This window comes from Delphinus delphis, chromosome 2 (assembly GCF_949987515.2).
Source record: "Delphinus delphis chromosome 2, mDelDel1.2, whole genome shotgun sequence".
Classification (NCBI taxonomy): Eukaryota; Metazoa; Chordata; class Mammalia; order Artiodactyla; family Delphinidae; genus Delphinus; species Delphinus delphis.
The window spans coordinates 98,985,773-99,098,493 of NC_082684.1; the positions used below are offsets into that span (position 1 = coordinate 98,985,773).

Sequence of the window (112,721 nt, forward strand, 5' to 3'; positions counted from 1 at the left end):
AAAATGCATCCAAAATGAAGAAGTAAAGCTTTCTCTCTTTTTAGAAAACATGATCTTATATATGACTAACACCCAAAATGGTAGAATAAATAAACTCAATAAAGTTGGAAGATACCAAATCAACATACAAAAATCTATTGCTTTTCTGTACAGTAACAACAAAATATCTGAAAGAAAAAAAGAAAAGAATTCCATTTACAATGGCATGAGAAGAACACCTAGGAATAAATTTCACTGAGAGAGTGAAAGACCTGTGTCCTGGAAACTACAAAACATTAAGGAAAGAAATTGAAGACAACAAAATAAATGTCAAGATAGTATTTGCTCATTAATTAAAAGAATAAATATTATTAAAATGTACATACTTCTCAAAGTAATATACAGGTGTAATGCAATCCCTATCACAATTTCTATAACATTTTTTCACAGAAATAGAAGCAACAATTTTAAAATTTGCATGGAACCACAAAAGAATCCAAATAGCAAAAGAAATCATGAGAAAGAAGAAAAAAACTGGAGGCTTCATGCTTCAAGATTTCAAATTCTATTACAAATCTATGGTCATAAAAACAGATGGCATTGGCATAAAAGAACCCCACATAGATCAATGGAAACAATAGCACAGAAACAAATCTAAGCATATATGGTAATTAATTTATGACACTGAAGCCAAGAATATACAATTGAGAATTATGATAATTCTTTTATTAAATGTTGTTGGGAAAACTGGGAAACCACATGCAAAAGAATGAAACTGGACCACTATCTTACACCATACAGAAAAAATAACTTTAAAAGGGTTAAAGACTTGAATGGAAGATGGAAAACCATAAAACTCATAGAAGAACACATAAAGGCAGTAAGTTCCTTGACCTAGGTCTTGGATATGATATTTTGAAATGGACAAAAAAAATCAAAACCAACAAAAGCAAAATAACAAAATGGAGGACATCAAACTCAAAAGCTTATATACATCAAAGGAAACATCAACAAAATAAAAAGGCAACCTACTAAAAAATATAAATAATACCTTAATAAACCTAACTTCAGAAAAAAAATTATAGCAAGATAAAGTGAATTCTACACCAAAACTCCAATGTTTTGGTTGTTAGGAAATACATTAATATAATCAGCTTATAAATTTAGGAAAGGCATGTAATCAAAGTGACAGATACAGACAAAGGAGCATGGTAGAATTCTACAGGTAATAATTATAAAATTAAAGAAGAGGTCAGTCCCCTCAGCCTCCGCTGCCACCGCCCCTTTGCCAGCGCTCCGGCACCACCTCGGGACGGTGGTTCTCCATGGGAGGGAGCGAGGTGGCGGGTGGCTGGGAGGGCGGCTAACGGGCAGCGGGGACAGCGGCAGGGCGGCCGGCAGTCCTGCACGCTCGGCAGCAACGGCGTCTAATCTCCATGGGGTCTGCCCTTGGTGCCCGACACTTTAAGGTGTACAGCAGATTGTGCATTTGTTAGAACATTTTCACTGCTGCACCGAGGGCACACGTATCTTCAGCGGGACTTGGAATTCCTGGAGAATTCAATTGCCTTTGTGAAAGCTGGCATAATTTCTTTAAATTTCATCTCTTAGTTTCCCATTTTGTTGTTTCAGAAAGATATCAAGAAACCATGAACAACTTTAGTAATGAAGAGTTTGACTGCCATTTCTTGGATGAAGGCGTTACTGCCAAGGACATCCGGAACCAAAAAATGAAGTTTCTTCTTTTGACGGTAAGGATACGTTCTATGTTGCAGACCTGGGAGACATTCTAAAGAAACATCTGAGACGGTTTAAAGCTCTTCCTCGGGTCACCCCCTTTTATGTAGTCAAATGCAGTGATAGCAGAACCATAGTGAAGACCCTAGCTGCCACAGGGACAGGATTTGACTATGCCAGCAAGACTGAAATCCAGTTGGTGCAGAGTCTCGGGGTGCCTCCAAAGAGGATTATCTATGCAAATCCTTGTGAACAAGTGTCTCAGATTAAATACGCTGCCAATAATGGAGTCCAGATGATGACATTTTTGTTGTTTGTTTGGGTTTTTTAAATTAATTAATTTATTTATGTATGTATGTGTATATGTATTTATTTATTTTTTGCTGCATTGGGTCTTCGTTGCTGCATGCGGGCTTCTCATTGCAGTGACTTCTGTTGTTGTGGAGCACGGGCTCTAGGCACCCGGGCTTCAGTAGTGTGGCACGCAGGTTCAGTAGTTGTGGCTCACAGGCTTAGTTACTCTGCAGCATGTGGGATCTTCCCGGACCAGGGCTCAAACCCATGTCCCCTGCATTGGCAGGTGGGTTCTTAACCACTGTGCCACCAGGGGAGCCCAAGATGATGACTTTTGATAGTGAAGTTGAGTTGATGAAAGTTGCCAGGGCACATCCAAAGGCCAAGTTGGTTTTGCGGATTGCCACTGATGATTCCAAAGCAGTCTGTCGCCTCAGTGTCAAATTTGATGCCACACTCAAAACCAGCAGGCTTCTTTTGGAATGGGCGAAAGAGCTAGATATTGATGTCATTGGTGTCAGCTTCCACGTGGGAGGTGGTTGTACTGATCTGGAGATTTTTGTGAAGGCCATCTCTGATGCCCACTGTGTCTTTGACATGGGAGCTGAGGTTGGTTTCAACATGTATCTGCTTGATATTGGTGGTGGCTTTCCTGAATCTGAGGATGTAAAGCTTAAATTTGAAGAGATCACCAGTGTAATCAACCCAGCGTTGGACAAGTATTTTCCATCAGACTCTGGAGTGAGAATCATAGCTGAGCCAGGCAAATACTATGTTGAATCAGCTTTCATGCTAGTGGTTAATATCATTGCCAAAAAACTCGTATTAAAGGAACAGACAGGCTCTGATGATGAAGATGAGTCAAGTGAACAGACATTTATGTATTATGTGAATGATGGAGTATATGGATCATCCAACTGCATCCTCTACGAAAATGCACATGTGAAGCCTCTTCTGCAGAAGAGACCCAAACCAGATGAGAAGTATTATTCATCCAGCATCTCGGGACAGACCTGTGATGGCCTGGATTGCCTGGTTGAGCACTGTAACTTGCCTGAGATGCATGTGGGCAATTGGATGCTCTTTGAGAACATGGGTGCTTACACTGTCGCTGCTGCTTCCACTTTCAGTGGATTCCAGAGACCGACCATCTCCTATGTGATGTCAGGGCCAACATGGCATCTGATGCAGCAAATCCAGAACCACGATTTCCCACCCAGCATAGAGGAGCAAGATGTTGGCACTGTGCCTGTGTCATGTGCTTGGGAGAGTGGGATGAAATGGCACCCAGCAGCCTGTGCTTCAGCTCCTATTAATGTGTAGATACCATTCCTGTAGCTGTTAACTGCAAGTTTAGCTTGATTTAAGGGTTTGGGGGGGACCATTTAACTTAATTACTGTGAGTTTTGAGATGTCTATGTGAATAGGGTTAGCACAGATGCAACAGTGTGGAAGACTAGGCGATGGGGTCACACTTATCTGTGTTCCTATGGAAACTATTTGAATATTTGTTTTATATGGATTTTTATTCACTTTTCAAACATGCTACTAAAGCATGCCCCTCAACTGCTGAGCAAGCATTTGTAGCTTGTGCATTGGCAGAGTGGGCCAGAAGCTTAGTGTTGTGACCTGTTTAAAATAAAGTATCTTGAAATAAAATAAAAAAGATATTCATGCATATGTACTCAAAGAATTATTACAGACCCTCAACACTAGTTCACCTACAGAGAAATAATAAATAATTTCCTCTCATTGTCAGAGAGATCACTAGGAGAGATGAACCCCCAACTTACTTAACACTTTGAGGTATCAGTAAAAAAAATACCATTGGAAAAGGATTAAAATCATCTCCAACTGCAGAGCATATGGATGTATATTTAGTAAGCCCAAGGAATCAATGGAAATTTGTTACAGAAAATAAGATGACAAAATATTGTAAAGAGTATAACATAAGCATATAGTACACAATTCATACAGACACATTCCAAGCAGTTAAAAAGTACATAAAAAGGAAGCCTCTAATTTTACAAGTATAAAATAAAATAAATAAAAATAAATCTAACAACACATGAGAAAAGCCTATATAAAAAAATTACCATGAGCTCCTTATATAGATAATACAGATTTGAAGAAGAAAATCAAGCTATTTCCTTAAATATAATAGCGAATGTTTTATATCAAAAAATTCCAGTACACGTGTGTATATGTATACATATGTATATTTGTGTGTAGAGATATATATAGAGAGATAGATATAGATATGTGTATATTTGTATATATTTGTATGTGTATACACAAATATTTTTCTGGAGATTGATAATATATTGTTTACATAAAATAATGAGGAAATACATATAAAATGTACCTAAAATTGTTATTTTATAAAATTAAAGATTAGTTATTATTAACTTAAGTATACTTTATGTACATTTCATGGAAACTACTAAGAAAAACTCTACTGTAGTTACACAAAAGATACAGAAAAAGAGTGAATTCAGGGCTTCCCTGGTGGCGCAGTGGTTGAGAGTCCGCCTGCTGATGCAGGGGACATGGATTTGTGCCCCGGTCTGGGAGGATCCCACGTGCCGCGAAGCGGCTGGGCCCATGAGCCATGGCCACTGGGCCTGCGCATCCGGAGCCTGTGCTCCGCAACGCCAGAGGCCGCAGCGGTGAGAGGCCCACGTACCGCAAAAAAAAAAAAAAAAAAGAGTGAATTCATACCACATCAAAAAAACCCAAAAAAACAAAAACAAAGGAACTACAACAACAACAACCAACAGAAAATAATGAAAGAGTAATTGTAAGTCCTTGTCAACAATTAACATAAACTTCTTCTTAAGTTTTATTTTATATTGGAGTATAGTTAATTAACAATATTGTGTTAGTTTCAGGTGTACAGACAAGTGATTCAGTTATATATATACATGTATTTATTCTTTTTCAAATTCTTTTTCATTTAGGTTGTTACATAATATTGAGCAGAGTTCCCTGTGCTATACAGTACGTCCTTGTTTGTTATTCATTTTAAATATAGCAGTGGGGGGGCTTCCCTGGTGGCACAGTGGTTGAGAATCTGCCTGCCAATGCAGGGGACACGGGTTCAAGCCCTGGTCTGGGACGATCCCACGTGCCACAGAGCAACTAGGCCCGTGAGCCACAACTACTGAGCCTGCGCGTCTGGAGCCTGTGCTCCGTAACGAGAGGCTGCAATAGTGAGAGGCCCGCGCACCCCGATGAAGAGCAGCCCCCGCTTGCTGCAACTAGAGAAAGCCCTCGCACAGAAACGAAGACCCAACATAGCCAAAAATAAATAAATAAATAAAATAAACCATGTTCTCATGTGAAAAATTTAAAAAAAAATTTTTTTTAATATAAATAAATAAATAGAGCAGTGGGTACATGTCAATCCCAAGCTCCCTAACTAACCCTCCCACTCACCCATCCCTCGCAGAACCCTAAATTTGTTCTCTAAGTCTGTGAGTTTTTCTGTTTTGTAAATAAGTTCATTTCTATTATTATTTTAAGATTGAGCATATAAGCGATACCATACAATATTTCTCTTTCCCTGTCTGACTTACTTCACTCAGTATGACAAAACCACTTTTCTGACAGTCCAGTGGTTAAGACTCTAAAGGAGTGTGGATTCGGTTCCTGGTTGGGGAACTAAGATCTCTCATGCTGAGGACCCAGCAAAAAAACAGAAAAACTCAGACTTAGAAAACAAATGTAGGTTACTAGAGAGTGGTGATAGAACTCCCTGGTATACATAGGTCCTTTTTGATTATCTCTTTTATTGGAATACAGTGTATTTGTTAATTCTATCCTCCTAATCTATCACTTGACCCCTTCTGTCCTTTTTGGCAACCATATGTTTGTTTTCCAATTCAATGAGCCTGTTTCAGTGTTCTCTAATTAGTTCAATGTTGTGTATTTTTTTATTCCACCTATAAGCAATATGATATTAGATTTTAAAAATCTGATTTAATTTCTTTAGTATGATTATCTCTAGGTTTTCAATGTGCCTGCAAATGGCATAATATCATTTATTTAAATGTCTGAGTGTTATTGCATTGCTTACATGTGTCAGTTCTTTATCTGTTCATCCAGCCTAGACATTTGTGTGCCTACATGTTTTGGCTCGTGTAAATGGTGCTACGGTGCACACTTCAGTGCATATGTCTTTTCAAATTCTGGTTTTCTGCACATATACTCTTAGGGGTGGCAATGGCGGATCATATGGTAGCTCAGATTTTAAGTTTGAAAGCACTTCCATGTTCTCTAAATTGGCTGTTAAAATTTGCAACCCACCAGCACAGTAAAAGGGTTTGCATTTCTCCGTGCCCTCTACATCATTTATTCATTGTACATTTTCAATGATCGCCTTTCCAACTGGTGCAAGGAGATCCCTCATTGTGATTATGATTTGAATGTCTCTGCTAACTGCTATGTTGAGCATGTGCTTATGGGCTGTTTTTACTCATAATTAGTGTGAGTAGAATTTACCTGTTGAAAATGTCTCCTTTGAAAGTTGGCCCTGTTTTCAATGATTTTGGAACACTAAAGCCTGGACATTTTGTGATGTCAGGTATCATTTAGAGCCCAGGAGTCCTTGGGAATATTAAGTGCTCATAAGAAATCTTTTTGAGGTTCCTTTGCGAGAAACATTCATGAGGCGCAGGATTTCCTCAGACTGAACTCTGCTTAGGCCAGCAGCCAGAGCCTTACGGGAAATCCTCTTTGGGGTTTATAAATTAGAAAGGAATGTGCAGAACAAACACTCAAATCTTCTGCCTCATTATGACAGTTTAATTAATTAGAATAATTTCTTTTTTTTTTTTGGAATAACATTGATATACAGTATTATGTGTATTGTAGGGATACAGAACCATTTTCAGTTATACATATACACATATGTATACCTGTTTGGCTTCTTTGCCCATTTAGGTTATTAGAGAGTGTTGATAGTCATTCCTAGGTATACATATATTCTTGTTCATATTTAGTTGTACGAAATATTTTGTGTTTTTAATCCCATCGTCGTAATGTATCCCTTAACCCCTTCTGTCCCATTAGGTAACCATAAGTTTGGGGTTTTTTTAACTCTCTGAGACTGTTTATGTTTTTCAATTATTTCAATGCTGTGTCTTTATAGATTCCAACTATAAGTGAGTTCATATAATATTTGTCTTACTGATTCTCACTTCACTTCGTATGATTATCTGTAAGTTTATCTATGTTCCTGCAATTGGCATTATTTCATTCTTTTGCATGGAGGAATTGTATACCACTGTGTACATGGATCATTTCTTTTTTATCTGTTCATCTGTCCATGGACATTTTGTATGTCTCCACATCTTGGTTATTGTAAATGATGCTGCTGTGCCCGCTTGGGTGCATGTGTTTTTTCAACTTCTGGACTTGTCAGCCTATAATTTTAGGGGAAACTCTTCAGGATCATAGGGTAGCATTCTTTTTAGCTTTTAAAGGCACATCTTTAAATGTTCTCTCTAGTGGCTGTTACAATTTATTTCCCACCAGCTCCATAAAAGGATTTCCTTTTCTCCATGCCCTTTCCACCATTCATTCATTTTTAATTTTGGTGATGGCCTTTTACTCCGGTGCAAGGTGATCTCTCACTGTAGTTTTGATTTGCATGTCTATGCTAATTGCTGTGTTGAGTATGTTTTATATGCTGTTTTTCTTCATATACCCATGCGAGTAGAATTTACCTGATTCAATTGCTTTCTTGAACATCTTAACCTTTTCAGTGACATTCGAACACTTTCGCATGGACATTTTTTGATGTCAGGTATCATTTAGGGCCCTGCAGTCCTCGTCAATACAAAGTGCTCCTAAGCAAGCGTTTTGAGGTTGCTTTTGCGGGAAATGGCCACTAGGCTGCAGTATGTCCTCGGACCCACTAGGCTGCAGTATGTCCTCGGACCCAACTCTGGTTACCCCGGCAACCAGACACTAAGGGGAAATTCTGTTTCGGGCTTCTCACATAGAGTGGAATGTGACAGTACAAACACCCAAATCTTGTGTGTCATTACCACATTTTTAATTAGATTAATTTTTATTTTTTCTTGAAGGAACATTGATGGACAATGTTGTGTATGTTGTAGGTATAGAAAATATTTTTCCCTTATACATAGACATATATGTATGCATCTTCGGCTTCTTTTCCCTTATAGATTACTAGAGAGTGTTGACAGAACTGCCTGGTATACATAGGTCCTTGCTGATTACCTCTTTTATTGGAAATACTGCGTATTTGATATTTCCATTGTCCTAATTAATCCCGTCACCCTTCCTGTCCTTTGTAGTAACCACTTGTTTGATTTCCAAGTCCCTTAGTCTGTTTCAGTGTTCTCTAATTGGTTCAATGGTGTGTGGTATCACAATCCAGCTAGAAGTGATATCATACGATATTAGATTTTAAGATTCTGATTTACCTTATTTAGTATGATTATCTCTAGGTTTTCCGTGTTCCTGCAAATCGCAAAATTTCACTTATTTAAATGTCTGAGTCATATTGCATTGCAAACATGTGTCACTTCTTCTTTAGCTGTCCATCTGGCCATAGACATTTTGTGCACCTCCATGTTTTGGCTCGTGTAAATGGTGCTGCAGTGCCCACTTGGGTGCATATATCTTTTCGAATTCTGGTTATCTCCGCATATACACTTAGGTTACCAATGGCGAGTCTTATGGTAGCTCTAATTTTAAGTTTGAAGGCACTTCCATAATCTCTAAATTGGCTGTTAGAATTTGCAACCCAACAGCACAATAAAAGGGTTTGCACTTCTCTATGCCCTCTACATCATTTATTCATTGTCGATTTTTGATGATGGCCTTCTGACAGGTGCAAGGTGACGTCTGGTGGTGAGCTTGATTTGCATGTGTCTGCAAATTACTATGTTGAGCACGTGCTTATGGGCTGTTTTTATTCATATTCTGCGTGAGTAGAATTTACCTGTTGAAAATGCTTTCACTGAAAGTCGGCCCTGTTTTTTTTGTTTTTTTTTTTTTTGCGGTACGTGGGCCTCTCACTGTTGTGGCCTCTCCCATTGCGGAGCACAGGCTCCGGACGCGCAGGCTCAGCGGCCATGGCTCACGGGCCCAGCCACTCCGCAGCATGTGGGGTCTTCCCGGACCGGGGCACGAACCCATGTCCCCTGCATCGGCAGGCAGACTCTCAACCACTGCGCCACCAACAGCCGGCGCTCAACAGCCGGCGCTGTTTTCATTGATTATGAAACACTTAAGTCTGGATATTTTGTGATCTCAGATACCATTTAGAGCCCAGCAGTCCTTGGGAATATTAAGTGCCCAGAAGCATCTTTTTGAGGTTGCTTTTGCAGGAAACGTACTTAAGGCACAAGATTTCTTCCGACCCAATTCTCCCTAAGCCAGCAACCTGAGCCTTAGGGGACATCTTGTTTGGAGCTTGTAAGTTAGAGACGAACGTACAGAACCAGAATTCAAATCTTATGTCTCATTATAACAGTTTAATTAATTAGATTAATTTCTCTTTTTTGTAGTAACATTCATATACAGTATTACTTATGTCAGGAATACAGAGCCATTTTCAGTTATACATATACATATATCCATACATGTTCGGTTTCTTTTCCCATTTAGGTTATTAGAGAGTGTTGATAGCCATTCCTAGGTATACAAAGATTCTTATGGAAAATCCAGTTTATACAAAATATTTTGTATTTTGAATCTCATCGTGCTAATGTATCCCTTGACCCCATCTGTCGCATTAGGTAACCATAAGTTTGGATTTTTCTTAAGTCCCTGAGACTGTTTATGTTTTTCAATTATTTCAATGATGTATATGTATAGATTCCAGGTATAAGTGAGATCATATAATATTTGTCTTTCTGAATCTCACTTAGTTCACTTAGTATGATTATCTTTAGGTTTATCTATGATCCTGCAATTGGCATTATTTCATGCTTTTGCATGGAGGAATTGTATACCATTGTGTACACTTCTATTTTATCTGTTCTTCTGTCCGTGGACATTTTGTATGTCTCCTCATCTTGGGTATTGTAAACGGTGGTGCCGTGCACACTTGGGTGCATGTGTTTTTTCGAATTCTGGACTTGTTGGCCTATAATCTTAGGGGAAACTCTGCAGAATCATAGGGTAGCACTCTTTTCAGCTTTTAAAGGCTCATCTTTAATGTTCTCTCTAGTGGCTGTTACCATTTATTTACCACCAGGTCCATAAAAGAATTTCCTTTGCTCCATGCCCTCTCCACCATTTATTCACTGTAAAGTTTGGTGATGGCATTTTAGTGCGGTGCAAGGTGATCTCTAATTGTAGTTTTGATTTGCATGTCTCTGCTAACTGCTACGCTGAATGTGCTTTTACAGGCTTTTTTTCTTCATATACCCGTGTGAGTAGAATTTACCTGATTCAGTTGCCTTCTTGAATGTCTGCCCCCTTTTCAATGATTTTCAAACACTTTCGCCCGGACATGTGTTGATGTCAGGTATCATGTTGGGCCCTGAAGTCGTTATGGAATACAAAGTGCCCCTAAGCAAGCGTTTTGAGGTTGCTTTTGCGGGAAATGGCCACCAGGCGTCAGTATTTCCTCGGGACCTACTCTGGTTACGCCGGCAACCAGACATTAAGGGGAAATTCCGCTTGGGGCTTCTAACTTAGAGTGGAATGTGACAGTACAAACACCCAAATCTTGTGTCTCATTGCCACATTTTTAATTAGAATAATTTTTACTTTTTCTTGGTGGAACTTTGATGTACAGTGTGGAGTATGTTGTAGCTATAGTGAATCGTTTTCCCTTATACATATCCATATATTCTATGCATCTTTGGCTTCTTTTCCCATATAGGTTACTAGAGACTGTTGATAGAACTCCCTGGTATACATAGGTCCTTGTTGATTATCTCTTTTATTGGAAAATTGCATATTTATTATTTCCATTTATTATTTCCATTGTTCCATTTAGTTAACAATTTATCCTTTGACCCCCTTTTGTCCTTTTTTTAACCATATGTGTGATTTCTAAGTCCATGAGTCCCTGAGTTTATGTGTTCTCTTATTTGTTCAGTGGTGTGTATTTTTAGATTCCACCTATAAGTGATATCATATGGTATTAGTCTTTCTGATTCTGACTTACTTTATTTAGTATGATTATCTCTAGGTTTTCTATGTTCCTGCAAATGGCATAATTTCATTTATTTAAATGTCTGAGGGACTTCCCTGGTGGTGCAGTTGTTAAGAATCCGCCTGCCAATGCGGGGGACATGGGTTCGAGCCCTGGTCCGGGAAGATCCCACATGCTGAAGAGCAATTAAGCCCATGTGCTACAACTATTGAGCCTGTGCTCTGAAGCCCACGAGCCACAACTACCGAACCCAGGTGCCACAAGTATTGAAGCTTGCACACCTAGAGCCCGTGCTCTGCGACAAGAGAAGCCACTGCAATGAGAAGCCTGCGCTCCACAACAAAGAATAGCCCCAGCTCATCGCAACTAGAGAGAGCTTGTGCATAGCAACGAAGACCCAATGCAGCCAAAAATAAATAAGTAAATGTATTTTTTAAATGTCTGGGGCTTCCCTGGTGGCGCAGTGGTTAAGAATCCGCCTGCCAATGCAGGGGACACGGGTTTGAGCCCTGGTCCAGGAAGATCCCACATGCCGTGGAGCAACTAAGCCCATGCTCCACAACTACTGAGCCTGTGCTCTAGAGCCCACAAGCCTAGAGCCCACAAGCCTAGAGCCCGTGCTCCACAGCAAAGAGAAGCCACCGCAATGAGAAGCCCATGCACCACAACAAAGAGTAGCCCCTGCTCATCATAACTAGAGAAAGCCCGCGCACAGCAATGAAGACCCAATGCAGCCAAAAATAATTAATTAATTAATTTAAAAAATGTCTGAGTCATATTTTGTTGCGTACATATATTAGTTCTTCTTTTTCTGTTCACCTGGCCATGGACATTTTTTATGCCTCCATGTTTTGGCTCGTGTAAATGGTGCTGCAGTGCACTCTGAGTGCATGTGTCTTTTTGAATTCTGGTTTTCTCTGCATATACTCCTAAGGGTAGCAATGGTGGATCATATGGAACTCTCCTTTTAGGTTTGAAGGCACTTCCATAATGTTGTCTACAGTGGCTGTTACAATTTGTGTCTCACCAGTACAATAAATGGGTTTGCATTTCTCCATGCCCTCTACGTCATTTATTCATTTTCAATTTTTGATGATCGCCTTACCAACTGGTGAAGGTGAATCCTCATTTTGATTTAGATTTGCATGTCTCTGCTAATTGCTGTGTTGAACATGTTCTCATGGGCTATTTTAATTCATAAACAGTGTGAGTAGAATTTACCTGTTGAAATTGCCTTCTTGAAAGTCTGCCCTCTTTTCAATGGTTTTTGAACACTTAGCCCTGGACATTTTGTGATGTCAGGCATCATTTAGAGTCCAGAAGTCCTTGTGAATATTAAGTGCCCATAAGCAGTCTTTTTGAGGTTGCTTTTGTGGCAAATGGTCATAAGGCCAGCATTTCTTTAGGCCCAATTCTGCTTATGCCAGCAACCAGAGCCTTAGGGGAAATCCTGTTTGGGGCTTGTAAAAAAAGAGGAATGTGCCAGAAAAAACACTCAAATCTTGTGTCTCATTACCACTTTTTAATAAATTAATTTCTTTTTATTGGAGTGACATTGATATACAGTGTTGTGTATGTGATAGGGATACAGAACCATTTTCAGTTATACATATATACATATCTCTGCATGTTTGGCTTCTTTTCCCATTTAGTTTATTAGAGAGTGTTGATAGCCCTTCCTTGGTATACGTAGATCCCTGTTGAATATCTATTTTATATGAAATAGTATGTATTTGTTAATTCTCCTAATTTATCCCTTGACCCCTTCTGTCCAGTTGGTAACCATATTTTCTTTTCTAGGTTCCTGTGTCTGCTCGTTTCCTCAATTATTTCAATCATGTGCATTTTTAGATTCCAGCTATACGTTATATCATATTATATTTGTCTTTCTGATACTTACTTTACTTAGTATGATTATCTCTAGGTTTATCTACGTTCCTGCAAATGGCATTATTTCATTCTTTTACATAGCGGAGTCATAATACCACTGTGTACATGTATCACTTTTTTTTTTAATCTCTTCGTCTGTCCATGGACATTTTTTATGTTTCCACATCTTGAGTATTGTAAACGGTGCTGCAGTGCAAGCTTGGGTTCATGTGTCTTTCGAATTCTGGTTTTCTCTGCATATACTCTTTGTGGTAGCACTGCTGGATCATACGTTAGGTGTCTTTTTACCTTTTATAGGCACTTCCATAATGTTCTCTATAGTGGCTGTTCCACATTTACATCTTACCATCACCGTAAAAGGGTTTCGTTTTCTCAAAGCCCTCTCAACCATTTATTCATTGTGATTTTTATGATGGCCTTTGAGACCAGTGCAATGTGTTCCCTCCCTGTTGTTTGATTTCCATGTCTCTGCTAATTGCTATTTTTACGGAGTCCAATTTCACTACTTTCGCCGCACAACAGGCCAATGAATCGGAGACGAGCTCGGTGTTGAGGCAAAGAATACGACTTTATTTGGAAAGCCGGCAGACCAACATGATAGCGATGGCAGCCCTGTGTCTCGAAAAACCATCTTATCAGGGTTTGGATGCCAGTTTCTTTTACAGCACAGAGAGTGGGAGGAATTGAGGCAGTAAAGTGAAAAGGCCATAAGCTTTGCAAATATCCCCTGGAATGGCCAGCCTTGGGGAGGGGATGTGTTAATTTCTTCTTTCTTGCAGCCATCCACAGGTGGACAGGGTCAGATGGTCTCCCTGTGAGCTGAACAGAGGCACTTTAGTTAACATTCAGGCAGAGGGGCAGTATTCCCTGAGGTAGGCCATTATGTATGATTATTATAACAAAAGCAACAAAAAACAAAGGTTAAAATCAAAGAAACAGATGGAACATGGAGTCCGATTTAGCTCTTCCCTGTTACAATTCCCCACTGTCAATGTACATGCCACAATCTTGTGGAAAAAGGGGTGACAGCGTTTTAACTGTTCCATCAGATGGATCTTTCTGGGAGTTTCTGCCATCGGTTCAGTGTTCCAAATGTTGAGATTTTTCTTTTGTTCCGCTTTGGAAGTGTCTACTTTACATCTGTAGACTGAAAAAATATTTACAACCTTAAAGTTGAGATTTATCAGGAATTTTGAGGGCTTCAAGCCTGGAGACCGCATCTCAAGTTAAGGAATTTAGTGCAAGGGTCAGGGCTCATTGAAATAATTCCTTTGATATGCACCACACCTATCTGTGGCCTGTATGCTGTATTTTCACATCCTGAGTTTCCTCAGGGCTTACCGCAGGGAGTAGCTGCAGTCTGATGGCTGCTGACGGCAGGTATTCTTCTCCTCCCAGAGTTTTCTCAAGGTTCACTGGCTCTTGTTGGAGAGCTGCAGTTGCGGATGATTGAGCCTCTCCTCTTGGTCAGGAATTTGACCAATATTTGAGAGACATTTTATGAGCAAATTTTGTCCCATGGTGCTGGGAGGCTCATCCCGGGTCAGGTGAAAAATCTTGATATACCACTCCAGGTGCTAATTTTCGGATTAGGCCCTATCGATATTTAAAGATTCTCTGGATCCTCTGTCTAATTATGATCCAGGAGACATTTTTCCTTGTTGTTTCTTCCCATACCTAGAATCACATTATTACAATTATTTTATGCTATAAATGTGATCTATTTCTGTAAGATAGTTAGCTATAGAAGTTTTGTTGGAGGCTTGGTTATACACTGGGTACTGCAAGAGACAACAATCTTATAAAATAGACAAGATATAAGTAATGTAGATAGTAACCTTGACAAAGACATAGTACAGCAGGGAGACACAAAGCACAAGCAATTTTGAAACAAAGAACAAATTAAAACAGTGGTTAACATAATATCGATTTCACAGGAGAGTCAGCTGGAGACAACAAATTCTGGCAGGATCAGGTAGAAAAAGATAAAAGTTTCCTCTTTGTTTACAAAGGCATACTTTATCAACTTGTTGTAGGTCATAGCATAAGAGAAAAGGTTTTTCCTAAAAACAAAGATTAAAGCTGTTGCAGCAATAATAGAAATGAAGTTTTCCCTCTCCTGAGAACAAGGAAAACAAAGCTAACAGTGAACAGGCTAGAGAAGAAACATAGCCTGGCCTGAAAGAGTTAATCCTACGTTTTTTTTTTTTTAACTGTTACTATCTGTAACTAGATTTGTACTTCACAAAGCTAACCTATTACTCTTTAACACTATGTGAGTTACATCCTTCACTCCCTTGTAGCAAATCACCCCTTGTAGTATTTGCATTTCAGAAAAAAGTCACTGTAAGGTCGGATCTTAACAAACGGCACCGCGAAACAGAGGAAAGCTTCAAGTGAGCTTTATTAGGGAGCGCTCCCGGGCGAGGTTCACTGGTCCGAGAGAAAGGGGCCCGAGAAGTCGCACCCGGGCGAGGGTTGGGCAAGACTTTATAGGGGAAGAAGGGAAAGGGGTGTGGTGAATCTGGGAGGGCGCAGGGTATTCCTTATTTGGTGGTCTTTTCGGGTATCCTGGGGGACCGTTAGTCCCGCCCCTCGAAAGGCGGGGCTGGGTTCAAAGTCCCCAGGTCAGTTCCTGGAACTGGGTGGTCCAGAGAATTTCGGTCTGATGCAACCTGTGAATCTGATTGTGTTCCCCTGCCTCGGGCCAGTTGGCCTTACAGTCACAGGCTGATAACCCAGAGACAAACGGACCCAATTACCAGGCTACCTGACGCCAGCTGTGACTGTTTTGAAATAATGCAGGAAGAAGAAGAATGCAAGACCTTTACTACTTTGATCCTTATCATATACCCTGGACTGCGAGCCCCACATATAAAATCTTCTCCGATCCCCAAAGGAGCGCACGGTTCTTGAGGTGCTAGCCTGCTGTGTCTTCCCCTCTGCCTGGTAGAAAGAGCCATCTCTCTCTTCCTCCAAAATCTGTGTCTCTGTATTTCTGTTCAGCATCGGTGCACAGAGAAGCCGAGATTTCAGCAACAAAGCCAGTATATTTCCCAAAGTCATAAAGTTATAAATCATATTTACCAGTTCATTCAGTCCCATGTAATTAATTCCCATTCATCTGGATGAAATAATCATGTTTCCCATTAGTTTTGTCCTTTGTTACCCAGTCCAGTGATATTTTCTAAAGGCTATCAGAAAGTTATATCTGTTAAAAAGTTCCTCTTTATCAGTCTTCTTGAAAATCCTCATTTTGTAAAAGCATCAGGACAAAACTTAAAACAGCATGGCTAAAGATTTGCTTACAATGTAATTAGCAGGAAACTTGGATATACCATTTTAGGATAGCTAGTATTATGATTGATAACATATCAGGACATATCAGATGTTAAGGATTCCATATACATTTTGGTATATCTATATAAATGGCATTTACCCATACACTAGAACCTAAGGTTCATCTCCAATCACTTGACAAAGTTTTTAAAGTAATTTTAACATACCAAATAAACGTAGTTTGACATTTCTCACTGAGATGTTCTTTCAAAGTGCCCCAGAGCCAGCTGGAGGCTAAAAAACTTTGGTCAGATTTTTGATATTTGGGAAGTTTGTTAAAAATATCAAAAATGTTTTAAAACACAACAGGATTGTAGGTCACCGTGAAAGAATACTTATTCATTTAACCGAAGTCACAAAATGATTAAAAGAAAACAAATATGGATCACCTAAGGGCATAGAAACTTATAATCTGTTATCAAAAGGAGTACTTCTAACAGAGAGATCAAATTCCAGTCTTGTATTAGCTTACTTAACAAAATTGATTTACTTAGTTAACTTCAATCTAAACTTCAATCTTCAATTTAAATCTAAATTTAATCCTGACCATGTATAAAACTTTCCAGTAAAATGTAATTCCATTCCTCATACCATCTTTACTGAAAACACACATTTTACCATACTGAAATGTTTTATTATTTTCAGTTGCTTTAATTATATATTTAAATTAGAATCCCTGACTCTTAAAAACCTTAATTTCTAGTGACAACCAAGAGGCAAGTAATAGTTACCAGAATCTGGAGAAACTATTTAGATGATTTTTAGAACATAATTATTTTTATAGTTTACCTAAAAGCTCTTATGTCATTTACATTTAAAATTTCATCATATCAAGTTATGTTTCTTGCTGACAAATTTGCAACAGATATAACAAGATTTCATTTAACTTTTTTTAAATCTAGGTGCAGTGAAAGTACTATACTTAATGTTGGTGGCTCTAAAGACATGTCTATATTAATTAGATCAACAAACTTAAACATTAATACCAGGCATTTACTTAATACTAGATATTTCCCAGTTCACGTGTACCTGAAACTCATTTAGCTTAATTTCTCTTGTAGGTAGAATTGTTTGGTTTGTAAGCAATTACTTTTCTTTAAGCCAATTAAATAGAGCTAATTTACAGATTAACCTCAGCAATGTTATCTAAAGACAAATACACGTACAAACAGAGACATCATAGTTCTCATTTCAAAAGTTCAGCCCTGAGTGAGGTACAGCAATGTAAAACCCATCAGTTTACAAAAGAGTTTGGATTAAAGTTGGGTTTCTGGCAGATGGAACAAATCAAGCTCTTGTCTAGATGGCTAAACCCTTTCTACTAATAATTATGGAAAACAAGTCAAGTTCTAAATTGCTGTACCCTCTTTTTCAAAATTTGCATTTTAAAAAGATGGCAGAGAGAAGGGTTTTTGAGAAGACCGGATAGGACATTTGTATCTCAAAGATACAGGCAAGTTTCTCCTAGGATGACTTTTGTTTTCCCTTTGTTTAATATTTACAAGCCTCTTAAGATCACCCGTGTTTATTAGAAAATCAATCAACTTCCTCCCCACTGTCAATGGTACCTGGGGCTCCTGTGGGGAAATCAGAATCAGACGCCTCAAGTACAAGGGAAATTGAACTTGAGTCCTGGCCTTTTACAGGATATCGGGGCGAGGGAAATTGCTCTGCTCTAGAAGTGGCTCCCGGTCCAAATTGGGTGCCCGGTTGGGTCTTAGATGGTGATACTAAACCAGGTCCCTGTGCCCTGGGGTTTACCATAGAAACTTCTATTTGATCCCCATGGGTAGGGGAAACAGGAGGCAGTGTATATGTTGGTGGCATGGGAGGGGAGCAGTTGGAACTACTGCTGGTGCAGCCTGCTCGGCCATTGAAGGAGCTGGATAGGCTGGAGGAGGGTGTAAGTTTTGAAATAACATGTCCCCACTCTCATTTTTTTCCTCTTCCTTTGTAGAACAGATTTCCACTTGGGTTTCCCTTCAGACTGCTGCACCATAAGATGGCAGCCCTCTGACTCCTTTTCCTCCTGATGCAATAGCATAAATGCTCCTACATATGGAATCTCATCTCTTTTCCCTGCTCTTTTTTAAACATCTTTATTGAGGTATAATTGCTTTACATTGTTGTGTTAGTTGCTGCTGTGTGACAGTGAATCAGCTATACGTATACATATATCCCCATGTGCCCTCCCTCTTGCGTTTCCCTCCCACCCTCCCCTATCCCACCCTTCTAGGTGGTCACAAAGCACCAAGATGATCTCCCTGTGCTATGCGGCTGCTTCCCACTAGCTATCTATTTTACATTTGGTGGTGTGTACATGTCACTGGAGAACAATATGGCGGTTCCTTAAAAAACTAAAAATAGAACTACCATATGGCCCAGCAATCCCACTACTGGGCATATACCCTGAGAAAACCATAATTCCCTCCTCTTTTGCAGAACATTTCTAACTGCGAGTGAGCCATTCAGAGGCCATCATTTTTCTGATCCTAAGATATACTGGGTCCACATCCTATTACAATAGTATATCTATCATGTCTTTTTTAGTCATAGAATCACCGCTATGTTTTGCCCATTTATCTAATATATTCCCCAAAGTGCTCTCCTTTGGGATAGATGGAGTGTTTTCCACTTCTAAAAGTTTGATAACACCAAGACACAAAAGACGCAAATTCCAATACAAAAGGCACAAATTCTAGCATCGATGCACACAAAACCACGACAAAACCAATGAACTAGTTCCCAGATCAGGTAGACTTAACCGTACAAAACCAAAGAACTTTTTCCCACTGAACCGATTCCCGGAATCAGGTAGAGTTCAACAACAATTGCCCCCGCTAACAGGGTATTCCAGCCAGATTGGCTTGTCCCGTAAAGGAAAAGCCCAGACTGGGGGGGAATATGTTCCTGGTGTGCACGCCGGAGCGACTTACCCTCCAGAATCAGAGTCTCTCGACTCATAGCCCTAAATGAAACCGAAGTTCCCCAAATTGGAATCGAAGTTCCCCAAATGGAACCAAAGTTCCCCAAATTGGAACCGCAGTTTCAGAATCGAATCGAGTCCATCAACTCGTAGCACCAAACTGAAGTTGTCGGTTCCTTGCCTCAACTGCCAAGTGCTGGGGTAGCCGGTGTCGCTTCAGGCGACTTTGACGGGAAGATCCTCAGGACTAATGGTCCCGGCAGCTGCTAGGGCCTTGCCCCAGTATTCCCTGACCAGGGCGGCTAGCCACGAGCAGCAAGGCTCCTGGCTGGCTAAGCCAAATTTTTTACCCAGCTCAAGCTCGCTCTGCTTGCCGCACGACAGGCCAATGAATCGGAGACGAGGTGTTGAGGCAAAGGAATACTTGATTCGGAAAGCCAGCTGACCGAGAAGATGGCAGATTAGTGTCTCTCAAAAACCATCTTAACTGGCGGGGGGCGGGGGGGGGGGGGCGGGGGGGCGGGGTTTGCATGCCCGTTTCTTTTATAGCACAGAGAGGGAGAGGAGATGAGGAAGTAAAGTGAAAAGGCCATAAGCTTTGCAAATATCCCCTGGAATGGCCAGCCTTGGGGAGGGGATGTGTTAATTTCTTCTTTCTTGCAGCCATCCACAGGTGGACAGGGTCAGATTGTCTACCTGTAAGCTGAACCGAGGCACTTTAACATTCTGGCAGAAGGGCAGGGTTCCCTGAGGCAGGCCATTATGTATGATTAGAATAACAAAAGCAATGAAAAGCAAAGATTAAAGTCAAAGAAACAGATGGAACGTGGAGTCCAATTTAGCTCTTCCCTTTACAAAACCATCTTTTTTACTTGCCTTTAGTCATGAAAAATCTAGCTTATGAGTTTTATTTGGTCCAAAATTCATGACTATTGCTTTTATTTTATGCTGGGGCATTTTTAGGATGGTTTTCATTAAATTTTTCATGTTCAGAAATTAAAGATGAGAGTAATTCTTCAGTGAGCATATTAAGTTGATTTTGTTTAATACAGTTTATTCTCAATTGGAGAGGAACAGTAAGATGGCTTTTCTTCAGTTATTGTTTCTTCCACCTCTTATATGTAACATTATCAAAGTTAATCACTTTACTGTAAAAATTAGATCAGGTGAAAATTTGGAGAATTCATAAGTCATGGGGTTGTTTAGGCATGAACAAACACACGTGACTGTGATGGGTGTTTAATAGATTTTGTAAAATTAGGAGAAAAATATTCCAATTTGAATGATGCTGTAGCATGATCTAAAAGACAGAAAATGTACAAGATGAAGAATTGCATGATTTCGCATGTGGTGAGAGGACACCTGTTCTCTGACTGCACAACTGACACACCCTAAGTTTAGGAGAAAAATCTACTTGTTTCATTTCCTGATTATTTCCAGTTTGTTTTTTATCATTGTCATCCTTGCTACATATGAATCACAGTCACTGTCCTTCTTTGCTTTCATTATGGACACAGGGTTCCCGCTGCTCTCCTCACCCCCAGTCATCCATGCAGGCCCTGGTAGTTTTTGATGTGTACTTTAAAAATTTCGAAAGCAATGAGAAATTTAAGTGATCAATTTGAGGTCACTTATACGATTCAAATACAGCATTATGATCACCTAATTGTGATAAAAGTGGAGCAGCTTCAATGGACCAGAGTTTTAACTCGGGCAGTTAGCACTAGGAGACTTGTAAAGACTGATAAAATAGGACAGTGGTGTTTTTTTGTTTGGTTGGTTGGGTTTTTTTTTAGAGAGAGTTACATAAGACTTGTTGAAAGTACATATGGAGAGTTCCTTGGAAATGTAGGGAGGAAAGGAATGTAGCAAGGGAGCTCCACATATTCACCCCAAGGTCTTAGGCAGCTGGTGGTGGTGTGTTCGGATGTACAAATGACAGAGATGGAGACTTGGCAAGTGTGCTGGGTTTCTGAGAATCCAGGAAATCTAATTCTGTCCTAGTGATTTAAAATATTTCCTGGGCAGTACTAAGGACTGGATGCTATTAGTAGACAGAGATTATTACATTTTTCCAGGCTTAGATCAGTGGCAGTTTGATGGAGATGGGGTGTGGAATGAAACAATCTTTGTGAACATAGCTTGAAATGTCCCGTGGCAGACTAGATGTGGAGATGAGGAAGACTTCCGGACACTGTAATAGGCAGGTCAGCATGGTATGTGCTGTGGTTTCACAGAAACCTAGGTGCCAGGTATATACCAGCAACATAAAATATATCTACTGTAAATGAGTGACCTTCCAGGGAAGCTGACCCACAGGTGGCAGGGAGCATCCTCACTTCCTCTCAACAGAGTGATGGCCTTGTCATGTGCTCTGGGATCTGTACCAGGTGTCACTTAGTTGGGGGAAAAGTTTATCAGTCAGAGGCAGTGAGCATTTCTTTTTCAAACAATTTATTTGGTTTTTAGGCTAGAAGTTCTGATTTTTTTCGTAGCCCATACTGTCTTTTTACCAATCTTGCCTGGAATGGGAAGAGGACTTTTTTCAGTTGTGCTAATTGATACAATGGACTTGGGTAGCAGTTTATGCTCACTTTTAACCTTGGTATAAGTAAAATGTAATCGTGTGTTTTTCTGTAGCTAGTGGTTTGTTTTCAGTTATACCAAGAACGGACTTATGCATATGCATAGAAAAGATGTACATTTGGTGTTATGTACACAGTGCATAGGTAGATGTTCACAGCTGAAAAAATGGGTGAGAATATTTATGAGTTACCTTTACTTTTTTCACTTCTTCTCTCTGGTGTTGGCCACATGCAGGCACTTTACACATTTCTGTTATCTCATAACCCTGGTATGGTTGCCCCACAGTCATATATCACATTTCTTTATGCTGGACACCAGGGAAGCAATAGATGGCACCTCAAATTTCTAGATGCCTAAATTAAATAAATAAAACACAAATTGGGATCATCAAATTTTAGTGAGAAGGAAGAGCAATTAATCTTCTGTATTGCTGATTGGAGAATTAAAAATATATCCAGTTAGGAAAACTGATTGACTTTTACTAATAAACATAAAACCTTTACCCTATTAGGAAAAAAAGTGAAAGTAAGCACAAAACAATGAAACATCTCTGAACTTCTAAGATACCCTTCCATTCTGTATTCCTCCACCATCTATAGTTAGCTTCTATTGCATGCAAACGCTTTTTAAAATCAATGATAGGGAAACAGAACAAGAGACAGAAAGGTGAGTCCCAGTATCTGCATCCTCATGGTTATTAAGTACTGCAAGTGTGTAGTGCTACTAAAAACTGGTCTGGGGGAGCAGCATTGGCACAAAGAAGAAACTTGATAAAGATGCCAGTTCCTGGGCCCCACTCCAAACCTGCAGAATGACAGTTTCTTCCATGGGTCCTGGAATACTTTGTGTGCATATTCAAATTTGAGAGGCAGAATTTACATAAATGCTTATCACTCTAGGCTTACAATAAAGATGACATGGTGAGTTATAATAACCAGTATCACCTGTGACCTCCTTCAAAGATTCTTTTTTTTTTAATTAGTTAATTAATTAATTAGATTTTTGGCTGCATTTGGGTCTTTGTTGCTGTGTGTAGGCTTTCTCTAGTTGCGGTGAGCGGGGGCTATACTTCGTTGTGGTGCGCGGGCTTCTCAGTGTGGTGGCTTCTCTTGTTGCAGAGCTTGGGGTCTAGGTGTGCAGGCTTCAGTAGTTGTGGCACGTGGGCTCAGTAGTTGTGGCTCACGGGTTCTAGAGCGCAGGCTCAGTAGTTGTGGTGCCCAGGCTTAGTTGCTCCACAGCATGTAGGATCTTCCCGGACCAGGGCTCAAACCCATGTCCCCTGCATTGGCAGGTGGATTTGTAACCACTGAGCCACCTGGGAAGTCCTCCTTCACAGGTTCTGCCTGAGAGCACATTAAAAAAAAAACAAAAGTATAATTGACCTACAATATTATATTTGATTCAGGTGTACAACATAGTTTCAGGTGAACAGCATAATTTATATAGATTACAATAAATTTTTTTAAACTGCATGCTTCAGGCAATTCCAGGGCGAAACCAGAGTTAAGCAAGAGGGCTCTCAGGTATATTTGTGGTGTGAGAGTTGAGTCCAACCTTTGGTTCAAGAAAAGGTAATAGAGTCTGTGTGGTCGGGTCAGGTCCTTGCAAACCACATTCCCCATTGCTATAGCAGAATTAGTGGTTGACTGTGAGGCGGAAGGGCAGGTGAAAACAGGGAAGGAGAACATCACATTTTGGCCTCAAAATCTGCAAATTAGAAATTCTTCCTATGTATTTTAAAGGGGCTGTCAGGAAATACTATTTGGTGAAATCATTTTCTATAACATATAGTGTCCTCTCTTCTCTGCTGAACACAGTACTGGATTGGAAATTGTGGAATCCCCGGCATGAGTCATGTTCCTTTTCTAAATAAATAGGTCTTGCTGTCTCTAAGCTGAACCTGGTCACCTTTTTTGAGCAAAGGAAAGAGCGGGGATGTGAAGAAAAGGAGATAACAGTCATACCCTCTGGTAGGGAATGAATAAAGCAGATGGCACAGGTGTGATGTGCAAAGGTGAAGGAGGAAGCTTGGCTTTAAAATGTGGTCTGGGAAGCTCTGCTTCAATGAAAATTATTTTGGGGGGCCTAGGTTTATGTCTTCTGGCTGTCATAAACTGTGGACCTTTGAAATATCATGCTTGTTGAGATAGATTAATTTACTGAAAAATTTCCAGTAAACACTGGAATAATGAGCTGTAGGGTCACTGCAAAGAACACAGGAAGATGTTTCAACTGGATTTTAAGGAAACAGCATGTGGGAGGCAACAACTGATTAGAGATTTGGTGTACATGAAAAATGAGCTCTTATAATCTGCACAAAGAAGACTTTCCTGTGATACCCCCTTTATTGACAAAGAAAGGTTTCAAGAGGAACTCCTGCATTTCTGACCTTAGAAAAACACATTTATAGAGGATCTTTTCATTAAATTTGGAACAACATAGAAGGCAAAATATATGAATCTATTTTGTTTAATAGTTTGATTATTTTCGAAATCAAGAAGAGTTAAAATGCCTTCCTTAGAAAATAAAAAAGGGTATAAACTCAAAGAGGTAATCAGTTAACATAACTATTTGTAATTCAATTATAAACTTTTATATAATTATAAGTCAATATTTTGTTATGAAATAATTTTAGAATTGTAGAAAATCTTCAAAGATAATACAGAGAGGTCTCAAATATGTTTTCATCCAGTTTTCTCTATAGTTACCGTTGTACATTGCCATGCTGCATTTGTGAAAACTAGGAAATTTCCACGGGTACATTACTGTTGGCTGAATTCCAGACTTTATTTGCATCTCACCAGTTTTGACCCTATGTCATTCTTCTCTTCCAGGACCCGGTCGAGCACATTAGGTACATATAGTCATCATATGTTCCCTGTCTCTTGTGCTCTAAGACCCTCTTAGTCTTCCCTTATTTTTCATGACCTTCATGAGTTTGAGGAATACTGATGAGACACTGCTTAGACTATCCCTAAAGCTGAGTTTGTGTTATGTGCTCCTCATGATTAGAATAAATGAGTAATTTTCAAGAAAGATTCCACATCTCATCATGTCATATCATTTAGTAATTGACATGGTTTATTAAGGTGGTCCATCACTTGTTTAAAGTATTTGCGAGTTTTCTCCATTGTGAAGTTACTGTGTTTTTCTTTTCCATACTCTATTTTTTGTAGGGCAATCACTAAGTGCATCTCATATGCAAGGAGGGGCTGAGGGGATAAAATAATCTTCCCCACTTTAAAAGAGGAATAACTCCTTATATTATTCATCATCCTTATGTACAGAATATATTCCTTTTCTCCATTTATTTCTATAATTATATTTTTAACATTGATATGGAATCCTGTGTATTTATTGAATATTTTGTTATTATCATTCAGTTCCATGCTCTTTATTTTGTTGTTCAAGTTCATCTACATTTGACCATTGGGAGCTTTTTCAGGTTGGTTCTGTTTCCCCGTGATGTGCAACCAAACTTTTCTTTTTTAATAAATTTATTTATTTATTTATTTATTTATTTATGGCTGCATTGGGGCTTCATTGCTGTGCATGGGCTTTCTCTAGTTGCGGTGAGCGGGGGCTACTCTTCATTGTGGTGCACAGGCTTCTTATTGTAGTGGCTTCTATTGTTGCGGAGCATGGGCTATAGGTGCACAGGCTCAGTAGTTGTGGCACCGGGCTTAGCTGCCCTGTGGCATGTGGGATCTTCCCGGACAAGGGCTCGAACCCATGTCCCCTGCATTGGCAGGCGGATTCTTAACCACTGCGCCACCAGGGAAGCCTGCCACCAAACTTTTGATTCAAGCATTATTTATAGGCTCTGTAAGATCTTTCAGGCTCTTGTGTATTCCCAGTTTCCACAGCCTACTCAGTATTTCCTGCTTCTTTCACATGAGACTCTGTCTGACTTTTACGTTTGGGATAACATAAAACAAAACAAAAAGCAGTCTCTCAAAACTCTTCAATGATCTCCTTGGAAATAACTAGTAGTTTGTAGGGGTTTTTTTGGTAATTAACCACTGGGATAAAGTTTTTCACAAATATCCTCTGTTCCCCAAAACTGATCTCTTATTGCACCTACAGGTGAAAAGATACTTGCAGTTGTGAGGGGAGATGAGGCCAGAGAATCACAAACCTACACCTAGGTTTATGACTGCTTCCCTCCAATATGGGTACTGGCTGTCTTGACAATCACACTGAGCCCACCACCCTGACAGCAGAAAGGAGTCAGGTGACAATTTTTTCTTTCAATCTGAAAGGATGACTGTCTATGGGAGGGTATCAGGTATTTAAGTAAATATTTATTCCAGAAAAAGTGATTCTTCAGGGTTTGATTCTGGTCCAGTGCCAAAGCCATACAGGAAGTTGAAATAATTCTGAAGCTTGAGCTGAACTAGTAAAGAGAGACTGGGATTATAGTTCCTCCATCAATCTGTTACGGCTTCTAATGTAATTTAGTGTAATTCACAATGACCTTGATTCTTGGTGCTGAATCCAAGTAATACTGCAACCTGACTTTTAATATACTCTTAAGTGCAGAAACCAAGTGCAGAAACCAATCTGTTGTTCATATTAATGACTGGAATCAGAGACTAAATGTTCAGGATTACTGCAGGTATGAGCCTGTAACACCACATACTGATAATAAAGACTAAGAGAAATGTATGTAAGTCATTTAGTCCTGCACAGAATGTTGTATCCAAATGGCAGTTGCTGGAAGAGAAATATGTTCTCTAACTCAGGGTGTATGAAGTACTTAATGGAGACAGAAACTTTTTTCTGCTGCCATCGTCAGTGGTCTGTGTGTTTTGATGAGATGGTCTTCCCTCTTGAAGAAAAGGAATTCGTCCTTAAGGAAATATAAATGTATAATAATGCGTTTCAGAGAACAGAAGTCAGTCTCAAATGTATCTTTTGATATTTCCTCTGTTTCAAAAATGTTCTATCAATAAAAATGTATGATTTAAATTTAATAAAATGCACAAGATTTCACACATGAGAGATTCCATTTTTACATAACTATCTTGTATGTTAAAATAACAAGGTGTAGCTATCTTCACTGCTAATAGTTTTACTTCACTTACATATTAATAAATTGATGATAATATGATGTGAAATTCGTAAAATTTTTTTAACCTACACAATTTTATTAATATTAGTGACTCATAACACCTACTTTAAGGCACACTATGATGCTATTCAACAATTCCTGTGATGGGTGGTATTCCATTTTGTTCAGGCACAGAAACATATGACTCTCTCTGTTGCCGTCCTAATATTGAGCCTGTCTTGCATGTATTAAATCCAACTTTGTCATATTGCAGGTTTCTGTAGTATTACAATGAGAGTATCTATATTAAGATCACTGCATCCTTTGCATAATTGATATTGGCCTATTAATAAATCTTTATACTGAACTGGAAACTTGTCAGTACTAAAACAATAATTACCACCAACTTAAACTATAATAACAAGTTAGGAAAACAGATAAATATATATCTAAACTATTGGAAAAACACAGCTAACTAGATCTGTAAGTATATCATAGTAATTAAGTACGCTAGGTTTGTCAACAGAAAAAGGATTTGGGATTTGGTTATGATTTATTTCATAACAGAAACACCATCTTACTGACTGTAGGACTGTTATTACATATTCCCTGATGTTTCATGTTTGCTGCTCATGATCTGATCCATGTCTCTATGGTTTTCATCTTGAATAGGCACAGGCAGCAGATTCAACACATCCATAGGACTATTAACTCCTCTAGATCCTCCCCTGAATCTAGAGCCACCCAAAGCGTCCTTGTCTTGGTGAGCACTTTTGTGTCTTTGTAACCCTCTCTTCCATATTTCACATTTGTTTGGCTCCTTTTAGTAATCCCAGCTGGTGAATGGTGAACTCTGCTGCGTTGGTTACTGTCTGTTTCTTACCTCTAGTCCCCTGCATTCTCTTGATTCATGACTGCAGAGTATCCAGGCTTTGTTTTTCTTTGATAATAATGGGAGAATTTCCTAATCTTGTGAGATATATGTAAATTGATGATATTTGCACATTGATCAGTTTTTTGTATATTCATTCCTCTCTAAGTCCTAAGTATAATTTACAAAGTCATTTACAAGAGAGTGGCAAATAAGACAATTTTATGCTCCAAAAGAAGCAATAAATCATAGTACAATTGTAAATGCTGCTTTTTTTTTTGCGGTACGCGGGCCTCTCACTGTTGTGGCCTCTCCCGTTGCGGAGCACAGGCTCCGGACGCGCAGGCTCAGCGGCCATGGCTCACGGGCCCAGCCACTCCGCGGCAGGTGGGATCTTCCAAGACCAGGGCACGAACCTGCGTTCCCTGCATAGGTAGGTGGACTCTCAACCACTGCGCCACGAGGGAAGCCCGTAAATGCATTATTGTTTGATTATCGTATAAATACCTATGTAAATATAATTTTATTAATGCTTGTAGTGGACCTTCAGAATCTAGGCAGTGTCAAGCAGAAGTCTCTTAAATAGTCTGGGATTACAGAGGAGTCTTGAGTGTGCAAATAGGTATCTGAAATAATATATTTTCCTGGAAACAAACAGCCTGGAGTTGTAGGAATAGCTACATGAAATGAAAGAGCATGTGAGATATACCATATATATATGGTAGTATGGTCATTTTAAAAGTATTAATTCTTCCAAACCATGAGCATGGTATATTTTTTCATCTTTTTGTGTTGCCTTTAACTTCTTTTATCAATGTCTGATAGTTTTTTGAGTATGTGTCTTTTACCTGCTTAGGTATGTTTATTCCTAGGTATTTTATTCTTTGTGATGTTATTGCATATGGTACAGTTTCTCTAATTTCTCTTGCTGATAGTTCATTGTCAGTGTATAGAAATGCAACAGATCTGTATATTTTGTATCTTGCAACTTTTCTGAATTCATTGATGTGCTCTAGTGGTTTTTTGGTGGCGTCTTTAGGATTTTCTATGTACAGTGTTATGTCATCTGCAGACAGTGACAGTTGTACTTCTTCCTTTCCAATTTGGTTTGCTTTTATTTCTTTTTCTTGTCTGCTTTGGTGTGCCTGGATTTCCAATACTGTGTTGAATTAAAGTGGCAAGAGTGGGCATTCCTGTCTTGACCCAGACCTTAAGGAAATGCTTTCAGTTTTTCACCATTGAGTATGATGTTAGCTGTTGCCTTCTCCAAATGGCCTTTATTATGCTGAGGTATGTATCCTCTATACCCAGTGTCTGGAGAGCTTTTAATTATGAATTGATGTTGAATTTTTTCAAAAGCTTTTTATGCATCTATTGAGATGATCATTTTTTTTTATCATATGATTTTTATTCTTCAATTTGTTACTGTGGTTTATCACATGGATTGATATGAAGATACTGAACCACCCTTGAGTCCCTGGGATTAATCCCACTTGACCATGGTGTATGATACTTTTAATATATTGTTAGACTCATTTTGCTGATTCTTTTTGAGGATTTTTGCATGTATGTTCATCAGTGACATTGCCTAGTAATTTTTTTTTTATGTGATATTTTTGTCTGATTTTGGTATCAAGATGATGCTGACCTAATCCTCTGCAATATTTTGGAATAGTTTGAGGTTATGTGTTAACTTTTTTCTAAATGTTTGGTAGAATTCAACTCTGAAGCCATATCTGATCCTTCACTTTTGTTTGTTGAGTTTTTGTTTTTAATTAGTACTGATTCTATTTCATTACTGGCAATTGCTCTGTTCATATTTTCTATTTCTTCTGGGTTCAGTCCTGGGAGATGGTACAGTTCTAGGAATTTGTCCATTTCTTCTACTTTGTTCATTTTATTGGCATATATAGTTGTTCGGTTACCAAAGGGGAAAGGTGTGGGGGGGGGGGGATAAATTGAGAGTTTGGGATTGACATACCTACATAGATAACCAACAAGGACCTAGTGTATAGCACAGAGAACTCTGCTCAATATTCTGTAATAATCTAAACAGGTAAATAATTTGAAAAAAAAAATATATATATATATTACTTGGCTGTACACCTGAAACTAACACAACATTGTAAATCAATTATACTCCAATATAAAATAAAAATTAAAAAAAGCAGATGTGGTATATATGTACAATGCAATACTATTCAGTCACGAAAAAATGAAATTTTGCCATTTGTAGCAACATAGATGGACTTGGAGGGCATTATGCTAAGCGAAATAAGTCAATGAAAGTCAAATACTGTATGATATCACCTATATGTAGAATCTAAAAAATAAAACAAACTAGTAAATATAACAAAAAAGAAGCAAACTCAGAGATATATCGAACAAACTACTTGTTACCAGTGAGGAGAGGGGAGGGGCAATATAGGAGTTGGGGAGTGGAAAATACAAACAATTCGTTGTAAGATAGCTGAAAGACATATTGTACAACATACATATTGGGGAAAATAACCAATATTTTATAGTAACTGTAAATGAAAAGTAACCTTTAAAGTATAAAAATTAAAAAGAAATTTTTAATAAAATTTTAAAAAGATTCAGAATTCTCAGAATATTTGAAAAAGTGGATGTGCTTTTCTCTAATTTTTACCTTAATCAATGCGCTTTTTAAAATGTGAGAAAGTATAGGGACTTCCCTGGTGGTCCAGTGGGTAAGACTCCGCACTCCCAATGCAGGGGGCCCGGGTTTGATCCCTGGTGGGGGAACTAGATTCCACATGCATGCCACAACTAAGAAGCCCACACGCCACAACTAAAAAAAAAAAAAAAAAAAATCCTGCATGCTGCAACGAAACATGCCGCAGCGAAGATCCTGCATGCCTCAACTAAGATCCAGTGCAGCCAAAATAAATAAAAATATATTAAAGATGTGAGAAAGTATAAATACGTAAGGGAAGATGGGGAGAACAAACTGCGGCGCCACAATTTATAACACACACACATAGACAAACATACAATGAATGAAAAATCTTATCTGTTAATTCAGGTATAATGTGCTTTATTACTTAACATAGATCACAACTTCCTTTGTTAATCATTAAATATGCATTCATGGCATCATTTTCAAAGTCTTTTGTCATTCCCAACCCAAAATGTTAATCCACCCTTCATTGCTGCCTTTCGTTTATTTTCAAACAGATCTGTGATGTAAACAACTTTGTGCTCTGCATCTTTTGGGGTATGGAGTCTCAGCTCACCTGAGGACAGGTGGTCCTGCCCTGTCCCTGGGTAGTCCTGTCTGTCAAGTGGGCCCTGAGAGGAGAGGGGGCTAAAGGACCTGAGGACTAAGGGTACCTTTGGGAAGATTTCTAAGGGTGACCCCTCACACATCCCTAAACCCACCACATGATTTCCACCAACCAAGCAGCATCTACCATAGGCAACAACAAGACAACACCTATTTCAGGAGGAACTCGGCCCCTAGGAATCAGGCCCAGGGAACCTGCACTTCTGGAAATTCTCTGAAGCCTTCACACTACTCAGTGGTCTCAGGTGTGCTATGCCTGATCTCTTATCTCAGTGCTACTGAATATGGGTCTGAGGGAGTAACATCTGCATGAACAAGAAAACTCGTAAAAGATGTCGTTTTTTGAGCCCTACAGGAGTTTCATAACTTAGAGTGGGGCCTGGTTCCCCGCAAATTTGTACGCACTTTAAAGCTTCAGAAGAAACATTTGCTATGTGGTTCCCATGCAATTTCCCATTAGTATTACGTGATGAGTATTTAGAAATAACATCACCTGTGCCCTCCCCACAGAGTCTGTCTATTGATCTGGGTGGGAGCATCCGAGTGTTTTAACTCCAGGTGATTCTAAGGTTAGGCCCGGTTTAAGCCCAAGCCCAAGGGCTACTGGTACCTGGTGATAGTTGTTTGCAGTCTTCAGTCCTTTTGCCTTTGAGGAGACATTGGTGTCTGCTCTACATGAGATTGGAAAGGGCAGGTCAGTGTAGCCAACTTACTCTGTGCTGTAGCAGAAGTTTTGGGGCATCTGTGTGAGGGGAGAGCATGTGTCGGCAGGAAAGAAAAAGCTCACAGTTTGGTTTCCATGCAGGAGCTCATTGTTCCTGAATCTCTTTTTCAGGTTGCTGTTTCAGCATTTCAAGGTCCTTTAGCCTGTTGGTGTTGTGGGAAGAGGTGAAGGAGCTGTGCTGACGGCACTGAGGCATATTTTCAAGATCCCAATGTGATTCCTCAACATCATATCGATGAGAAAACGACCCAGAGCAGGAGGAAGGAGAGGAGGAAATGGCAGCTTCTCAGGTAACTGTCCTGTCCTGGGTCAGAGGCTCTGTCTGCTTTTCCTTCTGAAATGTCATGGATTAAGAACCTACAAATCTTTAACTCTCTACTTCTTATGTGCCTAGCAAGGTCATTTTCAACTACTTACTTTTTTCCTTCTTGTGATAGTCAAAGTCAGCATTTTAGAATACTCCTACCCTGCGTTCCAGAGCCTTTTCCCCATTGTCTGCATCCAGGCTCCCTACAGAGCGTGGAGAATGACATCCAACTATTGAAATGATTCCCTTTGTGGAAGATCTACATGGGAATTCCCTAAGAGAGAATTTTGGATGATGAGCTATTAGTGAAGAAGGGGGGCTTCCCTGGTGGCGCAGTGGTTGAGAGTCTGCCTGCCGATGCAGGGGACACGGGTTTGTGCCCCGGTCCGGGAGGATCCCACATGCCGCGGAGCGGCTGGGCCCGTGAGCCGTGGCTGCTGAGCCTGCGCGTCCGGAGCCTGTGCTCCGCAACGGGAGAGGCCACAACAGTGAGAGGCCCGCGTACGCAAAAAAAAAAAAAAAAAAAAAAAAGAAGGGGAAAGTGAAATGATTAATGTACATCTGAATGCAACAATTTATCACACCAGGATTAAGAAAATGCACTTTTGGTCTTCCCTGGTGGCGCAGTGGTTGAGAGTCCGCCTGCCGATGCAGGGGGCATGGGTTCGTGCCCCGGTCCTGGAAAATCCCACAAGCCGCGGAGCGGCTGGGCCCGTGAGCCATGGCCGCTGAACCTGCGCGTCCGGAGCCTGTGCTCCGCAACGGGAGAGGCCACAGCAGTGAGGGGCCTGCGTACTGCAAAAAAAAAAAAAAAAGAGAAAATGCACTTTTCTTTTAATTTTTAAGAATAAATTTATTTATTTATTTTTGGCTGCGTTGGGTCTTCGTTGCTGCCTGCGGGCTTTCTCTAGTTGCGGTGAGCGGGGGCTACTCTTCGTTGCGGTGTGTGGGCTTCTTGTTGCAGTGGCTTCTCTTGTTGCAGAGCACGGGCTCTAGGCACACAGGCTCAGTAGTTGTGGCACATGGGCTTAGTTGCTCTGTGCATGTGGGATCTTCCCAGTCCAGGGCTCAAACCCGTGTCCCCTGCATTGGCAGGTGGATTCTTAACCACTGCACCACCAGGGAAGTCCCAGAAAATGCACTTTTAAATGGGATGGCATTAGTGATCTAGATAACACAAAGTTCTGAAAAAAAAAAGTAATTAGGAGAGACTTGCTCTCTATATTTATAAGAAAGACTTACTATTTAAATACACAATTAGAGTTAGGGAACATGAGAAGTATATGTGGACTGAAATTTGCATAAACTTACGTTTTTTTCATGATCGTTTCAGATTATGATTTTCTTATGTATTTTCACCGAGAATACAACAGCAGTGATAATGTCTTGCGTGCTTCAGTCACCTGATAATCATTTGTCCCAATACACCTGATGTTCACTGGTTTAGGTGCTTTCTGCAGATTCCTCCATGATGTTCAAATAGTTCTTTTATCTTTAATAAGGGTTTTGTGTGATTCAAGAAATGTGCATAAACCATCACAGTAAATCTGGAAATTCCTGTGTCTTCTTAGTTTTCCTTTGTTTGTACTTTGTTTTTGAAAAATGAACATTTTCACCTTTCTTTATTAAAGACATTGGCTTTACAAGTGGAAGTTGTAAAGTGGAATCAGTCAAGCCTTTTTCTTCTAAGTTTCCATTATACTTCACACTCATGTAACAGACATAGTCTTCTTTATCACTTCGTATTTTTAAAAAAGTTTACAAGAATCATATTGTTAATGTATGCTCAATTGTGTTAAATTTCTGAAATATAGCTCAACTCAAATGATATTTGCTAAGAAATCAGGGATTCAGAACCAATAGCTCTACCTTATTTTATATCATTGTGTGTGTCTCCCCTAGTGTATTTATAAAATACAAATTTTTGCTGGGAGGTTTTTGAGAACTGATTCAATCTCCTTAATAGTAATTTGGCCTGTTCAGATTGTTTTATTTCTTCATGATTCAGTCTTTTTATTTTTTATTTTTAAATTTTTTCTTTAGCCTATTGATTCTTTAGGATCGTGTTGTTTAATTTCCACATATCTGTAACTTTTCCAGATTCTTCCTGTTGTTCATTTCTGGTTTCTTACCATTGTAGTTGAAAAAATACTTAGTATAATATCAGTCTTCTTAAATTTGCTAAGACTTGTTTAGTGACCCATCACATGATCTGTCCTAGAGAATATTCGGTGTGCACTGGAGAAGAATATGTATTCTGCCCCTGTTTGATGGACTGCTCTGTTTTTGTCTCTTAAGTCCATTTGGTCTAATGTATAATTCAAGTTCAGTACTTCCTCATTGATTTTCTTTCTGGATTCATTGTTGAAAGTTGGGTATGAAAGATCTCTACAATTTTTTTTTGTATTGTCTATTTCTATCTTCAAATCTGTTAGTATTTGCTTAACATATTAAAGTCCCCCACTGTTAAGGCGTATTTATTTATGATTGTATTCTTGATGAATTGGCAATGTTATCATTATATAATGACCTTATTTTTGTTGTTGTTGCAGCTTTTGGCTGATTTTTTTTTTTTGTCTTGTGTAACTGTAGCTACCTCTGCTTTCTGTTGGTTTCCACTTTTATGGATTATCTTGTTCCAGTGCTTCACTTTGAGCCTATGTGTGTTTTTAACATTGAAGTGAGTCTCTGATAGGCTGCTTATAGTTTCATCATGAATTTTTATCTGTCTAGCCTCGCTATGACTTTTGACTAAAGAATTTAATATATTTATGTTTATAGTGATTATTGGCAGGTAAGGACTAACCAATGCCATCTTATTGTTTTCTGGATGTTTTGTTGTTCCTTGTTCCTTTCTTCCTCTTCTGCTTTTTTTTATGAATTAGTGATATTGTGTAGTGGTATATTATGATTTCCTTCTCTTTATTTTGTGAATCTACTCTAGGCTTTTGCTTTGTGGTTCCATGAGGCTCATCTTATAGATATAACACTCTATTTTATGTTGATAACAATTTAACTTACATCACATACAAAAAAATCTACTCTTTTACTCCCCTCCATAAAATTTTGTGGAGTTTAGCTCTTTGTATATTGTTTATACATTAAAGTGATTATAGCTGCAGTTATTTTAATCATCACATACTTTAACCTTGTTAACTGGTTAACACACCACCATATCACATTATTTAAGTATTCCTACCTTAACTATATACCTATGTTTACAAGTCTATTGTGTATTCGCATATGTTTTCATGGTACTATTTAGTTTTAGCTTGAGAAACTCTTTTAGAAATTCTTTTAAGACAGATCTAGTGATGATGCTCTCTCTCGGCTTTTTTTTTTTTTTTTTGAAACAGTTTTTAATCTCTCCATTTAAGAGCGACAATTATGATGGAGACAATTATCCTGGTTGACTTTTTTTTTTAATTTGAACAATTTGAATCTATTATCCCACTCTCTCCTGACCTGTGAGGTTTCTGTTGAGAAATCAGTGGATAACCTTACGAGGGTTCTCTTATAAGTTACAAGTTCCTCTCCTACTGTTGTTTTTAAGATTTTGTTTTTGATAGTTGACAGTTTTACTCTAATGTGTTTTGGAGAAGATTGTTTTTTGAGTTGAGTTTGTCTGGTGCCTATGAACTTCATGAACTTGGATATCCAAATCTCTCCCCTGATTTGGACAGTTCTCAGCCACTATTTCTTTTTTTTTTTTTTAACATCTTTATTGGGATATAATTGCTTTACAATGGTGAGTTAGTTTCTGCTTTATAACAAAGTGAATCAGTTATACATATACATATGTTCCCACATCTCCTCCCTCTTCCGTCTCCCTCCCTCCCATCCTCCCTATCCCACCCCTCCAGGCGGTCACAAAGCACCGAGCTGATCTCCCTGTGCTATGCGGCTACTTCCCACTAGCTATCTACCTTACGTTTGGTAGTGTATATATGTCCATGCCACTCTCTCACTTTGTCACAGCTCACCCTTCCCCCTCCCCATATCCTCAAGTCCACTCTCTAGTAGGTCTGTGTCTTTATTCTTGTCTTACCCCTAGGTTCTTCATGACATTTTTTTTTCTTAAATTCCATATATATGTGTTAGCATACGGTATTTGTCTTTCTTTTTCTGACTTACTTCACTCTGTATGACAAACTCTAGGTCCATCCACCTCATTACAAATAGCTCAATTTCGTTTCTTTTTATGGCTGAGTAATATTCCATTGTATATATGTGCCACATCTTCTTTATCCATTCATCCGATGATGGGCACTTAGGTTGTTTCCATCTCCGGGCTATTGTAAACAAAGCTTCAATGAATATTTTGGTACATGACTCTTTTTGAATTATGGTTTTCTCAGGGTATATGCCCAGTAGTGGGATTGCTGGGTCATATGGTAGTTTTATTTGTAGTTTTTTAAGGACCCTCCATACTGTTCTCCATAGTGGCTGTACCAATTCACATTCCCACCAGCAGTGCAGGAGTGTTTCCTTTTCTCCACACCCTCTCCAGCATTTATTGTTTCTAGATTTTTTGATGATGGCCATCCTGACTGGTGTGAGATGATATCTCATTGTAGTTTTGATTTGCATTTCTCTAATGATTAATGATGTTGAGCATTCTTTCATGTGTTTGTTGGCAGTCTGTGTATCTTTGGAGAAATGTCTATTTAGGTCTTCTGCCCATTTTGGGACTGGGTTGTTTGTTTTTTTGTTATTGAGCTGCATGAGCTGCTTGTAAATTTTGGAGATTAATCCTTTGTCAGTTGCTTCATTTGCAAATATTTTCTCCCATGCTGAGGGTTGTCTTTTGGTCTTGTTTATGGTTTCCTTTGCTGTGCAAAAGCTTTGAAGTTTCATTAGGTCCCATTTGTTTATTTTTGTTTTTATTTCCATTTCTCTAGGAGGTGGGTCAAAAAGGATCTTGCTGTGATTTATGTCATAGGGTGTTCTGCCTATGTTTTCCTCTAAGAGTTTGATAGTTTCTGGCCTTACATTTAGGTCTTTAATCCATTTTGAGCTTATTTTTGTGTATGGTGTCAGGGAGTGATCTAATCTCATACTTTCACATGTACCTGTCCAGTTTTCCCAGCATCACTTATTGAAGAGGCGCTCCTTTCTCCACTGTACACTCCTGCCTCCTTTATCAAAGATAAGGTGACCATATGTGCGTGGGTTTATCTCTGGGCTTTCTATCCTGTTCCATTGATATATATTTCTGTTTTTGTGCTAGTACCATACTGTCTTGATTACTGTAGCTTTGTAGTATCGTCTGAAGTCAGGGAGCCTGATTCCTCTAGCTCCGTTTTTCGTTCTCAAGATTGCTTTGGCTATTCGGGGTCTTTGGTGTTTCCATACAAATAGTGAAATTTTTTGTTCTAGTTCTGTGAAAAATGCCAGTGGTAGTTTGATAGGGATTGCATTGAATCTGTAGATTGCTTTGGGTAGTATAGTCATTTTCACAATGTTGATTCTTCCAATTCAAGAACATGGTATATCTCTCCATCTATTTGTATCATCTTTAATTTCTTTCATCAGTGTCTTATAATTTTCTGCATACAGGTCTTTTGTCTCCTTAGGTAGGTTTATTCCTAGATACTTTATTCTTTTTGTTGCAATTGTAAATGGGAGTGTTTTCTTGATTTCACTTTCAGATTTTTCATCATTAGTTTATAGGAATGCAAGAGATTTCTGTGCATTAATTTTGTATCCTGCTACATTACCAAATTCATTGATTAGCTCTCGTAGTTTTCTGGTAGCATCTTTAGGATTCTCTATGTATAGTATCATGTCATCTGCAAACAGTGACACCTTTACTACTTCTTTTCCAATTTGGATTCCTTTTATTTCCTTTTCTTCTCTGATTGCTGTGGCTAAAACTACAAAAACTATATTGAATAAGAGTGGTGAGCGTGGGCAACCTTGTCTTGTTCTGATCTTAGTGGAAATGCTTTCAGTTTTTCACCATTGAGGACGATGTTGGCTGTGGGTTTGTCATATATGGCCTTTATTATGTTGAGGAAAGTTCCCTCTATGCCTACTTTCTGCAGGGTTTGTATCATAAATGGGTGTTGAATTTTGTTAAAAGCTTTCTCTGCATCTATTGAGATGATCATATGGTTTTTCTCCTTCAATTGGTTAATATGGTGTATCACGTTGATTGATTTGCATATATTGAAGAATGCTTGCATTCCTGGAATAAACCCCACTTGATCATGGTGTATGATCCTTTTAATGTGCTGTTGGATTCTGTTTGCTAGTATTTTGTTGAGGATTTTTGCATCTATGTTCATCAGTGATATTGGCCTGTAGTTTTCTTTCTTTGTGACATCCTTGTCTGGTTTTGGTATCAAGGTGATGGTGGCATCGTAGAATGAATTTGAGAGTGTTCCTCCCTCTGCTATATTTTGGAAGAGTTTGAGAAGGATAGGTGTTAGCTCTTCTCTAGATATTTGATAGAATTCGCCTGTGAAGCCATCTGGTCCTGGGCTTTTGTTTGTTGGAAGATTTTTAATCACAGTTTCAATTTCAGCGCTTGTGATTGGTCTGTTCATATTTTCTCTTTCTTCCTGAATCAGTCTTGGCAAGTTGTGCATTTCTAAGAATTTGTCCATTTCTTCCAGGTTGTCCATGTTATTGGCATAGAGTTGCTAGTAGTAATCTCTCATGATCTTTTGTATTTCTGCAGTGTCAGTTGTTACTTCTCCTTTTTCATTTCTAATTCTATTGATTTGAGTCTTCTCCCTTTTTTCTTGATGAGTCTGGCTAATGGTTTATCAATTTTGTTTATCTTCTCAAAGAACTAGCTTTTAGTTTTATTGATCTTTGCTATCGTTTCCTTCATTTCTTTTTCATTTATTTCTGATCTGATTTTTATGATTTCTTTCCTTCTGCTAACTTTGGGGTTTTTTTCTTCTTCTTTCTCTCATTGCTTTAGGTGCAAGGTTAGGTTGTTTATTCGAGATGTTTCCTGTTTCTTAAGGTAGGATTGTATTGCTATAAACTTGCCTCTTAGAACTGCTTTTGCTGCATCCCATAGGTTTTGGGTCATCATGTCTCCACTGTCATTTGTTTCTAGGTATTTTTTTGATTTCCTCTTTGATTTCTTCAGTGATCACTTGGTTATTAAGTAGTGTATTGCTTAGCCTCCATGTGTTTGTATTTTTTACAGATCTTTTCCTGTAATTGATATCTAGTCTCATGGCACTGTGGTCGGAAAAGATACTTGATACAATTATGTGTATTCTGTTGTTTTTGGATGGAGTGTCCTATAAATATCAATTAAGTCCATCTTGTTTAATGTATCATTTAAAGTTTGTGTTTCCTTATTTATTTTCATTTTGGATGATCTCTCCATTGGTGAAAGTGGGCTGTTAAAGTCCCCTACTATGAATGTGTTACTGTCGATTTCCCCTTTTTTGGCTGTATTTGCCTTATGTATTGAGGGGCTCCTATGTTGGGTGCATAAATATTTACAATTGTTATATCTTCTTTTTGGATCGATCCCTTGATCATTACGTAGTGTCCTTCTTTGTCTCTTCTAATAGTCTTTATTTTAAAGTCTATTTTGTCTGGTATGAGAATTGCTCCTCCAGCTTTCTTTTGGTTTCCATTTGCATGGAGTATCTTTTTCCATCCCCTTACTTTCAGTCTGTATGTGTCTCTAGGTCTGAAGTGGGTCGCTTTGTAGACAGCATATATATGGGTCTTGTTTTTTATCCATTCAGCCAATCTGTGTCTTTTGGTTCGAGCATTTAGTCCATTTACATTTAAGTAATTATCGATATGTATGTTCCTATTCCCATTTTCTAAATTGTTTTGGGCTCGTTATTGTAGGTATTTTCCTTCTCTTGTGTTTCTTGCCTAGAGAAGTTCCTTTAGCATTTGTTGTAAAGCTGGTTTGGTGGTGCTGAACTCTCTCAGCTTTTTCTTGTCTGTAAATGTTTTAATTTCTCCATCGAATCTGAATGAGATCCTTGCTGAGTAGAGTAATCTTGGTAGCAGGTTTTTCTCCTTCGCCACTTTCAGTATGTCCTGCCACTCCTTTCTGGCTTGCAGAGTTTCTGCTGAGAGATCAGCTGTTAACCTTACGGGGATTCTCTTGTGTGTTATTGGTTGTTTTTCCCTTGCTACTTTTAATATGCTTTCTTTGTATTTAATATTTGACAGTTTGATTAATATGTGTCTTGGCATATTTCTCCTTGGATTTATCCTGTATGGGACTCTCTGTGCTTCCTCGACTTGATTAACTATTTCCTTTCCCATATTAGGGAAGTTTTCAACTATAATCTCTTCAAATATTTTCTCAGTCCCTTTCTCTCTTCTTCTTCTGGAACCCCTATAATTTAAATGTTGGTGCGTTTAATGTTGTCCCAGTGGTCTCTGAGACTGTCCTCAGTTCTTTTCATTCTTTTGTCTTTATTCTGCTCTGCAGTAGTTATTTCCACTATTTTATCTTCCAGGTTACTTATCCGTTCTTCTGGCTCAGTTATTCTGCTATTGATCCCATCTAGAGTATTTTTCATTTCATTTATTGTGTTGTTCATCATCGTTTGTTTCATCTTTAGTTCTTCTAGGTCCTTGTTAAATGTTTCTTCCATTTTGTCTATTCTGTTTCCAAGATTTTGGATCATCTTTACTATCATTATTCTGAATTCTTTTTCAGGGAGACTGCCAATTTCCTCTTCATTTGTTAGGTCTGGTGGGTTTTTATCTTGCTCCTTCATCTGCTCTGTGTTTTTCTGTCTTCTCATTTTGCTTATCTTACTGTGTTTGGGGTCTCCTCTTTGCAGGCTGCAGGTTCGTAGTTCCTGTTGTTTTTGATGTCTGTCCCCGGTGGCTAAGGTTGGTTCAGTGGGTTGTGTAGGCTTCCTGGTGGAGGGGACTAGTGCCTGTGTTCTGGTGGATGAGGCTGGATCTTGTCTCTCTGGTGGGCAGGTCCATGTCTGGTGGTGTGTTTTGGGGTATCTGTGGCCTTATTAAGAATTTAGGCAGCCTCTCTGCTAATGGTGGGGTTGTGTTCCTGTCTTGCTAGTTGTTTGGCATAGGGTGTCCAGCACTGTAGTTTGCTGGTCGTTGACTGAAGCTGGGTGCTAGTGTTGAGATGGAGATCTGTGGGAGATTTTCTCCATTTGAAATTATGTGGAGCTGGGAGGTCTCTTGTGGACCAGTGTCCTGAAGTTGGCTCTCCCACCTCAGAGGCACAGCACTGACTTCTGGCTGCAGCACACCAAGAGCCTTTCATCCACACGGCTCCTCAATTTGGGATGATTCGTTGTCTATTCATGTATTCCACAGGTGCAGGGTACATCAAGTTGATTGTGGAGCTTTAATCCCCTGCTTCTGAGGCTGCTGGGAGAGATTTCCCTTTCTGTTCTTTGTTCTCACAGCTCCCAGGGGCTCAGCTTTGGATTTGGCCCCGCCTCTGCATGTAGGTCACTGGAGGGCGTCTGTTGTTTTGCTCAGACAGGATGGGGTTAAAGGAGCCACTGATTCAGGGGCTCTGGCTCACTCACGCCGGGGGGAGGCTGGGGCGCGGAGGGCGGGGCGAGCCTGCGGCGGCAGAGGCCAGCGTGACGTTGCACCAGCCTGAGGCCTGCTGTGCGTTCTCCCGGGGAAGTTGTCCCTGGATCCCGGGGACCTGGCAGTGGCGGGCTGCACAAGCTCCCCAGAAGAGGGTTGTGGATAGTGACTTGTGCTCGCACACAGGCCCCTTGGTGGCGGCAGCAGCAGCCTTAGCGTCTCCCGCCTGTCTCTGGGGTCCACGCTTTTAGCCGCGGCTCGCACCCGTCTCTGGAGTTCCTTTAAGCAGCGCTCTTAATCTCCTCTCCTCGCGCACCAGGAAACAAAGAGGGGAGAAGACGTCTCTTGCCTCCTTGGCAGCTGTAGACCTTTTCCCGGACTCCCTCCCGTCTAGCCGTGGTGCACTAACCCCTTCAGGCCGTGTTCACGCAGCCAACCCCAGTACTCTCCCCGCACTCCGACCAAAGCCTGAGCCTCAGCTTGCAGCCTCGTCCACCCCGGCGGGTGAGCAGACAAGCCTCTCGGGCTGGTGAGTGCTGGTCGGCACCGATCCTCTGTGTGGGCATCTCCCCGCTTTGCCCTCCGCACCCCTGTTGCTGTGCTCTCCTCCGTGGCTCTCCGAAGCTCTCCCCTCCGCCACCCACAGTCTCTCCCCGCGAAGCGGCTTCCTAGTGTGTGGCAACCTTTCCTCCTTCACAGCTCCCTCCCACTGGTGCAGGTCCCGTCCCTATTCTTTTGTCTCTGTTTTCTTCTTTTGCCCTACCCAGGTACGTGGGGAGTTTCTTGCCTTTTGGGGTCTGAGGTCTTCTGCCAGCATTCAGTAGGTGTTCTGTAGGAGTTGTTCCACGTTTAGATGTATTTCTGGTGCATCTGTGGGGAGGAAGGTGTTCTCCGCGTCTTACTCTTCCATCTTCCCCTCCGCCTGGACTTTAAAGGCTTTTGTTAGAGGAAGTGAATATTAACAACTCTTTATAAATTAAAGTTGCCCTCTCCCAGGAACTTCAACACTTCTCCGGAGGGATCGAATCAGCGCATGTCCCTGGCGCCGACTGCCCCGGGGCCACCTCAGCCACTATTTCTTTAAAGAAGCTTTCTGTCTCTATTTTTTCTTCTAAGTCTCCGTAATTCACAGAATATTGCTTTTGAGTTTATCCTATAGATCACATAATTATTCTTCACTCTTTTTCTCTTTGTTCTCCTCTGAGTGGATATTTTCAACTTCTGTCTTCTAACTCACAGAAAATTTCTTCTGCTTGACCTGTTTTAATATTGATGGTACTTTTTAGCATTTCTTTTTTTTCCTTACAATATATTTAACATATAATATTTGAATTTAAGGTGCACAACATGGTGATTTGATACATTTACGTATTATACTATGATTGCCATTGTAGCAGTAGTTATCATCACTATTTCTTATTGTGTTTAGAAAAATTAAGTTCTAGTCTCTTAGCAAGTTTATCGATTATAATAAAATACCACTGTCTAGATTCTCTATACTGTGCATCAGATCTTTAGGAATTATTTACTCTTAGTTAAAAGTTTGTACCTTTAAATAACATCTCTCCTGTTCCCCACACCCCAGCCCCTGGCAACCAACACTCTCCTGGTTGTTTTTGTGAGTTTGGCTTTTTTTTTTTATTTTACAAATAGATGATATCACATAGTATTTTTCATTCTCTTTTCGACTTATCTCAACATAACTTACCCAAGGTACTTAACGTTGAAAATGGTAGAATTTTCTTCTTTCTAATGACTGATAATATTCATTGTGTGTATGTAAATACAGATAAATATATAAATATAAATATCACATCTGTCTTATCCATTCATCAGTTGATAGGAATTTAGGTTTATTCCATATCTTGGCTATTGTGGATAATGCTGCAGTGAATATGGGGGTGCATATATCTTTTCAAGTTAGTGCTTTTATTTTCTTTGGATGAATACCCAGAAGTGGAATTGGTGGATCATATAGTGTGTGTGTGTGTGTGTGTGTGTGTGTGTGTGTGTGTATATATATATATGTATATATATATATATATATATATATTTTTTTTTTTTTTTTACGGTACGTGGGCCTTTCATTGCTGTGGCCCCTCCCGTTGCAGAGCAGAGGCTCTGGACGCGCAGGCTCAGCGGCCATGGCCCACGGGCCCAGCCGCTCCGCTGCCACGTGGGATCCGCCCAGACCAGGGCACGAGCCCACGCCCCCCGCACTGGCAGGCGGACTACCAACCACTGCGTCACCAGGCAAGCCCCGTATTTTTAAAGTTTTGAGAAACCTTCATATTGTTTTACATAGTTGCTGCAAAACATATATCCCCACTAACAGTTCACAAGTGTTCCATTTTGTCCACATCCTCACCAACGCTCATTATCTCGTTATTTAATGATAACCATTCTAACCGGTGCAAGATAATATCGTGTTGTGGTTTTGATTTGCATTGTTCTTATGATTAGTCAGGATGACATTTTTATATACCTTCGGTCATCTATATGTCTTTTTGAAAAAAAAAATTATTTCCTGCCCATTCATACATTGGATTGTTTGGTTTCATGTGTATTTTATGAGGCTTTTTTTTAGGTATTTTAATTATGTGCCTTTTATCCAATATATGGTCCACATTTTTTCCCATTTAGTTGGTTGACTTTTCATTTTGCTGATTTTTTAATTTGTTGTACCAGAAGCTTTGAAGTTTGATTTATTCTCCTTTGTTGACTTCTGCCTTTGTTTTTTGTTCTTTTGGTGTCATATTCAAAAAGTCATCAAAACAAATGTAGAGGAGTTTCTTATGTTTCTTTTAGGACTTTTATGGTATCAGGTGTTAGGTTCAAGTCTTTCACCCATCTTGAGTTCGTTCTTTTTTTTTTTTTTTTTTTTTTTTTGCGGTACGTGGGCCTCTCACCGTTGTGGCCTCTCCTGTTGTGGAGCGCAGGCTCAGCGGCCATGGCTCACGGACCCTGCCGCTCCTCGGCATGTGGGATCTTCCCAGACCGGGGCACAAACGCGTGTCCCCTGCATCGGCAGGCGGACTCTCAACCATTGCGCCACCAGGGAATCCCGAGTTCATTCTTTTGAGTGGTTTAAGATAGGGGTCCAGATTTACTTTTTGCTTGTGTTTATCCAGGTTTTCCAGCACCATTTATTGAAGACACTATTATTTCCCCATGGTTGTTCTTGGCTACCTTGTCAAAAGTTAGTTAACCTTCTATGTGGGGGTTTAATTCTGGGCTCTTTATCCTGTCCCTCTGGTCTGGGTGTCTATTTTGATGCTAGCACCATACTGTTTTAAATAGTATAGATGTAGTAGAGTTTGAAATTAGAAGTGTGATGATTCTGGTTTTCTTCTTTCTCAGAATTGTTTTGGCTATTCAGTTCTTTTCTGGTTTGATAGAAAGGTTAGAATTGATTTTTCTATTTCTGTATAGAATGTCATTGGATTTTTGAGAGAGGTTTCTTTGAATCTGCAGATGGTGTTGAATTAAGGACTTCTAAATCTTAGAAATTCCTCCAACCTATAAGCATAGGATATCTTCCCATTTGTTAGTGTCTTCAATTTATTTTATCAATGCCTTGTTGTGTTCAATGTAGAGACATTTCACCAACTTTGTTAAATTTATTCCTAAGTATTTTTTTTTATGGTATTGTAAATTAGAAAGTCTTATTTTTTCAGAGAGATGTTTCACTGTTTGTGTATAGAAATACAACTGATTATGTATGTTGATTTTATACAGTGCAATTTTACATACTTTGTTGATTAGTTACAACTTTTTGGTTGCTTCATTAGGATTTTTTATATAGAAAATTATGTCTTCAAATAATGACAAGTTTAGTTCTTACTTTCTTAATTGGATGCCTTTGTCTCGCCTAATTGCTTCAGCTAATACCAATACTTGCAGTACTATATGTATTGTCCATAGTAGTCTCTTATGATCCTATGTATTTCTGTAGTATCAGTGGTAATGTCTCCTCTTTCATTTCTAATTTTATTTGTCTTCTCTCTTTTTTCCTAGTCTAGCTAAAAGTCTGTGAATTATATATTTTTGAAAATCCAGCTTTTTGCTTGTTGATCCTTTCTGTTGATTTTCTTGTATCTTATTTATTTCCACTCTAGTCTTTTTTTTTTTAAGATGTTGGGGGTAGGAGTTTATTAATTAATTTTATTTTTGCTGCGTTGGGTCTTCGTTTCTGTGCGAGAGCTTTCTCTAAGTTGCGGCAAGCGGGGGCCACTCTTCATCACGGTGCGCGGGCCTCTCACTATCACGGCCTCTCGTTGCGGAGCACACGCTCCAGATGCGCAGGCTCAGTAGTTGTGGCTCACGGGCCTAGTTGCTCTGCGGCATGTGGGATCCTCCCAGACCAGGGCTCGAACCCGTGTCCCCTGTATTAGCAGGCAGATTCTCAACCACGCCGCCACCAGGGAAGCCCCTCCACTCTAGTCTTTATTATATTCTTCCCTCTGCTAACTTTAGGAAAAATTTCTTATTTTCCTAGTTCCTTGATATGTAGAGATAGATTACTTAGGCACTTTCTAATTTCTTGCCATTTGCACTTATCACTATACACTTTCCTTTCTGGAATGCTTTTGCAGCATCTCATAGGATTTGGTAAGTTGTGTCTCCATTATCATTTGCTTTAAAGTTTTTAAAAATTTTTCCTTTTGATTTCTTTTTTGACTCATAGACTTTTTTGGAAGTGCACTGTGTAGTTTTCCCTTCTTTGTCGATTTTCCAGATATCCTCTTGTTGCTTTCTAGTTTTATATCATTGTGTTCAGATAGCTGGTACGATTCTGATCTTCTTAAATTTGCTAAGACATCGTTTTTCATATAATCTATCCTGGAGTATGTTCCATGTGCACTTGAGAACAAGTTGCTGGATGGAATGTTCTATATATGCCTGTTCAGTCCATTTGGTATAATGTATAGACCAGTGTATATACACTGGTCTATATACATAAATCATTGCTCATCCAGTATATGGATGATCTATCCACTGCTGAGAGTGGAGTATTGAAGTTCCCTACTATTATTGTATTGTCTGTTTCTCCCTTCAGATCTGTTAGCATTTGCTTAATATATTTAGGTGCTCTGATGTTGGGTGTGTATCTATTTACAATTGTTACATCTTCTTGATATGTTGACCTTTGTATCATTATATTGAATATAATGACTTTGTGTCTTGATATTGTTCTTGTTAAAGTCTGTTTTGTCTGATATAAGTATGGCTTCCCCCACATTATTTGGCTTCTACTTGCATGGAATATAATATTCCATCTCTTTATTTTGAGTATATGTGTGTCTTAAAGCTGAAATGAGTGTCTTATATGCAGAATTTAATTGTACCTTATATATTTTTTATACATCCAGCCACTCTGTGGCTTTAATTTGTGAATTAAGTCCACTTTTATTTAGAGTGAATTTTGATACGTAAGGACTTATTACTGCCATATTATTAATTGCTTTCTGAATGTTTTATATCAGCGTTCCCCATCCTTTTTGGCACCAGGGTCCAGTTTCATGGAAGATAATTTTTCCACGGAGTGGGAGGTGGGGATGGTTTCGGGATAATTCAAGTGCATTACATTTATAGTCCACTTCATTTCTATTATTATTACATTGTAATATATAATGAAATAATTATACAACTCACCATAATGCAGCATCAGTGGGAGCCCTGAGCTTGCTTTCACTTGCCACTCACTGATAGGGTTTTTGTTTTTTTTGTGGTACGCGGGCCTCTCACTGTTGTGGCCTCTCCCATTGCGTAGCACAGGCTCCGGACGCGCAGGCTCAGCGGCCATGGCTCATGGGCCCAGCTGCTTCACAGCATGTGGGATCTTCCTGGACCGGGGCATGAACCCATATCCCTTGCATCAGCAGGTGGAGTCTCAACCACTGCGCCACCAGGGAAGCCCGTGATAGGGTTTTGATATGAGTCTGCAAGCAATTGATTTGTTATGATCTCTGTGCAGTCAAACCTCTCTGCTAATGATAATCTGTATTTGCAGCCGCTCTCCAGCACTAGCATCACCGCTTCAGCTCCACCTCAGATCATCAGGCATTAGATTCTCACAAGAAGCATGCAGCCTAGATCCCTCACATGCCCAGTTCACAGTAGGGTTCGCGCTCCTATGGAATCTAATGCTGCTGATAATCTGAAAGGAGGCAGAACTGAGGTGGTAATGCAAGTGATGGGGGAGCTGCTGTAAATACAGATGAAACTTCTCTTGCTTGCCCACCACTCATCTCCTGCTGTGCGGCCCAGTTCCTAACAGGCCACGGACCAGTACCAGTCCACGGTCTGGGGGTTGGGGACCCCTGTTATATATTTCCACTGTTTCTTTTTCCCCTCTGGTTCTGTCTACCTTTATAATGGGTGGTGTACCATGTTGGTATGCTCTGTTTCCTTTTTTAGTGTTTGTGATTCTACTAAAAATATTTGCTTTGGGGTTACCATGAGGTAAACATAAAATAACTCATAGTTAAAACAGTCCATCTTATGTTGATAGAAACTTATCTTTGTAGGCCTGTAAATGTTCCATTTTTAATTCTCCTTTTATATTTTTAATGTCACAATACACTTCACTTTATTCTGCATATTTTTTAAAAAGCTATTGTAGCTATGGACTTTTCTATTGCATTTTTCATTTCATCCCCACCATGTTTTTGGTTCCTTTTATTTTTTTACAGTTTTTGTCTATTTTTGTTTTCTTCATGTTTTTTCTGATTTCACTGAATTGTCTTTCAGTCTTAACTTGTAGCTCACTGAGGTTTCTTATAACAGTGTTTTTGAATTATTTATTAGGTAGATTGCAGATTTCAAAGTCTTTGGGATTAATAACTGGAAGACTCTGTAATCCTTTAGTTGTGTTAGGTTACTTTGATTTAGAAAAAAAATGTTCCTGGCGTTTTGTGCTTCTGTCTTCACTTTTGAAGTATCAGCCACCTACTCCAGTGTTTGCTAATTGTCTTCAGGAGAAAAACACCTTCTGTTGGCCCTCTAGACTTAGAGTTTCAGAGGCTTTCTCAGACCTTCTATGAATAAAAGTGTTTCATGCTTTTTATTTCATCTTTTGGCAGAATTCTTGCGCTTATATGCTCTATTTTTATCTAGCAACACAATAGGCTGGGGGCTGATAGAGCCCCTTTTCTTCTCCTAAGGGTGATGCTAATGCAGAAATTTATGGTCTGTCTCTGGCCTGCAGATGTGAGCCAGCTTCCTTTTTGTGTGTTCTCAAGCTGTCAGCCAAAGCCTTCCCTCACTGCCTTGGTTGTGAGCACCCATGGTAAACTAGCCACAGTGTGGATATTTGTATAATGTGTTCAGAGCACTGAAGGTGCCCACTGGCCAGTTGGGAGGATCCATGGGTGAGGCATCCCTATTCGCTCAGGGACGGGCTTCTTGATAGAGTCTGTGATACAGCAGGTAGAATCTGCACCACATCAATTTCTTCTAAGAATCCTATCTTCTACCTCTTCCCACCCCAGTCATTCATCTTATAATTCAGCACTCTAATTGGGGCAAGAAATCAATGGGCTTTTTTGGCAACATCCCACATAGTTGGAGAAGCTACATGTTAATTCACATGCTCTCACTTGCCCCTGCAGGGGAAATCATGGGCCAAGAAGAGCCCTCTTGGCCTTTAGTTGTTCAGTCTTGGGGGAGGCTTGATGTTAGTGAAACCATTCCTTTTACTTTGTTCAATTCATGGAAACTCATAAATATATACATTTTTTGCCCCAACATTATGCCAGTACTTCTCTACAAGAAACCTGAATATCCACAAAAGCTCTTTCGTTCTTAAGTGATGGATTAAAACAGGATTTTCCAGGTACCCCCAGGCTGTAGCCAAGAGGGTATGGAGCCAGTTAACAGATGACTGCAATGTCCAGAGCTGGGATTGAGGTCTCTATGCCTAATACCCTGTGCACAGGTGGGTGAGACTCCTCCTGTTCCCCTTGACATATTTTGCTGGATCCCACAGCTCTCCCACAAAGACACTTTGGTCTGTGAATGAAGCCAAGTTGTTATTAAAGGGGGGTATGATGAAACACACCTTATTCAATCATAATGCTGATGTAACTCCTCACAGAAGTATATTCAAGTCAAAGTGAGTAATTCAACCTGAGCTTCTTTTACTTTGCTTTTATCTTTCTTCACTTGTCTTGAAACCTCAACCATGAGGCCACCTGGAGTCTCCCATTCTTCATTTATTAAGGGAAGAAGTCCTAGAGAGAGAAAGAGAGAGAGACAATTCCATGTGATAGATTCTCACACGGAAAAATGATTAGGTCCTTTGTCCCTCCTAATAGAACCCCACTCTCTATAAAACCACCCACACTTTCTTGACCCAGGTCAGAGTTTCTTCCCATGCTGTAAAAAGACAAGAAGAAATCAGGGAGCTGTTACCCTTTTTCTTCACCTCCAGTTCTCTTTGCTTTACATCATTATTATTTAGAAAACATTTAAAAATTCCCATGTCCAGAACTTAAAAGGATTCAGTAAATTAGTATTTCTGGGCATCATTACTTTTAAAAGATCATCAGCTTATTCAAAATGCTATCAAATTGAGAATAAGTACACGTGCCCTACTTAGTTAAATAAAAAAAGCACGTGTGAGTCACATGTAAATACTGTTAAAATGCACTTTCTGACGAGGAGGCCTGAGTTATGCCTAAAAGACTGAAATCTGAACACAATTCAGGGACAGAGACTACAGTGAAACTATTAAGGTCCTGTTTTACACTCAAGTAAATAAAACTTGGTGACAAGAAAAAAAACTTATTATAGATGATTGGAAGTGAGGATATTTGTACAATATAACACATTGGGAGGATCTCATTATCATGAAGAAACTAACCAAATATCATTTCAAGTAATTTTTAATAAACAAAACATGTAAAATGAAGACAATATCCTCCATTTTAGTTATCAGTACAACTTTCTCTCAGAGACAAAAATTCTAGTTTCAGTAAAGGCTTAGCTTAAAAAGTACAGACCAGGCTTCCCTGGTGGCGCAGTGGTTGAGAGTCCGCCTGCTGATGCAGGGGACACAGGTCCCCGGTCCGGGAAGATCCCACATGCCGCGAAGCAGCTGGGCCTGTGAGCCATGGCCACTGAGCCTGCGTGTCCGGAGCCTGTGCTCCGCAACGGGAGAGGCCACAACAGTGAGAGGCCTGTGTACTGCAAAAAAAAAAACTGAATCAAGAAGAAACAGACAATTTGAACAGACCTATCAATAGAAGTGAAATAGAATCTGTAAACTAAAAAATTCCCTACCAACAAAAGTCCAGGACCAGATAGCTTCACAGGCAAATTCTACCAAACATACAAAAAAGAACTTATTCCAAAAGGTTGAACAGGAAGGAATACTCCCAAAGACATTCTATGAAGCCACCATCACCCTGATCCCAAAACCAGACAAAGATGCTACCAAAAAAAAAATCACAGGCCAATATCTCTGATGAATATAGATGCAAAAACTATCAATAAAATATTAGCAAACTGAATCAAATAACACATAAAAAGTCATATACCATGACCACACTGGATGTATCTAAGGGTTAAAAGGATGATTCAACATACACAAATCAATGTGATACACCATATCAACAACAACAAAAAAAGACAAGATCCACATGATCATCTAAAGAGATGCAGAAAAAGCATTTCCTAAAATTCAACATCCATTCATGATAAAAACCCTTGCAAAAGTGGGCATAAAGGGAACATATCCCAACATAATAAAAGCTATTTATGACAAACCCACAGCCAATATACTACTCAATAGTAAAAAGCAGAAAGCCTTACCACTAAAATCTGGAACATGACAAGGATGCCCAGTCTCACCACTTCTCTTCAGCATAGTCCTGGTGACAGCAATAAGACAAGAAAAAGAAAAGGTATCCAGATTGGAAGACAAGAGGTAAAATTTTCATTCTATGCAGATGACATAGTACTATATACAGAAAACTCTAAAGAGTCCATAAAAAAACTACTAGAACTGATAAACAGATTCAGGAAGGTAGCAGGATACAAGATTAACATACAGAAATTGATTTCATTTGTTTACATTTACAATGAAATATTAAAAAAGCAGTGTAAACGAACAATTCCTTTTAAAATCACATCAAAAAATAAAATACTTAGGAGTAAACCTCACCAAGTAGGTGAAAGACTTATATGCTAAGAACTACAAAATATTAATAAAGGAAATTGAAGATGATTCAAAGAAAGGGATATTCCATGCTCTTGAAGAATTAATAGTTAAAATGGCCATAATACCCAAAGCAACCTGCAGATATAATGTGATCCGCATCAAATTATCTGTGACATTTTTTACAGAGCAAGAATAAATAATCCTAAAATTTATACAGAACCATAAAAGACCGAGAGTTGACAAAGCAACCTGAGGAAAAAGAATAAAGCAGGAACCATAAACCCTTCCAGACTTTAGATACTACTACAAAGCTACAGGAATGAAAACAATGTGATATAGGAGCGGAGTCAAGATGGCAGGGTAGGAGGACACAGAGTTCATGTCTCACAACAATTAGGGCACCTACCAAGCACTGGTGGGGAACCACAGACACCTAATGGGATGGGAGGAACCCCGGAGTGACCAGGTAGGACATGTGGGGGAGAGAGGGGAAAGGAGAAGTGGAGGCAGGATGGGACCAGCACTCATGAAGGGAAGCTGGGGGAGGGGAGGGGTACCCATACCTGGAGGGGCCCACCCTCAGTGAGGGGAGCAACGGGGACAGGGAGAGACCCTCAGGAGATCAGAGGAATGAAAGGGAAAGCAGCTAGCATGTTCCCCACCCACTTGGGCCCTGGGGAGCCTGCTGAGGTCCTGGGCCTTATCCTCTGCCTTCCTAGGTCCCCTCTGGTCACGTGGGTCCTGAGGGCATGGGGGGGGGACCAGTGCCCCTGAGGGGTAGCTGGGGGAGGGGAGGGGTGGAGATTTCCCAGGAGACCCCAAGGGGGGCAGCAGCCAATGAAAAGAAGTGACAGAATCCTGCAACTCTGTGAGGGTGAGTCCCTCCTGGTTCCTACACTCTTTCCCTCCTGGATAACCCTGGTCTCCCCATCCCCGTTTGTGTGAGGAAATTGTTCCCATTCCCTCTGACCAATGGGGTCATTTAGTGGAGCTTTCAGATGCCATTTTCCTCCATTTCTTTCATTCTGCATTCTTCCTTGCCTCTCTGGGGAGAATAGAGTATGTTGGCAGGGGAAATGAAAGGCATTTTAGCCATACCATGCCATAAGCTGAATCCTTGAAGTTAGAAGAGCCAGTTTTCAATTGCGAGGCATCCTCCAAAATTGGCCATCAAAACTCATTTCACCATCACAGGGCCTGCAAGACACTAAGCAGTGTACAGTGCCAAGAAGAGTGTATAAAAACCTTGTCTCCATTAGTTAAACAACAGACGTTGATTACAATCTTCCTCTTTTTCGAGCTGATGTTTAAAATGTATCAACAGGATATGGCTGTTTCGTTTTTGGTGACCACCCCAGAGGTTGAGTAACTCATTACATTTAAGTTGACTCCTCGTCTGTCTCTTACTGTGAAATTTAATATAGGAGATGTTGTTTGGTTAATGTTAATTTTTACGGGACAATGAGGAAATTCTAACATTTTGTCTTTCTCTTTTTGGTGCTCTCCTACAGCCTCCACAACGGCCAATGCTCATCCAGGCATCCCACAGGAAATCTGTCCTGGAGATGGATCGCCCAATTAGCTCACTGATCAGGACTGATGACCTGAAATCCACCTGGCCCTCAGGGCATCCCATCAAGAGAAGTTTGGTCCAGGACTTCATAAGCAGCATCCAGGCACCAGGCAAGAGATCTGCTCAGATCTCCACCCTGGCTTGTCTGAACCCACCAAAGAAACCCAGACTGAGTCCCATCCAATTTCCCAAGAAGAGCACCCTGAGACCAGATCCGGGGGTTTTCCAGAATCTGCAGCCTCCACCCAGTACCACCAGACCTGGGCCAACCGTGGCACCCCAAGTGACCAGGGAGACACCTGCACAGGTGCAAAGCATTAACCTCCAGCCTCCACACAACACATCTTACCTGAATACTCTCCAGGCCTACACCAGAGTCCAGCCTCCACCCCTCAAACATGTTCCGGGCCAGTCTCTCAGGATGCTCTTCAGGAGAGTAGGCAAAGCCTGGTGGAGCTGCACATACATGACATCTCCCTCTTCGTCTCCTGCTGAGAAGCCAACCCCTCCTGCTCAGAGCCCAGCCATGGGCAAGAAGTCTGAGGAGCACTGTGCCCCAGGCCCCTGGAGTGTCCTCTATGGTGACCTTCAGATTTCTTCTTCCTCTGAAGAGAGTGAGTGAGAGGGAGACACCAATGACCACTAAGACATGTCCTTCAGCCCCAGGTACCCTGGAGGTGACTGTGGAACAGAGGAGGGGAAGTCCCAAGGAGTGGCCTGTCCCTGGGGAATCAGTGATTCTTCACCTCTGGGGGGTGGGTGGGTGAAACAGTAGTGGAAACCCAGGTTTTGCTTAGGGACACACATGTGGAAAGCACTGCATTTTCTCCTGATGGAATTAGAGTCAACATGGAAATGGTGCTTATCAAACTGGAATGTCAATTCTTTTGCAAACTCAATCCTTTGTAGACAACTTTGAGACAATTCCACGAGAAAGTTTTAACTGTGGTGTAAATAGAAAGCTGTGGTGAGAATCTGGAATTGGTGGCAAATGTCTGAAAGTATTGCAGCTGACTAACGGGCCTAACTCTGCTTTACAGAATTGACAGCAGGGCCCTGAGTTAAGATGAAATTTGTGGATTCTGCAGACTTCTTCCCATGTAAATCATACAGGGGACTGCTCCTGTGGCTTTGTTTATTATTATTATTATTATTTCCTTAGTAAACATTATTCTAAATCTTGGTTTAAAATTTTTCTTTCAATACCAATAAAATTCTAGGTAAAACAAGTCATGACATACATGGTTTTTATTTTTCAGCCTTGAAGATCCCCTTAACATTTATCCTCAAAGCTTATGGAACTGGGAGGACAGAGGAGCTTGGAAGGACTGAGGCTATTCAGAAATATAGACTCTCAGGCACCCGTGCCCCCAAGACCACTCACTGGTCAGTATATGCACATACACAGTGTGCCCTTGTCAATGTCAGGCATGGAGAATGCGATAAGCACTGTAAGCTGACTTGTTCTCACTGAGGCCCACATGCCACTCTGAGGGTGAATTTTAATAGCTACATATGCCTCAATCTTACTTCAAAGGATCCCATATTTTGGTTGTCTGTTTTGAGGCCCGGGTATTGGGATTTCAGCTGCTCTCCAGATGAGTGGATTAGGTGGCAATGTTTGAGACCCACTGGAGGTGGTGTGCCAGGATATCCCCTAAGTCCCATGTCATCTCCTTTTTCTAACATAGGACACAGTTTGACTAGGACCAAGGAAAACTATGTAGCTTTATAGAGGGAACTTCCTGGGAGGAGCCAATGGCTGCTCCCTCCATCCTAGAGAACACCTGTTTGGGGAATACGTCTTCCTTCTGCAGAACTCTGTACCTCCAGGACAGAAAAGCCACTGTGGTTGGAGGAAAGCAAAAGGTCTTTTAAATATGTAGGAAATAGGCTCCCCTTTGGGCTACACCCAGAGCCTGCTACAACTGTGGATATAAACCTGTTGCCAGTGACCTACGTCACAGTTTATGCCTTTTCCTCCCTTGTCTTCTGACCAAATCCGGCCTTTCACTGAATGATGGACTCTAACAAAACCCAAATAGCGGAGAGAGGCAGGAAGACGGCGGAAGAGTAAAACGTGGAGATCTGCTTCCTCCCCACAGATACACCAGAAATATATCTACACGTGGAAAAACTCCTACAGAACACCTACTGAACGCTGGCAGAAGACCTCAGACCTCCCAAAAGGCAAGAAACTCCCCACATACCTGGGTAGCACAAAAGAAAAAATAAACAGAGACATAAGAATAGGGATGGGATCTGCACCAGTGGGAGGGAGCTGTGAAGGAGGAAAGGTTTCCACAGACTAGGAAGCCCCTTCACGGGCAGAAACTGCGGGTGGCGGAGGGGGGAAGCTTTGGTGCTGCGGAGGAGAGCACAGCCGGTGCTGCGGAGGAGAGCACAGCAACGGGTGCGGAGGGCAAAGCGGAGGGATTCCCGCACAGAGGATCGGTGCCGACCGGCACTCACCAGGCTGAGAGGCTTGTCTGCTTACCCACCGGGGCGGGCGGGGCTGGGAGCTGAGGCTCAGGCTTCGGTCGGAGCACAGGGAGAGGACTGGGGTTGGCGGTGTGAACAAAGCCTACAGGGTGTTAGTGCACCACGGCTAGCCGGGAGGGAGTCCGGGGAAAAGTCTGGACCTGCCGAAGAGGCAAGAGACTTTTTCTTCCCTCTTTGTTTCCAGGTGCGTGAGGAGAGGGGATTAAGAGCACTGTTTAAAGGAACTCCAGAGATGGGCGCGACCCGCGACTAGCAGTGCGGACTCCAGAGACGGGCATGAGACACTAAGGCTGCTGCTGCCGCCACCAAGAAGCCTGTGTGCGAGCACAGGTCACTATCCACACCTCCCCTCCCCAAAGCCTGTACAGCCCGCCACTGCCAGGGTCCCGGAATCCAGGGACAACTTCACCTAGAGAACGCACGAGGCACCTCAGGCTGGTGCAATGTCCCGCCGACCTCTGCCGCCGCAGGCTCATCCCACAACCGCACCCCTTCCTCCCCCCAGCCTGAGTGAGCCAGAGCCCCCGAGCAGCTGCTCCTTTAACCCCATCCTGTCTGAGCAAAGAACAGACGCCCTCCAGCGACCTACACAAAGAGGCAGGGCCAAATCCAAAGCTGAGCCCCGGCAGCTGTGCGAACAAAGAAGAGAAAGGGAAATCTCTCCCAGCAGCCTCAGAAGCAACGGATTAAAGCTCCACAGTCAACTTGATGTACCCTGCATCTGTGTAATACATGAATAGGCAACGAATCATCCCAAATTGAGGAGGTGGACTTTGAGAGCACGATATATTATTTTTTCCCCTTTTCCTCTTTATGTGAGTGTGTATGTGTATGCTTCTGTGTGAGATTCTGTCTGTATAGCTTTGCTTTCCCCATTTCTCCTAGGGTTCTATCCGTCCTTTTTTTTTTCTTGAAAAAATTTTTTTTCTTAATAATTATTTTTTATTTTAATAACTTTATTTTACCTTCCTTCCTTCCTTCCTTCCTTTTTCTTTCTGTCTACTTTTTCTCCCTTTTATTCTGAGCCGCGCTGATGAAACGCACTTGGTGCTGCAGCCAGGAGTCAGTGCTGTGCCTCTGAGGTGGGAGAGCCAACTTCAGGACACTGGTCCACAAGAGACCTCCCAGATCCACATAATTTCAAATGGAGAAAATCTCCCAGAGATCTTCATCTCAACACCAGCACCCAGCTTCAGTCAACGACCAGCAAACTACAGTGCTGGACACCCTATGCCAAACAACTAGCAAGACAGGAACACAACCCCACCCATTAGCAGAGAGGCTGCCTAAAATCATAATAAGGCCACAGACAACCCAAAACACACCAGCAGACGTGGACCTGCCCACCAGAGAGACAAGATCCAGCCTCATCCCTCAGAACACAGACACTAGTCCCCTCCACCAGGAAGCCTACACAACCCACTGAACCAACCTTAGCCACCGGGGACAGACATCAAAAACAACGGGAACTACGAACCTGCAGCCTGCAAAAAGGAGACCCCAAACAGTAAGATAAGCAAAATGAGAAGACAGAAAAACACACAGCAGATGAAGGAGCAAGATAAAAACCCACCAGACCTAACAAATGAAGAGGAAATAGGCTGTCTCCCTGAAAAAGAATTCAGAATAATGATAGTAAAGATGATCCAAAATCTTGGAAATAGAATACAGAAAATGCAAGAAACATTTAACAATGACCTAGAAGAACTAAAGATGAAACAAGCAACGATGAGCAACACAATAAATGAAATTAAAAATACTCTAGATGGGATCAATAGCAGAATAACTGAGCCAGAAGAACGGTAAGTGACCTGGAAAATAAAATAGTGGAAATAACTACTGCACAGCAGAATAAAGACAAAAGAATGAAAAGAACTGAGGACAGTCTCAGAGACCTCTGGGACAACATTAAATGCACCAACATTCGAATTATAGGGGTTCCAGAAGAAGAAGAGAAAAAGAAAGGGACTGAGAAAATATTTGAAGAGATTACAGTTGAAAACCTCCCTAATTATGGGAAAGGAAATAGTTAATCAAGTCCAGGAAGCACACAGAGTCCCATACAGGATAAATCCAAGGAGAAATAGCCAAGACATATATTAAACTGTCAAAAATTAAATACAAAGAAAACATATTAAAAGCAGCAAGGGAAAAACAACAAATAACATACAACGGAATCCCCATAAAGTTAACAGCTGATCTTTCGGCAGAAACTCTGCATGCCAGAAGGGACTGGCAGGACATATTTAAAGTGATGAAGGAGAAAAACCTGCAACCAAGATTACTCTACCCAGCAAGGATCTCATTCAGATTTGATGGAGAAATTAAAACTTTTACAGACAAGCAAAAGGTGAGAGTTCAGCACCACCAAACCAGCTTTACAACAAATGCTAAAGGAACTTCTCTAGGCAAGAAACACAAGAGAAGGAAAAGACCTAAAATAACGAACCCAAAACAATTTAGAAAATGAGAATAGGAACATACATATCGATAATTACCTTAAATGTAAATGGACTAAATGCTCCCACCAAAAGACACAGATTGGCTGAATGGATACAAAAACAAGACCCTTATATATGCTGTCTACAAGAGACCCACTTCACACCTAGAGACACATACAGACTGAAAGTAAGGGGATGGAAAAAGATATTCCATGCAAGTCGAAACCAAAAGAAAGCTGGAGTAGCAATTCTCATATTAGACAAAACAGACTTTAAAATAAAGACTATTAGAAGAGACAAAGAAGGACACTACATAATGATCAAGGGATCGATCCAAGAAGATATAACAATTATAAATATTTATTCACCCAACATAGGAGCCCCTCAATACATAAGGCAAATACTAACAGCCATAAAAGGGGAAATCGACAGTAACACATTCATAGTAGGGGACTTTAACAGCCCACTTTCACCAATGGAGAGATCATCCAAAATGAAAATAAATAAGGAAACATAAGCTTTAAATGGTACATTAAACAAGATGGATTTAATTGATATTTATAGGACATTCCATCCAAAAACAACAGAATACACCTTTTTCTCAAGTGCTCATGGAACATTCTCCAGGATGGATCATAATCTTGGGTCACAAGTCAAGAATTGATAAGTTTAAGAAAATTGAAATTGTTTCAAGTATCTTTTCTGACCACAACGCTATGAGACTAGATATCCATTACAGGAAAAGATCTGTAAAAAATACAAACACATGGAGGCTAAGCAATACACTACTTAATAACCAAGTGATCACTGAAGAAATCAAAGAGGAAATCAAAAAAATACCTAGAAACAAATGACAGTGGAGACACGATGACCCAAAACCTATGGGATGCAGCAAAAGCAGTTCTAAGAGGCAAGTTTATAGCAATACAATCCTACCTTAAGAAACAGGAATCATCTCGAATAAACAACCTAACCTTGCACCTAAAGCAATTAGAGAAAGAAGAACAAAAGAACCCCAAAGTTAGCAGAAGGAAAGAAATCATAAAAATCAGATCAGAAATAAATGAAAAAGAAATGAAGGAAACGATAGCAAAGATCAATAAAACTAAAAGCTGGGTCTTTGAGAAGATAAACAAAACTGGTAAACGATTAGCCAGACTCATCAAGAAAAAAAGGGAGAAGACTCAAATCAATAGAATTAGAAATGAAAAAAGAGAAGTAACAACTGACACTGTAGAAATACAAAAGATCATGAGAGATTACTACAAGCAACTCTATGCCAATAACATGGACAACCTGGAAGAAATGGACAAATTCTTAGAAATGCACAACCTGCTAAGACTGAATCAGGAAGAAATAGAAAATATGAACAGACCAATCACAAGCACTGAAATTGAAACTGTGATTAAAAATCTTCCAACAAACAAAAGCCCAGGACCAGATGGCTTCACAGGCGAATTCTATCAAACATTTAGAGAACAGCTAACACCTATCCTTCTCAAACTCTTCCAAAATATAGCAGAGGGAGGAAAACGCCCAAACTCATTTTACGAGGCCACCATCACCCTGATACCAAAACCAGACAAGGATGTCACAAAGAAAGAAAACTACAAGCCAATATGAGTGATGAACACAGATGCAAAAATCCACAACAAAATACTAGGAAACAGAATCCAACAGCACATTAAAAGGATCATACACCATGATCAAGTGGGGTTTATTCCAGGAATGCAAGGATTCTTCAATATACGCAAATCAATCAACATGATAAACCATATTAACAAATTGAAGGAGAAAAACCATATGATCATCTCAATAGATGCAGAGAAGGCTTTCGACAAAATTCAACACCCATTTATGATAAAAACCCTGCAGAAAGTAGGCATAGAGGGAACTTTCCTCAACATAATAAAGTCCATATATGACAAACCCACAGCCAACATCGTCCTCAATGGTGAAAACCTGAAATCATTTTCACTAAGTTCAGGAACAACAGAAGGTTGCCCACTCTCACCACTCTTATTCAACATAGTTTTGGAAGTTTTAGCCACAGCAATCAGAGAAGAAAAGGAATCCAAATCGGAAAAGAAGAAGTAAAGGTGTCACTGTTTGCAGATGACATGATACTCTACATAGAGAATCCTAAAGATGCTACCAGAAAACTACGAGAGCTAATCAATGAATTTGGTAATGTAGCAGGATACAAAATTAATGCACAGAAATCTCTTGCATTCCTATACACTAATGATGAAAAATCTGAAAGTGAAATCAAGAAAACACCCCATTTACCATTGCAACAGAAAGAATAAAGTATCTAGGAATAAACCTACCTAAGGAGACAAAAGACTTATATGCAGAAAATTATAAGACACTGATGAAAGAAATTAAAGATGATACAAATAGATGGAGAGATATACCATGTTCTTGAATTGGAAGAATCAACATTGTGAAAATGACTACTACCCAAAGCAATCTACAGATTCAATGCAATCCCTATCAAACTACCACTGGCATTTTTCACAGAACTAGAACAAAAAATTTCACTATTTGTATGGAAACACCAAAGACCCCGAATAGCCAAAGCAATCTTGAGAACGAAAAACGGACCTGGAGGAATCAGGCTCCCTGACTTCAGACGATACTACAAAGCTACAGTAATCAAGACAGTATGTTACTTGCACAGAAACCGAAATATAGATCAATGGAACAGGATAGAAAGCCCAGAGATAAATCCATGCACCTATGGTCAACTAATGACAAAGGAGGCAAGGATATACAATGGAGAAAAGACAGACTCTTCAATAAATGGTGCTGGGAAAACTGGACAGGTACATGTAAAAGTATGAGATTAGATCACTCCCTAACACCATACACAAAAATAAGCTCAAGATGGATTAAAGACCTAAATGTAAGGCCAGACACTATCAAACTCTTAGAGGAAAACATAGGCAGAACACTCTATGACATAAATCACAGCAAGATCCTTTTTGACCCACCTCCTAGAGAAATGGAAATAAAAACAAACAAATGGGACCTAATGAAACTTCAAAGCTTTTGCACAGCAAAGGAAACCATAAACAAGACCCAAAACAACCCTCAGCATGGGAGAAAATGTTTGCAAATGAAGCAACTGACAAAGGATTAATCTCCAAAATTTACAAGCAGCTCATGCAGCTCAATAACAAAATAACAAACAACCCAATCTAAGAATGGGCAGAAGACCTAAATAGACATTTCTCCAAAGAAGATATACAGACTGCCAACAAACACATGAAAGAATGCTCAACATCATTAATCATTAGAGAAATGCAAATCGAAACTATAATGAGATATCATCTCACACCAGTCAGAATGGCCATCATCAAAATATCTAGAAACAATAAATGCTGGAGAGGGTGTGGAGAGAAGGGAACACTCTTGCAGTCTTGGTGGGAATGTGAATTGGTACAGCCACTATGGAGAACAGTATGGAGGTTCCCTAAAAAACTACAAATAGAACTACCATATGACCCAGCAATCCCACTACTGGGCATATACCCTGAGAAAACCATAATTCAAAAAGAGTCATGTACCAAAATGTTCAGAAAGAGAGAGACAAATACCATATGCTAATACATATATATGGAATTTAAGAAAAAAAATGTCATGAAAAACCTAGGGGTGAAACAGGAATAGACTTACTAGAGACTTACAGGAACAGACTTACTAGAGAATGGACTTGAGGCTATGGGGAGGGGGAAGGGTAAACGGTGACAAAGTGAGAGAGAGGCATGGACATATATACACTACCAAACGTAAGGTAGATAGCTAGTGGGAAGCAGCCGCATAGCAGAGGGAGATCAGCTCGGTTCTTTGTGACCGCCTGGAGGGGTGGGATAGGGAGGTGGGAGGGAGGGAGACGCAAGCGGGAAGAGATATGGGAACATATGTATATATATAACTGATTCATTTTGTTGTGAAGCTGAAACTAACATACCATTGTAAAGCAATTATACTCCAATAAAGATGTTAAAATGGAAAAAAAAAAAAACCACAAAACGTCATGTACCAAAATGTTCATTGCAGCTCTATTCACAATAGCCCAGAGATGGAAACAACCTAAGTGTCCATCATCGGATGAATGGATAAAAAGATGTGGCCCATATATACAATGGAATATTACTTAGACATAGAAAGAAACGAAATTGAGCTATTTGTAATGAGGTGGATGGACCTAGAGTCTGTCATACAGAGTGAAGTAAGTCAGAAAGAGAAAGCCAAATACTGTATGCTAACACATATATATGGAATTTTAGGGAAAAAAATGTCATGAAGAACCTAGGGGTAAGACAGGAATAAAGACACAGACCTACTAGAGAATGGACTTGAGGATATGGGGAGGGGAAGGGTAAGCTGTGACAAAGTGAGAGAGTGGCATGGACATATATACACTACCGAACGTAAAGTGGATAGCTAGTGGGAAGCAGCCGCATAGCACAGGGAGATCAGTTTGGTGCTTTGTGACCACCTGGAGGGGAGGGATGGGGAGGGTGGGAAGGAGGGAGACGCAAGAAGGAAGAGATACAGGAACATATGTATATGTATAACTGATTCACTTTGTTATAAAGCAGAAACTAACACACCATTGTAAAGCAATTATACTCCAATAAAGATGTAAAAAAAAACACAAAAAACAAATAGCTCTACTCTTTCCTTCTATCATTGCATAGGGTTTGAGTAGGCACTGACTCTACTTTCCAGAATCTTCTAAGCTTCACTGAAGTAAAGAATAGATGTCTGTTAGAGAAGCCATTTGAGATTGGAATGAAGGGATGGGTACAAGAACTTTGAGCTGCCAACACAGGGAGCACGGTCCCAGGACACATGAATGTTACCTTTTAGTAATGCAGCATTGATGTGAGGCTCACTGAAATCAAGTGATGTCAGTTAAGGCAAGGTATTTTTTGTTTGTTTGTTTGTTTAATCTACCCAGGGCAAGTCAGGAAACTCTTCACACTTGATAGAAAATTCCCAGACAGTAAGAAAAAATTGGTTAACCTATATTTGAAATTAATTTTTATTGGCGTATGGTCGCTTTACTGGCTAGCCTATTTTTGAAATGATATTTCAAACAGCCCAATGAACAAAGATACTGGAAAATGAAATTTCAACATATTTAGAAACTATCAAAAATGATGGGGCACCATTTGAATGAATCACAAATTTATTTGTAACTTATATGGCTTCTAAAGGGGAGTGAAATAGAACCCATGAATTGTAGGGAATGAGAAAAAAAAATTTGGTAGGTCAATAGATGTATAGATACAAAGATAGACATTCATACTCACATACATATATTCATACAAAGATGATTGATATTAGATGGATATTTTACAATGTGTTATGTTAAAGCAATTTCTCTCCCCACCTCCACCCATTTTTCTGCTAAGTTCATGGTCCTATGAAATGCAAGAAACGTAGGTCAGAGATGAGTCTTTGCCTCCCAAAGAATGGGGAACAGAAATGATAAATAACATCTGAGGTCTTAAGGGGGGAAACTGCACATTCTGTCTAGGCATTATCCATTCTTCATGACCCAGTGATTCACGGATTAGGAATGATATGAAGCATTGTATAGCCTGTCTTTTCCTCTAGAAATAGTAAAATTTCTAATTCTGTATTCCACTCATGGCATTTCTTGAGTTTAGTTTGGGTTAGTATGCCAGATTGCAATTGAGAGATCCTTTATAAGAAATTCTGAAACAGACTGATAAATCATTCTGCATACTATATATTTCATGAAGATGGCCACGCAATGACATGGACATAACCACTGGGATTCATAAAATCCCAACGCAAGTGCTGTGAAGCAAAGTGGTAGCTATCTTTCCATAGGCTTGGATAGGCCAAATCATTATTCGTTCCTTCCTACCTGAAACCTCTTCATTTGACCGTATGATAAAGAAAATGAAACCCCACACCAAGATAAAAGCTAAAAGAAAAGAATTCAAATACCCAGCTATGAAGCTACCAGTCTACCGGATCAGAAAAGATTCCCCAGGTAAACCTGTAAACAAAGGTAGACTCATCTTTTGTCATATGGGAAAGCCTATTTTTTCAGAAGTAGGCACACTGGCTTTGATGTTCAAATGCGTGTATGAAAGTATTAAATGAAGGCATCCCATGTTTGTATGATTGCCATTTTACTGAATAAAAATTCTATTTCATTTTCTCTTCTCTATGTAGAGTATGTGTGGCCGTTAGAGCTTAGTACTTCGGTGATGTTGCTGTTTGCACTAATATACGAAGATAAGGGAGGCCCTAAGAAATACACTCCAAGTGATATTTAAATAGTAAATATTATGTTCTCTATATTGTACCATGATAAGCATTGTGGAATTTAGAAAAACATAGGCATACTAAAAAAAGAAAAATTAGTTGTTCTTTCCAAAAATAAATATACTGCTAAAAATGGACACAAATGTCCAGATAAGCCTAAAATGCATGAAAACACTACAGCACAACTTGCAGTCACACCTTTTGATGTAAGGTGTGAAAAAAGGTGAGAGAAAATTCCTTGCGTGAGAAAGACTCAAGGAGATTACATGACCTTAAAGCCCTATATAAGTCAGGGAGGCAGGGACATTCCCCACTGAAACTGTGGAATTCGGCAATGTGACTGTTCCACTATCACAACCGCACTCTGACAAGGAGACTGGGGTTCTGCAACTTAACCTGCTTTGTTTTGCAGGTAAGAAGAGCAGCAGAGGAAGCTACTCCCTTGCTCAGGAGGGACCCACCCACAATGAGGGGATCAGCAGGGACAGGGAGAAACCCTTGGGGGACTGGAGGATCAGAAGGGAACTAGGCCAGCATTTCCCCTGCCCACTCGGGCCCCCAAGAGCCTGCTGAGCTCCTGGGCCAGATCCCCTGCCCTCCAAGTCCCCCTCCACCTGCGCTGGGCCTAAGCCCTACCTCTGCATCCCCGCCTAGGGCCTTATCTCTGCACTGCACACTCTGAGGCCCTCTCCAGCCATGCTGCCTTTTCCAGGCTGTGTGGGTCCTGAGCCTAGGCCTCGCCCCCACCCTAAACTCCACCCCCACCTAAGCCCCACCCTCCACAGCCAAGGACTTTTCTGGCCCTTTTTTGTCTATTTTTTTCTTTTTTTTTGAGGTTGTGGTTCTGTTTTACCTCATTGTTATTGTTGTTTCATTTATATTTTAATTTTTTCTAATAAATTTTTAATTTTTCTAATTTTATTTTTTATTCTTTGTTATCGTTCTGCTCCTTTTGGTTTGTCCCCACCCCCGCCTTTTTTTTTTTTTTTTGGCTGTTTGGTTCTGTTTTACCTTTCTTTTGTTGTTTTACTTATATTTTTATTTTTTCTAATGAATTTTTAATTTTTCTAATTTTATTTTATTTTATTATTCTTTGTTACTATACTGTTCCTTTTGTTTTTCTTTGATGTGCCACGTGGTTCGCGGGATCTTGGTTCCCAGGCCGGGGGTCAGGTCTGACTCATGTGATGGGAGTGCCAAGTCCAAACTACTGGACTAACAGAGAAACTCAGACCACAGGGAATATTCATCAGAGTGAGGTCTCCCAGAGATCCTCATCTCAGCACCAAGACTCGGCTCTATCCAACTGCCTGCAAACTCCAGTACTGGATGCCTCAGGGCAAACAACCAGGAAGACAGGAACACAGCTTAACCCATCAAAAAAAAAAAATGAGACGACCAAAAAAATTGTTACAGATGAAGGAGCAAGGTAAAAACCTACAAGATCAAATAAATGAAGAGGAAATAGGCAACCTACCTGAAAAAGAATTCAGAGCAATGATAGTAAAGATGATAGAAACTTTCAGAAATAGAATGGAGGCAGGGATTGTGATAATATAAAAAATATTTAACAAAGACCTAGAAGAGAACTAAAGAGCAAACAGTGATGAACAACACAATAACTGAAATGAAAAATACACTAGAAGGAATCAATAGCAGAATAACTGAGGCAGAAGAACAGATAAGTGAGCCGGAAGTTAGAATGGTGGAAATAACTGCCATGGAGCAGAATAAAGAAAAAAGGATGAAAAGAATTGAGGACAGTCTCAGAGACCTCTGGGACAACATTAAATGCACCAACATTTGAATTACAGGGGTCTCAGAAGAAGAAAAGAAAGAGATAGGATCTGAGAAAATATTTGAAAAGGTTATATTTCAAAAGTTCCCTAACATGGAAATGGAAATAGCCACCCAAGTCCAGGAAGCGCAGAGTCCCGTGCAGGATAAACCCTAGGAGAAACACACCAAGACACACATTAATCAAACCAACAAAAATTAAATTCAAAGAAAAAATATTAAAAGCAGGAAAGGAAAAGCAGCAAATAACATACTAGGGAATCCCCATAAGGTTATCAGCTGATTTTTCAACAGAAACTCTGCAAGCTAGAAGGGAGTGGCAGTATATATTTAAAGTGATGAAAGGAAAAAACTGACAACCAAGATTACTCTATCCAGCAAGGATCTCATTGGGACTTGATGGAGAAATTAAAACCTTTACTGAAGAGCAAAAGCTAAGAGAATTCAGCACCACCAAACCAGCTTTATAACAAATGCTAAAGGAACTTCTCTAGGCAGGAAACACAAGAGAAGAAAAAGACCCACAAAAACAAGTCCAAACAATTAAGAAAATGTTAATAGGAACATACATGTTGATAATTACCTTGAATGTAAATGGATTAAATGCTCCAACCAAAAGACACAGACTGGCTGAATGGATACAAAAACAAGACCCTTATATATGCTGTCTACAAGACACCCACTTCAGACCTAGGGACACATACAGACTGAAAGTGAGGGGTTGGAAAAAGTTATTCTATACAAATGTAAATCACAAGAAAGCTGAAGTAGCAATACTCGTATCAGATAAAACAGACTGAAATAAAGACTGTTACAAGAGATAAGGAAGGACACTATATAATGATTAGGGAATCAATCCAAGAAGAAAATATAACAGTTATAAATATTTATGCACCCCACATAGGAGCACCTCAATACATAAGGCAAAGGCTAACAGCCATAAAATGGGAAATCAACAATAACACAATTATAGTGGGGGACTTTAACACCCCATTTACACTAATGGCCAGATCATCTAGACAGAAAATAAATAAGGAAACACAACCTTTAAATGACCCAATAAACCAGATAGATTTACTTGACATTTACAGGACATTCCACCCGAAAGCGGCAGAATACACTTTCTTCTCAAGTGCACTGGGAACATTTTCCAGGATAGATCACATCTTAGGTCACAAATCAAGCATCGGAAAATTTAAGAAAACTGAAGTTGTATCAAGCATCTTTTCTGACCACAATGCTATGAGATTGGAAATCAATTACAGGGGGGAAAAAAACTGTAAAAAACACAAATACATGGAAGCTAAACAGTGCACTGCTAAATAACCAACAGATCACTGAAGAAATCAAAGAGGACATAAAAATATACATAGAAACAAATGACAATGAAAACACGATGAACCAAAACCTATGGGACAAAAAAGCAGTTCTAAGAGGGAAGTTTATAGCAATTCAATCTCATGTCAAGAAACAAGTAAAATCTCAAATAAACAAGCTAAGCTTACACCTAACGCAACTAGAGAAAGAAGAACAAAGAAAACCCAAAGTTAGTTGAAGGAAAGAAATGATAAGGATCAGAGCAGAAATAAATAGAAATGAAGAAAAGAATAACAAAGATCAATAAAACTTGAAGATGGTTCTTTGAGAAGATAAACAAAATTAATAAACCTTTAGCCAGACTCATCAAGAAATAAAGGGAGAGGACTCAAAACAATAAAATTAGAAGTGAAAAAGGAGAAATTACAACTGACACTGCAGAAATACAAAGGATCATAAGACACTACTACAACCAACTATATGCCAGTAAATGGACAACCCTGAAAAAATGGACAAATTCTTGGAAAGGTACAACTTTCCAAGATTAAAACAGGAAGAATTAGAAAATATAAACAGACCAATCACAAGCAATGAAATTGAAACTGAAATTAAAGATCTTCCAACAAACAGAAGTCCAGGACCAGATGGCTTCACATGTGAATTCTATCAAACATTGAGAGAAGAGCTAAACCTATCCTTCTCAAACTCTTCCAAAAAAATGCAGAGGATGCAACAATCCCAAACTCATTCTACGAGGCCACTATCACCCAATACCAAAACCATACAAAGATATCAGAAAAAAATAAAAGAAAGAAAGAAAATTACGGGTCAATTTCTCTGATGAACATAGATGCAAAAATCCTCAACAAAATGTTAGCAAACAGAATCCAACAACACGTTAAAAGGATCATACACCATGACCAAGTGGGATTTATCCCAGGAATGCAAGGATTCTTCAGGATATGCAAGTCAATCAATGTCATACACCATATTAACAAATTAAAGAATAAAAACCATATGATCATCTAAATAGATGCAGAAAAAGCTTTTGACAAAATTCAACACCCACTTATGATAAAAATTCTCCAGAAAGTAAGCATAGAGGGAACCCACCTCAACATAATAAAGGCCATATACAACAAACCCACAGCAAACATCATTCTCAATGGTGAAAAACTGAAACCATTTCCTCTAAGGTCAGGCACAAGACAACGATATCCATCTCACCACTCTTATTCAACACAGTTATGGAAGTCCTAACCAAGGCAATCAGAGAAGAAAAAGAAATAAAAGGACTACAAATTGGAAAGAAGAAGTAAAATTGTCACTGCAGATGACATGATACTATACATAGAAAATCCTAAAGATGCTACCAGAAAACTACTGGAACTAATCAATGAATTTGGTAAAGTTGCAGGATACAAAAGTACTACACAGAAATCTCTTGCATTCCTATAAACTAACAATGAAAGATCAGAAGGAGAAATTAAGGAAATAATCCCATTTACCACCACAACAAAAAGAATAAACTACCTAGGAATAAGCCTACCTAAGGAGGCAAAAGACATGTACTCAGAAAACTATAAAACACTGATGAAAGAAATCGAAGATGACATAGACAGATGGAGAAATATATCATGTTATTGGATTGGAAGAATCAATCTTGTGAAAATGACTACACTACCCAAAGCAAGCTACAGATTCAGTGCAATCCCCATCGACTTACCAATGGCATTTTTCACAAAATTAGAACAAAAAGTTTACAATTTGTATGGAAACACAGAAGACCCTGAATAGCCAAAGCAACCTTGAGAAAGAAAAACAGAGCTGGAGGAATCAGGCTCCCTGACTTCAGACTATAATACTAAGTTACAATAATCAAGACAATATGGTACTGGCACAAAAACAGAAATATAGATCAATGGTACAGGATAGAAAGCCCAGAGATAAACCCACACACCTATAGTCACCTAATCTATGACAAAGGAGGCAAGAATATACAATTGAGAAAAGATATCCTCTTCAATAAGTGGTGCTGGGAAAACAGGACAGCTACATGTAAAAGAATGAAATTAGAACACTTCCTAACACGATACACAAAAATAAACTCAAAATGGGTTAAAGACCTAAATGTAAGGCCGGACACTATAAAACTCTTAGAGGAAAACATAGGCAGAACACACTTTGACATATAATCGCAGCAAGATCTTTTTTGACCCACATCCTTGAGTTATGAAAATAAAATAGTAACGGGACCTAATTAAACTTAAAAGCTTTTGCACGGCAAAGGTAACCCTAAACAAGACGTAAAGACAGCCCTCAGAATGGGAGAAAATATTTGCAAGTGAAGCAACGGACAATAGATTAATCTCCAAAATACACAAACAGCTCAATATCAAAAAACAGAAGTCCAGGACCAGACGCAGCTCATGCAGCTCAATATCAAAAAAACAAACATCCCAATCAAATAATGGGCAGAAGACCTAAATAGACATTTCTCCAAAGAAGACAAACAGATGGCCAAGAAGCACATGAAAAGATGCTCAACATCAGTAATTATTAGAGAAATGCAAATCAAAACTACAATGAGGTGTCACCTCCCACCGGTCAGAATGGCCATCATCAAAAATTCTACAAACAATAAACTCTGGAGAGGGTGTGGAGAAAAGGGAACCCTCTTGCACTGTTGGTGGGAATGTAAATTGATACAGCCACTATGAAGAAATGTATGGGCATTCCTTAAACACCTAAAAATAGAACTACCATATGACCCGGCAATCCCACTACCGGCCATATACCCTGAGAAAACCATAATGCAAAAAGAAGCATGTACTACAAAGTTCACTGCAGCACTATGTACAATAGCCAGGATATGGAAGCAACCTAAGTGTCCATCGATAGACGAATGGATAAAGAAGGTGTGGTACATATATACAATGGAATATTACTCAGCCATAAAAAGGAATGAAATTGGGTCATTCGTAGAGACATGGATGGACCTAGAGACTGTCATACAGAGTGTAGTAAGTCAGGAAGGAAAAAACAAATACCATATGCTAACACATATATATGGAATCTGTAAAAAAATGGTTCTGATGAACCTAGGGGCAGGACAGGAATAAAGACACAGATGTAGAGAATGGACTTGAGGACACGGGGAGGGGGAAGGGTAAGCTGGGCCGAAGTGAGAGAGTGGCATGGACGTATATACACTACCAAATGTAAAACAGATAGCTAGTGGGAAGCAGCCACATAGCACAAGATCAGCTCGGTGCTTTGTGACCACCTAGAGGGGTGGGATAGGGAGGGTGGGAGGGAGACACAAGAGGGAGGGGATATGGTGATATATGTATACATATAGCTGATTCACTCTGTTATACAGCAGAAACAAACACAACATTGTAAAGCAATTATACTCCAATAAAGATGTTTTAAAAAAAAAAGGTGTTGTCCATAGCACGTTAAAGTAAAATACAGGTCCCATGACTGACTTTATAATCAATCCGTTCTTAAATAAAATTCCCTATGAATATAGCGATCACTCTTTCATTCATTATTTCAGATCATGTCTTAACAAAAGTTTATTATATACCTGGGTTCCACTAGGCCTAGATGGAGTTTAGCAAGTGAAAGTTACATGGACCCAATCCTTGTGGAATTGAAACCCATCTCATAGGGTTAACAGAAACTGGTAACTAATAGATATTCTTGACTTTGTCTCACAGAACAGCAGTTAAGGGAACAGCCTGTTTAAAACCCTCCTCTTGTAACATGCCTTCACCGTCAAGCTCGCATTCACTGTTCCTGCGAATTGCATACCCTGAAAGTTTCCCATAGCTTAGACAATATATTACAAGACTCCTTTAACCACCGCCTGTAGATAACTCCTCTGACAGATGGGTCACTATAGTAATGGTTGGTTGTTTTTTTCAGGTCATGAATCTAGTCTTGCTCTGTTCAAACCAGACAAGACCATCACACATTCAATTGGGCCTGTGTGAGTGCACAGTGGATGACCATTTGAAATGATGGGGCCAAAAGCTCCATCCTTAGCTCATGCTAATGCCACCATATTCTGAACATGCATCCCATGAACTAGCATGTAACAGAGATATGCCTGCACAGAACAGCGATAACCTCACATTTTCCCTGCCTTCAATCACCTTTCCCTTCACCTCCAACCTCCCTCTACTCTTCACCCCTAAATACCCCTGCTCCCTTCCCTTTGAAGTGATAGATCTCAAACTTGTTCTCCTGTCTCCTCCCTTGATTCCCTTATAAATAAACGCTTTCTCTGCTGCAAACCTTGGAATCTTGGCATTTGCCTTGCTGATCATCAGGCAAGTGAACCTGGATTGGTAAGAGGATGATGTAATTCACATTTGTGAGCATCTTAGATCAACATGCTGAGATCTCCAGAAGGTGACCATTAAGATGAAAGCAACAGTGATCATAAAGTTCTGTGAATTTCCTTTATATTTCCACTCACCTTTTCTGTATTTTACTGAACATTTTTTATTATCAGATCCTTTACGTGACCAGTGATGAACATAAGGGCATTATCATTTTTGAAAATCAAGAGCCAATGTACAGTGAATTGGAAATAAAGAGAGAGAGTATAAGAAGCTTCCACTGAAGAAAAAGAGGAGTTGAGTTTTTTAGATTCCACTTGTAAGTGAGAACATACACTATTTAACTTTCTCTGACATACTTAACTTAGCATCATGCCCTCAAAGGCCTTTCTTTTTGTGGAATATGGCAGAAATTTTTTCTTTGTATGGCAGATATATACACATTTCTATATAGAGAGATAAATAGATGATTGATTGATTGGTTTCTATATAGATATATCACATTTTCTCCACCCACTGAGGGACACTTAGATTGTTTCCATATCTTGGCTATTGCAAATAATGCTGCAGTGAACTTGGGGCTGCAGATATCCTTTTGAGAACGTGATTTCATTTCCTTCAATATATAGCTAGAATTGGAATTGTTGGACCTTATGATAGTTCTATTTTTAATCTTTGGAGGAACCTCCACACACTTTTGCACAGTGGCTGCACCAACTTACATTCCCAGCAACAGTGGCCAAGGTCTCCCTTTTCTCCACACCCTCCCCAACACTTGTTATCTCTTGTCCTTTTGATGACGTTTATTCTAAAAGGTGTGAAGTGATATCTCCTTGTGGTTTTGATTTGCATTTCCCTGATTAGTGATGCTGAGCATCTTTTCAGTACCTGTTGGCCATCTGCATGACTGTTTTGCCAAAAAGATATTTAATATGAATCCTGAGGTCAAAAACATGCAATCCCCTGCAAACAGGCAGAGTGTAGAGAAATACAGGATGCTGGTAAACCTGAAGTATGTTTTCTTTCAAAACTCACAGGGATCTTGGGAAGTAACTGATGCCCCCTGAACTTCTGAATAGAAGCACAAGTCCTCATCTCAACTGGAATTTCCTCCCCAGCAGCCCTGGTCCTCACTGCGCACAGCCACTAAAGCCACCTCCAAACTCTTCCCACCTATGTTCCCAGAGCACAACTCTTCAGACCTTGGAAAAGTAAAAACTTGGAAAGACCTGGGATGCGCAAGGTTGTCCTCAGGGCTGAGTGACCCCGAACCTCCATCTCCCCTCCTGTTAATGACACTGACCCCCTGTGTGTTCTGATGCCACCTCTCTCCAGGAGCCCCTCACACCCAGCCCTGCAAATGGAAGAGAGGAGCCTGCAGGAGGAAGGTGACTCAGAGTCTAGGACCCAAATGTTCAGCATCCTCTCCTGCACAGACATGGTCAAAGGTCTCATGAGAGTTTCTGGAGTCGAGCTTGAGGCCCATCCAGAGGCCAACTGCTCTCTGGTTCCAACTCCATTTCCATAACCCAGCGAGCAGGGCCATCCCAGAGGGGTCTCAATTAGACTTTCCTCTCTAAATCTAACACTCTTGGTCTTCTCCTAAGCTTTTGCTCTTCCAAGACCTTTTTCAAATCCAGTGTCCTGTCCTCCCACCTCGCTTCCTCCGGGCCTCACCCCTTGCCCAGCTGTCCGGAGCATCTTGCATCTCCAGCCACCAGGGGGCACTGTGGGTCTAGTATTGGCTGCTGTGCAGGGTCCCAGAGGAAGAGGAGAGAACCTGCATGACCTTGAACTTTGTGGAAACCAGGAAAAGGAGGCTGGAGAGGTGGGGTGAGACCACCCAGGTAGGGGCTTAACAGGGCACCAATGAAATCTTGTGAGTAGGGGAGTGACGTGACTTGATGCATATTTCCCAGTACCCTTGGTTGCTGCTGGACCATTCTGTGATAGTTAACAAGGAAGCAGGACACCAGCAGGAGACCCTTTGCTACTCCTGGCAGGGGATCCTGGCTTGCACTTGAATGGCCCTGGGGACACCTTTGGGGATGTCCTGGAGGCAGAAACAGTAGCACTTTGCTCTTACTGTGAAGGTGAGGCATAAGGACAGGCAGGTTTTGATGAACCTCCTAGAACTTCATTGTGACTTCCTGAGATTGGGAGGGATGTGAAAGGAGAAGGTATGGAAAAAGACAGTAAGGAGTCTGTTGGGCCATGTTAGACTTGAGTTGATTACTTCACTGAGTGAAAAGAAATATCAAGTACAGAATAGCACATGCAAATTTACATTCCCACCAACAGTGTAGGAAGGTTCCTTTTTCCCCACACGCTCTCTGGAATTTATCATCTGTAGCCTTTTTGATGATGGCCATTCTGAATGATTTGAGGTGATTCCTCAATATAGATTTGAATTGCATTTTCTAATAATTAATGATATTGAGCATTTTTTATGTACCTGTTGGCCACTTTTTTTTTTTTTTTGTGGTACGCGGGCCTCTCACTTCTGTGGCCTCTCCCGTTGCAGAGCACAGGCTCCGGACGCACAGGCCCAGTGGCCATGGCCCACGGGCCCAGCCGCTCCGCAGCATGCGGGATCCTCCCGGACCGGGGCACGAACCCATGTCCCCTGCATCGTCAGGCGGACCCTCAACCACTGCGCCACCAGGGAAGCCCTCTGTTGGCCATTTTTATATCTTCTTTGGAGAAATGTCTATTTAAATCTTCTGTACATTTTTGGATTTTTTTTTTTTTTTTATTGAGCTGCATGAGCTGTTTGTATATTTTGGAAATTAATCTCTTGTTCATTGTATCATTTAAAAATATTTTCTCCCGGTCCATAGGATGTCTTTTCCTTTTGGTTATGATTTCCTTTGCTGTGCAAGAGTTTTTAAGTTTAATTACGTCCCATTTGTTTATTTTTGGTTTTATTTTCATTAGTCTGTGAGACAGATCAAAAAAATATTCCTGAAATTTATGTCAAACAGAGCTCTGGTTATGTATTCCTCTAGGATTTTTAGAGTACTTGGTCTTATTTTTAGGTCTTTAATCCATTTTGAGTTTATTTTTCTATACTGTGTTAGAGAATGTCCTAAGTTCATTCTTTTACATGTAGCTGTTCAGTTTTCTCAGAACCACTTACTGAAGAGACGATCTTTGCTCCATTGTATAATCTCGCCTCCTTTGTCTTAGATTAATTGGCCGTATGTGCATGGGTTTATCTCTGGGCTTTCTATCCTGTACCATTGATTTATATTTCTTTTTTTCTGTCAGTACCATATTGTTTTGATTGCTGTAGCTTTATAGTATTGTCCAAAGCCAGGGAGCCTGATTCCTCCAGCTCCATTCTTTCTCAAGGTTGTTTAGGTTATTCGGGGTCTTTTTTGTTTCCATACACACTTTTTAATTTTTAGAGGAAGACTTTTTAAAAAACTTTTAAAAAACTAAATCTACAAACACTCCAGATACTTTTTATTAATATATCCTGAAAGTTTTATAATTCAGACATGAATTAAACAGGAAAACTGTAATCTTAGACTGTGCATAGTATGTAATATTTTAATGTTATTTCTCAATATCTTCAAAAACTGCTCATGAGAATTGAGTATATTAAACCAGGCTTATTTTCAAAGCCTAAACCTTAACTTCTTCTCAAAAATCTGTTAAATAAAATCTTTGGTTGAATCTATAGACTCTATAAATGTATTACTGTCTATAAATTTGTAACTGGCAGTAAGTGAAGAAATTAAATGTGCTTCTTTGAAAGAAGCAAAAGGCCACAGAAAAATCCACTCAAAAAAGATTTAATGAATATCTGCAATTTAAAAAGAAGCATTTTAAAAGTTGTTTGGAGGGCTTCCCTGGTGGCACAGTGGTTGAGAGTCTGCCTGCCAATGGAGGAGACACGGGTTCGTGCCCCGGTCCGGGAGTATCCCACATGCCGCGGAGTGGCTGGGCCCGTGAGCCATGGCCGCTGAGTCTGCGCGTCCGGAGCCTGTGCTCCGCAACGGGAGAGGCCACAACAGTGAGAGGCCCGCGTAACGCAAAAAATGTTTGGAGTCCAATATTTATTAGGTAGAGTCAATGTCAACCAAACCGTCACATTATATATATTTTATACATATATAAATCATTCATCAAACACTCAAGCTGGATTCCTAATAGGTACCAGACATTGAGACTGGTGCCGGGGAATTAACAATAACAATAATGACAATACTAGTAATGATGCAGCTACCATTTACTGAGAACATTCTATATGCCAGACACTGCACAAATATTCTCCATCTTGCTTTATCCCATTCTTTTAGTTAAAGACCAGACAGTTGCAGAAATTAACTAATAAAAATGTTCAGATCTACTTGCAGAGCACGTAACTAAATTATCATCTGTTTCTCTCAAAAGATGCTCAACTGTATCATACTACTTCTCCTACAAAGACATAGGAAGCTAAACATGCTTTCCTTGAAAGATCACAGGTCATACAGGTGATGTTGATGTATAAATAGTTATAAAACAATGCAGTAATTGCTATGATGTAGGGATATCTGTAACATAATATGAAGGGAAAAAATGGAGCTTCTAACTGCCTCATGGGGCCCATTCACAGAGGAGGTGATGACAGTCATCTTGAGTTGAAGGATGAGTCAAGAGAACAGGCAAAGTATTGTGTCATTGCATGAGGGAAGTGCACATAGTTTAGTGAGGCTTTTTCACAGGGTGAATCTGTGGAACTGACCAGGAACTATGCTAGAGGAACAAGCAGGCTGAGATCATGAAGAGGATCAGGTATGCCTTGCTGAGAAGGTCACAATTGAGTCTGTAGGCAATGAGGAGAAATTGACACAAAGCAGTGAACCAATTAGCCTTGCATCGAGAAATGAGCATCTTAGAAGGTGTGAGGGCAATGGGTTAAGAACAGAACATGGCCAGAAACAGGGAAACCAGCTGCAATATTCCAGGAAGGAAATGATGTAGATGAAATCAAGAGACCTATTGAAAATATATGCCCTGTGGTTCTCACTTGAGTAACCAAGTAGAGGGAGATATCACTGAGTCTGGGAATACTGGAAATGGAGGAAGTTTTGGGAGTGGTGTGGTTATGGTGAATTTAGTATGAAACATGCTGAATTTATGTGCTATGGTACCTGTGCATATAGATCAAGTCCAGAAATGATCAGACATCCATGGATGTCTGCAAAAGAGAAAAGGATCTGTGGCGTTTTAAACAATATAGGTGGTAACTGAGTCTCTGGCTTCTGTTGAAATAACCCAGAATAAGTGGAGAATAAGAAAAATATGAAGCAAATGTCATAGGAAGACCACGACTTTTAAAGGGGAAGGAAATTATGGGAAACTCATGGAGCAAAATGATAAGGCGCCAAGATGGGGGAAAAGCTGTCATGGAAGCTGAGTGTTTCAGACCAGCTCAGTAAAAAGACAGAACTGAGCCCTCGTTACGTGCCTTCTCTCTGCTAGGGAATGGATACGTGACGATGATGAAGACACGGTTTCTATTCTCAAGGAGCTCACAGTATAGTGAAGAGGAGAAGGTTAAGTAGGAAAGGGACTGAAAGGAATCCTTGATTTGGCCATTAGGTGGCTGGTCACTGCACGGGAGAGCCTCTTAGGGATGGTGTGAGGGAAGTAGGCAGAGAAGTAAATGTGGAGGGTGTCAATGAGCTCAGACGGGGACATTATTTTCTAAGAAAAAATTTGTTTTCCACCTACAGTTTCAGAATACAGTTGGAATTAAGTTCATGTCAACAGTGTGAGATAGGAGTTAGCTCCATTTTTTTTCCTTTGTGCAAACCCAATGTCCCAATACTGTTTATTAAAAAGACTGCCACTCCCCCAATGCCTGTGCAATATCCTGTGTCACAGAGAAAGTGTTCAGAAAAGGGGTGGGATAGGGAGGGTGGGAGGGAGGGAGACGCAGGAGGGAAGAGATATGGGAACATATGTATAACTGATTCACTTTGTTATGAAGCAGAAACTAACTCACCATTGTAAAGCAATTATACCCCAATAAAGATGTTAAAAAAAAAAAGCACATTGTGTATTTCCATATTATATTCTATTCCACTGGTGTATTGATCCATCCTTGCATAAAGACCATATAGTTTGGTTATTGTACTGTAGTTTTATCACGAGAACTGTTAACCTAGATGAAGTCCTGCTATCTTATTTTTTCTAAGTGTCTTTAATATTCTTCATCCTGTGAATATCCATAAACATTATAGAATCTACTTGACAAATCCCCTAAAAAAATTGGAATTATGTTAGGATTCCTTGAATCTATACATCATTTTGTAGAGAATTAACAAATTACAATATTAATTTTTATTTAATGTACGAACTTGGTATGTTTATCTATTTATTTAAATATTCTTTAATTTCTCTTGGTAACATTTCATAGTTTTCCATATAAAGCTCTTGCATTTGTTAGACTTCTCCCTTGATATTTGGTATTTTTGATGCTTTTAAAATTAAATTTTTAAAATTTCTCTTTCAGTTTCTTGCTGGTATATAGAGATAAAATTCACTTGGATATATTGATCTTTAATCAAGCAATTATGAAAAAACTAATTTGTTAATTCTAATAATTTGCTAATTCTAATAATTAATCTAATAATTAATTAATTTGGATTTTTTTATATAACAATCATCCATAAATAACTGTAGTGTTTTTCTGGGGTTTAAATCTTGTAAATTTGGTTTTCTATATAGATAGAGCGATGATACAGAATTTTCTCTGCATTACTTAAGACATCCAGTAGACTGTTGGATAATAGTGGTGACAGTAAGCGACCTTTTCTTGTTGCTGATAAGAGGAAAAGCGTGTACCATTTCATCTTTAAATAAAATGTTTCTGACATGTGTAGAGGATTAAACTTTACTAACATATTTTATCACTGCCTGTGCTCACCACTGTTTATTGTATCCCCTGTTACTGTAGTTTTGTCTATTTTCCTGGGATTCTGTCACTTACTAGGTATATATAATATTAAATTGCTATATTTTCCTTTTGAATTAAACCTCTGTCTTTATTAAGTCTTCTTTTTATCTTTAAGAATACTTCTTGCCTTAGAATCTACTTTGGTATTAATAAAGTTATAACTGTTTATATCAGGGTAGAGTTTATATACTCTATCTTTCCCCATTCTTCTACTTTTAATTCCTGTATTTTAATATTTAGGTATATAGATTGGTCATGATAACCTTTTAATATATGAAAGCTATCTTTCGACTGTGATCCAGTTGAGAAATTAGATGCCCATTTAATTTTTTCTTCTTTTATGCAATCTTTTTTCTTTCTTTCCTGTTTTTATCCCCTGCTGATGGTTTTCGGGTTGTTTCTTTGTCTTTATTTTTTGTGATTTTACTGTAATCAATGTGGATGTAGATTTTTTTTTTTTTTTTGGCTGTGTTTGCAATCTAACGAGCTTATTGAGTCTGTGGAGTATTCATTCATCGGTTTTAAAGTTCTCAGTCATTTTAATTCAAATATTGCTTCTGTTCATTTCTCTCTTTAACTTCTGTGATTCTAATTAAATGCATTTTAGAATTTTTTTATTGTACTGTGATATCTCTCCCTCTGGGTATGACTATTTTTTTCAAAATGTTGCCTCTTCAGGCTTTATTATTCTGAATTTCTTTTCTGGTACTTATTCTGTTCACTATTTTTTTATTGTCTGTTTCTAAGGTGAGCACTTTCAAACACATCCACTGAGGTCACCATGTTATGTACTTTTCATTTTTAGAATTTTTATTTCATTTTTTTCCCAAAAATTGCTTTGTTCTTCTTAAAGGTATGTTCCGCTTCTCTGTCAGAATATTTAAACTTGTCTTTTATTTCCCTGAATCTAGTAAGTTTAATTATAGAAAGTCAGTGTCCGGAACTCAACTGAGATGGGAGAGAGAGCTGAATTGCTAGTTGTCAGAGTAGCCAATTAAAAAGCCAAAAATGAAAGAGTTAAGCCTTTAATCAAAGTTTGCCGCTGCCTGTCCAGTCTGCAATAAACCCACAAATTGCAAACCTGCGTGCAGCGTGTCTAGGGATTGATCCTCCTTCAGAGCCTGTTGGTGATTGCCTGGTGTGTATCAGTTTTCCGGGTCACACGCAGTGTGTAACTGTGTTGCCCCCTACCCCGCCCCCCGGTGCCCCGGTCTCCCCCATCCATGGAAAAAAAAAAAAAAGAACTGCCCAAGAACGACGAAAGTGCAGCTAAGAAACCGAAAATGATGACACTGGAAGTCCACTTGGGTGGGGTTAGGAGACACCTGAGCATGCCTAGGACAACACTGCTACCGTGCGAGAGACCAGTGTAAGGAGAGCTGAAGAATACAAAGAATAAAAAGGAGGGGGATGGGGGGGACAGGCTGAAGATGTCTCCAGGCGATGATGCTGGTGAAAACGTTCCCATTCAGAAAGGCACTCCGAGAGATAGTTCAGGACCCTGAGAGCACAAAGCGTATCGGGCTGGAGGCTGATCTTCAGTTGGAAAAAAACAGGACTGTTCATCAAGATGCCATGCCTAGAAGGCAAGCACTGGTCAAAGTGCTGTTCTTTGATTTAACAAAATGAATCGGATGCTTTCATGTCAATGCTTTCGATGAAAGTCTACTAAATAAATCATAGCAGCAGAGGAAGCTCCTCCAGAGATTTCCCGGGAGACCACAGGGAGGCAGCAGCAGTACTGGAAGAAAGTGACAGCATCCTGCAACCGTGTCAGAGTAAATCTCTCCTGGTTCCCGCTCTTTTGCCCTTCTGGCTAACCCCGATTTGCCCCAATCCCATTCTGTGTGAGAGAGTTGTTCCCATTCTGTTCCGACTAAAGTGATCATTTCGTGTACTTTTCAGATGCCATTTTCCTCGACTTCTTTCATTTTGCATTCTTACTTGCATGTCTGGAAAGAACATGCTGTGGTAGGGGAAACAGAGGTGATTTTATCAGAGGCATTCCATAAGTAGAATCTTTTAATTTAGAACAGGCTTTTTTTTTTTTTTTTTTTGCGGTACGCAGGCCTCTCACTGTTGTAGCCTCTCCCGTTGCGGAGCACAGGCTCCGGACGCACAGGCTCAACAGCCACGGCTCACGGGCCCAGCTGCTCCGCGGCATGTGGGATCTTCCCGGACCGGGGCACGAACCCATGTCCCCTGCATCGTTAGGCGGACTCTCAACCACTGCGCCACCAGGGAAGCCCCAGGCATCTTTAAATAGTGATATATCCTCCAAAATTGTCTATCAAACTTATTTCACCATCACAGTGCCTGCAAGACCCCAAACTGTGTACAATCCATAAAAGTGTGTATGAAAAAGCTTCTTTCCATTTGCTGAACAAGAGATATTATTACAGTCTCTTTTTCTCTCTGATGTATAAGTGTATCAAGGCAATATGGTAATTTTTTTTTCGTGACCACCACTGAGGTTGAGTAACTCGTCCTATTTAAATTGATTCCTCGTATCTCCTGCTGTTAAATTTAATGCTATGAGATGCTGCTGAGTTAATTTTACCTTTTATCTGATGGTGTGAAAATTCTAACGTATCATCTTTCTGGTTTTTGCTCTTCTACTGCATCCACGCAGGCTGACGCTCCTCCAGACATCCAAGAGGAAATCTGTCCTGGAAATGGATCGCTCGGTTAGCTCACTTATCGGGAAACATGACCTGAAATCCACCCGGCCTTCAGTGTCTCCCATCGAGAGAAGTTTGGTCCAGGACTCCAAAAGCAGCATCCAGGCACCAAGTGAGAGATCTCCATCCAAGCTTGACTGAAGCCCCCGCAAAGAAACCCAGACTCAGTCCCATCCAGACTCCCCGGAAGAGGACTCAGAGACCAGATCTGGGTCGGGGTGGGGGGTGTTCCAGAATCTCCATCCTCCACCCAGAACAACTGGACATCGACCAACAAGGGCATCCCAAGGGCCAGGAGGACACCTGCCCTGGTGCAAAGCATTGACCTCCAACCTCCACTCAACAGATCTCACCCCAATACTGTTCAAGCCTGCACTAGACCCCATCCTCCACCAATTAACCATGTTCCAGGTCAGCCCCTCAGGATGGCCTTCACAAGATTAAGCAGAGGCTGGTGGAGCTGCAGGTCCATGACATCTCCCTCTTCCCATCCTGTGGCGGAAATCCAGCCCTCCTGGTCAGAACTCTCCCTCTGCAGGAAGTCTGAGGAGCACCGTGGCTCTGGCCCCTGAAGTGTCCTCTATGATGACCTTCAGCTTTCCTCTTCCTCTGAAGATAGTGAGTGGGAGGGAGACACTGATGGCAACTAAGACTTGTCTTCCAGGTTCAGGTAACTTGGAGGCTGTTGAAGTGAGGAGGGGAAGTCACAAGAGGCAGCTGTCCCTGGGAAATCAGTGATCCTTCACCTCTGGTGGGTGACACAATGGTGGAAACCCAGACCACGCCTGGGGACACACACATGCAAGCCCTGCACTGTCTCATGATGGTATTAGAGTCCTGTGTCAAATGGTACTCAGCAAACTGACATGTCAAGTTGTCAATCTAAATCCATTTTAAGTAACTGAGTAACTGTAGTGTAAATAGGAAGCTACGGTATTCATCAGACTTTGGTGGCAAGTGTCTGAATTTTTTGAACTTGGCTAAAGGGCCCAACTCTGTCATTGCAAAATTTCAGCAGTGCCCTGTCCTGAGATGAGATTTTTGGACTCTGTGGAGTTTTTCCCATGTCAGTCATGGTGGTGAATATGCCCGTGGCTTTGCTTATTAATTAACTTTAACCTGCATTGTTGGTGGGAACGTAAAGTGGTACATCCACTGTGAAGAACAGTATGAAGATTCTTTAAAAAACTAAAAATAGAGCTGCCATGTGATCCAGCAATCCCACTCCTGGGCATGTAACCATAGAAAACCATAATTCCAAACAATACACGCACCCCAAAGTTCATAGCGGCACTATTTACAATAGCCAGGACATGGAAGCAACCTAAATGTCCATCAACAGAGGAACGGATAAAGAGGATATAGTTCACATATACAATGGAACATTGCTCAGCCATAAAAAAGAATGAAATAACGCCATTTGCAGCAACATGGAAGGACCCGGAGATTGTCATAGTGAGTGAAGTCTGACAGAGAAAGACAAATATGATATCACTTATATGTGGAATCTTAAAAAAAAATACAAATGCCAACCTTCTGAAAAAGAGAGATTCAGGAACAATGAGCTCTTGCATGGAGAACAAGCTGTGAGCTTTTTCTTTCCTGTCTGTATATGCTCTCCCCTCACACAGATGTCCAAAAATTCTGCTACAGCACAGAGTTAAGTGGGCTACACTGCCCTGCCCCTTTCAATCCCATGTAGAGCAGACACTGATGCCTCCCCAAAGGCAAAAGGACTAAAGACTGGAAACTGTTACCAGGTACCAGCAGCCCTTGGGCTTGGGCTTAAACCGGGCCTAACCTTAGAATCACCTGGAGTTAAAACACTCGGATGCTCCCACCCAGATCAATAGACAGACTTTGCGGGGAGGGCACAGATGATGTTATTTCTAAATACTCACCACGTAATACTAATGGGAAACTGCATGGGAACCACGTAGCAAACATTTCTTCTGAAGCTTTAAAGTGAGTACAAGTTTGCGGGGGAATCAAGACCCACTCTAAGCTATGATCCTCCTGTGGGGCTCGTGAAATGACATCTTTGACAAGTTGTTGTTGAAGCAGATGTTCCTCCCTCAGACCCGTGTTCAGTAGCACTGAGCTGGAGATGTCAGGCACAGCACACCTGGGACTGCTGAGTAGTGAGACGGTTTGGGTAACAACTTCCAGAAGTGCAGCTTCCCTGGGCCTGATTCCTAGGGGCTGAGTTCCTCCTGGAATAGGTGTGGACTTGTTGTTGCCTAGGGTAGATGCTGCTGGCTTGGTGGAAATTGCAGGTGGGTTTAGGCTTGTGTAAGGGGTCACCCTTAGAAATCTACCCAAAGGTACCCTTAGCCCAAGTACTAGAATGCCACAGGCCAAGCAACTAACTGAGCAGGGACACAGCCCCATCCACCAGCACTCAGGCTCCCTTAAAACCCTCTCAAGCCCACAGCTGCCCCTGGACTTGGACCCTAACCACCAGAAGCCCCGGGACCAGGCTCCAAGCACCAGTGTACAGGAACTAGATCCAGGGCCCCGTAGGACCCTCCAGCCAGAGACCCTGGTTCCCAACTCCACCCACAGGTAGGCGGGCATCAGCACCGGAATCCCAGGCCCCTCCCACAAGTGAGACTGCTCTAGCCTCAGGACCAGCCTCCCAAAGCAACAGGCAGGCACGAGTCCTGCTGCCCAGCAGCCTGTGGAACCAGACCATTCACTAGCAGGCCAGAACCAGCCCTAAGACTGGCTGGGCCCTGGTGCCAACTGCCACTGAGGCTGCTCGAGCTTCCCAACCAGCCCCACCTACCAGTGGATGGATAGCAGCCCTAGGACTACCTAGGACAGCCCAGCAGCCTACGGACCCAGCCCAAACACGAGCAGGCAAGGACCATCTATGGACTCGGCTGGGTCCTGCCCCGCACGGCAGAATGCCAACACAGGATTCAGGACGCCCCAGATCCTGCAGCCGGCTGTGTCCAGAACAGTGGTGTGATACCAGCTCTGGTTCTCCTGGGCCCTGCAACCAGAACCCAGGGCCTGGCTCTGCCTGCCAGTAAGCCAGCATAGCCCCAGGACTTGGCTCTATACACCAGCCCTGATACCTCCTGGACACCAACGCCACCCCCAAGTGAGCCAGCACTAGTCTCGATGTCACCCATGGTTGTGCAGCCAGCTGCCTCATTATTCTCTCCCTCCAAGCAGCACTGACAGCACCATACAAGGCAGAGCCTGGCAAACAACCAGACTGGGGGCAGCCAAGCCTACCAGACCACCCACAGTAGTCAGCCCACCAAAACAGAAGGACCCGAGCAGCCCACACAGGGGGTACACCTAGAGCATATAGTTCTAGTGACCAGGGGAAAGCGGGCTGCTGGGAAACATAGAACATCTCCTAGAAAAGGCCACTTCTCCAAGGTCAGGAAATGTAACTAACCTACCAGATACATAGCAATAAAAACAGCAAGTTAAGAAAAATGAGATGTATGGACACCAAGGGGGGAAAGTGAGGGCAGCGGTGGTGGTTGTGGGATGAATTGGGAGATTGGGATTGACATATATACACTAATATGTATAAAATAGATAACTAATAAGAACCTGCTGTATAAAAAAACAATGAAAGAAAATTCAAAAGAAAAAGAAAAATGAGGTGACACAGAAACACGATCCAAATGAAGGAACAAGATAACCCAAGGAAACCCACAAGAAGATCTAAGTGACGTGGAAATGGCCAATGTACTCAAGAAAGAGCTCAAGGTAATGACTGTAAAGATAATCAAAGAACTCAGGAGAAAAAACGACAACCAGAGGGAGAAGTTAGAAGTTTGGGGTTTTTTAAGTCTCTTACTGAATTTGTTACAATACCGCTTCTGTTTTATGTTTTGGTTTTTTTGTCCTCGAGGCATGTGGGATCTTAGCTCCCTGACCAGGGATCGAATCCTCACTCCCTGCATTGGAAGGTGAAGTCTTAACCACTGGACCGCCAGGGAAATCCCTTAGTTTTTTAAAAAGATGATCTTAACGAACAACCAAACAGAGACGAGGAACACAATAACTGAATTGAAAATACACTAAAAGGAAACAACTGTAGATGAAATGATACAGAGGAACAAATCAGAAAACTGGAGGACAGAGTACTGGAAATCACTGAAGGCGAACAGAAAACAATAGGATAAAAAGAAATGAGGACAGTTTAACAGACCTCTGAAACAACATCAGGTGCACTAACATTTGCAGTCCCAGCAGGAAAAGGGAAAGAGAAAGGGGCAGAGAACATACTTAAAGACATAAAAGCTGAAAACTTCCCTAACCTGGCAAAGAAAACAGACATCCAAGCCCAGTAAACACAGTAAGCCCCAAACAGGATCAAACCAAAGAGGACCACACCAAGACTCACTGTAATTAAAATGGCAAAAAAATTAAGGACTACTAAAAGGTACAAAGGAAAAGCGGTAAGTTACATCATGGGAACTCGCATAAGGTAATCACCTGACTTTTCAGGATAAACTCTGCAGGCCAGAAGTAATGGCATGGTATATTTAAAGTGATAAAAGGGAAAATCCTATGACCAAATTTACTCTACCCAGCAAGGCTCTCATTCAGATTTGATAGAGAGATCTAAAGTTTTACAGAGAAGCAAAACTGCTGCCAGTAGTCCCAGACCCGGCCCTGCCTACCAGTGGTCAGCAGGCTGGAGGCTGAGTCCCCACTGTCCTTGGAGGACTCGGCTAGAGAAGGTGGGAAGAAGAAAGTGCCCAACTTTATTTTAATTTTTTGCAAAATGTGATTTGGACAGGAAGGATTTGTCCTACCCACAGATGCGGCTTCTATAAAGTGTATCCTGCACGTGAACTAACGTGGGGTGGGGCCTGCATCCCTGCCCGGGTTCTGGAGGAGTGAAGACACGTTTCATGCTCTCCTCCAGGAGGTGGTTGCCCTCAGGTCTCCTCCCAGAAGCCTCTCTCAGTGCTCCCCTAAACCTTTGCCCTGGGACACGTGCCCCCACCTGTGTCCCCTCCAGGAGCCTCAAGCACACCCAGCCCTGAGCAGGTGGCTCCCTGCTGAGTTTTGTCAACACCCATCCCAGGACCAGACAGCAAGCTGGGCTTTGCAGATGCTTCCAGTGAAGTGACAGACACCGACAGACAGAAGCACCTGTGGCGAAATGGAGCCACTTCACTTATGAAACACAGTCCACGTTCGACTGGCCCTGACTGGCCAGGAGGAGGGCGGTGCTCTCGTGGGTCACTGGGTGGATGGCTAGGGAGCTTCTCACGGGCTTTTCCCCTTCTGCAGGCTGGGACCCCCGAGCACTGGCCAGGGAGAAGCAAGAGGATTTGGCTTTATGTTTAAGATGAAGCAGAGGACCTTGAAAGAGGCATGTAAGCATTTCACAGAATGGGTCTCCGTAGATGTCGTTTGCATAACAAGTGCCTAAATCATCAGAAATAGGGAAGAAACTGCACGAGGACAAGCAGAGACACCCTAGAAGCAAAGGCCTTTCAGTACCTGTTTCAAGTTTATGACAACGCCCTTGAGTTTGGGGTTCTTGAAAGGTGATGGGGAAGGAAGTGGGAAACAGCCTTGGGTCGGTTGGGGGCTGGGGCTGATCCACACCTTGTGGATCTATGTAGTTTTGGGTGGTGTTTTTTAAGAAAAAGAACCCAGAATTATATTGGGATCTAAGAAGGGGCTGAACAAGTGAGGGCCCTGCAGTTTCAGCCTCCATAGCTTCCCAAGAAACCTGCCTCTGGTGATGAGTCAAATCCGGGGTTTTAGTAAGAAAACCTTTGCCCGCGTGTCCGCTCTGCCCCAGTAGACTGTGTGACCTTGCACTGGTCACCTCTCCCCCAGATGGTGCACTGGACACAATAGGCTGTGCGACCTTGACCCGGCCACCTGTCCTCTCTGCATTACCCCCCCACATCCCCCCACGATGGTGCATTTGAAGCCCCTGTACATGCATAAGAAAAACTGACAGCATTCAGGACTTCCTTTCCAGGGAGAGATGAAAGGCACAAGGTTGTTTAGAGGCTATACCAGATTTAAATGCTGTTTTGACTTACATTAAGCTACTTCTTACCCATCCAATTTGCCTCTTATTTTTGTTTCAAAGCTCACTGTGTATCATGCAAAGACGCCAGTAACGTGGGAAAACCTCCCATCTGCCAGGAGCAGCCCTCCTCTCTGTTGGCGGCAGTCCCCCCACCCCCACCATGATCCCCACTATTCTGGCCTGGACTGTGCGTGCCCACGTGCCTGTGGGTACATGTGTGTGTGGGGGGGGGCAGGCACACTTTTGAGGTTTTTCTTTCTGGAGCCCTCTGCCCTCCTTAGTTTGTGCTGAACGCACTGACACACACAAGCCTCGGTGCCCAAGCTGGTGTCTTGCTGTGATGGCTTTGGTCCCAGCTCCACTATGGCCCAAGCCCATTAAAATCAAGTGAGCTTCAGGTCCAGCTTGACCCAGGGCCTCAAATTATGACATCAGGAGTTACCTTATCTCTGGTTTCCATGTTGGCCTTACTCTCTGGTCAGTTAGCTTATGTAGTGGCCCTGGTAGCCCCCCAGAGGGGGGAGAGCTTCTCATTCACAATAGTTCTATTGTAAGTCCTGGCACAGATTTCCTGGGACCAGGTCACATGTCCACCCTCAAACAGATTACTGAAAGCAAGGAGATGAAATCTGTTGATTGGCCAGATCTAGGTTATAGGCTCACCTTTAGATTCTGGTATTATAGAAGGTTAACTTCCCCCAAACCACATGGACCAGGAAAGGCTGGGGGTGGGGGTGGGGTCTTCTCAGGAAAAAACAGATATTATTAACATATGATGAGGGAACAGAGGACTGGAAGGAAAGGTAGTCACAGATATCCACTACCCCACCCAGGGCAGTGGTGCATCCTGGAATCTGAAGGGTTAAGTTCAACCCACACCTCATGGAAAACAACTCAGAACCCCTAAGAACCACACATACATCAGGGGTCATGGAGCCTGGAGCTGACAGCCAAATGGAGACAGGGCCTGAGGCAAGCAGAGCAGAAACGAGCACAGGCTTTCCTGCTGGGGCTGCTGGCCCGGCAGGCTGAGGTCTCGGCAGTGGCACAGGTGCCCAGGGGCTGTGTCAATATGGAGCCCAGACACTGACAGGAAAGAGCAGGCAGGATGAGAACCTCTGGGGGAATCCTCCAGGGAGCTTGTTAGAAATGCAGCATCTCAGGTCCCACTCCAGATCTCCTGTATCAGAATTTGAATTTTAATCAGATCCCCAGGTGATCCATATGCACTGCTCATCTAAAGACTCATCTCTTGGGACTTCCCTGGTGGTGTAGTGGTTAAGAATCCGCCTGCCAATGCAGGGGACACAGGTTCGAGCACTGGTCCAGGAAGATCCCAAGTGCCGTGGAGCAACAAAGCCTGTGAGCCACAACTACTGAGCCCACGTGTCACAACTACTGAAACCCACGTGCCTAGAGCTATGCTCCACAACAAGAGAAGCCACTGCAAAGAGAAGCCCATGCACTGAAATGAAGAGTAGCCCCTGCTCGCCACAATTAGAGAAAGCCCACACGCAGCAACAAAAACCCAACACAGCCATAAATAAATAAATAAATAAATAAATAAATAAAACTCATCTCTTGTCTCATAGCTCCCACATTCAGGGGTGGTGAGACTTATGTTAGGGCTTCAGTCAGACTTCCTGGAGTGCAGTGTGGCCATGTTTATGAAGGAGCCTTAAACATACTCATGCTCTATCATGAAGCCAATATTTCTACTTCTGAGACATTACTGAACAAAATCACCAGAGGCAGGGACAAAGAATATTATGCATGGAGATGTCCATTGTAGTATTATTTATAATCAGAAATTATTGCATATACACAAATAGAAAAGGGTGAAGTCAAGTATGGCACTGTATACATTGACTGTTATGTTGCTGTTTGAAATATTCTTTTAAAAGAAATGTACAGGGAATGGGCAGGGAATATAGTGATAAACAAGACAGATACAGTGTCTGCACTCTTGGAGTTGACATTCTATGGGGGAAGACAGACAATAAGCAAGTGGACAAATGTGACAAGTACACAGAAGGAAGAAGGGGTAATGTGGCAGAGAACCATGGGAGGGTTGGGGAGGTTTCTTAGATGGGGAAACAGGGAAACCCTGCTCTAGGAGCTGGCATTTAAAATGAAATCCAAAAGTTGAGAAGGAGCCAGCCAAAAAAACAGCCAGGAAAAGATCTTCCAGGCAAGGCGAACAGGAATTACCAAGATGCTGGGGTCAGGGAGCTTGGCTGTGAGAGGGAAGTAATGGAAGATGTGTGGTTGGAGCGGGATAAGCCAGAGGAAGCTGGAAGCAGAGGAAGGTGGAGAAGTGAGTAGGGCCAGATCCCTCAGACCTTGTAGGCTGTGAGTGAAGTTTGAGTTTTGTTCTAAGGGCCGAGTGTTACAAGAGTACATGGAGACAGGGAGTCATATCAGTAAGATGGCAGACTAGGAGGTTCCAGTCCTCATTCCCCCATATAAACACTGATGATTTGACAACCATCTACAGGCAAAAATACCTTTGTGAGAGCTCTGGAGTCCAGGTGAGAGGTTCCAGCACCCCAGTGGACCACAAAATGCAAGGTCGGCCACACTGGAAGGGTAGAAAGAGCAGTGTCCCTTTGCTTGCATCACCTCTCCCCGAGGCTGACAAAACTCAGAACCAAGAGAGATCTCCTAGCCCACGATTTCCGCCACAGGTTAAAGAGAGAACAGGTGAGGGTCTCACTCCCCAGCCTTTGGGGGCAATGTCTAAAGGCTCTGCTTATCTGGATGCATCCAGAACACTGAAGAAATCGGCATGGCTGGATTGTTTGGGAGCAGCTAAGAACAAAGAAAACGGTGGAGGCTCATAACAACCAACATATACACCCCCAAAGCAACAATTCCCCGAAGACGGTGCCCCACACACGTCCACAGATGGTACATGAACCTCAGCAGCCAGTGAAGATCTCAGCAACCAACTTGACTCTGCAGGATTGGGGGAAGACACACAACCCTGAGACTGCTCCTTCAGGAGGGAGGGACAGCGTGGGACTGAGCTCTTTGTCTTAGCAACTCAGCGCACTGCCCTATGGAGAATGGGTGGGTGATGCCTGGCACTCGACATGGCTCTGTGGGGTACGGAAAAGGCACAAAATCCTAAGACACACCTTTCAGAAGGGAGGGATGGAAGTGGTGCTTGCACCCTATGCCCTAGCCTAGCTGAGCACACCCTAGAGAAAAGGAATAGGCAGCTCCCAGCACCTTACACAGCTCTACGGTATCAGGACAAGGCACACAATCCGAAAACTAGCCCCCCAGGGAGGGATGAGAAGAGTAGAGTGGGCACACCTATACAAAAGGTTCAAAAGATTCCCAGAATCTCTAGCCGGGTGAAGGTCTTTCCCTTCCCAAGCCAGTACATAAGGACTGGAAGGGGTGACTACTCCTTCAAATGTGCAGACATCAACACAGGATAAAATGATCACAAAGAATCAGGAGAACGTGACATCACCAAAGGAACGAAACAAAGCTCCAGTAACTGACCTCAAAGAAATGGAGATCTATGAATTGCTGACAAAGAATTCAAAATAATCATCTTAGCTCATTGACCTATAAGAGAATGCAGACAGACAACTAGACAAAATCAGAAAAAGCAATACATGATCACAAGTTCAACAAAGAGATAGAAACCATAAAAAAAGAACCAAAACATAAATTCTGGAGCAAAGAATACAATGACCGCCCTGAAAAATTCAATAGAGAGCTTCAATAACAGACTTGATCAGGCAGAAGAAAGAATCAGTGAACTTGAAGACGGGTAACTTGAAATGCTCTACTCAGAGGAGCAAAAGTAAAAGGGAATGGAAAAGAGTGAATAAAGCCCACAGGACTCACAGGACACAGTCAAGAAAAACAATGTAACATAATGGGAGTTCCAGGAGAAGAACAGAAAGGAGAAGAAAGCTTATTTAAAGAAATAATGGCTAAAATTTTCCCAAATCTGGGAAAGGAAAAGGACCTCTAGATTCATAAAGCCCAAAAGACCCCAAACATGTTGAACCTAAAAAAGGTCTACACTGAGGCACATTAAAATTAAATAGTCAAAAGTTAAAGAGAGAATGTTGAAAACAGCAAAAGAAAAATGTCTCATCACATAAAATGAAACTCCATTAAGATTATAAGCAGAATTTTTGGCAGAAAGTTTGAAGGTCAGGAGAGAGTAGGATGATATACTCAAAGTGCTGGAAAAACAAATCTGCCAACCAAGAATACTATGCCTGGCAAAACTGCCCTTTAAAAATGAAGGAGATGGGCTTCCCTGGTGGCGCAGTGATTGAGAGTCCGCCTGCCGATGCAGGGGACACAGGTTCGTGCCCCGGTCTGGGAAGATCCCACATGCCGTGGAGCGGCTAAGCCCGTGAGGCATGGCCGCTGAGCCTGCGCATCCGGAGCTTGTGCTATATATAGCACTATATATAAAAAAAAAAAATGAAGGAGAGATAGACTTTCCCAGACAAACAAAAATTGAGGGAGTTTGTTACCACTTGACCTGCCTTACAAGAAGTGCTAAAGGGAGTTTGTCAAGTTGAAACAAAAGGACACTAAACAACCACACAAAAGCATAAGAAAGTATATATTTTACTGGTAAATATATAGACAAATAAAGAACAGTGCAATACTGTAATGGTGGTGCACAAATCACTTTTAACCCTAGTTGAAAAGTTAAAAGACAAAAGTATTAAGAATAACTATAACTATAATAATCAATCAATGATTACTTTGAATTTAAATGGATTATACTCACTAATGAAAAGTGACTGAATGGATAAAATAACAAGCTACAACTATATGCTGTGTACAAGAGACTCACTATAGCTTTAAGAACACTCAGAGGTGGAAAGTAAAGGGATAGAAAAAGATATTACATACAAATGGTAACCAAGAGAAAGCAGGAATGGCTATACTTATACGAGACAAAACAGACTTTGAATCAAAAACTGCTACACGAGATAAAGAAGATGATTATATAATGATAAAAAGGTTTACTCAGGGGGCTTCCCTGGTGGCGCAGTGGTTAAGAGTCCGCCTGCCGATGCAGGGGACACGGGTTCGTGCCCCGGTCCGGGAAGATCCCACATGCCGCGGAGCGGCTGGGCCCGTGAGCCATGGCCGCTGAGCCTGCGCATCCGGAGCCTGTGCTCCGCAACGGGAGAGGCCACAACAGTGAGAGGCCCGCATACCGCAAAAAAAAAAAAAAAAAAAAAAAAAAAAAGGTTTACTCAACAGGAAGATATAACAATTATCTATGTACCCATTCCACTCCTGGGTATATAACCAAAAAAAGCAAAAACACTAATTCAAAAAGATACATGCACCCCAATGTTCAGAGCAGCATTATTTACAATTGTCAAGATACAGTACCAATCTAAGTGTCCATCAACAGATGAATGGATAAAGAAGGTGTGGTGTATACACACACACACACACACACACACACACACACACACACACAATGGAATACTACTAAGCCACAAAAAAGAATGAAATATTGCCATTTGCAGCAACATGGATGAACTTGCAGGGCATTATGCTAACTGAAATAAGTCAGACAGAGAAAGACAAATACTGTATGAAATCACGTATATGTGGAATCTATAAAATACAATAAACTAGTGAATATAACAAAAAAGAAGCAGGCTCAGAGATATAGAGAACAAATTAGTAGTTACCAGTTGGTGGGGGGGCAATATTGGCATAGGAGAGTGGGAGGTAAAAGCTACTGGTTGTCAGATAGGCTCAAGGATGTATTGTACAATATGGGGAAAGAGCCAATATTTTGTAATAAATAAAAATGGAAAGTAACCTTTACAAATGTTTTAAAGTAAAAAATTTTTAATACAAATAAATAAGTTTTGGATTAACATATACACAGTACTATATATAAAATAGATAAACAACAAGGACTTACTCTATAGCACAGGGAACTATATTCAATATCTTGTAATAGGGGCTTCCCTGGTGGCACAGTGGTTAAGAATCCGCCTGCCAATGCAGGGGACATGGGTTTAATCCCTGGTCTGGGAAGATCCCACAAGCCGCGGGGCAACTAATCCCGTGCGCCACAACTACTGAGCCTGTGCTCTAGAGCCTGCGAGCCACAACTACTGAGCCCATGCGCCACAACTACTGAAGCCCGCATGCCTAGAGCCTGTGCTCCACAACAAGAGAAGCCACTGTAATGAGAAGCCCGTGCACCACAACGAGATGTGGCCCCACTCTCCGCAACCAGAGAAAAGCCTGCGCACAGCAATGAAGACCCAACACAGCTAAAAATAAAATAAAATAAATTTATTTAAAAAAATAAAAAATCTTGTAATAACCTATAATGGAGAAGAATCTGAAAAAGTATATATATATATATATATATATATATATATACACATATACATATATATGTATGTATCACTTTACTGTAGACCTGAAATGAACACGTTGTAAATTAACTATACTTCAATTTTTAAAATGGTTATAAAATAAATAATAAAAATAAATATATATGCATCCTACATCAGATCTCCTAAATATATAAAGCAAACATCTACAGATCTAAAGGGAGAAATAGATGGCCATACAATCATAGTAGGAGACTCGAATACTCCACTTTCAAAAATGGATGGAACATCCAGACAAAAATCAGTAAGGAAACAGCAGAGTTGAACATCACTATAAACCAATGGACCAAACAGATATATAGTGAACATCCAACAGCAGCAGAGTGCACCTTCTTCTCAAGCACACATGGATTCTCCAGGATAAATCACATTATAGATCACAAAACAAGTCTTAACAAATTTAAGGAGATTGAAATCATCCCAAATGTATTTTCTGACCACAGTGAAATGAAATTACAAATCAATAACAGAAGGAAAATGGGGACATTTATAAATACACAGAAATTAAAGAACATCCTCTTGAATAACACTGAATCAAAGAAGAAACTTAAAGGGAAATTAGAAATATTTTGAGACAAATGGAAAGTACCAAGAGATACCAATAAATACCTACCTCACAAAAGAAAAATCTCAAATAACCTAAATTTACACCTCAAGGAACTAGAAAAAGAGCAAACTAAGATCCAAGTTAGCAGAAGGAAAGAAAAAACTGAAGGTCAGAGCATAAATAAATAAAATTAGAAAATAGGAAAACAGAAAAAAATAGATGAAACTAAGGTGGTTTTTGAAAAGACAAAACAATATCAACAAACCCTTAGCAAGATTAAGAAATAAAAAAGAAAGACTCAAATAAATAAAGTCATAAATAATAGACAAGACATTACAACAGATGTCACAGAAATAAAAAAAATTATTAGAAACTATTATGAACAATTATATACCAATAAATTGGACAACTGAGAAAAAATGGATAAATTCCTAGAAACATACAATCTACCAAGACGGAACCGCGAAGAAATTGAAAGCTTGAACAGACCAGTAATAAATAAGGAGGTTGAATCAGTAACCAAACACCTCTCAGCAAAGAAAAACTTAGGGCCAGGTCTTCACAAGCAATTCTACCCAACATTTGAAGAAGCATTAATACCAATCCTTCTTAAACTCTTTCAAAAATGGAAGAAAGAACACTTCCAAACTCATTTTCTGAAGCCAGCATTACCCTGACACCAAGGCCAGACAAAAAATTAGAAACAGAGCTACCAGATGACCCAGCAATCCCACTTCTGTGTATACACACAAAGGAATTGAAGTCAGGATCTGAAAGAGGTATCTGCACTCCGTGTTCACTGCAGCATTGTTCACAATAGCCAAAACATGGAAGCAACCTAAATGTGCCTTGCCTGATGAACGGCTGAAGAAAATGTGGTATAGACACAAAATGGGATATTATCCAGCCTTTAAAGAAAGAAGGAAATCCTGCCATTTGCAACAATATGGATGAACATGGAGGACATTATGCTAAGAGAAGCCAGACACAGGACAAATACTACATAGTACCACTTATATGAGGAATCTAAGATGGCCAAACCCTTAGAAGAGAGTAGAAGGGTGGTTGCTCGGGGCTGGGGAGGGGGGAAACGGGGAGGTGATGGTCAAAGGGTACAAAGCGTCAGGTACCCAAGATGAGTAAGTTCTACAGATCCGCACGGCACGGTGCCTGGGGTTCTTAATGCCATGTTATATACTTAGAGCTTGGCTAAGAGGGTAGATCTCCCGTTAAGTGTTCTTATCACAATAATAAATAGCGAGGGTGGAGGAAACTTGGACCTGATGGATGTATTTATGGCAGAGACTGGTGATGGTTTCACAGATGCATGCTTATCTCCGTTAAACAGTTACAGCTTTTTCTATGTCAACTGTACATCAACATGGTGGTTTAAAAAAAGTGAATAGAATCTGATTTGGTCTAGGGAGCTGAAGGCCACATGGACAAAGCTACTGGGACACATTTATGATCCACGTTAAGTGAGCAAGGCTGGCAGAGAATAATACAAACTGTGTCATTTTGCCTATAGAAAAAAATAGGAAACATGCAAAAATATTACAGCAATTACCTCCAGATGGTGGGATAACAGATGATTTTTACGTGTTTTTCTTAAGTTTCCTGTGTTTCTTCGCACAGGAAGAACAATGGAGCTGACTTCAGAATCTCAATTTGTATCGGTCACAGTGATTCGTTACAGATGACAGAATCCACTTTTTGTGGTTTGAGCGGAGGGCGCTTATTCCTGGGTGTTAAGACTGAGATTCCAGGACTACCAGGGAACAAAGAGTGGAGGCCCCATAGCCAGGTACAACACAGCCTAGACAATCCCCTGACTCCACCTAAGACGGTTGCTATGGAAACCCCAATGTCTGTGATGCTCAGGCCCAGACACTGGGGCTGCTGCTGTGGGAGAACGAGACCCCTCTGTTCCCTGCCATCCAGGAGCCCCATCCCTCCACCACCCTGTGTTGCTCACTTCCGCCTTTTAGATCGCAGGCAGGCTCCTGTCCAGAGGAGCTGAGGCCACCTACAGAACCCTAGTTGCACGGGTGTCTGGGAAATACAGATTTCAGGTTTTCCAGAGACAAAAGGCATGGAAAGAGGGGGTGGCACACAGGTTGAATGACTCAGTCTGCAGGATCCACTACAGAAGCAAGGCAAGGGTGACAAGACGATCACATGTACCCTTGACCTTCTGAAGTCCATACGGTGGGTCAGTTATCCATGGTCTTATGATAAGGACAGCAGGAGGCTCTCTCTCAGTCCAGGGAGTGCTGGCTGCCAGAGCCCCTCGCCCTGGCCTCCTCTCACTTCCAAATGCCAGCACCTCTCTGCTTGGCCTCCTTGGGGCAGGCTGCAGTGTGGAGGCTTAGCGTCCCAAGGAGCAGACTCAGCCAGGACCCCAGCCGCCTCTCTGCACTGGCTCCCAGGCTCCCTAGTGGGCCGATTCCTGTTGCCCACAGTAGGGGGATCCTGCAGTGGGGGGATCCTCTAGTGGGGGCATCCTGTACTGGGGGATCCTGCAGTAGTGGAATCCTCTAGTGGGGGCTCCACAGCGGCAGGCAGCTTGATAACAGTCATAGTCACCTTCTCTTCCTCTTCTCACTTCCCTACACCCTTGCCTTCACCTCCATATAAACTCCTTGTGCCAGAATCTGTATCTCCAGGTGTGGCCAGGGCAGCCCAAACTAAGGCATCTCTGGCCTGAGCACGTGTCCATGTAAAGCCTCAACCTGATTCTTTACGACCTTCTGGGGACAGGGCCCTGGGTGTGGGTTAAGGGCTATGAGGCTGCTTCTGTGACCTTGCATCCATTCACACCAGTTTGGAAAGTCATCTTGTTCTTGGTTCTCATCCTCCTGGGCAGGAAACTAGAGGGCTCCGGGATGCTCCCTCCGCCTGCTGCCCTGTCCACACTGATGCCGCCGGAGTTCTGCCCACCCCCTCTCTGCGTCATGCATTACTCCTCTGCCGTAGGACCAGCAAGGGTGTCCTCTGAACGCGCCATCCTTGGTTTAAATGTGATTCTGCTATTAGCATGTGAGGTTGGGCCAACTCCGTCATGGGTGCAGGCAGCAAACACTTCCCTGGAGCCTGCCCAGTGCCAGGTCCTGCATCACCCACCACAGAAGTCACCCTTCCCTCCAGCCCCGCAGAGTTGCCCACGAGCACCGCCCAGTGGCAGGGAGCTCACATCCTCGGTTACACCTTCAGGCAGCTGGTGAGAGAAGCAGCTTTATCCATCAACCCCTCTGGGCCGGGTGTCTGACTTGTCTCCTTCCACATTCTTGGGGCTAATTGTTCCTGTCACCCTTCATCCACAGATGAGGCTCCTGGAGGTTGAGTGACATTCTGGGGTCGCTTGGCAGGCAGTAAGGGGAGGGACTGGGTAGGGACCAGGAAGGCCTGCTCAGGGTCCTCTCCTGTTCCCTGGGGCATCCTGGCCGCTCAGACACAGGACGTCCCAGGACACGGGGCTCCTGGCACAGCTGCGTCACTGCCCCTCAGCCGTTTAGCTGGGAGCCTCTGCCAGTCTTAGCACCGGGGACCCTGCGGTGCGCCTAACACACTCCTAGTCCTCGTGGAGGAAGAGACAGCAGTAAGCAGACGAAGACAAGGTCGCTCCCAGGGCCCTGAGGGGTGGGAAGGCTGGAGGAGGAACCGTGCATCCCCCGTCCTGAGAACTGTCCTGAGGACGGCTGTGGAGAGTCTCCAGCTGACAGGGGGCGGGCTGGCCTTGTCACTGGCCCACGACAGGCAGAGAGCACAGGGTCTGCGGGCCACCCTGGTTTTCATCACCTGCCAGCATCCGGGCACTGAGGCCCTGCTGGTGCGTGCTGATGCCCACCTGGAATTGCTGGGCAGGGAGTCCAGGGTCCTTCTGGAAAAGGGGTTTACGCTCAGGCAACTGGGAGCTACCTGCTGGTCACTCACTTGCTACCAGTGAGGTCGGGGAGCGGGGTGCTGCCAGGGAGCCCAGGTTTGTCCACCTGTGACAAGGGGCCTGGGTGTTTGAGAAGTATCTGGGGGCTCTGTCCCCCTTTTAAAAATAGGGCCCAGTTTTAGGGGGCCCCGTCTCACCACTTTGCTGAACAATTGTTCATTTTTTCCATTAAACCTTGATGTACACACGGGACATACAAAGCTTATCTACACACGTGTGTGCGCGTGCGCTGCACACAGTTTAAAGCTCCACTACAGTGCAGACACGGGTGTTGACCCCCGAGTCAGTAAACGGGCATTTCCAGCGCGGCCCTCCTGCAAACAGCCCTCTCCCTGGGGTGACGGTGCCCTGACATTTGTGACGATCCTGGCCCTGCTTGGCCTCATCGTCTGACTCCCAGGAGGGCACCTCTCAGCCGACGCGCTGGGTTGGCCTGTGTTACTTCATTCACATGGACTGTGACACGTGCCCTCTTTGGGGACTGGCTGCCTGGGAGACTCTCCCTGCTGCGGGCAGAACTGTAACTTTTACCCTTTGACCAACCTCTCCCCATTTCTCCCACCCCATGTGACTTGATTATTGCTGGAAAGATGAGTTTAGAACTGACAATTTCCCTGCTAAGCTGACAAGCATAAAAGCTTAATTTGAAAACAAACCCAATTCCACTCACGGTGCAAAGGCAGAGACTGGGACTTGGTCAAGCCTGGGCCTGAGCCCTCAGTCTGGGGAGACGGACAGTTAGGACCTCACAGGTGTCTGGTCCTGTCCACGTGACTTTTATACACTCTCCACCCTGATGGAGCCTGTGATTTTATGGGAAAATGAGTTCTAAAAATTAAATTATTAAACTTGACGATACTGTAAAAAGGTGTACAGTTTACTTACCCTTCATTTGTTTACTCTGTCTGCAAAGTGTCTCGTAGGCTGGTTTAAAATAGAATGTTTAGTAGAAAATTTGAGGTTCAGTAAGGCCAGCAGGTCAGGAGACACCTGCCACTGAAAAGAGAGTTTCTACTCACAGTCCTGGAGGAGACGGAGGACGCACCACGCAGGGAGCATGGGGAGGGCAGGAGGTGGAGGAGCCCAGAGCCGTGGACGGACAGACAGACGGACAGAAGCCTTCATCGCAGCTTCTGTGGAGGGAACAACAAGCAGGGTGAACAGGCTGAGGACCGGCCAGGCTGAGCAACTTCATGGGCTCTGGGCTGTAGGGGCCCCCAGCGGCCTGGAACCTGACCCTGGGGGAGCAGGGCAGGTGGACAGGGGCTCAGAGCATGAGTCCAACACAGGAGATGTTTGGTTTGTATTTGAAAAGTGGGTGCTGGGGGACTTCCCTGGCGGTCCAGTGGTTAGGACTTGGCGCTCTAACTGCCGAGGGCCTGGGTTTGCTCCCTGGTTGGGGAACTAAGATCCTGCAAGCCGCGAGATGCAGCCAAAAAAAACCCCCAAAAAACTGGGCCCTAAAAGGACTCCTCCTGCGGGTGGGCAGAGGCTGACAAGGGGGGCAGGAGGCCAAGTCGAGGTGACACAGAACAGGGGGTATCCTGCCAAAACAAAGCACCAAGTTTACAGAAGGTAGAAACACGGTCTGTTCAGGCTCAGCTCAAATGTCACCTCCTCAGAGGAGCCGTTCCTCCCTGCACAGTCTACACGGACAGCCTCCCCAGCCCTCAGTCACTTCATTCCTGCCCAGTGCTCAGGGCTGGCCCCTGGCTGTGCATGCAGAAGAAGGGCCCTCACAGGGGCCACAGGCCCCGCACGACCTGGTCTCCCATCTCTCTTCCCCACACCCTGCCCTCCTGACTTCCCCGAGTCCTGCATGTCCCCACAGCATGTGGCCTTCTAACAGGCTGTGTGCTCACTGAGCGCCTCCATCAGTGCCGGGCCCGCTGCCCAGGTCAGCGCGGGCACACAGGGGGCTCAGCAAGCAGTGAATCAACGGCTCTTACCATCACTGCCTGGAACGTTCTCGTCTGTGGCCTCAGCGTCCACACACCCAGTGCACGTTCACTGAGGCCTTACTGTGTGCTGGGCAGGCTCCAGACACCTGGTCTCCATTCTCATGCAGCAGACAGCCTGGGGGCGTGAGACAGAGGAAAAATAAGTAAAATACAGGCAAAGTCAGGCAGTGAGATGTTCCATGGAGAAAAACAAAGTCAGGCAGGACGCTGGAGTGAAGTCCTGGAGGTGTTTAGGGAGCAAGCGACGCAGAGGGAGATAGTTCCCAGCTGAGGCTATGGCCAGTTCAAGGGCCCTGAGGCCACAGTGGGCTGCAGATGCAGAGTCTTAGTTTTCCGTGTGGATTCTTAGTTTTCTCTCCAGTCTGTATGTGGCTTTTATTTATAATCCTTGGTTTCACCTTTCTTCCTAATTAACCTGAGTCTGGGTCACCATCTGTTGAGTTTAGCAAATTCTATCCCAGTGATTTAAAGTGGAAACAGGTGGAGGACGAGTGGAAGATGGCGGAAGAGTAAGACACAGAGATCACCTTCCTCCCCACAGATACACCAGAAATACATCTACACGTGGAACAACTCCTACAGAACACCTACTGAACGCTGGCAGAAGACCTCAGACCTCCCAAATGGCAAGAAACTCCCCACATACCTGGGTAGGGCAAAAAAAAAAGAAAAAACAGAGACAAAAGAATAGGGGTGGGTCCTGCACCAGTGGGAGGGAGCTGTGAAGGACGAAAGGTTTCCACACACTAAGAAGCCCCTTCACTGGCGGAGAAAGCTTCGGAGCCGCGCAGGAGAGCGCAGCAACAGGGCTGCGGAGGGCAAAGCAGAGAGATTCCCGCACAGAGGATCAGGGCCGACCGGCACTCACCAGCCCGAGAGGCTTGTCTGCTCACCCGCAGGGGCGGGCGGGGCTGGGACCTGAGGCTCGGGCTTCGGTTGGAGCGCAGGGAGAGGAATGGGGTTGGCGGCGTGAACACAGCCTGAAGGGGGTTAGTGCGCCACGGCTAGCCGGGAGGGAGTCTGGGGAAAAGTCTGGACCTGCCGAAGAGGCAAGAGAATTTTTCTTCCTCATTGTTTCCTGGTGCGCGAGGAGAGGGGATTAAGAGAGCTGCTTAAAGGAACTCCAGAGACGGGCGCGAGCCGCGGCTAAAAGCGCGGACCCCAGAGACGGGCATAAGACACTAAGGCTGCTGCTGCCGCCACCAAGCCTGTGTGCGAGCACAGGTCACTATCCACACCCTCCTTGCGGTGAGCCTGTGCAGCCCGCCACTGCCAGGGTCCCGGGATCCAGGGACAACTTACCCGGGAGAACGCACGGCAGGCCTCAGGCTGGTGCAACATCACGCTGGCCTCTGCTGCCGCAGGCTCGCCCCGCACTCCGCGCCCCTCCCTCCCCCCGGCCTGAGTGAGCCAGAGCCCCCGAATCAGCTGCTCCTTTAACCCCGTCCTGTCTGAGCGAAGAAGAGACGCCCTCCGGCGACCTACGCGCAGAGGCGGGGCCAAATCCAAAGCTGAGCCCCGGCAGCTGTGCGAACAAAGAAGAGAAAGGGAAATCTCTCCCAGTAGCCTCAGGAGCAGCGGATTAAAGCTCCACAATCAACTTGATATACCCTACATCTGTGGAATACATGAATACAGCGAATCATCCCAAACTGAGGAGGTGGACTTTGAGAGCAAGATTTATGATTTTCTCCTTTTCGTCTTTTTGTGAGTGTGTATGTGTATGCCTCTGTGTGAGATTTTGTCTGTATAGCTTTGCTTCCACCATTTGGCCTAGGGTTCTATCCGTCCGTTTTTTTTCTTAATAATTTTTATTTTAATAATTTTATTTTATTATACTTTATATTCTTTCTTTCTTTTTTCCTTCCTTCCTTCTTTCCTTCCTTCCTTCCTCTCTCCATCCCTCCCTTCTTTTCTTTCTTTCTTTCTCTCTTTCCTTCTACTTCTACTAATTCTTTCTTTCTACTTTTTCTCCCTTTTATTCTGAGCCGGGTGGATGAAAGGCTCTTGGTGCTGCAGCCAGGAGTCAGTGCTGTGCCTCTGAGGTCGGAGAGCCAACTTCAGGACACTGGTCCACAAGAGACCTCCCAGCTCCACATAATATCAAATGGCGAAAATCTCCCAGAGATCTCCATCTCAACACCAGCACCCAGCTTCACTCAACGACCAGCAAGCTACAGTGCTGGATATCCTATGCCAAACAACTAGCAAGACAGGAACACAACCCCACCCATTAGCAGAGAGGCTGCCTAAAATCATAATAAGGCCACAGACACCCCAAAACACACCACCAGACGTGGACCTGCCCACCAGAAAGACAAGATCCAGCCTCATCCACCAGAACACAGGCACTAGTCCCCTCCACCAGGAAGCCTACACAACCCACTGAACCAACTTTAGCCACTGGGGACAGACACCAAAAACAATGGGAACTATGAACCTGCAGCCTACAAAAAGGAGACCCCAAACACAGTAAGATAAGCAAAATGAGAAGACAGAATAAAACACAGCAGATGAAGGAGCAAGATAAAAACCCACCAGACCTAACAAATGAAGAGGAAATAGGCAGTCTACCTGAAAAAGAATTCAGAATAATGATAGTAAAGATAATCCAAAATCTTGGAGATAGAATAGACAAAATGGAAGAAACATTTAACAAGGACCTAGAAGAACTAAATACTAAACAAGCAACGATGAACAACACAATAAATGAAATTAAAAATACTCTAGATGGGATCAATAGCAGAATAACTGAGGCAGAAGAACGGATAAGTGACCTGGAAGATAAAATAGTGGAAATAACTACTGCAGAGCAGAATAAAGAAAAAAGAATGAAAAGAACTGAGGACAGTCTCAAAGACCACTGGGACAATATTAAACACACCAACATTCGAATTATAGGGGTCCCAGAAGAAGAGAAAAAGAAAGGGACTGAGAAAATATTTGAAGAGATTATAGTTGAAAACTTTCCTGATATGGGAAAGGAAATAGTTAATCAAGTCCAGGAAGCACAGAGAGTCCCATACAGGATAAATCCAAGGAGAAACATGCCAATACACATATTAATCAGACTGTCAAAAATTAAATACACAGAAAACATATTAAAAGCAGCAAGGGAAAAACAACAAATAACACACAAGGGAATCCCCATAAGGTTAACAGCTGATCTTTCAACAGAAACTCTGCAAGCCAGAAGGTACTGGAAGGACATATTTATTTATTTATATTTTTTTGCGGTACGTGGGCCTCTCACTGTTGTGGCCTCTCCCATTGCAGAGCACAGGCTCCGGACTAGCAGGCTCAGCGGCCATGGCTCACGGGCCTAGCCGCTCCGCGGCATGTGGGATCTTCCTGGACCAGGGCACGAACCCATGTCCCTTGCATCGGCAGGCGGACTCTCAACCACTGCGCCACCAGGGAAGCCCCGGAAGGACATATTTAAAGTGATGAAGGAGAAAAACCTGCAACCAAGATTACTCTACCCAGCAAGGATTCATTCAGATTTGTTGGAGAAATTAAAACCTTTACAGACAAGCAAAAGCTGAGAGAGTTCAGCACCACCAAACCAGCTTTACAACAAAAGCTAAAGGAACTTCTCTAGGCAAGAAACACAAGAGAAGGAAAAGACCTACAATAACGAGCCCAAAACAATTAAGAAAATGGGAATAGGAACATACATATCAATAATTACCTTAAATGTAAATGGACTAAATGCTCGAACCAAAAGACACAGATTGGCTGAATGGATACAAAAACAAGACCCATATATATGCTGTCTACAAGAGACCCACTTCAGACCTAGAGACACATACACACTAAAAGTAAGGGGATGGAAAAAGATATTCCATGCAAATGGAAACCAAAAGAAAGCTGGAGGAGCAATTCTCATATCAGACAAAATAGACTTTAAAATAAAGACTATTACAAGAGACAAAGAAGGACACTACATAATGGTCAAGGGATCGATCCAAGAAGAAGATATAACAATTGTAAATATTTATGCACCCAATATAGGAGCACCTCAATACATAAGGCAAATACTAACAGCCATAAAAGGGGAAATCGACAGTAACACATTCATAGTAGGGGACTTTAACACCCCACTTTCACCAATGGACAGATGATCCAAAACGAAAATAAATAAGGAAACACAAGCTTTAAATGATACATTAAACAAGATGGACTTAATTGGTATTTATAGGACATTCCATCCAAAAACAACAGAATACACATTTTTCTCAAGTGCTCATGGAACATTCTCCAGGATAGATCATATCTTGGGTCACAAGTCAAGAATTGATAAGTTTAAGAAAATTGAAATTGTTTCAAGTATCTTTTCCGACCACAACGCTATGAGACTAGATATTAATTACAGGAAAAGATCTGTAAAAAATACAAACACATGGAGGCTAAACAATACACTACTTAATAATGAAGTGATCACTGAAGAAATCAAATACGAAATTAAAAAATACCTAGAAACAAATGACAATGGAGACACGACTACCCAAAAACTATGGGATGCAGCAAAAGCAGTTCTAAGAAGGAAGTTTATAGCAATACAATCCTACCTTAAGAAACAGGAAACATCTCGAATAAACAACGTAACCTTGCACCTAAAGCACTTAGAGAAAGACGAACAAAAAACCCCCGAAGTTAGCAGAAGGAAAGAAATCATAAAGATCAGATCAGAAATAAATGAAAAAGAAATGAAGGAAACGATAGCAAAGATCAATAAAACTAAAAGCTGGTTCTTTGAGAAGATAAACAAAATTGATAAACCATTAGCCAGACTCATCAAGAAAAAAAGGGACAAGACTCAAATCAATAGAATTAGAAATGAAAAAGGAGAAGTAACAACTGACATGGCAGAAATACAAAAGATCATGAGAAATTACTACAAGCAACTCTATGCCAATAACATGGACACCTGGAAGAAATGGACAAATTCTTAGAAATGCACATCCTGCCAAGACTGATTCAGGAAGAAATAGAAAATATGAACAGACCAATCACAAGCACTGAAATTGAAACTGTGATTAAAAATCTTCCAACAAACAAAAGCCCAGGACCAGATGGCTTCACAGGCGAATTCTATCAAACATTTAGAGAAGAGCTAACACCTATCCTTCTCAAACTCTTCCAAAATATAGCAGAGGGAGGAAAACTCCCAAACTCATTCTACGAGGCCACCATCACCCTGATACCAAAACCAGACAAGGATGTCACAAAGAAAGAAAACTACAGGCCAATATCACTGATGAACATAGATGAAAAAATCCTCAACAAAATACTAGCAAACAGAATCCAACAGCACATTAAAAGGATCATACACCATGATCAAGTGGGGTTTATTCCAGGAATGCAAGGATTCTTCAATATAGGCAAAGCAATCAACATGATACACCATATTATGTGAGAGATGCAAACAACCTAAGTGTCCATCGATAGAGGAATGGATAAAGAAGATGTGGCACCTATATACAATGGAATATTACTCAGCCATAAAAAGAAATGAAATTGAGCTATTTGTAATGAGGTGGATAGACCTAGAGTTTGTCATACAGAGTGAAGTAAGTCAGAAAGAGAAAGTCAAATACCGTATGCTAACACATATATATGGAATTTAAGAAAAAAAATGTCATGAAGAACCTAGGGGTAAGATAGGAATAAAGACAGAGACCTACTAGAGAATGGACTTGAGGATATGGGGAGGGGGAAGGGTAAGCTGTGACAAAGCCAGAGAGTGGCATGGACATATATACACTACCAAATGTAAGGTAGATAGCTAGTGGGAAGCAGCCGCATAGCACGGGGAGATCAGCTCGGTGCTTTGTGACCACCTAGAGGGGTGGGATAGGGAGGGTGGGAGGGAGGGAGTCGCAAGAGGGAAGAGATATGGGACCATATGTATATGTGTAACTGATTCACTTTGTTATAAAGCAAAAACTAACACACCATTGTAAAGCAATTATACTCCAATAAAGATGTTAAAAAAAAATTCAAAAAAAAAAAATAAAGTGGAAACGGGTGAATGCGGGTCAAGTCAGCGCGTGTTTACTGGTTGGCCTCCCTGGGCCCAGCTGTGTCTGGCACCAGGCGGCTGTGTAGTGAGCATGACTGTCTCTGCCCTGAAGACCCCAGTTAGTGAACATCCAGACGCCCTCAGTCCCGGTCTGCTGCCCCCCTGCCCCCCTTCATCTGGGTCTCAAGCTCCCGCGCTGACCTCAGTTGCACCTTCCTCCCCCACCTCCTTCAATTTTAATTTTTTTTAACTTGGAAGCCATGTCACGACGGTGCCCCTCAGTAGTGAGAAACTCAGTCACCACTTCAGCAGTGGGATCCACTTGTCATGCCTGAGCTGAGACTGGACAGGATGGAAGCACAGGACGCGGAGGAGGAGATGGCTCAGGGGCTGGGCCTCGGGGCAGGCAGAGGGGAGGCGGGGAGAGAGAGGAGGAGGTCACAGCAGGAGGAGGTGAGTCCAGGGGCTCCCAGGGTCACCTCCTGTCACTTCGTGCTGCTCCCGCCTCAACACGGGAGCCTGAATCCCACGCTGCATCACACCTGCAGGCCCTCACATGACTGGGCCTCCAGCAGGAGCCCCTCTCCTCTCCTCACCAGCAGCAATGCCCTCACCCTTCAAGACCCTGCTCTTCTGAGGGCTTCTCCCTGACCCTGCCTGCCCGGGGCACCCGTCCCACTGTGACCCACTCACCCGTTCTGCATTCACCTCTCCTGGTTGTCACGGCCTGAGGATGACCTGATGCCCCGGGACATGGTCTGCTTCTCAGGACCAGCTGAGAGACCAGCAGACCTTGGTTATAAGCTCTAAGTCTGAGTGACCCTGGGCGAGTCCCTTATGCCCTGGGAGCCTCCGTCTCTCACTGTAAAGGGGTCTGGCAGTGGCCACCCCACAGCGACAGTCAGCTGCTGGACCTGCCAGAGGAGAAGCAGGGCCGGGGGCCTGTGGCTGTGACCTTCAGGGCTGACCCTTGAAGTGGGCCTCGGCATGGCCAGGGTTTGCAGAAAGCCTGGGTGCAGCGATGCATGAGGGGGTGGGAGAAGGGCAGAGGTTAGGGGGCAGCTTTGGAGCCAGAAGACAGGGCATCCAAGGGACACTTTCCAGAGCCCATGGCCCTGGGCCTCTCCCACTCCCACCCCTTCCTGGCTGCCTTCAGAGGACATGCGAGGAACCCCTCTTTTGAAGGCTACACTCTCAGCCCATTTATCCTGTCCGCCCGGCGTTCAGGGCAGGCTCCACATGACTGTGGTTCTCAAGTGCCTTGTGAAGCAGTGAGGGCTGGAGGGAGGACTGCAAGCTCAGATGTCTCCAGGGGCCAGGCAAGGAGAGGCTGGGGGAATGCCTGGGCCCGGGGGAATCTTAGGGGGAGTGGGGACTGTGATGAGCTGGGGACACAAGCTCCATCCAGATAGGGCTCCCACTCAGCCCCAGAAGAGCTTTGCCCAGAAGGAACGTCACCCAGGAGTCCAGAACTTCTCACTTCATATCAAAACTAACAAAGCTCGAAGCCTGGGTTTTTGCCTGAAATCTTCTAGTTTTTAAATGTTAGAATTAATTTTAAAAATCTAGACTTGCCCCTGAGCCCTAGTTCGAGGCCCTTGGTTTAAGACCAAGGGTGGGCTGGGCAGCCACCCTGAGGCAGGGTCCAGGCTGGATGCCCTGTCACTGCACAGCCTTTGTGCCCACGTCCCCACCCCTGCCCAGTGCCTCCTCACTGATGTTCAGGGGACAGCTTCATCCCCAGGAAGCAGCCCCCGGGTCAGGGTATGGAGGGAACAGGGCTCTTCTGGGATTGCCCTTTCCTTCAGCAGATCTTCGGCAGCTGGAGCTTTGAGACCACTCGTGCTCGCGCGCACACACGCGCGTGCACACACACGCGCACGCACACACACACTGATCCAGCCCTCTACCCACCAGACTAGGCTTGCCCTTCGTGCTGAAGAGCTGCAGTTGACCTCCCCCAGAGGAGCATCCCTGTGCAGGAGAGTGAGTGAGCCTTCCCTGCAGCCCTAAACCTGTATTGAGCACCTGCTGTGTACTTGGTCCTGGCATGGGAGCTTGGGGCATGGGGGGAGCCTGGGCATCTGACCACAAGGGACCAAATAAACCAGATGAGAAGGCAGTGATGTCAAGGGCTTCAAGGAGGAAGGAGAATGCATCTGACGGGGAGGGGAGGTCAGGTGCCTGGGGTGGCCTTGGAGCATCACCACCATGTGATCTGGGGGGACAGGGGCCAGGTGTGTTTGGTGGAACTGCACGCACAACGGCTCAGAAGGTGTGGGGAGTAGAGGGATGTAATCCTGTACCTGTAGCAGGCCTCCTTCCCCCTTCCTCTGTAATGATGGGGCAGCTGATGAGAGCAGCTCTCAGTGAGCCCTCCTGGGGCCCTGTTACTAGTTCTCTGTTCTAGATGAGGACACTGAGGCACAGAAAGGGCAGGGGCCACCAAAGGTCACACAGCAGGATTTAGGGAGCCTTCCTGGAGTGCCTGTTACTAGTCCTTTAATACAGATGAGGACACTGAGCCAGAGAGAGGGAAGGGGCCACCCAAGATCACAGAGCAGGGCCTTAGTGAGTCCTCCGGCAGCCCAGTTACAAGTTCTTTATTACACATGAGGTCTCTGAGGCACAGAGAGGGCAGTGGCTGCCCAAGGTCACAGAGCAGGGTCTCTTTGAGTTTTCCTGGAGGCCCTGTTACTCTGTTACAGCCAAGGACGCTGAGGCGCATAGAAGGAGCAGGGAAGCCCTGCTATCACCCAGGCCCCACTGCCTGTGTCCTTCACGACCGGCTTTGTGCTGCCAGCAGGGCTGCAGGCCTGGAGTGGACGTGGAAGGCAGTTCACTGCAGCATTATTTACAATAACCAAGATATGGATGTAACCGAGCAGGACCCTATGGGGCCTTCCCGGGACAGACCCCTCCCCCATATTCTCTGCTGTAGCTCCTCTCTGAAGTAGCCAGATAATAGTATCTCACGCATGTTTCCTGAGTTTTTCAGATGCTAAAACCCCCACCAAGTGGAAAAAATTAACTACTTGATGATCATGAGCCCCCAGACCTACTGGCACCTAAGGACTGATAAAGTTAACCCCTGTGACACCTCACCATCGACCAATCAGAGAATCGTGTACAAGCTGACCACACACCCTGTGACCCCCCTCCCCCACCCGGCCTTTAAAAATGCTTTGCTGAAACCCTCTGGGGAGTTCGGGATTTGGGGGTCATGAGCCACTCGTCTCCTTGCTGGCCCTACAATAAACCTTTCTCTGCTTCACTCTGGTGTTTGTTTGGCTTCACTGTGCATCGGGCACATGGATTTGTGTTCAGTAACATGGAAACAACCTAGGTGTCCATCGACACATGAATGGGTGAAGAAAATGTGACATATATATATATATATAAATTATATATATAATGGAATCTTACTCAGCCATAAAAAAGAAGGAAATCTTGCCATTTGCAGCAAGGATGGACCTTGAGGGCATTATGCTAAGTGAAATAAGTCAGACAGAGAAAGATACTTACAACCTCACTCACAGAGTTGAAAAAATAAACCAAACTCATAGAAACAGAGAACAGGATGGCCATTACCAGAGGCTGGGTGTTGAGGGGGCTGGTGAAATGGGCGAAGAGGGTCAAAAGGCACAAACTTCCAGCTGGAAGATACACAGGCCCTGGGGATGTATGTACAGCAAAGTGACTGTGGTCAACATCACTGTGCTGTGTATGTGAAAGTTGCTAAGAGAGAAGATCTTCAAAGTTCTCATCACAAGAAAAATAATCTGTAGCTGTGTGTGGTGGTGATGGTAACCAAACTTACTGTGGTGATCATTTCATAATATGTACCTATATCAAATCATGATGCTGGACGCCTAAAACTAACGGTGTTATGTGACGATCATACCCAATATCTATATCTCAGCAATCAGGGGTGAGAGCGTGGACAACCTGTTGCCGAAGCTGCGTTTGCTCTACAACAGCAGAGGGCTGGGAAATAATTTTTGGGAAGAGTGTGCCGACCCTGGCCCGGAAGACAGTGGTTTAGCAGCAACAACAGCGTGCCTGGGTGCACGCTCAGCCCAGCCAGCCCCTGTGCTCTACCTGTCATCCCATTTAATCCCCTCCCCACCCTAAGAGGGAGAGACTTCAATATTCCCATTTTACAGATGAGAAAACGGAGGCCCAAGTGTTGGAGCCAGCTTTGAACCCGTGTTGTGATTTCAAAGTCACATCTCAACCCAGATTTCTGGAAGGCGGGGGTCCAGGCACTGGGGACCCTCCCTCTTCCACACTTAGAGTTGTGCCCCAGGGCCCACCATCCCAGAGGCTGCTGGATGAACACATTTAATCCACTGATTCTGCACCCACTCAGCGCTTGGCTGCTGCTCTCCTGCTGCTGCTGACACTTCAGCCGGCTGAGGTTGTACACGTTACTCGTCACCACCTGCCCACCCTGCCCTCCTGTGGGGCAGGGCCCTCCTTGCCTCGTTATTCTAAATCCTTAGCTCAAAAAATCTGCAGAACTGCATTAAAAGAGCCCTGCTCGCCTGTGTGGAGGCCTTGACAAGGGGAAGGGAGGGGAAGTTTTGGGGTGGCCTCTTATACTGAAGGGACATGAAAAGGGAAACTATTTATGTCCCTAATGGGACTCAATGTGAAGCTAAGAGCTTTGTCCCATAGAGAAATAAAAGCCCCCCACCCTTCACCTGTGAAAGCAGCTCAGGCGCTATGGTACCCTGTCTGCCTGTCTGGCCCGTCCATATTTGGTCTGTGAACACCTCCGGGGCAGGCCTCTGCCTTCTCCTCTCTGTGCCCCCTGAGCCTGCACACCGTGCGCCTTCAGAGCCTCAGGGACCTCACCCCACCCCGACCATGGCCAGAAGCCTCCAGCCATCAAAATGCCTGTGGAGTCACTTTGGCCCAAGCACTGCTGGGTACCTTAGCCCCGTCTAAAGAACAAGCCATACCATGTGGCTTCCCCAGAGTTCAAGCAGCGGGATCTGGGGGTTCTGTCTGGCTCCACACTTCCTCACTGTAGCCCAGTTACCTCCCTTCTCTGAGCCCCAGTCTTGTCCTCTAAACGGGGACATGGATTGCTACCTTAATGGGACTAATTCGGTGAGGACTAATTTGGGTGATCCTAGAATTTATAGCTGGCCCCAATAGATACCGCTTGAATCCATTCGGATCTCCAGATTAAACTGGAGTCTCCAGTGTTATCTGGAAGTTCTTCCGTGAAGCTAGACGAAACCCACACAGTTGCGGTTCCAGGGTCTCCACTTAGCCAGCTGGACAGAAAACCCAAAGTGGCTCAAACAGGCTAACAAACAAGCACGAGAGAATGACTTACGTAACTAAGTCCACAGGTGGACCGCTTACGGCAGGGCTGCACCTGGAGCTCACGGACGTCAGCAGAAACGGTCTCTCCCCGCCTCTGGGTTCTGCTTACTTGTGTCAGCCTCACGCAGGCGGCTCTACCTTGATGGGAGTAAGACGGCCACCAACTGCCCCAGGCTGAGGTCAAGTCCCCTCCAACTGCCCCGGACTGACCTCGCGTCCCCACCAGCTGCTGCGGGCTGACTTCGCGTCCCCTCCAGCTACCGCGGGCTGGGCAAGCGAAACACAGCTTCTCTTCCCCAGGATTCCAGCACAAGGCCCCACCCTGGGCCCTGATTGGTCACTAGCCCACCCCTGAGCCAATCACGGTGGCCAGGGAGGATGAAACATACTGATTGGCTAGGTCGAGGTCATGTGCCCATCCTCTCCGGGAAACTTGCTGGCTGTTCACCCTTTGTGTGGGGTGGGAGACAGGGTGATACGGAGAGAGCAGGGGTGAGGGGCCAGCTGCTGCGTCCTCTGTGCTCAGTTTCCTGGGAGGTACCTGCTCACATCCTCCGCCCACACCCCTTTGTCCTCTGTTTACAAAAGAATTCATGATGCATTTCTTCTCTTCCCAAGCCCCGTTTCACCCACCAACACCAAAAATGAGCAAGACTTCCCTGGTGGCA

The 112,721-nt window shown here is 42.2% G+C and overlaps 2 protein-coding genes and 1 long non-coding RNA gene across 3 annotated transcripts; 2 read left to right on the plus strand and 1 right to left on the minus strand.

Annotated features, from left to right (window-relative positions):
• The first annotated feature begins 1,628 nt into the window (after nucleotides 1-1,628).
• Nucleotides 1,629-3,333, plus strand: LOC132420645 (ornithine decarboxylase-like). The gene is given in 3 exon segments (XM_060005278.1): nucleotides 1,629-1,707; nucleotides 1,710-2,005; nucleotides 2,329-3,333. Coding segments are annotated over 3 exon segments (1,380 nt in total).
• Nucleotides 1,680-55,512, plus strand: LOC132420646 (putative protein FAM90A10). Its single transcript, XM_060005279.1, has 3 exons — nucleotides 1,680-1,730; nucleotides 31,963-32,141; nucleotides 53,354-55,512. The coding sequence occupies exons 2-3, from the start codon at nucleotides 32,127-32,129 to the stop codon at nucleotides 54,035-54,037; spliced, it is 699 nt and encodes a 232-aa protein (XP_059861262.1). The 5' UTR covers nucleotides 1,680-1,730; nucleotides 31,963-32,126; the 3' UTR covers nucleotides 54,038-55,512.
• Nucleotides 47,626-112,331, minus strand: LOC132420647 (uncharacterized). The gene is made up of 7 exons (XR_009518403.1): nucleotides 112,064-112,331; nucleotides 100,677-100,803; nucleotides 99,747-99,860; nucleotides 53,765-54,020; nucleotides 52,941-53,049; nucleotides 51,494-51,552; nucleotides 47,626-49,911 (listed from the first exon to the last, which is right to left on the minus strand). It is a non-coding gene; the product is annotated as an uncharacterized lncRNA (long non-coding RNA).
• Nucleotides 112,332-112,721: the final 390 nt, after the last annotated feature.